The sequence below is a fragment of the Prinia subflava genome, chromosome 3, assembly GCF_021018805.1.
Source record: "Prinia subflava isolate CZ2003 ecotype Zambia chromosome 3, Cam_Psub_1.2, whole genome shotgun sequence".
Lineage (NCBI taxonomy): Eukaryota > Metazoa > Chordata > Aves > Passeriformes > Cisticolidae > Prinia > Prinia subflava.
The window spans coordinates 73,132,938-73,255,553 of record NC_086249.1 but is presented as its reverse complement, the minus strand read 5'-3'; the positions used below and the strand labels follow the sequence as shown (position 1 = coordinate 73,255,553).

Below are 122,616 nucleotides of genomic sequence, written 5' to 3'. Positions count from 1 at the left end.
GCTACAATCGCCTTCGCAAGGACTCTCCGCCATCGTTTTCTGCCGCTGCTAGTAGCGCCCGCACCAGCCCGCCCGGCACGCAGGCTCCGCAGGCCGATCTGGACGGGCTGGGTCCACGGGCGCTAGCTGTAAGAGGTTCAAATGCCAAGTGCACTTGGGTCACAACAATCCTGTGCAGCACTGCAGGCTGGTGGCAGACTGGCTGGAAAACTGCCCCACGTAAAAGGGACAGGGAGTGCTGGTGACAGCATCGGGAAACGAGCCAGCGTGTGCCCATGTGGACGGGAAAGTCAATGGCAACCTGGCTAAAGAACCGGGCAGTAATCCTGCTCCTGCACCCAGCACTGGTGAGACCACTCCTCGAGCTCTGTGCCCAGTTCTGAGCCCTTTAATCCAGGAAGGTCATTGAGGTATTAGAGTGGATCCACATAAGGGGAGTGAAGCTGGTGAAAGGTCTGAAGCATAATCCTGTGAGGAGCAGCTGAGGAAGCTGGGGTTGTTCAGCCAGGGGAAAAGGAGGCTCGGGGGCGACCTTATCATGTTCTACAACCATGAAAGGAGGCTGTGCTCAGGTTGGCCTCCTCTCCCAGGCTACCAGCGACAGGACAAGAGGACAGTGCCTTAAGCTGTGCCAGGGGAGGGTTGGGTTGAACATTAGGAGGAATTTTTTCACAGAAGAGGTGGTCAGACATTGGAATGGACTGTCCAGGGAAGCGGTGGAGTCAACATCTCTTGGTGTGTCTAAGGATAGAGTGGCTTTCCTTAGACACACCAAGAGATGTGGCACTCAGTGCCATGATCTGCTGATGTGGTTTTGGGTTAGAGGTTGTACTTGATGCTCTGAGATTTCCTACGTAACTGATTCTGTGATTCTGATTCTGTGATTCTGGTTCTGTGAAACTGTGTGTGAGCTGGTGGAGCACTGGCTTTGGGGTGTGGGTCTGTGTGCCCAGGCAGTAGTCAGTGAGCAGCAAAAGCAAGTGAACTCGGAGGCTCCTTGTGGCAACTGCTGGAAGCCAGTCAAGAAGGGAGACACAGCTGCTGCATGGGGTCCCCACGGGGCAGCAGCAGCTGTCAGGTGCAGGGGAGCAGATTTCAGGCACTGTCCTGGCACCAGTCGGTTTTGCTTCATGCTCAGCACTCTCTGATAATGCTGATCCATGGCATATCCTTGCTCCCAAGTTCTGTTCCCACCACCTCAGTACTGCCAGTGCCAAGGGTCACATCATGTGGCTTTTCTGTATGTCACTGAACTGATCCAAGACAATGGAATACCAAAGGACTTGGCTGCAGTTTCCTGTGGGACAATAGGACAGAGTGATTCCAGCTTCTTATATGGGCACTCCAAGTTACACGCTGTGAAAACCACCTCTGCAGGCTGTCAGAGCAAGCACTCATGGCAGGGACTCAGGCCCGACCAAGACAGCCCTGGTTTCCATTTGCTAATTTTACTGGATGCTGAAATTGGTATTTTGAACCTGTCAAACTTCTGAAATTATACCTATTTCTATAAGTATTGAAATTTTTCTAGCTGGAGGGCATAAGTTCACATCATGTGCTTTCACTTTTAGTGGATGTTTCCAGCCAAAGTAAATAAGGCCAAATCTTTTTTTTTTTTTTTAGTAGATGACTGATGAACCACAAATTTGCAGTAGCTGAGGTGCCAGAAACCACTGCTTACACATGTATATACTTTGTGGGATTTCAAAATGAGAGCATGTCTCTCAAGAGGGCATGTTGTGAGACAAAAATGTGCCACACATAGCCTTTGTCTCTGGTCTAGTACAAGATATATCGCTATACTTTTCTTTTGCACACTAGAAGATCAAAAGTAAACTGTGTCCTCTTCTAAATCATAATACAGACAGACTCAAGTGACTCCTGTGCTCAGAGGGTTATGCACACAGGGTGTTAAAAGACCATATTTTGAACATCATTTATGAAATGCTGTGGTACATTCATTCAGGGAGGGACACACAGTGTGGTATCTTTTCCTTTTAGAAAAGCTCTTAACTGAATGGTAATACTCTCTCAGCACAATACCTTGTCTGCAAGACTGAGACTTTTTTCACCATAAAAATTTCTATTGATTTAAAAAGAACTTTATATTCTAATACTCTCAGGTATCGTCAGTGTGAAAAATTAAGGTAAAAATCATTTAATTTGTAAATGGGAAACTGTTCAGTCTGTAGTTGTCATGTTCTGTTCACCCTGGGGGCTCACCTGCATATGACTGGGAGAAATCCTTTTCTCTCTATCACCAAGCTTTTCCTTCTGTTTCTGCACCTTTTTTTTTTTCTCATCTAATATTCAGCTATCCACTTTTATAAGAGCTCACAAATTAAGTAGGGCTAAAAAGGTTTAGGATGATGTTCTTGAAACAAACTCGGTGCCCTCACATTTAATCTCAAATTACAATCACAGAGAAAATTTGTGCTTTTATATAACTGCCTTTTTTCAGAAGCCTCTCTCAAAGCAGAGCAGTCTGTCTTGCCTCTCTCAGGAAGCTGCTGCTCCAGTTCTTGTTTCCAATCTTACACCATTGCAGTACCAGTTTCCAGACTTGATTAGAGAGTATTTATTTATACAGTAGAAGGTGTAATATAAAATGATATTAAAACGGATGGCAATGGAGCATTTAAATGATACCAACAGTAACCTTCTGGAACAGGGGCAAAGCAATGTGTGCTGGTCTAAAAGCTCCTATTGTAATTGCACCAAGTATGAAGAAACAGTGATTATCTCAGCAGTGTGAATACTGTCATTGGGCTGATGACACTATTTGTGTCCTACATGTGTTGTGCAGCCACAGAATCTCCTGGCATCATTCTACTGAAGTCTAAAATAAACGTAATCAATCTTTCCCCCCTTTTAAAACAACACCACAAAGCTGACATTTCTTGTTACATTTCTTGTTTATGGTATTGATGGGAAGTTGAAAATGTATTTGGATAATTAGAAAACATCAAACACAAGTATAAGACATCCAGATTACTACTTAATACATTTTTTCTAGGTCTTAACACAGAGAATGACGTCTAACAAATTTCCTGTTATTCTGATTTTAACATTTGTGAATCCATGTTGTTCCAGCAAGGCTTGATATTCAGACCTGCTTCTCTCCTTTCCCTCTGTCTGCACAAGCATGTTCAAAGACTGCAGCAGAGCTGTGCTTCTGTTCTTCTTTTCATCATCCAGCACCATTTCAGTCACCAGAACTGCACAGCCTAATTTACAAACAAATGCATGCAACAGTTCTAATACATTATCAGGCAAGAAAATTTTGCTACCATATAGAGGGGTACAAACTACAAGATCTGGGTGATTTCCTTTGTAATTTATGGATTTGCTCTGCTACTACATGACTAATGCACTATTAAATGAATAATTCACTCCTCTCAGAAACCCCAGGAAATTCCCTTTTACAGTATGGAGTGATCAAACACTCACAAGTCAAGTCACATCTCTGTTTTCAGGGGAAAAGGAGATGACTTCTGTAGACTTGGCATGAGGACTATAGAAAACAGTAGGACAGGAATAGAGTTGCATCTCTTTGGGATATACTGCTGCTTCTCAATCATATTGAAATGATGCCAAGCAGAGAGAAGAGTGGATGGCAAGCATTACAGAAGCAGAGAAGTCAGAAGTCAATGTTTCTGTTCAATACATTCTGTACGTTATTTCTGTAGGACCTGAATTCTTTGTGGTAGGACTGACCTAAGGATGAAAGCAGAACTTAAATGATCTGATTTACAGAGTATTTTCCATATTCAGATCAGTGAGGGGAAAGGGCAAGAGAGGGCTACTGACAAAAGCACTTCTATTCATACTTGCCTTTTGGCCTTACATCAATTCAGATCAAAATAGCAGCAGTTCATAGTGATTTTATTACTAAATGCAGCATAACATTCATACCTTTCTGACCTTTAAGACAATCTTGTCAGAGCCACTCCAACTTGTACAGCTCAGTCATTCAATAAATGTCAAAAAGTTTTAAAACTTAACCCCTCTCGTTCTTCATGTCACGAAAATTTTCCTGTTATGCGTATTGCTTAGAAAATATTTTCAGTGTTTGCCTATTAAACCCACTCCTTCTACCAGTCAGCAAAAGATATTCAGAGCAGCTGAAAAAACTCATTTAGTATATTAGTAAGATGATCTTATAATTCCTCAGGTGACTAGGCTGCATCAAATGATTGTAGAACATCTGAGTCTGAAACAAACCACAGGAGATCTCAAGTCCAGCCTCCCACCCAGAGCAGGGCAGCTCTGCACTCGGCTCAGCTTCTTCAGGGCTGGCTTCATGCATGGAAGCCTCCAAGAACAGAGATTCCACAACCTTCCTGGACCACCTGCTCCAACACTTCATTATCCTTAGAGTGCAAAGCTGTGGTGCATGACCACAGACACCATGCCCAAGGGATTAATGCTTAGTGTTGTGCCTTAATCACAGAGTAGATGAAGGCTGAGTGCTAGCCAACCACATCCTATTCAAATTTTACAGTCAGAGAGACTTGGGGGCACAGTTTTAAAGTCTGTGACCATTAACAGGTGTGCCATCTTTAGGATTTGATTGTTTCTGACTCAAACAGATTACAGCAGCTTAAGGAACAGCGTTATGAATTTCATGACTAACTGTAACATGAGACACATCTGAGTGCCAGAACAAGTCTCTCTCTCAACATACAAACCTGTTAAGCTAAGAGAAAGCTTCAGGTCAGTGTGGAAAAGAAACACTTAAAATTTATTCATTTATTGAATATTCACCCTTATCTATTTCAAAAGTCTGCACAGATGAGATCAGTCAAAATTCCATTCACAGAAACCTTCTGAAGAATTAGAAACCCCAATGTGGTACATTTCCCTGATTTTGTGCATCTGAAATGCTCTGTAGGAAGCCTGTTTCTCTGATGAGTTGAGTCACTGTGGTACCTTTTCTTTGCCCATTGGTCAAGGAGCAAAGTTACTCCTGATTAAGTAACATCCAGGCAGATGCAACTCTTAACCTTCCTCATTAACCCTCTCTAATTTGCTGAGGTTGGTGATTCAGTATTAGCACAGCCTCTTGCACACCGGTTTATTGGGACTCTTGCTGCTCAAATGACAGGCAAGAAGCTCACAACTGACAGAGAAGAAAGCTAGTTTGAAAGGGTAACTTTCATGTCCAAGAGGCTTCCACTACACTTTAAAAAGAAAAAAATAAGTATCAATGAAGTATCAGGACAGAAATAAACATTGAAAGAGGTAACATTAGAGACAAATTACTTGAAGAGATTTGATACAGCATGCGCCTGTCCAATTAAAGACTGAAGCACAAAGAAACTTTCATTTTTTAATTTTCATACAAGGTTTTATACATAAATCCTAACATTCATCTCAATTACTGAGACAGAAATCATCTATGGCCATTCAACCATATTCAGAAAACCCCTGAAGTGACAGTAAGCAATATGAACAACTCTCAGCTGCTGCCTGTGCAGGTACATACTCTGGCTGGAGGCCAGAGGCTGCTGAAGTTCCTCTGTGACTTTACAGCTATTGTAGGAACATGTTTGAGGTTTGTTCTGTTTTCACTTTTGCTTGTAGAAAAAGTGCTTAAAAACCCTATTTATGAGATGGTTTTGAGTAAAGCAGTGAAAAAGAGGACTAACATCCCCAAATTTAGGCATATGGTACAATATTAATTTTTAATTTCTGATAAAAATTAGTAGTAACCACTGAATACACCACAGAGGGAGAATTCTCTTTAATTTTAAGGTCCAAGAAAACTAAGCCATTAATGTAGCTCAGTACAAGCCTACAGTTTTAACTTGACATGCTATACACTGCTATGCCAAGTCTAAGCTTAATACAGTCTGCAGAAGAACTAGACATTAAGGTACTTCACAAGCAGGAGTTTTGGCCTGCCCCAGACACTTTTTAAAATGCACAGAATTCACTCTGGCAGAAGCTGCAATTCAACTTGTATCCATGGCCTATAACAACTACGCTTCAGATAAAGGTCCTTTATGATCCTCAACTGCCAATACGAGCTGATGATGGGTATGTTGCACAAGGGGGTGAAAATTCGGCATCCCAGATTGCTCCTGGGCACACTACAGTGACAGCCTCTTCTTGAAGCACAGAACAGCATCTATTAGGTTCCCTGTGATCTTAATTCGTACATCTGTGAATCCGTATTTCTCCAGCAGCTGTTTATATTCTGAGCCGCTTCTCTGCTTGCCTTCAGTCATACTGAGGGATTGTAGCACAGCTACAGAAGGGTGCGTCTTCTGTTCATCAAGCACAGTTTCTGCCACTAGCAAGGCACTTCCTGCATTTCCAAAACAACCAAAAGTGGTTCCATGTAAGTATTTTTAGCTTCAGCTTAAGTGTTTTTTGAGAGACAGTAACAGAGGTTCCCTCAGACTGACTTTTTAAATGGTCTTCAGTGGAAATCAGTGAAAGAAGTCTACTTTCAGTGACCACTTCCTGGAAGCAACCATTCAGTTGTTAAAAAGAAATGAGAGTTTAGAGCACTGTCTCCAGAAGTTCACATCACTTCCTGCCTATGCTCTTAAACTCAGCCTTGCTTTCATTTGAACCAAACAACTCCTGCAAGCATCTGTCATAACCCAAACTTTGCATAAGATTAAGACAGTCACCCGAAATTCTTTTATAATTCATAATCAGGGTTATAGTTTATGGGCTAGGTCTTATTTTGCATCCTCTTCTCTAAAACAAACTTCAGACCTAGAGTTGCATTAAGGAATCACATGATCTTAGTGGTCAGGCTTTTTTACTTTTTCTCTTCTCTGATCTTTAATACTGCCTGAACATGAGTCAGCAGTGTGCCCTGGCAGTCCAAAGGGACAACCATGTTTCTGGGGTGCATCAGGACAGTAAATCACTACACAGGTGATTGTCTCACTCTACTCTGTGCTGGTACAACCTTGCTTTGAGTACTGCATGCAGTTTTGGGAACTACAATGTAATATACATATATACATATAAATATATATGTAAGACTATTAGAGATCATCCAAAGGAGGGCCACAAAGATGGTGAAGGGTCTCAAGGGGAAGCCTTGTAAGGAGCAGCTGAGGTCACTTGGTTTGTTCAGCCTGGAGGAGACTAAGGGAAGGCCTCATTGTGGTCTTCAACGTACTCATGAGGTGTAATGGAAGTGCAAGTACTGATCTCTTCACTCTTGTGACCAGTGACAGGACTCAAGGAAACAGCATGAAGCTGCATCAGGGGAGGTTTTGTTTGGGTATCAAGTACCTGCTGGGCACTGGAACAGGCTCCCCACAGAAGTGATCACAGCACCAAGACTGTCTGAGTTCAAGGGGTGTTTGGACAATGTTCTCAGGCACGTGGTGTGACCCTTGGGGCATCCTGCATAGGGCTAGAGGTTGGACTTGGGGGTCCTGATGGGTCCCTTTCAATCCAGCATCTTCTTCAATTCTGTGTGCAGTTTTGGGTGCCTCTGTGTACTTGACCAGGATGGAGAAGGGCCATGAGGGCAAAATTCATGAGGTGCAGCTGAGGTCCCCTGATCTGTTCAGACCGGAGAACAGGAAACTGAGGTGGGACTTCATCGCCATGTACAACTTCCTCAAAGGGAGCACAAGAGGGCAAGGTGCTGATCTCCTCTCTCTGGTGAACCAGTGACAGGACACAAGGAAATGGGATGAAGAATCAGGGGAAGTTCAGACTGGACATTTGGAAAAGGTTCTTCACCCAGAGGGTGGTAGGCACTCTAACAGGCTCCCCAGAGAAGTGGTGATAGCACCAAACCTGTCAGAGTTCAAGGACCATCTGGATGACATTCTTAGTCATATGAACTGGTTTTAGTTACTCCTTCAAGAAGCAAGGAGTTCAAATTGCTGATCCTTATGGCTCACTTCCAATTTAAAATACTCTGATGATTCGATGATTCAAATGTAGTAGAAAGTCAGAGGCTGCATATTTCTCGTGGTATGTGTGCATAAAGTAGTACTGAACTTCAGTTTACCAAGTCCATATTCTGGACTCTACTGAGACAGCAAAACAATAGCAAAACAATCTGCTGCTTTTTAGGACTTTAGTTAGGCTAATTTTATGTACAGAAATAAGCACATGCTTACTTAATTTAGGAGATAGACCTTAGTAAGAAAGACTGGGCATGACAGAAACTGTAGATATGATACAGCTGTATGTGAAGCCTGCAGCTATATTAAAAGCTTAATATATAGTTTTATTTGCAGCTTTGTTTTCTTCTTTTCTTAGTAGGTATTGTCATAACACAAGCCTAAAGCTTCAAGCAAAGGCAACTATGATTGAACAAAAAATATTGTAAACTCATACTAGAAAAGCATTTGTCAGTGCTCATTAAAGGTACATTAACATGCACCTTTAAGCTCACAGGATGAAAAAATCATACCTGGTCTGCAAACAGCTGATATCTTGCTTAACAGCACATGTATCTTTTCATCAGACCAGTCATGAAGAACACGTGAAAGGATGTAAAGATCTGCTTCTGGAAGATTATCCTTGAAGAAGTCACCTGTTGGAAAACAGAGTTAGTACATTCCTGCAGAAACCACAGAGTACATACTACAAAAACAAGGTGCTTGAGCAGAGTACAAAAGTAACAAGAATTAACAGGTACAGGTATGCCCTGATTTGCAGATAAGTGTAGTTAAAAGAGCAGATCGTAGGCAAGAACTCTCTAACAAAAAACAAAACAAAACAAAAAAACAAACAAACAAACAAACAAAAAAAATTGAAAGCAAACCTAAAGCAAGAAAGGAGACAAAGTTCTTTGTAGTCACCATGTTGATCTTGTCTAGAAATGAAATACCTCAGACAAGCATATGCAGCCTCTGCTTCCAGTGGGAGTCAAAATTTATTAATTCATACCTATTGAGCCACATTCTCCAACCATTTTTATCCTCCCAGTCTTGAAAAATACAATGTACCCATTTAGCCTGGATGAACCTAACTTGCCTTGTACTAAGATATGTTTGGGGTTGGAGCAGCAGCAAAAGAGCTTGTTCTGTGCTCAAGGATAACAGAAATCAGACAGAAGATGATTTGCTTCATTTACCTGACACAAATGTCACTGGAGCAGCGTGCTGTCCTGAAGGCTGAAAGTGAGACACATTTGCAATGACTTCTGGAAGGTCAAATACTGTGACTTTGAGATTTGGGTATACTTGCACTAATTCATGAGCCAGAGCTCCAGTGCAACCTGTTAGAAGTTTAAAGAAGTCAAACCAAATATTTTCTCCCAGAATTTGCAGACATTTTTAAAGACAAAGCTGTATATAACATTAAAATAGAGACATGCAATCAGAACCAGAGGTAGACAGCTCAACAACTCATGTGGGCATCAGGACTTCCCAGTTGACAGAGCAAGGTTTTAAAGCTTGTGGAATGTAGGCATTACTCCTTACTGACAAAGAATTGCAAATGTGACCTTTGATATCAGTACCTCAGGGTTTTTTTGGGAGTATCAAAATGTAAATGAAAAGGCAAAGACTTCTATCTGTTGAAGAACACTTCTAACTGTTTAGCATTTACAAAGCACTGATACATGAAATTTGACAAACACTCTGATTGTGAAGTTTTGGAGTCTCTGCACAAGTGGCAATGGTTGTACCAGTATTGGGTTAATTCCTCTGAGATGCTGTCCCCCTTCCAAGGCACTAAATAAGGCATTCCTCCTTCAGTGGCTCTTTCCCTATGTAGTACCACTTCCTCTGTGCAGCTTGAAGCACAGGGTAAAAAAAAAGGAATGCTAAAAAGCAGAGTTTCTTCAGGTATATAATTGGTCTTCAACATTTTGGTGGACATCTTAGACATTAATAACTACAACAATACACAAAAGAAATCCATTAGAAAAGAACCAGAACTTTTGTTTTAGCAGTGCAGTTTGATACCCCAGCAGTGGTGGTTCACTACTTTCATTACTTTTGAAAATCTTGGATATGCCTAAGGAGAGCAACAACACTGCTGAAAATGGCACTCTCACCCCACTGCTGTATCACCTGAGCCAGTATCTTCTTTTCTGCCTTGAACTGTGTAACTGATTGAAACAAACATTCACTTATCTGAAACTACTAATATACCATTTAGGTAACTCTGTTTTCAATTAGCTGCACTGTTCTTTTATCCTGACATTGCAATAGCAGAAAAATAACAGTAGATAATATTACTGCAGTTCTGGTAAAAAAATATACATTTAAAATGTTTTTTAAGTAATAAAATGCAGAACTGAAATCAAGCTTTTGCCTTTAATTTGTATACAAGTTCAATTACAAGAAATACCTCCTAAATCACAAGCAGATTTAAACTGTGAAAGATCAAATGCTGTAGCCACATCTCTTGCTGTCAGGTGAGCAATGCTGTGCATGGCAGCCATAAAACGTTGCTTTACCTCCTGGCTGTGATAATAGTCCTAAAAAGGGGGAAAATCAGCATAATTAAAGTTTATTTTCATTAGTTAATTAACACTACGTATAACCGAGGCAGTAGGTGAATGTGGTGAACATCAGAGTTCTCAAAATGAAAAGGTCCATTAAAAGTGCCACTGACTATTTGCTCATCCAAATTGTTTGCTATAGTGATAAGCAGATTTTTGCATCCCTTCAAGCATTCTGATCACACAGATATCTTGAAAGGACAGATTTAGGAAAGAAAAATTCTAGTGCTCCTTCTTGGTATCCTCACAAAATGGTTTTATTTCACTCAAACATTTATTCTGCCATGATGGGAAAATAACTAGATAATTAGATCATACCATAAATCAGAAATATTAAGGATCATTCTGTTTTTCTCTGGTTAGGGAAGAAGCAAGCATTCAGGAGCAGAACTTCATCCCTTTACCTTTCCAAGGATACAAACACAAATCCCTTTACATTTCAAGTTTATACAGACTTTACCAGTTATGGCTGGCTTTGCAACTACCATGAAGGGGAAGTATCTCCAGGCTGTGGTGTGCATAGTGCCACAGGCAGCCCATAGCTTCTGCTTAGACACACCATCCTGCATGCCTTTGGAGCCCAGGTCCAAACAGGATACAAGCATCACCCAAGCAAAGTTGATAACCCAGATGAGCTCCAGTTCACACACATTAAACAACTTAATTTGTATATCAATTTAGGCATCCACTGCAACAGCAATCCTAAACCAAAGTATCTCAACTCCCTTTAAAGACCCTTTGAATTATTTCCAATGGCCTTTCTGTCCTCCAGTTATTTAAGTACTAACACGAAGCTAGCACAGCTTTTAAGTATCCAGAAGTTCTTATTTCGTTCCGTTGACTATACATGAGGGATGCAGACATCGCCTTCATCACCATCCTGAGGCTTAATACAAATTAAGGACCTCAGGACATAGTCTGAAATACAATTTAAGCCAGCAGTGCTATGAAAGACATCCTACTACTTACACTACTACTCTGCTTACACAGGCACAAATATTTATGCCTCTCAACCTGCTTCACCACATGGGTAATTGACAAGTTCGGCTAGCTACAACCCTAAGTGATTCTCCAATCTGATCACATCCACCTGGGTTAGCATTGGGAAAGGAATGACATAGACTGAAACCGTGGCAGAAGGATTACAATTTTATCAGTAACAGACATTAGCCTGAAGCTTATACAAAACTACAAAACTTCACAAAGGAGATTAGATCCTTTCTCCACTGCATCAACACAAACCAGCTTGGACTACACAGCACAGCCTAAACTGGATGCACATCAGTATCAACTGACTGGCATCCAATATGGATGGAGTAAACGTGTGGTAAGGTAGTACCTGGTGTTGTAAAGACAACACAAACGAAAATTTAACAGACCCAGTCTCACAGTTCTGAGAGTGTGACAGTGGCATGGGCAACACTTCATCTGGAAAATTTTTATCAGTACTCAAACTTCCCAATATATTCTATGATTGCTCCACTGCTTCACAGCCTAAAGTTGAAGGGAAAAGAAGCCTGGGACTGGTGAGTTTCTACCTTTTCTGAGACTGACAAGTTTTCTTCAGATAGCTCTGTCTCCATTTGCCCCTAGATCAGTTCTGGGCTACTCACAGCTGGGTGTGATACTAGTAAGAGTTTATATTACCTTAAATAGATCATCTGCTTTCTTTCCAAAGGCTCGATGATTCTGCCTGCTCCCTTCTTTGACAGCAGACTCCAAGTTTGTGAAGAGAGGCCAAAGGTGATCATTAGAATGGATAATGTAGCCGTGAAGTGAGTATTTACCATCTGAGGTCAGGTAGGTATTTGCTGAGTCTGTATTACTGTAACCTTATGGGAAGAACACAGTTGTAACCAGCTTTGTTTCAGTACTTTGCAACTGTTGATTAAAATCTGAAGGCATGTTTCCCAGCATAAATAACTAGAAAATAAGCTAATAGATCTTATGATCTATTTTGCACGAAAAGTAATTAATTGTGAAAGTACTGTCATTCTTAAAGGAGCAAGTACTTAGTTTCAAAAAAGAAAAGCCTTTTAAGGTTATCAAGTACAACCTTTAGCCCAGCACTGTTCAGTCCACCACTTAACCAGGTTGTCAAGTACCACACCTCCACATCTTTTAGATACCTCCAGGGATGGTGACTCAGTCACTTCCCTGGGCAGCCTGTTCTAATTTTTTCCTACTATTCAATCTAAATCTCCCCTGGCATAGCTGGAGGCTGTTTCCTCTTATCCTGCTGTTTATTACTTGTAAAAAGAGACCATTTCCCACCTGTCTACAAAGTTGTAGAGAACAATAAGGTGTCTTCCGACCCTCTTTTTCTTCAGGTTTAACTACCCCAGCTCCCTCAGCCACTCCTCATCAGACTTGCACTTCAAACCCTTCATCAGCTCCATTGCCCTTCCCTGGACATGCTCCAGCCCCAGTGTCTTTCTTGTCATGAGGGGCTCAGAACTGAGCACAAGATTCAAGCTGTGTCCTCAGCAGTGCTGAGCACAGGGGCACAGTCCCTGCCCTGGTCCTGCTGGCTGTGCCATTGCTGGTACAGGCCAGGATGCCATTGGCCTTCTTGGCCACCTGGGCACACACTGGCTCCTGCTCAGCTGCTCTTGAACACCCCCAGGTCCTTTTCCACTGGGCAGCTTTCCAGCCACTCTGCCCCGAGCCCGTAGTGCTGCATGGGTTGTTGTGATTTAAGTACAGATAACACATTTGAGTTATTACACTGCTCCCTAGGACTGTTCATGCAACCTTTTCTTAGAAATTTGGTCAGTATTGTGTCCAGAGAGCAAAAACAATTGAAGTTTCTATAAAGGACACTTGAATGCATTCATTACATAAAGCCTTCCCCCACATGAAACCATTCCAGCTACTAATAATGAAAGCAAAGGAATAACCATCCTTTCCCCTCTGCCCCAAATCCAAATTACCCACAATATCAAGTCAGAACCCGTGACCTTAAAAGCATCTCTTCCAGTCCTGCCTGTCTTTCAGTACCATAGGCAGTTGCAGGGTGGGATAAATGAATCACCTTGTGGTGTTTTCTCCAGTAATCCAAGAGAAGCACATGCATCAAGGAGTCTTTCAGTTCCACACAGAGAGGTTCCAACATCATTTGCAATAGCCACAGCCTTCACTGGCCCTTTATCTTTCAGATGATCAAATATCTTCAGCTTAGAGGCTACAAATAGAGCCTATGTGTAGGTAAGAAACTGTTATCATGCTGTGTTTAAAAGACTGCAATCAAAAAAACAAAAGAATGATATTGTTTGCCTAGAATTATTCTACACAACTACTGTTAAGCTACTGCAGCACAAATCAACAAACCTCCTAAAAATTGCTCCCTTCCTTCTCAGAGGGTTTCAGTATCTTGGCCAAGTAATAGAACTTTTAACAACAGTGTTTGGGAGACAGGGGAACTCACAGTATTCTGGAATGCAGCCTACAAATTTTGTATGAAACTTCTTCATTGAGATATTTAGCACTTCCCCATCTATATGACTGTTTGACCTTATGGAACATTCTTAAGCATATAAACCAATACCAAAAGATCAAATTAAATTTGATATACCTAAAGCATAAGGAAGTCAAAACTTTCCACTAAGACAGTATAACAGTTTCAGTTGCTAAAATACAGGTATTTTACTAAATTAAGGAAAAACGTCAAAGAGATTAAGAACAAAAAGAATAAAACTTCAAAGGACAATTGTATTACAGGCACACCTTAACAGGACAGTACACATGGAATGGGAACAAGAGAACAGCTAGTGCCTGATGGTGAAGAAAAGCCTATGGGCAATGGCTGCCTTAAATTGAAAACCTTAGCTGAACTTTTTTAAAGATATGCTAACCAAACCAGAGAGTAAAGTTAATGAGATGTGGTAATATATACTTCTACATTCAAAATTAATTTGTAATTCTACAGTTTCTGTGTTCTGAAGCAGGCAAAACACCTAAAACCAAGGAACTTACGGAGAGCGCAACAATGCAGGCAAATGCAGCAACCATAGAATCCATTTCTTTACAATTGCAAACCACTATAATGAAATTTAAATCTAAAAGTAATCAGGAGAAGAAGGGCCTTGACATTCTGCTTAATAAAAATCAAAGGGAGAAAGAGATTAACTTTGAGAGGTAGGTCTGCTACTGTGTTTCTCTATCATCTTCATCTCTTTTTACAGTTTCCTTTGTTATTGTAGTAAGAACAAATACTGGGATTTATTATAATTCAGGCTTTCACAGTACTGAGCCAATTATGTGTAGTTTACAACCAGATGGCTTCTGAGACCTGCCCAGTCTTTGGACTGATACCAACTGGAACCTATTAGAACAGGAAAAAGAAGGTGAGAAGATAAGGCAGAAAACTTGGCTGACCTACCCATTTAGTAATTGTCAGTTCAGGAAAAAAAAAAAAAAAAAGCAATTAAAGAAGAAAAAATGTCAAAGATCCAAGTACAGATCAGACTTCAGACTATGTACATATGGAACATAGCAAACTTGAAAGTTTTTTAACTTGCAAGTATTTAACCCTGATCCCCTCCTGTTCTGCAACAGAGCAGTTCAGAGGAAAACAGGCAGCAATATCCTCATGTGCAGGAGCTTTTACTCTGCTTTCTAAAGTTCTTGAAGCGACACTCAAGAAACAAAATGAAAAAATTTGAGAGTTTTTGTGAAATGGAAACATGATGAGTTTTGTCAGATCACAATTCACTGCTACTGATAATGAATTTTACAAAGATCCAGGAAGTGGGGAAAAAAAAGTCCTACTAGTTCAACATGTGATTCAGTACTTCATACTATGACTTTACACTGGAGTAGTGGGAAAGTAAGGCTCTTCCTTTTATTTCCAGCCTCCACTGTCTTTCACTGCACAAAACTATTCAACATCACAGCCATGCCAACAGTGTAAGTAATGTACAACCACATGCTGATGATTCTCCATATTCATTTTTACTTAAATTGAAGCAACGCTAAGCATCACCTGACCCATTCAAATACCTCACTCCCTATGGATACACAAAAAGTTCACAAATGCAGCAACCTCAAAGCCACTTTATCCCAAACCTCTCTGGACAGCTTTGCATGCCTGCAAGCAGCACGCCCCCAGAACCACAACACATGATCACACTCAGTCTTCCCTCAGAGCTGAAAAAACACTCTCCACTGTTTCAGCAAAACTACTGTTCACTCTCTGGTGTGCCCCCCTCCATTCACCTCAAAGTTGCTGGATCTTTAGATCCAAGTTTGCATTTCACTGCCACTTTAGCACTTTTTTCCCACCTCTTAAAAGACAACTTGATGGAGACCAGTGATCTACTAGAATGATCATTATTCATTTCTTCTTACCCTTCTTCACTATTGTTTTTGCTACACTGGAACTATGTAGAAAATCTGGAAGTACTTAAGATGTCATCTATGCACTTCTCATTATACCTGGCTGATGCAAAGAGCATGTGACCTTGTTCATGAGCTGTTATGAGTATGCCTCCATCAAATATAGCACGGATATTATCAGTTAAACACGTCCAGAACATGAAACAGGTTATTAAAAAATGACATTTCATAGAACATATAAAAACAAATACAAAAAGACAAACCCAGTAATGTTTGCACCACACCGGAAGTTTTGGCTATCTTAAGATTCTCCAGAATGTCAGTGGTCTTTTTTTATTAATTATATATAATACATTCCTTCCCCAGCTGAAGTATTTCACAATACCTGGTACATACTGGAGTCCAGTGAAACAAATGTATCAGACAACAATGTAATGAATAGTTACATTACCTTACCTTTGAAGCTCTAAAACCATCCATCAGCTCTAGAATTTTGGATGGAAGTTTTGATGCACTCTGTGACACTCCATTCTGATTTTCCGAAGGTACTGTAAAACCTGTTTTGACAGCAGAACTGTTTTCAGAAGAGTAAACTGCTCCCGAGGAATCCATCCCACTGCTGTCCAGCTTACTAGAAACTTTGTACTCTGTGAAATTTGAAGATTCAGCTTCTCCATCACTTAGGTTCTCAAAAGTGTCCACAGAAGGGATAGAGTCATACTTTTTATGTTGTACATTATGTTTAGAGGGTGGATAGTACAATTCTGCTAGCTTTTTGCAGAAGTGATTCAGAGGAAATCCCACCACATTCAAGAAGTCTCCATGGACATACTCAACTAACATTCCACCAAGGGCTTGGATACCGTATCCACCAGCCTTGTCCCTGGAGAAGAGAAAGCAAAAACAACATAGATCTAATTAAGGTTAAGAGCAGAGGTATCACAGAACACTAATAATCCACCAGTACTGCAGAGGCTGGAATAAAGACCAGTGTACCTAAGCTAGAAGCAGATTAAATCTACTAGGTAGGCTCAACACTTCAACTTGTAAACCATAACATAAATATAAGGATTAGTATTTCTACTAAGGGTGCGTAGCCAAAGGTCATGATGCTTCAGACAGTGCAAGTGCAACAGTCACCTAAGCAGCAGGTGACTGCAGTCAGAGTGTGCTGTCATAGGTTACCCCTCTGTGGCTATCCAAAAGGTAACAGTGTCACCAACACCAATACTGCCACTGGGTCACCAGATGCACACTGACCCCTTCTCAATTCCCTAAGAGGCTGAAAAGCCTCTAGGAACGTTAGGTCCCAGCACAGCTCAACAAAGCTGACCTTTTAGAACACAAATGATTATAGAAGGCATCTTGCAGATCTCAGTCATAGGAATACCTAAAATGAGGATCGGGTAGACAGGACTTTCTTGGGAAAGAGCAACCTATTCAAACACTCCTCTATTTAGCCCTATCCATCCATGTCTTGTGCTACCATCTGAGATAGAACAGAGTTGTGGTTCATAGCACTGTGCTCTTAGATGTCATGGTAATAGTAGTAATTTGGCACAGGAATGTACATGCACAGAAACTAACCATGGAAATCCCATTTCTCTTTAGGCATAACTATGCAAATTCCACAGAGTGGAATGGAAATATATACAAGTCAGATAAGCTGCAGTTGACCCAACAATTTCACTGTTCTCATACATGGAACAAGGCAGTTAAAAGTATGTTTCCTACGTAACAGCAGAATCTGAAAGCCTAAGTCAGCAAGCTTAGAAACCAAAGGTCAATCAGTCTCGGATGTATTAACTGAAGGTAGCAAGGAACTATGTAAACTGCCTGAGAAAGGAAGTTACTACACAAAAATTAGCAATAATTTTTTAACCTTAGATTTGATCAGAAACAGCTCTTCATTTTTAGTCCTTACCTCTATATTCCCTTTCTAATAGCATGCTAAAACACAGAGGAATCAGTATTGCAGCAAGTAGGATTTTCTGAATTGCTGTAAATTGTGGAATTTTCCTTTAATCTTGCATTGTAATCACTACCTTATAACTTTGTCATTGGTTAAATTATTTCTCCTTTTACAACTTATATCAACTAAATTAGGAATATTATACTGACTAAAATGTCTTCTCATTTTTAAATGAGGCAGAAGTCATTTTGGTGAATGCTTACAGGGAATCAAAAAAAAACCCACCAAAAGCAGCGGTATCATACTCCCAGCAAGAACATACACAGAACTGGCCACACATTTATTTTTCTACAACACTTTGTTCTGGGATTGGATACTGAAAAGAACATTTACATTCTACATTTTATTACTTCACAGGAAAGCCTGAAACTGTGGAGCTCTAGGATGTGCCATCACCTCCTTCCCAGAATGCAGCAGAGTCCTTTGGTTTCACTGCCATCAGAGGAGAGCTACTAAAACCACACAGGATTTTCAGGCTAGAAGTTGTAAGCAGAGACAGAGAAACTTGTTTGTAAGGGAAAGATTACAAAATAAAACGTTGGGTCAAAGAAGCTGGAGGAAACTAAGTCTACTCAATTATACAAGTTAGGATTACTGTGGTACCTTGAGGCAGCAATTTCCCCTCCTTCAGTACCCATACTTTAGGTCAGCTAGTATTAGTCTCTATCACCAGTGATTGACTTAAATACTATATATGCCAATTTTCTTCTTGGAGAAAAAGAACTCAATCTAATCCTCAACAGCACTAGTAATTTTTGTTTTATTTTTTCATGTGATCCTTAAGTCTTGTATTATTTCGGAAAATTATTTTGCCAAGTAAATTAAAAAAAAAAAAAAAAAAGAAATTGTCACCTGACTGCAGAAGTGTTTAGAAAAACCTCTACGCATATAAGTGTATAACCTGTATGAGTGGACATGGAGGAGAGAACAAAAATAACAAAAAAAAGTGCTGTGAGATACTTCTCCTTACTGTTTTGCAAAATTTATAGGACACTATGTTTAGTAGTTCCATTGCAGAGTCAGAACAAATGCTTCCTTATCCTCGGGATCATATAAACAAAGATCAATTGGCTTCTGCTTCAGAGAGTAATGAAATACATTCTCTGAACCTTTGCTCCTGAGAAACCTTGAAGTCACACACCCTTTTGAGCAGAACGAACAGAACCCAGCACTGCTCACAAGCCATTCTGCTGCAGCAAAGTACTGCTAAAGCATTTGTGCTTCCAGAAGAAATATTCAGAATATTCAAAAATAATTGAAAACCTCACATTCTTCCTAAAAATCCATGGTCATTTCTCCTTCAAACTGCAACTTTATGGCTCACTAAATTTAAACATCATACTAATTAGCATAGTAAACATCACCTTCCAAAAACCTTTGTAGGAATTTATTACAAGCTGTAGTCCTGCCAAAACATTCTCTCCACATAATCCAATTTAACATCACTCTATTCAATAAGTTGTGAACCTTCCACGTTCACAAAATATGCCTCATTTCCACAGCAGCACTGAAGTATATCCAAAGTCTACACTGGCGTTTCTCTTTCCCCAGTAAAACATGGCTTTATTGTTTTATAGCACAAATGAGTTTAAAAACCACCACAATTTATATTCTCACATGGTCAGAATTGAAGCTACAGGGACAAAAGTTCACATCAGATCACCTGATATGCAGTCCACAGTGCTAACTATGCCTTCAGGCAGCTTCAGCTAACACAAAGGAAAGACAAATTCAAGACAAATTCCTTTTCCTTGTTGTCTCCAAATAAGTACCTTTTTTTTTTTTTAGCAATCTAGTGAACTTCATCTCAGGAGTAGTAATTAGGCTTTCTGTTCTCATCCTATTTCTTCCATTCGCTGCTGTCTGGTATATTGTCTTATAAATGTTGCCTATATAGGTCAGTAATTATATAACCAGTGTAGTAGAAGTGCATAACCCGAAGGACCATTTTGCCACAGCACCACACACAAACTGTGTTTTCACTTTTCACAAGGAAAAGTGAAAATTGAGCTGGTGTTCTTTGATCCTTGATTTTGATAAACAAAATACACTGAGTTCCAGCTTTTTTCCAATACAGCTCCATGATGCCCTGACTATCCAACACTAACTCTTCACCTGTTTGTAATGAACTATGCGTTGTCTTGGCATTGAAGATCCCTGAATGCCTCTGCTAGCAGAAAGATAATTGTATATTGCACAGTTTTTGCACAAGTGTTTGTTCTAATCCAGAGTATTTCAAATCTTCACTTTTCAAATTCATTAGGGTTCTAAAAAGGTAGCTCACTCTCACCAGAGAAATGACAGCTTTACACAAGAACAAAAGAATAGTGATCTTGCATCACCCATACTATCATTTATCACACACAGCTCACAACTTCACAGAACACAGGACAATGTTTTACACTGGCTTAATAACGTACCCTGAGGCCTATTCTCAAGTGTTGTGTGGTGGCATCAGGGTCTTACTTACATTGGCTCCCCACTGTGAATGTACTCCCATAAGAGCTCTTCAGACAGCTCAGAAAATTTTACTTTAGTCTCTTCATAGAAATCTGTGATTTCCATCTCCAGCTGACTGTCTACAGAAAGAAAAAAGGCCTTATTAAAAACAGGAATTGTAGTTTAGAGAGCGTTATATCTAGGTTGTATTTCTTAATTATTTGACAATTTTGCTTAAGAAAAATAAAATGTATTGCATAGATGTACAAAACGACTGTACAATGATGGACAATGTTTTTTAGGGGCAGTGAACTCAACTTTGCCAAAACAGTAAGAGTTTGCATTTTCAACCTCTGCAGTCCTGTCTCAGGGCTTACAGACTGCTCTTCCTGTGAGGAATAGATTCTTAAATTAACAATGCTTACACAAAGCTATTTATGGATGCTGGCACACACACCCAGCACTGAGTACAAAGAAGGCTACAACCACCTTCCAATTTTATGACTGTTGTCAAAGAACTCTTAACAACATATCAGAGTTCAACATGTTGCTGTCATAAAAGCGGGTACGCACAGCTGCACGTGCACTTCAGACATGGGTATCCAGCAGCCCCATCTGGAACCATCACTGTCACCTTCCAATCATCTCTCAAGAGATGACAAGATTACTTCAGACTTCTGTAGCTGGAAGTGGCTGAGGGAAGATGCAATAAAGTGCATATGGTGCATACCTGGCTGGGTATGGACCCTGCTGCATGTGGTACACGGTGAGCCTGCTGTCACTGCAGGCAGGGGCTTTTCCAAAAGGCAACAGCCTTGCACAAGCAAGTGTGCACACTACAGATTATTAGCTGTCTCTACTCTTTTCTATACACACAACAAGGTCAGCATCTCCTGTTACCACAGTTTTGGCAGCAGTGGAAATGCTTGAGGAGGAGTAAGAAATATTTACAGTACAGACAGACCAAGGAAGAATGCTAAACAACTTCTAATGGTGGTAGTATGAAAACAAAACACTCAGACATTTAATGACCCAGATGAAATAAGAAAACTGATGCATAAGAAGACAGATTACTATGTCTTTCAGCACTGATAAAAACTCTAGTCAGCTCAAAATAAAAATTTCATCTTTAAAAAGTTAAAAAGATAAAAATGTATTCTACAAAACTGTTCTATCGATTGCATCTCTTGGGGAATCTGCAGACTAAAGGTATATTTTTATTCATCTGACTGATGTGGTTCGAATTTGTAAGCTTCAAATAAGATGTGCTGTTATAGTATCACTACTATAGTTGGGTGCACTTCAGTTTCTTCCTTGAGTGAAGGGTTAAAGACATTATTTACATTGCTGAGTTGCTCACAGGAACCCCTTGCTAACATTTTATTTTTTTTGAAGCAGCTCTCCTCTACTGTACTAGCATATTAGCAGTACTGCACCACTAACTTTAATTCTATTTTACAAGAGTTAAGAGTAACCATTCCAAAAAAGATTAAAAACTGTTAATTTGTGTACAGAAAGACTATGTCCAGCAAAATGTCTGCAAAAGCTCTACTAATAGAGTATTGGCACAATTATCAGACAGTGCCGTTCAAACACCCCTCAAATTACATTAATGGTACAATTTCTATAAAAAACACTCACTTTTTATATAAATTATGCAATAAAGAACATTGGTGTATTGCTTCCTACAGCTTCTTAGCAGTCTGAGGCATTAAGCCTCAACTGTTATAAGCACAACAGAATGAAGTTGCTATGGATTACATTCAGCTCAGTCTCACAGTCTGTAGTGCCTCACTTGAGTTCAATTTAGAATATGCCAATACTTACATTAGCCTTTCATGTAGTCTCAAAGCTTTCAGAGACAGTATTTATAAACTCCATTGTGTCTTGTCACTTTCTGTGTGAAAACTGAATACAGGAAGAAGGCTGGCTTTGGTGGGGAGTATTATATTTTGATAAGATAGTTCTTGAATAGAAAACCAATTCAGACTGTATATGAAACATTTTCATCCTGTTTCTTTACTTGTACAAGCTATCATGAGAGTAATTTTTAATACAAATATTGAGTCATAATAAAATGACACGTACCCTTACTGCGGCAGTGTATGATAGCCACCCCTGTGAAAACACTGTGCTCTTTCCCATTCAACCTGTCAGGGAAAAAAATGTCCATTAAACAACAGTATTCTGAAAAGTTCTGCATGATTATATTGCTACAGCCTGAGAAGGAGATATTAATATATCACTCAATGGATCTGCCATGCATTCTGAACAAATAAATTTTGTTTCAGTATTGGTGAAAAGACATTGGTAAAACAAAAAAATAACCACATAAACACTACCAAAAGGTGCAGTCATTTCAAGTCTCCAACACATCACTTGTTTAAGAGTAGTCCATGGTATCAGCTCATTCACTGTACATCAGGAAAGTGACTATTCCAAATGCATTAGAAAAGGCCAGCTGGCATAAACATTACTCTTACGGCTGTCTTCACTGGAAGCTGGCAATAAACAGCTAAGTGATGCAACTTAGACTAAAGATGTAACAGGGAACTAGAGCATATGTTCTCATTTCATTCAGACCCACCCCCAGGGAGCCCTTGGCCAGCCAGAGTGCAGAGGAAGAGTCCAGAGTCCCTTATCCCTGGCTCTCTCTTGCAGTAGCTCCAGAGTGCCACGCTGTGGCCAATTAGTTCTGAGGACTTTATTATCTGCTGTGTAAGCAATAGATGTACAACAGCAAGGGATTGTGAATCTTTGAAGAGACTATTTAAGGAATAGTCTTACAAAGATTAGCCAGGATATTTTTGGATGTGATCAGAAGCATCTCACATGCTCTGTCCCCCAAAAGATTCCATACTGTATTGTAAGATGAAAGCGTGTGAAAATTTTCATGACACCTTGGATATATGCAAAGACGCAACATCTTGTCTGCCTTTTTTCCTGGAGTTCTAAAAAGTTAAATATTTAAGTGCATTTCATATCCCCAATTAAGGGATTGAGCTACTAAACTTACAACAAACACAACAGAACCCCAAAAAAATTCCAAGTATCCCTTCTGTGGAACCCTTTTCCGAATCTAAGTGATGGAGAAATTGCATCTTCAAACTTCGTATCTTACTTAAAACTACGGACCTTGACAGCATCCTGTAGGCATCTTGCTTATCAGTTGGTTTCTCCAGGATCTGCTTATCCACAGACTAAAACAGAAAGAGAGAAGTGAGTGTGCTGCTTTTTTCTCACTTTTCAGAAATTGAGGTCAGAAATTATGTTTAAATCATGATTTCAGCCAGGGCTTCTGACCTGAGTCTACTGAGCAAAGCAAGAAGCACAGATACTTTGATAGAACAGGTAATTTAGTGTCAAGCACATGAGTGCCACACTCTACTCTCCAATGGCTGCACCTCTCTAACAAATGGATAATTTAACATTTTCTGTCCTTAACAGTTCACTGTCTCTGTGAAGATGTCAGGTATAAAGTGACCTCCTCCTACATGGCACAACACTGAACAGTTCACATGACCTGGACTTCTTGATGGTAAGTCGCCTGAGAACAGAATTTCCGTATCATATTAGAGGATGCCAATATTTATGGGAGTATTAATATCCCCCAAACTGGTAGTAAGGCTTCTTGCTCTCAAGATTTCAAAAATTGCCTTGTGGGGGAAAAAAAACCTAAAAGCCACATCAACAAACACCAAAAAGATGTATCATAATGCAGATATAACTTCACAGTGACGGCAGCAGCAGCATTCAAACCTAAACCTAAAGATACAAGTGTTTTCCACACTTGTCCTAAATTAAAATAATGCTAAGTCACTAAAGACTTCTTACCACAATAGTGTCTGCTCCTATGACAACATCAGGTGTTCTCAGATGCTTCTGCAAAAGCATAAGAAAGAAGCCACTTGTCAGAAGATGCAAAGAGAACAAAAACTTTTAAGACTTAAGGTAAGAAAAAAGCAGTTTACTGGTTTAGAAGCAGGGCTCTACACTGACCTGAAAACAAACCACTGTTTCTGCTTTTGCACTGTTCGTAAAAAAAGAAACATTTATATTACCACAAAAATAAGGCTTGAGCACGTCATTCTCAAGCCACAAATTTGCCCAAATATGTTATTGATGATTAAATGCATCCAGGAAATGAAGTGCATTCTCAAAAGTCAATTTGGTCTTCAAGGCGGCCAACAATTTCTTTAAAGGAAGCCATAGTGTTTGAAAGCCAGAGAAGACAGCCCTCTGGGATCATTTTCCAAGCAAAATTTTACTGACAGATAACCCCTTTTTTTCTAGCTACACTTCATAGTCTTCTCTCAAAAGGGAACACAGTCTATTTTTTTAAATACAAAAGGCAGAGATCTATAAAAATTCCTTGTAAACCTTTCTTGACTTTAAACTGTACCTGTCCTTATAGTTAGGTTTTAATTTAGTTGCATATCATACAGTATACCGCTGTTACTTATCACAACATGACACAAAACCTGTCTGTGTGACATTACAAAACATTTATAGGGAGGCAATTCTTCTAGACAAAGACTTGATGTGCTCTAAATTGTTTAATGTTATCTAGAGTTAGTTCTACTGTATGTTAGTTCTACTACATATCGTTTTTAAGCAATCTAAAATCCTGTATGAAGAAGCATTTTGAAATCCACTGAACTAGCATTATCACCAGCACAGTGTTTTGCAATGAAAGCCCAGAGTAAGTCATTTAGTGGGGTTGGGTTTAAAATCCACTCTCCTATGTTGTACTATTGTCTGGAAAGTAGTTGACAGAATCCTAGGTAATGATTTACATTGGAGCTCATGCAATACTTACTCTGAAGAACGGTGACATCTGGCAATACTGTTCATTTGTAAGTGTTCAATATTCCTTTTCTGCTGCTAGAATAGGATCAATAAACACCTCTCTCTTTCAGAGCTGTATTATTAAGAAATCATTATGATCCATTTTGTGAGATTTAATCAGCTTGACTTTTATATAGGTTCTGGTAGCAAAGAGCCTTATGTGTTAAACAGTGATCACAGCCAAGGGCCTAATTCAAACACCACTGATAGTGTAATTTGCATCACTGGTTTTGATAAAATTTAGGCTACAAAATGGATGCCCTGTTTAACAGAACCTGATATCAAGTCAACTTCTCCCTTCTTAAAATTAGATGGACAAATTTTGTTTCAAAACATTCTGGGCAAAGAAAGAGTAATTTTTTTCTGCTTTCCTCCAATACCTCTAAATTCCCAATTTCTGAGCTATTCTTGTCACTCCCTCAGTGAAAGTTACAGCAAAGCATTGGAATCACACCAGTGTTTTTTCCATGGAGTCTGTCTCCACAATCAACAAATACATGGAAATGAGGTCAGCCATACACCCGACTGTTCAAAGAAACTGTGGAATATGTATCTCACACATAAGAGCAGGTATGATGCTGACAAAAGATGCAGGCTGCTTCAGTTTGTGGAAAGCCTGAATTGCAGGCATGAGACTTTTGATTAGGCCATTTCAAGACACCATCTTTCACAAATGACCAGAAAACATCCATTGGCATTCAGTGGAGAGAAAAAGGACGCAGGGATCACTTAAGCAGTGCAAGCAAATTAAGCCACAGTAACATGCACCACCTAAAGACAAAAAGCTTATTGCTGTAATAGTAACTTACTACATGCATTCGGTTTGCTACTTCAAGAGCTTTCTGTTTTGCTGTTTCCACAGCATACTCATAAGGGGCTGTAAAAGATGACTTTTCTAGTGTCTCCTTAAACCAGGATGGAACCACCTCAAACCGCAGGCCCTGCAACAGAGGAAAGTGATGCAATCAATCTGACCTCGTTATCAAACATTACTACCAAGGCATATTAAGTAAGTAACAAACTTGGCATCTGCTTTTTTACACTTTAACACACCTCCTCCCCAACATACACCGAAAAAACCCCCACTGCTTCTCTCAGCATTTAGTGCATACATATCCTTTGCAAGCAATCTAAAACAAAACAATCGGAATTTTGAAAATGGTGTGTATATTTGATTTTACCCTTATTTATCAGAACCTCATCACATTAGTAATTTCGTTATTCTTCTCGTATAAAAACTAACAGTTTACACACTTCATAAACAGAGGATTATACTACTGGATTTCTTTTTTATTGAATCCATTCATAGCACTTTAGTCATGCAACAGCAGTGCACATTCTAACAGGAGCTTTACTGCACATTTTGTGTCCTCATACACAGGATAAACAGAAAACAAAACCAGACAGTTTCTGATTGGTTTCATCAAACAATGCCCAACTATTATTCCAACTTTTTGCCTCTAGGTTACACTTGGGCAGTGTATATTTACTACAGTGTATATTTTACTACACCCAGCAGGCATGCTATGTTTCTAATAACTTCGTGCATGACTGAATCTCGGTGCCTCTCCTATTCTGAAGTTATTTCTCCCACTTAAATTCAATTTATCGGTTGAATTATTAAGAATGGCAATACTAAACAACCTAAGTTGGGTAAGTAATACCCAAGTGCTATTCAAAAGCCTCCCGCAGCCCGCCCAGCGAGGCCGACACGTTCCTCCGCAGGGGCTGAACTGAATGACAGGTTACGGCCTCCTCTGCTCTGCCCTAGTGCGTTTCCGAAAGGAGACATGTCCCTTATGCCCCGCTCCCCTTCCGCCGGTCTCACGGGCCGGGAGGCGGCGTGCCCGCAGGCCCGGGCCGGCGCTTGCGGCCGCCCTGCCCGCCGCCCCCGGCCCGTGCCAGGCGAGCGGCGCCGGCCGCACTCACCACGTTGGTGAGGATCTCCTGCCGGCGCGGCGAGGCGCTGGCCAGCACCACCCGCTTGCTGACCAGCTTCCCCAGCACCGGGTGCAACACCATGGCGGCGGCCGCCGGCCCTTGGCCTTTGCTCCGCGCTGGTTGGGGGCGGGGAAGCGGCGGCGGCGCCTTTAAGCGGCGGCGGGGCCGCGGGGCGGAGCCGGGCCGGGAACGGAGAACCCCGGGGGCAGAGCCTGGCGGCCCGGGGCGGCCGCGTGTGGGGAAAGCGGCTCGGCGTCCGCCCCGCCGTGAGGGGCAGGGCTGCAGCTGTCCCGGTCATCCCCTGCGCACCAGCCGACGGCAGCCTTGAAATGCAGAATCAGACAGACTGGAAAAGTCTCTGAGATCGAGTCCATGACTGAGCACCACCATGGAAATAGACCACGGCACTGAGTGCTACATCCAGCCTTTGCTTAAACGCCTCCGGGGATGGTGACTCCACCACCTTCCTGGGCATTCCATTCCAATATCTGATCACCCCGTCTGTGAAGAAATACTTCACATCCAACCTAAACTTTCCCTGGCACAGCTTGAGACCGTTTCCTCTTTTCGTGTCTCTGGTTCCCTGGGAGAAGAGCCTGACCCCGGCCTACAGCCTCCTTTCAGGTGGCTCTAGAGAGTGATAAGGTCAGCCCTGAGCCTTTTTTTTTTTTTTTTTTTTTTTTTTTTTTTTTTTTTTCCCCCCCCAGGCTAAACAATCCCAGCTCTCTCAGCTGCTCCTCTTAGGGTTTGTGCTCCAGACCCTTCACCAGCTCCATTGCCCTTATCTGGACCCACTCCAACACCTCAATGTCCTTCCTGAGTGGAGGGGCACAGGACTGGACACGGTGCTTGAGACATGGCCTCACCAGTGCCGAGTCAGCACACACATCATATTTAACATCTCATCCCTTCTGCGCCACTAATGCTGGCATGAAGTGTTTGGAAAAGATGTGATATCACTTTTTCTTAGCGCAGAAGGAATCCCAACATAAGAAGGACATGAAAGTATTGGAGCAAGTCCAGAGGAGGCTATGAAGTTAATCAGAGGGCTGGAGCACCTCTGCTATGAAGAGGGGCTGGGAAAGTTCGGGCCGTTCTGCCTGGAGAAGAGAAGGTTTCATGGAGACCTCATAACAACCTTTTAGTACTTGAAGGGCAAAGACAGGGAAGTCAGAGAGGGACTTTTCACAAGGGCATGTAGTGATAGGATGAGAAGTAAAGAATACAAACTGAAAGAGGGGAAATTTAGGTTAGATATTCAGAAGAATCTTTGAGGTCCCTTCTGACTCTGTACTATTCTATGATTCTGTGACTTTATTGTTATCATCACGTGTTGCATTTTCATCAGACTTTAAATATCCCTTATTTGGCCTTTTAAGTGAAAAAGTTGAAAAGAATATAAAAACTCAGATTACTTTCAAATAGTGTAATGCTGCATGCTTTCTCAGTTGGCTTGGAATAAAAGTGAAATGTATCCTCCAGCATTAAAAATATGTCCAGTCATTAAAACAGCAGTTTGCAATGCATATTCAGATCTTTTGACACCTATCTCATGGGCCATGTGTCTCACTGGTGGAGCCAGGCTCTTCTCCATGGTGCCAAGCAATAGACAAGAGGCAGCAGGCAGAAGCTGATGCTCAGGAATTTTCACCCAAGTATGAGGAAGAAGTTAATTGTGCGGTTGCCCATGCACTGGGACAGGCTTCCCAGAGAGATTGTGGTGTCTCCCACACTGGAGATATTCAAGAACCATCTGAACACAATCCAGTGTGCCACAAGCACAGTGCAATGTGCTCTAGGATGGCCTTGCTTGAGCAAGGAATTTGGACCAGATGACCCCTTCCAACCTTTCCCATTCTGTGGTTCCGTGATTTGTGTTAGGGGTTGCCAAATCTGACAGTCCAGTGGAGGTGAGGCTGCCATGCCAATCTGACATCCCCATGCCCCTGGTGCCCCCAGCAGCAGGGCTGAGCGTGTATTCCATTGACAGCAGGTAGACATGCACATGCTGTATGGCATGTGTACCTGGAGACATGGAAAACCACATGGAGCAACATGGGCTGGGACACTAAGCACTCACACAGGCACAAACAGCACCAGGAGTCTCCTTGTACCCCTCTGGCTGATCAGGATGAAAAACTTTTTTGTATTCACACACATGCCCCTACCTACCTATTGTGTATGTGGACCCTTCCAGTAGCACAACTTGGACAGGGCACCTGTGGCTCCTGGAGGGACTGGGACAGGGGACTCTGTTGGCCTTGTGGGGCTGATGGGGCTCCTCTCGGGCTTGAGCCTCCTGCTCCTGTCATGGTGCATGGGAATCAGCCATTTATCACCATAACCTGACAGGTTGTACTTGTAGGTACCTGTAGGTACCAGGATTTAAGGTTTGAATTTTGATTTTTTTTTTTTTTAAGTGGTGATGGTGACTTGAGTGCAGACTTTAAAAATTTAAAGACACTTTTTCTCAAGTAATTACAAAATACAAAGAACCTAGGGAAAATATGCTGAATTGAAAACAGAAATAAAAACCTTAGATTAAGTAAAACTGTGAATGTGGACAGCTGTGCTCTGTAAATCCAGAATACTGACACTAGTTCTGGGATATCTGGAGAGCCGGCAAGGAAAATAGGGCCTGTGTGATAAAGGAATAATCTATGCTTGTCCTAGAGCTTGTCAGAACAAATTCACTGTTCTTTTTTCAGGGCTGTGAAGTGTGACCCTGCTCCTTGCAAATGACAGGTATGAAAGATATTGCAGAAATGAAAACCATAGCATCTTTTTTATGATACCAATATAATTTATGGAATTATAATGGAATAAATTGCAATGGAATAAAAGGACAAAGATCTCATCAAGTAACAGAAACTTATGTTTCTTGGCACACAGAGAAAAAAATGTGGAGTTATTCCTCTGGGAAAAAAATATTACAACTCTGCAAGTTTAACGTAAATGTAAATCCTAATATATGTACATCTTCAATGTGACTGCATTACTAACCAAAAAAAGGGAAACTGCAATTGTGTGAGTGTTCCTAGAATCTGACACACATTTCTTATCCAGAGTAATCTTTCTATACTATGTCTTGCTTTGTGTTGAATATAAGCAAACATGATAAACTAAAATCAGGCACACCAGAGGGCTATGATGATAATGCAAAGGTTTACATATCAAACCAGCAGGCCAAATTTTCTTCTCTTCTGCATTTTATTCAGTCTTCCAATGTAGTTTGGCTAGCGTAGCAACAGAGCAATGAAGCTGTGACTCCATCCCAGTCTGTGTCTGTGGATAAAGGAAACACTTGAAATGAAAGAGCACCTGTTCCTGACAGCTTGTTTTGAGAGATGAACAAAGGCATATGTGTCTCTGGACACCTGTAGAGCCTTTAGAGATGAACCCAACATAACTCCTCTTTTTTAGGTGTGGCATCGCATTAACTGAGGAGGAAAACAAGCCTGATTTGTTTCCCTTAACTAAATTCTGCTTTGCACAACAGACTTTTTGAAACTTAAGTAAATAGGAAATATTTGGAATTTTGATATATTTTCCATGGAAGTTAAGACAATGTCTGAAACTAGAGACCACCAAAAGAGTTTTTTATTTAAAGAAAATAAAATGTGGCTCTTGAAATATCACTTTTAAGGAGTGGTAATTACTAAATTTCTTATTCTGTTAAACTTACATGGCAAATAGTGATTTTGTTTATTTAAAAGACAAAACCACAAACCTGTTGAAATATGTATTTTCATTTACCATCTCTATATGTTATTTCTGCTGGTCTAAATGTCAAACTAAAGAACCCTGTGAGCAAAGCTAAACCACATCACACAAGCTGCCACGGCTGGGACAGGTTTGATGGAGAGCTGTTAACTGCTCCATGGCGGCCTCGCAAGCCAGGCACAGCAAGTGCGAGGCTGCAGCGAGCTGACCCAGGGGAAGATCAATGACACCAGCAGTTATCAGAAAATTTGTGTCGTGGCTGACTGTGCTAGTCAAAGATTAGCTTGTCCAAGGTTGGTTATGAAACTATTGACTTTTTCAAATATCCAAGGTATTTTGAACAGAAGCAAAACACCAATTAAAGCTCTGAACTGCAGAGACCTCAATATTTTTGTTCTAGACTTCTCTGCTTTTCTGTCTATGCATTTAGTCGGTGGTCATCACCGTAACACCTTCAAGCATGTAAAGAACACTGTGATCATTAAGTTCTTGTGCCTCCTTTTGTGTGTATTGTGATGGGTGTATATATTTCAGCCCAGATGTATTATTTGCCTAAGCCACCTGTGCAAGCACAAGATCATTGTGTTTGGGGAACAGTGCACTTCCATTGTGAGGAAATCAGTGAACTCTAAGGGCTTAGCTATAAAGTTGCTATGAAGGGAATAAGCATTTCACCTTTCACAGGGCAGCTTGACTTTTCTACAATAACCTCATCAATTCAAAGAGTCCACACTTAGGTTTTTCAAGGGACCTTTTTCTGCCACCAAAATCCTTGCCATAGTCTAATGTGTCTGCCTAATTTCTGAAGTAATTAATACCTCTTATTTCTGTTACTGTAGGGGAAAAGGTCTTTAGTTGTTTGCAGATGGATTGTATTTCATCAGCTAATCATCTGTAACTCGTTTTAAAATCATGGTGTCAATTAACATTCCTCATCCTATGTTTTATTTTTGTCTTTTTATATACAGCTTGTATTTAGCTAGCAACCTTCTGAGTGGAGTTACTTGCTTCATATAGCACTCCATTCTCCTTGATATTTTGAGTTTACTTTATATGTGCTACTAGATTTGTGGTTTATGAAAGGATATTCTAGATTTTTCCAGACTCAAGGGGTGCCTTCAGAGCAGATACCCTAAGATTTCTTTCACAGTTTTGTTGCTTACCTCTGTGTTCTCATTTTTAAGAAACCCTATGAATTTGTCAGCTCAGGTCCAAACACTCCCTCCTCTTCTGTCCAGCTTGGAAGGCCTGTAATATCTTGATGTCTGTAGATGACCACTTCCCAGAATTTTCTTCCTATTTGAAGTAGAGTAGTACTACAATCTTATGGAGACATTTTGTGGAGACCACAGGAAGTGAGATGAAATAAGATTTAAATGCACAGGCTGTAGGATACATAATGTCCCTGTAAATGTTTTTTACCTATTTTACATATTACAATTTGCAGATCTTAGTAGCATAGTTATCAAAAGACACCATACCTTGGGAAGAAACTTCACAACTGCTGGGGGAGTGCAGTATAACTAGTACCAGAAGAATAACAACCCATTTGTCCATGCCCATCTCCTGGGAAAAGGAAAGCACCTACATCAAACATGGATGTAGCAACACCCAGGAGGAGGACATGGCCATTCACAAAGCAACTTTTAACAATACAGAAATCATTATCCAAGCCCCAAAGAGTCATCCTTGGCCAGAACATTTAAATAGTGTAAAAAGTGTCCTTCCAAGAATAACTGAAGAAAAGATGTCAGGAATTCAAATTAATTACTTTGCTTTTGGCCTCTGCCACAGAAAAAATATTGCAAATTGGAGAAGCGTAGAGTCTTGAAAAAAATTTCAGTGTGAAGACAACTAAGTCCTAGTAAGAGGAGCACAGAACGAAAGATTTTGTGGCTGTGCTGGCCAACAGGAGGAGCTGCAAGGTCGACAGTAGGAACACAAGATAGAAGAGAGAAAAGAATGCTTCCTTCCTGCTAGTTTCTACCTGATATCAAATATGTGCTATATCCTCCTCCAGTATAAAGTGGAGTGCTGCAAGCATTCTGATTTACACGACATAGAAAGAGCATCACAGTTACACACACTGCCAGTGCTGACTTTCCCAGCTGTTGCCACACCAATGTCTGCTGCTGAGAGCAACTTCTGGTCTGCAGCTTGCTTTCTCTGTGCTGTGATCTTGAGGCCTGCAAGCAGCCTCAGAAGGGAAGACTGGGCAGAGTCTATTAACCCTGCATTCTCTGGGACAGAAGGATAAGTGTTTTCTAACAGCATCCCTAGATATTTGTGTGTTTGACAGCCAATGAATTATATGGAATACATGAGCCTCTCTTGCAGTTATATGTCTAGTTTTTGCTGCATGTGCAGGTTCTACCTCTAATCTCAGCATTGCCCCAGTTTCACTTCAGTTAACACTTACATATTCTCTAGACAAAAAGAAGCTGTGTATCAGACTATAAAAAAACACTGGTCTTGTGTTATTTAAATTTGAAAAATGCATAAACAAGTACATAAAATATTTGGGGGAAGTACCCATATACATAATATATATATTATATATGCAGTATGCACATATCTGTGTGTGTATGTGCTTACAAAAAATATATGTACACATATGTGATGTAAGATACAAATATGTAGTTGCCTAATTCTGGAAAATAAATGTTCTTCTTTTTGTACAGTAAAATCATAGCTGCAAAGACAACAGCATGAAGTTAGGGAAAATTAAAATAAGGTGTGGAGAAGAGACTCATTAATTGGCTCAACGGTAATCCCAGCTGCTCCAGAAAATAACTTCCGAGGCTCCAAGGTCAAGAGCATCTGTAGAGCTTTTATGTTTATTACCTGAATCTCCACCGGAGGGCAGTGCGTCCCGTCTTTTTTCTACGTATTTGATCATGAACCTTAACTTTCAAGTACCAGTAAAATGCTCTAACTTCTAAGAACTAAAGAGCACATACTCCAAACGCTCACATTCTTAGTTTTAATTTTAAGGATTACATAAGAGAACACCTGCAGGCCACTCCCTTGGGTCCTGTCACTGGTGACCACAGAGAAGAGCTCAGTGCCTGCCCCTTCTCTTGCCCTCAAGAAGAAGCTGTGAACCACCATGAGGCCTCCCCTCAGTGTCCCCTTCTGCAGGCTGAGCATTGGATGCACATGTTGTAAGGGGGACGGTCCAAAGTTTCACGTGCCTCACGACCGTTGTAAGGACAGACACCAAAGGACCCCCCAGCACAGGAGTTCTGGCCCGGACTGAGGTGGGATGTGTGCCAGGTCCCAGCCGCAGGTATGACCATGAACTGGTACGTGTGAAACAATGGGACTTCACGGTGGGCTGACCGCGCTCCCTGCCGGACTGGTCTGCCCTGTGCCTTTGCTGTACCCATCGTGCCTGTACCTGCTCCCTCAACGGACCCCGGGTTTCTCCCCACCTCTTGGCCAGCTGCCTGTCGCTTTGAAAAGGACTAGAAGAAGCCCCCACAACTTTACCGACTCTGAAATCTCCGCATGGTGAAGACAACGGATCCATTGGCAGACGCCACACCACGAGGACGTCGCTCTGCCGTTGGTAGCTATATCCCCCTGCCCCCCTTTCCTCGCTCTGTATCCTGTTTTTCCTTTCTCATTCCCTCTATCGCAAGTGTTGTTGGCACTCAATAAAGGTGCATTTGTTGTGTGATTAAACTGTTGTCCCCTCGAGTACTTTTGCACCCTGAGATCGCACGAACCTATCACGACTCCTGCTTGGATCGTGACATAAATTGGCATCACTGACAGGATTCTGACAGACAGAGGGGTAGCAAGGTTGTGTGTAGTCTGTATCAGGGGGAGGAAGATTCGCTCCAGCTGCACCTAGCCCGTCACCCCGGTGAATGTGGTTAGAAAGCAAGGGGACCTTTCTGAGTCCCGGCACACTGCACACGCCTAAGGTGTACAGGCACCCCAAACTCGATTGAGGGCTCTGTTGTCAGAATTTCACAAAAGAACTTTGAGTGCAAAAGTCGGGACTGACTACCTGGTGTTAGGGGGAGACATCCCGTGTTGTAATTGAAGGTGAACCTCCCAGGTAGATAGGTCTCTCCACCCACCCAGTGAAGAGAAGGGAAGACACAGCTCTGCTGTGTGTGTGTGTGTAACTAAACAGTGCCTCCCTGACGTGGTTTTTGATCCCTTCACAAACATGGCTGAGGACTTCATTGTAAAGGATAAAACTGCATTTTATGCCTTGTTGGCAAAATACAATGCCCGACCCTCTCCTGAGGGGGAAGAATGGGCAAAAGTTAACTGGTTTAACTTGGAGAATGTAATTGATAGGATATACTCTTTACAGCATGAAACAAGGTACAAATTGGGCAGAAATAAGAACATCCTTGTTTCAGTTTTGGGAGCTTGCCTCACAGCTGCCATAACAGAACGTAATGTGAAAATGAGTGAGGAACAAAAAATAATAGATTCCTTTCAAGATTTAGTTACAATTTTGCAGGGACAGCTAGATGAAGAAAGAAAAGATAATCTTTTACTGAAAACAGCTTTAAGAAAATTATCTGTTAAAAATTCAAAATGTGATGATCCACCTAAAGTTATTGGTGAAAAGGAATCTCCTTGTATTAATCAAATATGTCTGCAAAAAGAATTGGAATTGCCAAAAGATAAGACAGATTGGGCTGAAACTTTGATGCCTAAATTGAGACCATTAATTAAAACAGAATATAATTACATTAATGAGGAAGATTCCGACCCACATATTACAACTAAAGAAATCTCATACACAGCTACCGAATTGGCAAAACTGAAAAAGGAATTTAGTCGACTTCCACAAGAATCAGAGACAGAACATGTCTTCCAAGTGTCTCTCACCAGAGGAGATCAAATTAAATTGACAGAACAAGAAGCCAGTAAGTATTGGGAACAGGGGGTTTTCTTAACAATGGGAGACAAAGATAACCCAAGGTCCCTGACTCAATGCGTAGCTCACTGGGCAGGGGGGCTTAACCCCTTGGAAAGAGACCATTTAGCTTTAGTTGGTACCCCCAAACAGCCCCTGGAAAACACTCACAAAGCTGCCTGCTTGCAAATGATACATGATGGACCACAAATGCAATTGCCGGTAAAGCCTGAAATTATGACTCCTTTAATTCGAGGCTTGCCGGAGACCCTGAAACCCACCCTGATTCTTTTACAAAAAACTAGAGCAACAAACAGCCCACTTGATAGGTTAGACTGGTTCCTCAATAACCTAAGTGATCAACATGGTCCCTCTGATCCTGATAATACTCCCTTTTCAACCCCCTCTCAACTGCCAGATTCACAAGTGCGCTCTCCTGCGAGTGACCGTAAGGTCTGGACATGGAGCGAAGTCGCAGCAGAGTTGATCAATTATAACAGAAAGTATGGATCTGTAAATACCTCAGCAGAAAAACCCAAAACCCCTAAAAATCTTAGACACATTGTTTCTCCGGGACACAAATCAGAGAAAACCAAAGGTGTCAAACACATCATTGCTCCTAACATTACTGCTCCTAAAGACAACACTGAGAAGGGAAAATTAATTTCCAATCGCCAATATTGGTGGTCTTTAGGGCTGAGGAAGGGGGTACCCAAAGAAATAATGGATGGCTTGCCAATTAATAAATTAAGTAAAATTGTGACTAACTGGCATGTTTCTAAACCCATTGTATCACATTCTCCTGCTGTTAAACTCACTCAACCCACTGCACCCCCTCCACAGGTTTTGGGCAGCCAGCCAGAACAATCCCTTCCACCAGTTCTGGGTGCTGAGCCAAAACTGGGTGCTGAGCCAAAACAACTCCCGCTTTCAGATACTCCCGCTGTGCACCCCATGGAGTCCAAACAGTTAAACTAGACCCTCCGTCTCTCAGGGGGTGAGGGATGGAGATTGGGTGTATTTGAGAATGCTGACACATGATAAAATAACTGGAGATTTATGGATTACTGCAATTGTTGGCCCCTAAAAGTGTATTTGTTACTTCTTTAGTTGGTACTGGAGCACAAATATCTGCATTAACAATCACAGATGCCCAGAAATGTGGCAATGAGGAAACAATATTGTGTTTTAAATGCTTTAGGTACCTCTGGTGTTATGCATGTAGCTTTGATTAAACTTTTGCTGCCTGAAGAAGAGAATTTATTGACTATCAAAATGGTAGTTGGAGATATCAGAGATAGCTTAATGGGGATGGATGTTTTAGCAGGCAGACAGTGGACAGATTCAGAAGGCTGTTTATGGTCTTTAGGCATACCCCAGCTTGATATCAGGTTATTACAAGCTGCACCATCACTCCCCTTCAGTAAAATTACCAATGTGAAACAATACCCTCTTCCTTCTGGAGCTAAAGAGGGCATCAAACTTGTTATACAGGATTTTCGAGATCAAGGGGTAATACTAAACACACATTCTCCTTTTAACTCTCTTGTCTGGCCAGTTCAAAAGCCTAATGATAAGTGGAGATTGACAGTAGATTATTGCAGGCTAAATGCCACACAAATCCACTCACTGCAGCTGTGCCAAATTTAGCTGAATTAATAACATCGATTCAAGAAAAGGCTCACACCATCATGGCAACTATAGATGTTAAAGACATGTTTTTTATGATACCTATACAGCCAGAGGACATGGTCAGTTTTGCTTTCGTGTGGGAAGGACAGCAACATACCTTCACTAGACTCCCCCACGGATACTGACACTCTCCCACTCTGGCCCACCATGCTTTGGCTAGAGAATTAGAACTAATTCCTACAGCTGACAATGTAACTGTGTATCAATACACTGATGATATTCTGGTGGGGGGAGATGAAGTAGAGGTAGTGGGGGATACCCAACAGAAAATGATTTCCCACTTGGAAAGCCTTGACTTACAAATTCCCTCAGAGGAAATTCAGAAACCTTCACAGGAAGTGAAGTTTCTGGGAATTTGGTGGAAAGGAGGTATGATGTATTCCCCCTGATACCCTAACTTCCTTAGATCAAATTCAAATGCCAGAATCCACGAAAGATCTCCAGCAAGCTTTAAGATTGTTAGTGTTTTGGAGAAAACACATTCCAGACTTTTCTATCATTGCTAGACCTCTTTATGATTTGCTGAGGAAAGGGGTGAATTGGGATTGGACCCTGTCTCAGGAAAAAGCATTGCAATTGTTGATTTTTTGAAGCAACATCCCACCAAGCCCTTGTCCCTATTCATCCTACAGATCCTTTTCTAGTAGAGTGGGGATTTGCCTCCTCTGGATTGTCAGTGCACATTTGGCAACAAGGGCCAGAAGGCCCCACCAGGCCTGTTGATTTTTATTCTCGTGGTTTCAAAGATGCTGAAAAGAGAAGTTTGTGGTTTGCTTAGCTCTCGTTGAAGGGGGAAAAATAACACGGCAACAACCCATTGTTTTGAGAGACCCTTTCAAAGTTATTAAGATTTTCACCACTGGGGCTGCTGCCCCTGACGGGGTGGCCCAGAGGGCTTCAGTGAGGAAATGGTATGCTCAAATGGAACATTATTGCAACACATTTAAGATAACTGAAGGTGCTGTTAAAAACTTAGCCCTTCAAGAAACTGAGAGCTTGGGTAATAGCCATGACAAATCTGTTTCTGTGATCAAGGTAGCCCCTCCTTTTTTCCCTGAACAATCAGAAAATTCATGGTTCACTGATGCTTCTGTGAGGGGAGAGGGGAAGGTATAGAGATACAGAGCCGTGGCCCTACACAATTCCTCTGGTGAACAAATCATTACAGAGGGAGAGGGCAGTGCACAGGTGGGCGAGCTCACAGCTGTTTGGAGTGTTTTCCAACACAGAATACTTCTCTTGTCTGTATCCATACCGATTCCTATGCTGTGTGCAAAGGATGTACAGAGTGGCTCCCTTTTTGGCAACAGAATGATTGGGAGGTTAACAGAATCACAGTCTGGCAAAAGGAAAAATGGCAAGAGAGTCTAAACATTGCTAGCCAGGGAAATTTTGCCTTGGCGTGGGTTGCCTCTCATCAGACAGATGGAAATTACGCAGATGGAAATTACGCGGAACAATAGAGCAGATGAGTTAGCCAGACTGAATCCCCTGAAAAAGGAACAGATTACATAGGACTGGAATCACCTATTATAATGGCTGCATGTTAAAGGAAAGCACACAGGTGCAAAAGATTTATACAGAGAAGCTCACGCCTGTGGCTGCCCAGGTACCAGAGAAATGTGTAAATCATGCATTTCAGTCTGTGAGTAATGCCCCAAACGGCTTGAAAGACACCCTTTGGAGGATGACCCTTTGCATCTAAGAGAAAATAAAGATTTACGGGATGCGTGGCAGGTAGATTGTATTGGCCCCTTTAAGAAGTCAGGAGGTAAACATTTGGTTTTGGTAGGAGTAGAGATTGTGTCTGGGTTGGTACAGGCACAGGCTTTTAAACGAGCTACAGGAGAAAATACTGTTAAAGCATTGCAGGAATGGTTTGGAACTTTCCCCAAACCACAAGAAATTCAATCTGATAATGGGTCCCATTTCACTGTTAAAGTTGTACAGGATTGGGCAAAAGGTGACGGAATAAAATGGACTTTTCACACCTCTTATTACCCCCAAGCTAATGTTATTGTAGAAAGAACTAAGTCTCCTGAAACAATTCCTTAAACCTCAGGATGGAGGTTGGGATCTTCAGCTGTGGGAGGCTTTGAAAGCTGTGAATGACAGATGGGGTGTAAACAGGTGTCCCAAAATCACTGCTTTTTGCCCAACAACTCCAAGCATAAATACACACTGGATAATTCCTTCATACTAACTTTTCTGCCTTTTGGTGGCAGACTCTGTTGTGTTTACTTTTCACAGGAGAACTCCGAGGGACATAAAGACCACATAAAGCCATGATAAAACTGGCAATATTTTAAACATTATTGATGCTGTGGGAACAAAATTGGAAATCTTAAATAGTATTGATTTGGAAGTTCTAATGAGCAAATTGGCTGCCTCAGCTAGAGTTTTGACCAAACTGCAACACCCATCAGTGGCTGTTATCAAACATTACCAAACTGGGAAAAGATAAATGTGAATGACCACAATTTGATAATTGTCACAAAACAACGTTCCTTTGGCTCTCAGCTGTATCCAGGCTCAGTTGTTGCCTCAAATATAAGAGAAGGTGAAGAAGGCACTTTCCCTCATGAAATTCAGAAAATAATTTGGAATAGTGCCACTGATTTTGAAAAGGATTTTTAATTCTGGTGGAACTTAGTGAATTTTACTTATAATTCCATTATAAAAACATAGCCACAGCCTTTGTATTAATTATATGTAATGCTTTAGTATATTTGATATTCCCTATTATTGTTTTAAGATTGAATCATGATGGAGCTATTCTCTATCCTTTCGAGCATAGCGAATGGGCCCGTCAAATTGATGAGAAATGGCAAACTGTTAATTTGGAAACTTGCATTGTCCAAGAACAACAAGGGTTCATCTGTGAAGGTAATGCAATTAGAGCTCAGGACATTTGCCTAGATACAGAAAAAAATGTTTGTCATTTTGAAGTTTGTTTTAATGAAACTTTCGAAACAGTGCTTGTATATATAGGCCATGGTTGTGTATAAGAACTGCTTGTGATGCTTTGTTTGTAGAAGGTGTAGTGACAGATGTTAAAAATCACTCAAATTTTTGTTTTTGTAATTTTAGCAAAATTGTGGGATGTCAATTTTCCTATGTAGCTCCAGTTACTTCTTACTACCTTTTACCAATTATTACCATTTACCATTACCTTTAGTCCAATTATACACTCATTCACAAGCTCTTCCCTTCCCCTGTTGGGATGAACCTTACTTTAATAAAGCAATTATTGCTTCACCAGGACTTGATCAAAATTTTAGACATAATCAAGGAAGGTGGACAGAGAACTTTGGTAACAGTTTATCACAGCATAGAAAAAACACCATGTTTTGGAGAGAGTCAAAAAAGATGCTGAACACAAATGGTGGGATACCCTTTTTGGATGGTCACTGGTGTTTTGAACAAATTGTGTCACCCCATTATTGTTCTTTTAATTTTGGTTTTGATTGGTTTTGTTTTATCAGCAATTTTATATATCATGAATTGGAAAATAATGAAACAGGTAGAACAATTGGTTTTGATAATGGATGCACACAATTTGGTCAATAACTCTTTTACCATAGATACCCCCAAGGTTATTGGCGCAAGGAGAACTACACCAACAGTAAAATAAAGATTTTTGATGTCTATTTTAAATTGATTGCCATATTTTTGATTTTTTGTGATTTGTTTTGTTTGAATAAATTGTTTTATTGTGATTATTACTGATTGAAATTGTTTAACTGTATTATTAATTGAAATAGTTTGATTTTTTTAATGACTAATTGAATATGAATTTAATTGGAAAAAATTAAACATTTGCTTTGTTTCCTTTTTCTTTTCCCTTTTTTCTTTTTCCTACTTTTCTTTATCCCTTTCCTATACCGTACTCTGTTTTCCTGTTTTCCTGGGGTATGCTACTGACGGCTTGATGAGTCCTGAAGACTTCACCACAACGCTACTGAATCGTGCTGAGTTCTCTGGATGACAGTCATGAGTCTTGGGGTGGTGTAAGGGACGGTCCAAAGTTTCACGTGCCTCACGACCGTTGTAAGGACAGACACCAAAGGACCCCCCAGCACAGGAGTTCTGGCCCGGACTGAGGTGGGATGTGTGCCAGGTCCCAGCCGCAGGTATGACCATGAACTGGTACGTGTGAAACAATGGGACTTCACGGTGGGCTGACCGCGCTCCCTGCCGGACTGGTCTGCCCTGTGCCTTTGCTGTACCCATCGTGCCTGTACCTGCTCCCTCAACGGACCCCGGGTTTCTCCCCACCTCTTGGCCAGCTGCCTGTCGCTTTGAAAAGGACTAGAAGAAGCCCCCACAACTTTACCGACTCTGAGATCTCCCCACGGTGAAGACAACGGATCCATTGGCAGACGCCACACCACGAGGACGTCGCTCTGCCGTTGGTAGCTATATCCCCCTGCCCCCCTTTCCTCGCTCTGTATCCTGTTTTTCCTTTCTCATTCCCTCTATCGCAAGTGTTGTTGGCACTCAATAAAGGTGCATTTGTTGTGTGATTAAACTGTTGTCCCCTCGAGTACTTTTGCACCCTGAGATTGCACGAACCTATCACGACTCCTGCTTGGATGGTGACACGTGTGCGTGCAGGTCTATACTTTTAGGGACAGTCAGAGCTGACGCGAATGGCAATGTGCCTAGCAATATCTTGAAAGAGATACTTTTAGATTGGAGCAACAAAGAGACACCATGAGCATGCTTAATAAGTGCTAAAATGTGATTGCCACAGATCTTAAGGCTCCTCCAGCAAATTTTCGTGGTTATAAGAACAGGAATAATTCTACATGAAACAAATATCTTTACTGAATATGGAAATAAACACTATCAGATTTATGTATTCTATCATCTCAGTTTTATCAGATGTATCATCTGTAGAAAAATTAAATGTTGTATTTTAACTTACTTTTGTACTCATTTAGAAATTTTAAGAAGTTCAGACATATGGATACTTTATACACAGAAATTTTCATTACTCATCAGAATGGATGGGGATACCAATGCATTCTGCATATACTATGGATTGCAAGATTAAATAGGAAAAGGAAAAAATGTCAGCATGTTGACAATAACAATGAACTGGGGAAACCAAGTCAGAGGTGTTGTGATGCTGAAACTTTTTGAAGGAGAAAAAGCCATTGCGCTCCATAAAGAATATTTAATTGAGAAGGTGGACAGACTCTTTTTAGAGGTAAAAGATGGGAGGAGGCTTTAACTTATATATTAATTTATATATTTTCCTTTATTTTCTGAATCCGTGTGAGTTTGGGGAGGCAAGAAAGACATACAGCCTATTTAAGTGCTTGCTGGGATCCCCAGGAATACTACTGTAACCTCCTGTTACAAGAATGAAGATGGCGAAGTTCAAAAACAGTTGTCAAGATGAAGATGGTACCAGTTGTGGGATATCAACATTTCTTTTGTAGTTTGTGTCTATGATAACACAGAGATCTACTGACATCTAGGTGTCTGAATGCAATCAAAAACCAAAGCAGGTACTGTTTAGGAAATGAAGGAGACAGTCATCAGTCACTATGAATGCTGCCAAGCAATAAGATGGTTAGGGCAACACAAAGTTACACCTTTTGTGCATGGCAAGCCCGCATTTCCAGAGGTTTGAGTCACTCTGTGAGATATTTGTTCTGTATCTCAATAGTGTTTCTTTGTCTGTTAATCACATTCCTTTCCTTACAGCAGAGATCTGGAGATTTACTGCTGCTTCCAGCTTTTGTGCTGAAAAGGCACTATGTTTCTAAAACGAAAGTGGCTGTTTATGAAGAAAACTATTTACAGACATTCTCTTTCTGCCTATTGTAGAAACTAACTTCCTGTGTCTCTCTGCAGTCATTTAAAGTATTTCTCTGCCCGGCTGCCATAGAAGTTATTTCTTTAATCCCTCTCCCATCTCTAGCTTGAATCTGTTTATACTTCATATAAATCTGTTGTCCTTTCTCCTTTGATGAAGCAGCTCAGGTACACAGCAGAGGAGAAAAACCTTTAAATTTCCTCAGATTTAAGGCACTCAACAAATCTCCATTTTCCTGGTACTTCACCATACCCAACAACAGCAGTTAATATTGTGGACCATACTAGGGAAAGCTCCAAAAGACAATTAGCCTGAGTACCTCTCAGTAGGACAATAGGCACTTTTCTTTCAGCACATTGGGGTGTGCCAGAGCCTGGTCATGTGGGCAGTGGTGCAGAAACTGGGCAAAGAGAACCATCAGTGTCCCTGTGCTGAAAATTTCTGCAGAAGACTGCAAGATATCATGATCAGCTAAGACAGTCAAGAGGGGAGTTGAGGTATTTATTTATGCTAAAAGCTAGAAAGGTATTCTGTCTGGCAGTTCTGAACTTCATGTTTTATAATTAAAGAGTCTTGAGACTCTCCTCATTTGATAACATATTCCAGCTGTTTAGACTTTAATGAAAGATACTAGAAGACTTGCATTAACTCATAAAAGACCAGGAGTTCAGTGGCAGTCCAGAGTTCATTTATTGCAGGATTGGGGCTTTTTTGTCAAATAAAAAAGAAAACTTTAAAAAATATATTTCCACTAAGCATTATGCTGTACTCTATTATGGACTCCATAATTACACTTTATAGATTCAAGAAGAAAACACTTACTTGCAAAAACTTAATCCAGAATTAAAATAGTCCAAATATATCACAATTAATAGTATGACAAATTTTGTTCTCAGTAACTCCTTTTGAGACTATGAACTGCAGCATAAATAAGGAAAGAAGGAAAGTACATTTATTCCTAGAAAAGATTCCTGGGGTGGTTTTTTTGGTTTTTTTTGTTTTATTTTGATTTGTTTTGTTTTGATTTGTTTTTCTTTGTTTGTGTTTGTTTGTTTTGTTTTGTTTTTAGGATGGATTTAATCACTAAGGACAACAACCAAAGCTTTTGTCCTGATCATTCTTGTGAGAGTTATTTTATATTAGAATTTTCATTTGGGGTCCTTAAAAGAACTGTGACTTTAGATACATCTGAAAAAAAAATACCAATAAAACTGATGTTTTAATGGACTTTGCCAGGTCATAGCACCTTAAATTAGCTTTTTTAGAGGATTTTGTCAGGTCATTGAAAAAGATTTTGTTACTTTTTTTGCAGAAAAGGTACACTAGCTTGTATTTGCCAATGTATTTGTGACAATTCAGGCCAGAAATTCTTCACTAATGTACTCTTCTACTCTTTAAAACTGTGAGCTTTAAAGAGTAGATTAGCTGCTGCCTGAGAAATTAAAAAACCCCAGCAACAGTGAATTGCCCTGCCCCAAGTGGACACTTGCTGCTCCAACAGTAGCAGTCTTTGAGAGAGATAGGTGATGGAAAAATGAGACTAGATGTGAGAAAATATGTCAGAACTGGAATTAATAATTATTTGTTTTGAAGCACAATGGATGAACACAAGCATCTGGAGTGATTTGCTGAAGGGCAAGACAAGCTCATCTTTACCTGAATCGTGAGAGATTGCTTGGTTAGGGGGGTTGGGCATGATGACCTCCAGAGGTCTCTTCCAGCCTCAGCCATCCTGTGATCCTGTGACCTGTCAAAAGGGCTAAGTGACAATCAAGTTTGTGCCCCAGGCTGCTCTGACTTTGGAACAGCTTCCTCCAAGATGGTAGCAGGCTGAATTCCTTTCTGAATCCTCTCTGGCAGCACCTCAGCAGTCAGGGTGGAAGAGGTCAGGCTCCAAGGTGGTTCTGGCAGGCCTTAACTGGGAGTGTGAGATGGACCAGAGCAGAGTCAAGGGGCTGTCTTGCTTATGGTGTCCTGCCTCCAACAGTGGCATTTCAAGAGAAGGGAGAACAGGGCAATCACATCCTATGACTTCCTCTTAGTTCTCCTCCAGCCTCTGACAATTTTAATCCTCAGGGTCTTCCCTGGCCAAGGATTGCCTGTTTAGTAACCTACAGTGGATTTCTTTTCCATGTTCTTTTCCAGTTTCTCTGGACCAGTGTACTATGTGCATCCACAACATTCTTGGGAAACTTTTTTCTAACTATACTGTGTGTTGTGAGATATGATCTTTATCTGGTTTTAAGCCTAGATCTCATTAGCCTTAATATGTTGTTCACCAATTATTGGGCAAAGTGTGTCATCTAAATCAGCTTTTGCACTTCATTGAGGATTTTGTAGCCCTCTTTCCTGCCTACCTTATATTATCCCTTTTCTGAGATGAGCAACCCCAAACTATTTAACTTGATCTTTCCTAGTCCTTGTTGATCCTATTTGTGACAGAGGCCAGAAGTGCAGAGAGTAAACTAGGTATGGGTGAACCATGGATTTATAAGACAGACATGAAGTTCTTAGAGATCATCCAAAGAAGCACTACAAAGATATTGAAGTGTGCAGAGGAGAAGCTTTGTGAGGAGCATCTGAAGGCACTTGGTCTGTTCAGCCTGGAGGTGACCTCATTGCAGTTACAGCTTCCTTGTGAGGGGAAGAAGAGGGGCAGGCAGTGACCTCTTCTCTCTAATGACCAGGAGTAGGACCCAAGGGATTGGCCTGAAGTTGTGTCATGGGAGGTTTAGGTTGGCTATTAGGAAAATATTCTTTACCCAGAGGGTGGTTGGGCTCTGGAACAGGCTCCCCAGGAAAATGGTCACAGCACCAGCCTGACAGAGCTCAAGAAGTGTTTGGACAGGGCTCTGGGGCACATGGTGTCACTCTTGGGGATGGTCCTGTGCAGGGCCAGGAATTGGACTCAATGATCCTTGTGGATCTCTTCCAAATTCATATATTCTATGATTCTATGATTCCCCTTGTGGATCTCTTCCAGCTTCATATATTCTATGATTCTGTGATTCCATGACTACTGCCCCTCACTGTCCATTCCCAGTTTCCTCCAATGCCCTGCTTCAGGCTGGTGGTGGGACAGGCTCTGACTGCTAGGCACCTTCAGAAATGCATAGAAATTAAAAAATATATATCCCTGTAGGGCAAGGAGAAGGATTCAAGTTACGCAACATCTCATCAAAGTATTGATACTTTTAAAATTTGTGTGAAGGGTCTATGACAATGCCAACTTCTCATATATATATCTATCCTGGAAAAAAAATCTGAAAAAAAAAGAAAAAAATCCACAATAACAAGGAGAAACAGATTATTTTTATTTCATAACTTGGTTTCCCTGCCCTCTTCTATGTTTGGAAGTTTTTCACATGTGGCAGGTAAAAACACAGGAATGAATCTTAGATCATGTACTTTTTTTTTAAATTATTATCATTATATATGCAAAAAAAAATCAAGCACATTCATAGGTTAAATTTCTATACAGTAATTAAAAAACAAAACCAAACACAAACTCCCCTCCCAGCCTCGAAAACAAACAGAAGCCTTTACTTTCTTATCTTTTCAGTAAAATTACATTAAATACATAGTAATGCTTGCAAGTAAGCAAGGTGCCGAGGACCTGTATTCCCGAAACTGAACGTAATATAGACATGAACTTCTCAATAACCTCACAAATTGCAATTGCATTGATATGTATATATTTATATGTATATATTTATATGTATATATGTATATGGATGTCAGCTTAAACTCACTGATCAAGGAGGGTAGAAACCATTATTCTTATGATGCTCCAGAAGAATATATATTTCTAGGATCAAAGAACAGCATGATGGGCCTCTTTTAATAATAATTTATTCTCTTCATCTCTAATAAAAACTCTCCAAGACTTCACAGTATATGCCATAGAACTTGAAGGATTGCTGTTGATAGGTTCATTTTTACATTCCTTTCTCAAGGAACAATCCCATTGAGAAATCTGAGCTAACTGTAGGCTAGTTAATTAAATGGCAGTGTACTCAAATGATGCATCCTTCCTGTTCCTTTTTAAACATTTTCAGAAAAGAGATGAAGAATTATGAAGAGCTGCACGAGGCTGGAGAGAACATTTTCAGTCAGTTGTGAATATCTTTTCTCACTTGAAAAAGGAGCAATTTACTATTTTTTGAAATACAGTTGGTGTCCAAAGTGCAAGGTTTCTGCACTTTTGTCTCTATTTTGTGTCAGTTATAGTTCAGGCACTTTGCAGCATATTTTAGGAGGGATTATGCATGTGAGGACCATGTTCAAGATAAAACAGAATCAAAGTCTGCATTAGATGTCACAGAGGTAAAGGCTTTCAATGCAATGATATTTCCATGTTACAAAGAAAAAGGAGAGAGATTTCAGTATAAACTTCAAAAAATTTTCTGCCACAACAAAATGTGGAAAACAATGAAACATTCTGATAGTGAGAAAGCTGGAACCATGTGAAAGTGAAAGAGTAGCTTCCAGGCAAATGGATGGGAGGGTTTAGGTGTTACGTATCACTAAGGTTGGCCTTGTACACAGAAAATGTGCAGATCAATTAAAACTAAGACTGTTAAATGCCACAAAACATTGAATATTTACATTAGCTTGTTAACAGTAATGCTAGGTCTACTCACATTTATTCTGCTCTAAAAACTGACAATACTTTTGCAGAAGATAGGACATTCAGATATCTCACTGTCCATGTTGTGGTTTTCCACCCTCCACTGTGAAGAAATTTATGATTAGTGGTGATTAGTGGTGGAAAATTGTTTTTTAGTCATGAGATATCCAAATAAAAATAGAAAATTTTAAGGCCTTGGGTGTTGCCTATTACTGAGGTACAGGAGCTCAGGAATCAATGCAGTACGTCTGAACCAACTATCCACAATGCTGCAGACAGCTTCCTCCTCAGTGTTGCATAGAGTTGCAGTGCAGCAAAAGGATATGGAGTAGCTTTGTCTTGCTTATGTGGGGGACTTGTCTGGTCTTTTCAGGTGGTTTCTGTCTGTCCTCTGTCAATGAGGGTCAAATGTAGGTTAAAAGCTGTAACAACTACAGGAAAAACTTATCTTTCTTCTGTCCCCAGTGAATGTTCTGTAGCAGTTGTCTTTCCAAGCACACAGGCAGTTGTTGATAAGTGAGAAGAATTAAACATGACACAGAATTTGTAAAGAAGCTGTAGAAAGACATTTCAGAGGAGGGCTCTGAGCACTGGACTGCTCAACCCACCTGCCATAACTTATTTTCAGGATGTTTGGGACAGCTCCCTTTCTCAAGTCCTATTTTCCTCTTTCTTTTCTTCTTTCTTCTTGTGTGCCTGAAAGATCCATTTCTGACATCTAGCCATCAGGAAAAGGTTTCAGCTGGTTTTTGCTGGCACAGAATGACTCTCTAATCTGTGGTTGAATTTTCATTTATCCAGCTGAAAATCTGGTTTATAATCTACACCATCTCTGTAAGGAAGAAAAACTCACACCCCAGGCTCTATGTAAAGCTAAATTCTCCTGAGAGGGATAGTTCTTCTGTGTGTAGCCTACAGTGAATTGGTGAAAATGACCATTTGATACTTACCACATAGAAGCAGCATTGGTACTGTAATAGGTTAATGTGGGAAAGTCTGTTTCCTTAAATAAACTGCTCCCCACAGTCCTGAGAAATTAATAATTTCAAGAAATGCAGAAGTATTTGCAAACGTTGATAGCTTTGCATTCATTGCAGGAGATGTTTTGCTGTATAAGATTGAAATAAATAATATGAGTCAACCTAAGCTTTTCAAGTGTCAGTGTGGTTTGACTATGATAGGCAGTTGGGTAAATGTTGTGGTGAGTTCACAGTGCCTGTGCGTTATGCATTAATAGTAAAATTCCATGCTACTTTTATTATTTCTTTTATAAAAATACAAGAGAAAAAATATATAATTAAAAAAATAAACAAAAACAAAGCTTAGCACATAGCTTAGAAAAACAACCCTCTTACTCCCAAGCCAGCTTTGGTGTATGCTCTATTTGATGTACATACAGTAATATTTCACATTCACTAAGAGTCACAAGTCTTTGGTTGACTATCATACAACCTGAGAGTAACTGTTCTAGACCTATCTCTTGGTCTTATGCAGCAAGGCTATTTCCAGGCTAACACTGTTTGATTTGCTTCTTTGCCTTCTTGAATAAACTCAGTTCCTTTAGCACTTCCATTTCTGACCAGAAAATACTGAAATTAAATTCAATTACAGCTTGAGTTCTGCTGCTGGAGCAAGGTATTTTCAGTATGGCCATTCAAATGGAAATGTTTGTGTCTACTCATGGGTATCACAGGTGTCTTTCTTCTGGGAATATCTAAAGCTAAAAAACACTTTCCTGCCTTTGCAAATTGACTTTTACTCCCTCTAACCCATCCATAGGTCCACTTGACATCGATCTGGCTGACATGGTCCTGCCAGAGAATAAACTTTCCCTTCTGTTTTCCAAGCTGTCACTGAGTAGTACCTTAGGGCGAAACACTTGCATGAATTTCTGGTAAAATTCTTTCGATGCAAAATAATAAATGAAGGGATCTATGCAGTTGTTGAAGCAACTGAGGCACAAGGTGAGCTTGTAGGCAGGGTACAAACTGCTGCTGTAGAATAGGCGGCTGATCATATGCGCGAGTAGGATGAAGTTATTGGGTGCGAAGCAAGTGACGAAGGACAGAAGGACAATTGTCGCCAGGTATATGGATCTAGTCTTTTGCCTACTACCATATTTGCTTGATGTCTGAATTAGCTTCCTAATGATACCAATGTAGCATCCAACTGTTACAACAAAAGGGATCAGGAACAGGACAACAAATAAAGTGAGGAGAAAGGCTACCCAAGCTGCAAAGGTGGGCAGCATATCCCATTTTAGGACATCAAAACAGGTTATAATCCCTAGTTCTTTCACTTCATAGGTCAGGTCTGCAGTTTCTAGTGGGTAGAAGGCTAGTAGCAAGAAAATCCACATAGCTAGGCAGGCAGCAAAGGCATATCTTTTTCTTCTCCACTTGATCAACTTCAAGGGGTGTACCACACCCACATACCGCTCCACGCTGATAAGGGTCATGGTCAGTATGGAAGAATACATGTTGGAGTAGAACATCACTGTCACAAGGCTGCAAAGAGTCTTGCCAAATCTCCAGTGGTTGCTTTGGAGGTGATAAGAAATCTGGAAGGGGAAACAGCTGGCCAGCATAAGGTCCGTGATGCTTAAGTTGATCATGAAGATAACAGAAGGTGTTTTGGGTTTGATGTGCCAACAGAGCACCCAAAGGGAGAACAAGTTGCCAGGGATGCTGACCAGAGCCACCACTGTGTACACAACTGGGAGGGTGATGGAGACTGTTTTATTCTGGAGCATTGCCAGCGTCAAAGCATCCAGGTGGGATACGTTTTTACCCATTATTCACAAGTGGGTTGTTGATCCCTGGAAGCCAGCTGGATCATATCATGAACACTTGGCTTGAAAACCTAGAGGAGAAATGTCAATTAAAAAAATATATATCAAGACAGAAATTAAGGACATAAATCATATATTAATCAACTAAAAAAAATCTTTAGTTTGACAGATTTTCCTGGAATGCACTAAATCCATTAAAGTTACTTTCTGAAAAGTCTTGCCTCCCTCCAAATCACCATAATGTTTTTACCAGTCTGACTTCTTCCTGTGTTGGAACAGCTACTTTTCCCTGCTGAATGGTTTTCTGATACTTAGAATCTTAGAATCATTACGCTTGGAAAAGACTTCCAAGATCATGGAACCTTTGAGCAAACACCACCATGTCAATTAAATCATCGCACTGCTTGTTGTTAACCAGCATCCCTGTTTTCTTTTCCACTGGGCAGCTTCCCAGCCGCTTTGCTAAATCCATTGTATCTATTCTAGATGTCAATCAAGATCTAATCTAGACCTTGATTTCTTTAGTGCACATCTTCTGACCTTTTTCCCTCCAACTAAACTGTGATCCATTTCAAGTAAGGGCTGGATTTTTAAATTTTTTTTATTTTTTTTCAAATTAGTGAAAGGAGGACATGCATTCAATGACTCTTGCTATATCTGAATATAAACAGAATATAAGGAAAAAAACATGAAAACCGGGGACAGATTGCAATTGTTTGGACTGGTTTACAGACTGGAGAAGCCCTCTTCTACCAAGAACAAGACTATTGAGCCTCAGTTTCTGCAAAATGTAAGTTATTTAAAAATGTTCTGTTTGCAGCTGTACTATTTGTATCATCTGTAATTCTGCAAAATTAGTTTCAGTTTTGCAGTCTGCAAAGCAGCCCATGCTTTCACTGGTTTACACAAATCTTTCTTGGCAGATGCAATAGCTCATGGTTTAGGCTATTTATTTTAAGCACCGTAGTAGCATTCAGCAGCTGCAGGAAAGAACCCACACCTCAATGTGTGTGCTTGCTTTTGTTAAGCTGCAAGTACAGGGTGGCAATTTCACAAAAGTACAGCATCGAAAAAGTGAAGAAATGGCAACAAATACCCAGAAAGGCAGAGGATACATCTACAGTAAATTCTGTGAAGAGGTGCCAGGCGATAACTGTGGGCATCTCTCTCCTTAATAACAGGCAGAGAGTGGGTTCAGGCACCACCTGCTTGTGGACTCTCATAACCTGCATGTTTTATTCCAAGCATCTTGTTGAACGGAGCTCTGCTGCAGGAGGTTAGATTAAAAAACATGGGTGCTATTTGGTGTCACTTAACCTCATATCTTGTTAAAAAAGAGCTTTAATTTGTGTGGTCATAGGTCATGAGCAGTGTAACCGGTCAGTCCCTCAAAGAGCCCAGTCTGTGGTGCTGGGAAACTCTATTGTTGCAAATAACCATTCTGGCAAAAACTGTGCTTTCTGAGAGAGGCTTTTACTGAAAAATATGCTTTCTGAACCATAGATGATTCCTGGGACCTGGCAAATGTGAAGTCTCTACTGGAGGCTCCAGTGCAGTAAAGAGATAATCAACTCAGAAAAACCAGAGTGCAGATCCAGAAAAAGGTACAGTTACAGCAGCAAGCACCTCAGAGGGGGCTTATTGTGGTTTTTTCTTGATCTGATCTATTTGACATAATGCTTCAAATGTCAGCTAAAAATATTCAGAAGTGGTGAGAGTAAGTATCAAGAAAGTTATAATGATTAATGTTGCTTCCAGCTGAGCTGTTGGAATCCTAGATAAAGGAACAAGAAAATAGGAACTGCAAAAAAGTCAGACGTACATATATCATGCACATGACACAGAGCAAGCATGTTTCAAGTAGTGAAGTGATCATCAGATGGGCACAATTGCAGAAAGCCCTTTGAGCCAAATCCGTTGCAAATGAAATTCATTTCCTGTCAGGGGAGTTCTATCAAGAATGAAACTAATTTTTCATTTTGCAGACTAACTTGAAAAAGCACTCACTGTCACATAACTCTTGGAAAAAAAAAAGGCTTCATCCTCTCTATTTCAACTCATCTGTCTGTGACTTATCATCCTCTCTATTTCAACTCATCTGTCTGTGACTTATCATAGCAAATATTTATTCATGAGTTCTATTGCCTCAAAAATCCTGCTCAAGTAGCATCCCTTTGTGCCTAACAACCCTATACTTCTCAAAACAAACAAAAAATTGTTGTCTATAGCAGAGCTACCACAGAACTCTAACAATACACCTCTGCAAATGAAAGATATTTGGTATCATAGGTCTGTAGGTGCTATTCCTATAGAAATTACAGGTACTTGGGAAGGTAGGAATATAGGTGAAAATTTCTATTAAATCTGTCACACTGGTCATGAAGGTATCTAATATGTCTCACATTTTGGTTTGTGTTAATCTCAAACGTATTTTCTTCTGTACTTGCTTTTTCTGGCAGAACATCTTGAAAAGAAGGAAATAAAAAAATGCACATATAGATGCTGCTAAATGCAAAACAGTCTCAACATTAACTGCCTGACTAAAGGCAAATTCTATGCTCTTGTGGAACACCACTGTCAGTAAAACATAAGTGCCTCCAAATATATGTACCTCTTGAATTTGAGTTGAAAGACCCCAGACTTACTGATTACGTGCCCACAAGAGCTTTCCAAAAGGGGTGGGTCTCCTTTACATCATTTTCAGTAATGAAGATGTTCATCACAATGAGCAGAAGAAGAATGATGAGCATTCCTTTAGAATCTTATGCAGGGGAGAAGGGGGCATGCAAAGCACACAATACTGATGTTGCATGTCATTCTTGAGGGTGAATAGCCTCTTGAGGAAATGTGGAGTACAGAAAATCCTCCTCCCAGTTTCGTCTTTCCTTTTGCCAGGTTCTTTCATGCGCTAATCCTGAATTCCTTGTCAAGAAAGCATGGAGTAGAAGAAAATCCTGCTCTGATTCATCCTTACTCATAATGATTTGCTTTTTAAATGCCCAGGTGTGTGGGGTTTGGCTGGGATAAGAGTTAATTTTCTTCACAGTGGCTGCTATGAGACTATTTTTTGGATTTGTGCTGAACACAGAGTTGACAATAGGGAGATATTTTTGTTATTGCTGAGCAGGGTTTACACAGTGCTTACAGTGAACACACTGCTTTTTACAGTGCCTTGCTGGCAAGGAAGTGGGGGTACACGAGAGGCTGGCAGGAGACACAGACAGGTAGTCCAAAGTGACCAAATGGTTATTCCATACAACATCATTACCAATATATAAAGTAGAGGGAGGAAGGAAGAAGGGGAGACCATTTGGAGTGATGGTGTTTGTCTTTTCAAGTAACCCTTTCATGTGATGGGGCCCTGCTTTCCTGGAGATGGCTGAACACCTGTCAGCCCATGGGAAATAGCAGATAAATTCCTTGTTTTTCTTTACTTGTGGGCATGGCTTTTCCTTTCCTTATAAAATTGTCTTTGTCTCAGCCCACAATTTTTCTTCCTTTTGCCCTTTCAAATCTCTCCCCAGTCCTACCTAGTGGGGGAGGTGAGTAAGTGACTGTGTGGGGCTTGGCTGCTGGCTAGGTTAAGCTGCTGAAACTACAATGTACCATTTCAAAGTACTTTACTGTTCCCATGGCTGTGTCTGTTGGGGTTTAATCAATGCTGGGTTTACATTTTCTTCTTGTTCAGGGTAACTATGACCTTCCCCCACTGCACCCACAGTCTCTGTCTGTCTCTTGTGGTTTAATTTGGAAAAGTAATACATCAAGAGAGAAAAGAATCTTACTTTAGAGGTTTAGAATTAGACTTCTCCTGTATTTTATGAGTTTTTTTCCATTTAATTTCAGTTTGCCAACAGAATTCCAATCAGTGAAGCTTGAACGGATTTTAAAACATCTACTCTAAGCTATGGTCTCACATGCATAATTTTTAAAAATATAATTCTGTTACATAAATTTCCCTATTAGAAATACCTATAACAAACATCACATTACATCAACATAGCATGTCATATAACACCACATAACATAACATAACATAACATAACATAACATAACATAACATAACATAACATAACATAACATAACATAACACAACACATATATAGGTCCCATTTAATTTCGTGAGACCTATATTTAAAATACAGCAGACCAATGCACATACAGACAGACTGAAATGAAAACTCAGTAAGGATTCTTCAAGTGACATGATTCAGCCCTATTGATATTTGCATCAGTCCTCAAGCTTATGACATGGAAGGAGAAATGTTAAGCTTTTCTGCTTGCCTGATTTCTGAAACTCTTAGTAGATGGATGTATATTAGTCTCATATTAAGTACTAAGCCTCTGGAGTAATACTCGCTAAATCCATGTAGGATGTTTTGCTACTCTTTGTACTCACTGGCTCATGGCACTCTGCACAGAAAACTCACTTGGAAATTCAGTGGCATCAGGTTTTCATCCAAGCTGCAACTATAAGCTAAGGTGACAGCTGCTTAATGCTTTTCTGACAGGAATAGGAATTTCTTACCCTTCAATTGACAAAAAATGATAAATAAAACATTAAAGGGTTACCAAAAATCAAACAGTAAAAAAAAATCACAAGATATCTGTGTTATTTCTTTGCTGTGGAAGAGTAACAGTAGAGATGTCTCTATTTTTAGAGAACTGCTAAATTAAGCTGATGTGATTTCTCTCTTACATCTATTATCTTCCTGTTGTCAGTGTCAAGCAATCCTGTGAAAAAGACTGAAAAGCCCATGAGTAAAGTAAAAATGGAAATTGCCAATTTATAAAAAAATTGAGATTTGCTTTGTGACTTGAGAAGGAAAAATAACTTTTAAAATATATTATGCAGCAGAAAGCCTTTCAAAACCTATTGTGTTCCATAATTTTTGGTTCACTACCTGTCAAAGCACTATTGGATGGGGAAAAAAAGTTCTTATTTCAGAAATTCTTTGATATTGTTACGCTTTTAGAAAGACACTTTTCTAGCTGAAGAATGTAGGATGGCATATTTTAGATTACAGGAAAAACAAGCTGAAATGCAATTTCAACTCAATTGCATTTCATCTAAATAGATTTAGAATGAAGCAAAGTGAAAGCACATGTTTTATTGTAAGCACTTCAAAAAATCCTATACATTTTTCATCAATGCAAGTGTTCCAGAAGAATGTATTTTGTTTTTTCTTAAAAGAGTGCTTTTTAGTATATTTTTATTTTACATTATTTTTTTACTTACTCAGTTTGATTACAAAGCAGTAACAAGAACTAAAGGGTTAGGATAGTTTATATCTATCTAATGGTAGATAAGACTAGAGAAAATGTAGGGGTTCTCAGTACAGACTGTTCCTTCTGGGTTTTCAACCCCTCCTGGACTGCCTGTATTACTAGTGAGATGACAGATGCGAGTAAAAGCGCATAAAACAAATGCTTAATTTCTGTTGTAGATTGAGGGTGAGGAGAAGAAGGAGTCAGGAGGGTAAAGAGCCAAGAGTCAGTAATCTTGAGCTGTGGGAAAAGTGACAAACACTTCACTATTTAAATAAAGCAAGGGATTTTAATATGAAGAACAAGAAGAAAAAGTGCCCTTTTGTAACATATCTCAAGTACAGTTCCTGAAGTGTCATTCATGCGATTCAGAGAAACACTTCTGCAAATGTTCAAGTTCACCAAACTGAGGAATGTAAATGAGTCCATCTCCGTCTGAATGTTTCCTAAACTGAACATGGGCCTTACCGAAAAAGGCTGCAGGTTTTGTCTTGATGGTTCTTGTCACCCTTGAAAAAAACTTTCATGCAAATTTTAGCTTGCACTGTTACACCTCTACATCTCCAAAAGCCAAGAGTTTGGTTCTTCTAAGTCTTCTAAGTCTTCTACGAAATTTCTTTGTATTTGAGCTTCCTTGTTATTTTAGATAATTTCTTCCTATTGTTTTGTTCTGAGTATCATTATTACAAAGGTCAGAAACTGTTGCCAAGCCTGTAGTTATGTTATCACAAGGGCATATTTTGGTGTTTTAGCCTACCTTTTAAGAACAAACCCATTTGCGAAATAACGCTTCTACTATCTGTTCACTTGTGTGTGCAAGTATTACTGAGCAAAGAAAACAAAACTGAAAGCATCTAAGTAGCTATGATATTCCTGATCTTCCATGCCATTTAGCTTTAAAAAAATAAAACTGTTCTTTATTTCGTATTTTTCACCAAAGATCCCTCAGATAAAGGACATAAGTAAACCATATATATACCTTCACTGCAAAAGCGGGCATATTTTTACTATGAAAATGTTAAGTTATATTCATTATATTAATCAAAAACCTTTTCAGAGACAAATGTCAGTCTTTATCGAAGTACACACAGTCAAAGTAAACCCGATGGTGGTTATAGCTCTGACCTCAAACCATCAGGGCAAGGTAAAACAAGAGTGTCTTTTCTCCACAAGGATTTCACATTGAGAGGTAAAAACCCCTCTGTTTTTTCAGCAAGAAAATAAAGAATCATTGCCAGCTTTCTTGTAGTGGTGGGATGCATACCTCTCCCCGTTAGAACTTGTTAGCTGTACCAATCTAGAGAAAAACTACTTTATTCAAAAGTGAAGAAAAATAATGCTGTCATTTCTACCTACTAGAGAGTGCTTCTGTTCTCCAGCCTGACAGAGCAAAAGCAGGCACTTTCCAAGGCTGAACTAAAGAATTCTTACTGTGAAATTTAAACAGACAGATGAAAGGCAAAGAAACTCCACAAGCAAATACTGCAGCAAGGCTTCAGAAGCAGCTAAGTAGTAAAATTAAATGTACATACCTACTTTCAAATTTCCTGTGTCTGTCCTGGACTATGCAGTTTTTCTGATAGTTGAATTTTAATTCACTTGAATGTTCACCTTTTCTAAGTATAAATTGGCAAAGTCAGGATTCTCTGCTGGTGTTAGCAACATTCACCCTAATTTAGGCAAGATTTGCATAAACCCAGCCACTGTCATCTGTGTCAATCAGCGAGTTCAGAGAGAAACTCATCAATGTGGTCTTTAAAACTTTTTTAAAGTTTTTTTCTGGAGTAGTCAGGTTCTTGGAAATAGTAAGTCTGTGGGCCAGTATTGACAAAAACTCTCAGCATCTGAAGTATGATTCTACAGTTCAAGTGCTACTTAGATCACAACATAAAGCAGTTTGCAGTTTTCTTTATCAGTGCACAAGTCAGCTTATAAAAATGCTGTGCACAAAACCTTAGGTCAGTTGAAACCTGAGTTGTGTAACTCCACTGGTAAATTTTGTAGGCTGGTATAAATTTCAGTCAGAGTAAGCATCCTAAACTGGATTTGAAGAGATGCCAATTTAGGGGCTAATAGCTAGAATATCATATAAATGTTGATCTTTCCTACATAAGTAGACTTTGTGAGCTTAATTTTTTGAAGACTGTTATTTTGAAAAAGATTAGAAAAGCTGAGGCAACAGAAGAATTCAACATATCAGCTCAGGAATTCATTCTATGGGATGTAGAGTCCTCTGTGATCAATGCCCATATGCACACTCGTACTTCCAAACAGCACAAGGTAACTTTCCTCTGGGTGAAACCATGCTGTCTTGCACAGGGAGCAAGAGCCATGCAAGCAGTTCCTGAAACTGCTGATTCCTGGCAGGGAGCCTTCACTTGAACAGACTACAGTGTTTGTCAGATGGTGCAGGGTCATGAACAATCAGCTTGTAAATCTCCCTTTAACTCCTCTGGCATTGTGCATTGTATGGAGTTATCCTGTGCCAGAGGGCCCTCCTGCAGGTACCTTGGCCTTGACTTACGGCAAGATGAAGACACGTTTTTATAGAACTTTGATGTAATTTCCTGATCTAGCTGAAATTTAAATAACGCATGAAGTGATTTCCTTTACATCTTTAAGTTTTTAAATATAGTCTGTATCCTGGATTGACAGACAATGGCTTCTGGTCATCAGCTATTTCCCTCCACAAGTAATTGCCTCACATAGCTGTTGTGAGAGTCAGAGGAAAAAGTGTAATCAATCGTTTTCCTTCTGACCTCAAATTCCAGGAAAAGAATTTAACAGTTTATTGGCACAAGGCATTTGTGGTAGACAATATGAGAGATTCCTAACAGAGAATCCCTCAATCTTTAGAAACTTGGCGGTCTTACACTGAATCTGTGTGCTCAAACTGGCATTTTCCAGCAAACATATATATATATATAAATATACACACGTATAAGCATATGTGTGTATATATATTCTGCTTGAAACCTTTACTTCCTATCTTTTCATCTCTCTTTTCTGTGAAGCTCTCCTCAAGTGTTTCCTCTCCTGATGAGGAAAAAAAGGAATTGAGGTAGAGTTGCTGCGTGCTCTAGAAGATTATCTTTAGAGATAAAAATTTTAAAAAAATTAAAAAATAAAAAAAAAAAAATTAAAAAAAGAACCTCAGATGATGTTTTTTCTCATACTTGCACTAAGGATATGCCAGTCTGTAGCTGTTTAGCTTATGATGGAGCCCATAAACAGGACAAGCCACAAAGTTTTGCAGGTATACCTGAAAGAATAATTTGGTGTGGCATTTTGGAAATGTTTTGAGCAAACAGTGTGGAGTAATTCTAAAAGCTGTATAACATACTGGGGCCAGAAATTGGAAGTAATATTTGTAGGGCTTTATCAAATAACTTGGTTGAGTGTGTGAGCTCTCTTCAAATGAGCCTTAAAAGCCTGTGCTGGATCCATAACAACAGGTGACTTGTGAAAACACAAGATGAATTGTTGTTCCTCCTATTAATTAAGATATATATGAATAGGCAAAACTCTTTCCACAGCAGTAGTACTAAGTGGCAGGATTTGGGTGTAGGTGGCCTTTCCTGCATGGTCTTTGTTGCAGTTATGGATTTATCAGCCATAGAAATCTAAGTATCTATTTTAGGGTGAGTTGGAAAGTTTACTGTACTGGGTGGATCTCCAGTAACTGCAGTATTTGCATATGTAGTGACTTCCACAGTAAATGCAGGTGTTTGAACCTGATTCCAGCCTATTTAAAACATCCTGTTGATTTAGATCATGATTTCCTGGAGGTCCATAATTGCCTGGAATCTGTCAGGATCTGAGCTAGTTCACTAAAACATAATTGACCCCTTTCACACTTGGATCACTCAGCTGCTACTTTTAAATGACCAGGTTAGCTTTTGCGTGAAAATTATTTGGCACAGAATAAGATCAAACGCATTGTTTTACCCATATCCATCTTCTTCCACCTGTGTGTCGAAGCCTACAGTCAGCTTTACATGATCATAAGGACTCAGAAAAAAATTATTTTGTCTTCTTCTGGTCCTGCTGCAGTTCTTGCTCAGCACGTATCATTTAGCCCTTACTGGCAGACCATGGAATGGACTGACCACTGGTCTCCCCCCAGGTGCTTTCTGCAATGTTCTGGCAGTGAACTCCTGCAGACTGGGTGTTCTCCTGACTCTCACGTCAGCTTTGAGTAATTCTCACATCAGTACTAGTGAAAACAGTCTTGGCTGAAAAATATGGGACCAGGGGCTCTGTAGGAGCTAAACTGATGTGCACTGTGCAGCCCTCTTGAATACCTTATTCTCTGCTCCTGAAAGGGTAAGAGGAGCTAGATATACAGAAAGAATGAACATCACTTCCTGTCAAACTGTACATCCTACTGGAAGGCTTTGATACAAAAATGGGCTGCTGGAGGCACTTTGGTATGACTGAACTGACATTGCATTCAGCCATTCTTCTCTTGTCAATACCCACTGAAAATAGGTGACTGCATATATTTCAGGAGGAGACGTGTGCCTGGGTTAACAAAGGACTAGGAGGCAGAAATGTATGTAATCCAAGGCAGTGGGAAATGTGAGCTCATTCCCCAGCACTTTGGACAATGCTTCCTTTCCAACTTGACCTGAAGGGACTGGTGGTTGAGGGTCACCTCAAGTCATCTCCATGAGAAATCTTGCACTGTCACAACTCTTTCCTTTGCCCAGTTTCTTTTACTGCTTATCGTCTCAGCCCAGAATGTGAATTGTACTACTGAGCTGTATATGAGCTGTATTTTTCTGGAGTGATGTTCAGTTGCTCATGTATATGGTCACGTGGTTGTGGTTCTCTGCTAGAGGAAGTTTCTTCATTTTTTTAACCAATTGCCATCACCACTCAGTCTCAGGTCATGGGGTACCCTGGCTGATTCTGCCTTTTAATTATGATCATATCATCTATGGAGGCCCAATGGTGTGACCAGGATGCAATTCTCTTAGGAGCAGTCCTGAAGGTCTGGTATTCATGCAGCTTGCAGTGAAGTCTGAGGCAGCTCTACGTTGTATGCACAGCACCTCGGAGTTCTTTGCTTCATAGGTAGAAGTAAGATCACTGTTTCCAAGCCTGAGCAAAATCACTTTGTTCACATGTGGAAAAAACTGAAAATTGGCTTCTCTGCAAAAGCTCACAGCTTATGTTGAGCATCAATAACTGCAGCTGTGCTGCTTGTGGCTGGCACAAGGCACAATATGGACTCACAAGTGCCTGAACAGTGCAGAGCTCATCTACCCAAAGACACAGTGCACAGGTAACAGGAACCTCAGAAACAGCAGATTACAGGAGCAGTAATGACCTCGTTTTAAAAGCAGCATCATATATGCACAGAAAGGAGGAGCAAAGAGCCAATGTAATTGCTACTTTCTCCATAACTTAACACTTTTTTCTTGACTCCTCTTCAGCTTGACAATTTACTACCAATTAGAGGTATGACTGCTAACATCAAGAAGTAGAGATTAAAAATGGGGAAAAAAGGAAAAAAAGATTTCTTAGAAAAGCTTCATCTTTGACCACCTGAGCTATCACACTAATACAAAGAGCTACAACAGGAATAGCACCCTGAAACCACATCTGCTTCACTCCTCTTAATATCCTCGAGTACAGGTGACACAGGAAGTCAAAGTTCAGCTTTTCAGCTGAACCTGACTGCAAGTGCCATGGTAGTCAGGGTTTGGTCTTCTCTCCAGTCCTCTCTGCACTTAATTAACTTAAATAAGAGAGAAATTTGATTCTATCCTTGTCTAGCATAATCTTTCTGCTTTCTGCTTGGAGAAGTATATAAGTAAAGTCAGATATATGCTGATACATTATTATAATGAATGCTACCTGTGAAATAATCACAGGCAGAAGTCAAATGTTCTGGACCTGGTTTGTGTGGGGGAGCCAGTCTGGGTCTCTCAGGCTGACAGCACAGCACCCTGGTGTATCAGCCACTCCTGCCAGTTGTGTATCACCATCAAACTCTCTGAGGCTGCAGTCTGTCCCTTCACCCAGGTCATGGATGAGTTAGTTGAACAAGACTGTCCCCAGCACTGACCCCTGTGGAACACTCCTAGCAATGGGCTGCCAGCTGGACTCTGCTCTAAGGCAACTTTGATGAGTGGTGCAGGTTATATGCTTCAATAAGATACATATAACAGTAGAGCACTAGGAGACCGTTCTTTGGAGACAAAATTTGAGCTGTTAGGAGCCCTAGAGATCTCTAAGTGATGTGCTCTGAAATATTACTGCATTCCTGCACTTTCAGTGTGTAACTTGACAACCGACACATAGAAAAATGATATAGATGGACTTAAGAATAAAGGAAATGTTTGGTGCAGATGGTGGCATCAGGAAAATATGGTTTGACCTAAATTAAAATAGGGCAATAGTTTCTGTTACTGAAAATTAATGTTATTGTTTTTAAACTAAAAATTAGAGAGAGCCAACTGGCACAAAAAAGTGTATAGTTCAGGATGACAAGTATTTAGTGGTGGGAATGTTATTAAATCCTCTGTAGTCTTAATAAAAAGGACAGGAAAAGGTATTAATAAAGTCCAGGAAGGAACTGGACAAACAGTTGCTACATGTGAAGTGTGTGAAGCACATCACATAAAACAGTGAGCCATAAAAAAAAAAAAAAGATACATAAAAAACCAGTTAAATGAAAACTGTAAAAATGCTGAGGCTGATTGCCTTGGTTTTCAGCTGGGAATCTGACCTAATTTAGGCATCTGAGAAGTCTGATGACAGAAAGTGACCATTAGGAATGGTATGGCCAAGGCACACGCTGATACAGCCCTGCCAAAACGGGCCATGCTACTTTAAGATCATTACTGTTGCATTACTTGGAAGCTTTGTGTCACATCAGTAAATAATTCAGCTGCATCAACAAAAGACCAAATTTCCATGGGCAGAAGGCTGTGACTGGAGCACTGCATCATCAATCACTTAACAGGGATGGTAAACGTGGCAGCAATGTTCTTGAGATAGAAAAACCAGCTGTGAGAGCAAACAATACGGAAATAACAAAACCTTTCAAGTACCCCTAACCAAACTAGGAAAATACACTCTGGCGATGTGTGCCTTCAGGCACATCCAATGTGATTCCTTGTGGAAATCAGCTGTTCAAGACCCATTGAGGAGCTCCTCACAAGATGAGGATTAGCAGCTTTCAGCTCAGGCCTTTGCCATCTGAGTCTCCACGGCAGCAGGAGCAGTCACCTGGGGTCTCCTCCTTCCCAATTGAGACACCAAAGAGCTTTGGCCTATCGACTATTGAAAATAAATTTCTACAACTTCAACTGCTTGACTGAGAATCATTAGCAAATGGCAAGCTTGAAACTTGGGCTCCCATGGGGGCTTCCCTATCAAAAGGTTTTGGTTCTCTTTTTCACTCTGTTGTAGTGCCGTAGGTTGTGAAGGAGAATTGCTGCTGGAAGCTCCTTTGCTGCAGACACCTGATGCTTTGGCAGTGGCTGAGACGTGATCCCAGCCACCACGCAGCAACAACAAGGATGCCCTCAGCTACCTGGGAGTAGAGACAGGATAGGCCTTCTGAAAATGCAGCCTGCTCCCAGCTCACAGTGAAGAAACATCAGCGCTATCTACTTTCTCACTTCTCTTTCTGAGAATAGCAGAGGTTATCTATTTTTTACTATTACTTAGTTCCCAGCTTTAGTCCCAGTTTTGGGACTCATTGCTTGTGCTTGCTTATGAGAAGTTCAGGGGCTCAGAGCCATCACAGGGTTTTCCCACAGAGCTGCCAAGGCTGTGTTCTCCTAGCCCTGCTGAAATGCCCTGGAATTGGCCCACTTTCAGCATGTGCACAGGGCATCCAGCCAGCATCTCTGTGTGGCATCGGCTGGCAGGGGAGAGGCCTGGTGGGGCACGCGAGATAAAGTCACCCATGCTTGTGACAGTCACTGAGCACTGCAGCCTGTGGGGAAGTTAATGTGGTTTGGCAAGCAAATGAGGGGAAATGCCAGTGTTTTGAAGCTCTTTCAGGGAACTGAAGGAAACAGACCTGAGTACTTTTTATTTTAATATCTCAGAAAGACCTCTATAAAAACCTAACGGCAATGTACTTTTCATGAGAGCAACTTTAGTTTCCTTTCTTCTTTGTGTGTTTCTCTGTCTTACACTGCTTTATCATCATACAAATATACAGAGAAAGAGAGAGATAAAAAGGAAATGAGTTTTAAGATTTAAAATAGACATATTTTATTGAAGATTATGGTTTAATAAAGGTTATGCACCACATTTCCATGAAAGAGCCTTGAAAAGCAAGATAAATTCTCAGAATCCCTTCTAGCCCCATCCATCCACCTGTCCATGCAGGTAAGCAAACCATAGTTCCAACATACTAAAGATAAGAGTGCAGTGATAAAAGATGTTTCACCACACAATGTGGGGAAAGTTTCTTACAAGTTAGGCCTAGCTGCTCAGTAGAGGTTCCTCTTTCCATTCTCTGAAATCCTTTAAAAAAATTGCACACACAAAAAAACAACTTTCAAAAGCAGTTTCCTCAGTTCAGCCATCCCTTTACTCCCATACCATCTCTACAGATGCTTCTTAGATGTACTGTAAGCTACCTGTAAAAGTTACTTGTGTTTGTACTGCGTGGGTTGATAGTTTTTAGAGCATTCTGTTACAGCGTGATGTAAACTAACCTACACAAAACCCTCAAGACTTGTCATCTAGTTTTGTTTACCTGTTTCTTTAATGTGAAAGAAATCTATACCTTTTTTTACCAAGACCAGTAGAAAGAGAAGACCTAGCAATTCACCAGCTCAAACTTATCCTTTCTTTTTAAAGGTTATACAGTCACAACAGGAAATATTTTGAAATGGTTACACTAATCACAAGACAGAGTACTTTTTAGTCTGAACATGTGTTTATATGAGTCCCCTATTTTTAGGTCGCATCACATGCCAACACCTTGCCATTGCCATTTGTATTAATAACATTTTTTTTCTGGGGAATTTTCCCATTTCTTTACACACTTGATGCAAAACAACATTTGGAAAACATGCTGATTTTAACTTAGGTCCTCAGAAGTCATCCAAAAATTTAGGAATCTGTCCTTAGCAGTGCCATTCCTGACTGGTTTCCCTGCACCCTTCTGCAAAAGCAGAAGCAAACTTGTCTCCTGCTGAGAAAACTGCCAGTGAGAACCTAGCAACAATACTTTGATCAGTATGTCAGTGGTCTCCCCAAAATGCCACTATATCCAAAGCAACATGACTCTACATTTGAGTAAGGAGCCATCTTATTACTGAACATGCCTGTGTAAAAGGATTTGGCACTCCAAAACCACTTCTGAAGTGCTGGGATGAAGCGGACTGAAGGCAACACTCACAGTGAGCTTCCTCATTATTGCTCCTGCAGAGAGCCATGTCAGTAAGGAGGTGAAAATGTTAATGACTTCTTTAAATCTCTTTGTGAAAAAGCCTCCTTGCAATTACAAGAGGTAGATGATTAAGAATCAGGTCTCTTCTGAGGGTTGACTGGATTGACAAGAGTTGACAAGACTGTAGGTGTGTTCCTGAGGATAAGTAGAACATCTTCAATTACAGTGCTCTCTCTCACTTGCTCAATGCCTTCCAAAAAGTCACTTTCCTACTCTGATACAGTTTTTCTTTAAATAATACTAATATTTTTTGCACAATTCAGTTACCTTGCCTCTGATGGTTCAAGAAATATTAGTGTCTTGCTTTGTAAATGGTACAAGTTATAAGGAGAACATTTTAAGTGGCTTTTGAAATTGAGCAGTTCACTGAACTTTAAATAATGATATAATGAGGCTTCCTAAATCAATTATCAAAATAAAAAAAAAATTTTCTTTTATATAACTATTTTTTAAATGCAGAAATATTTTTTGTCCATGAAATGTAATAATGTAATAATATCCGAAGGGGAAAAATCTCCACAAACTTCAGGGTACTAGAAGATTCTCTGGTTCTCAAATGACTGAATACCTCATATTACAGAACCAGTGTGTTATTTTGTATGCTGATTTCTGATGTCTCGTTCTTGTTACTAGTGAAGCAATAGTTCAGCTGAAAACCAGACAAAATACTTTCTTTAGCTTTCTTTAGAAACTGGGTGTAAAAAGAGATTGTGGTTAGATTTGCTCAATCACAAAAAAAAAAAAAAAAAAAGACACAGGAGAGCAGCAAGAAGTACCTAGTGGAGTTAAACCACACCTACTCTGCCTCGTGTTGTAGAAATACAAGTTTCTACACCTGCCTGCCGAGGAGTTTGCATGGCCCCATCTGAGAGGTCCCCATCTCATCAGCTCATAATTAGGCATTTTACCATGAGATACAAAGAATCAGGACACTGAGCAGCAAGAAAGCTAGACAGAAACACCTTAGCCTCTGAGAAAGCTTCAGTTTTTGACACTTTGTGGAGGATTTCGAGAGACCTCTAGATACAACCTTATATTACCCCTTAAATTTCTGCTGCAGTGAGATGTCTCCCTCCATCTTATCTCATAAAACCCAGAGGTATCCAAACTAGGAACAAGAGCACTATTCACACTTCCTAAATATCACACAATAGGAATGTGGGAGATATTAATTTATTTCTCTCTTCAGACTGATGAGATTTAAATCTACACACCCCATCAAGCAGCAGGATTTTCTATTTGTTACTTCATAGAAAACATATAAAAGATGTTGAAATAGGAATTACATTTTGGATATCTTCTCCTCTCAAGTACTAAACAAACACTACAGTTTTGAGTGCTTTTCTCACCCATGAAATTTATATCCCAGTGGTACCATGCAACCTGGAAGAAATTCAGCTGCAGGAGTAAAGACAAGTTGTAGATAAATAACAGTATGAGTAATGCATTTCTGCAAGAATGCTTGGTTCCAATCAGGGCAGGTATACATCCAAAATCTGTAGGGATTTGCCTAGGTATCCACAGGACTAAAGAGCACACATAGCATTAACATCTTGCTTCTTTCTGTATCCCATGGAAGATGTACTCCAATAAGTGTTTTGGCAATTATGGTATACTGGGTTCTCAAACTGATGCAGCACAAGGAACACTCTTCCCCCGACTCAACAACTGTGGTTAATTTCAGGCATCCAGCCTGAGCTGGGTGTTAGGATATATGGGCTTAGTAACTGGGGTTCATAGTTTTTATAATGGCACCTTTAGCAAAAGCTGAGCAGCTGAAGACCTCAGTCTTGAGTTTTAGCACTTAGTGACAACAAAAGAGTATTTGGGCTCCTAAAGCCTTTCCCAGTGCTAACATAAAGGTCAGAAATTGGAAATTACACCTGTGATGAAAGTTTTCTCCCTCAGTGTAGGATTGGACTGGATCCCAGCAAGCAGGTCAGGTATAGGAACATCCAGAGGCCTGATGCTAGGCATATAATGTGAGTCACAAATGCACATTTGCTTTGCCCTGCCTCCTGGGATTATGCCCCTTTTGCAGAAGAATCTCTTATGCTCCTAGCTAAATCATCCTTTGGTGAATATGGTCTTCATCCTCTAGTGTAAGAATCAGTGGCAGTAAAATAAAAATACTTGCCTTTTCTGCTTTTACTGCAAGTATCAATTGCTTTTCTGTAGTTCAAGAACCCCCGCAGGTCTTCCAGAATGTAATGCCACTCAATCAGTCTTCCAGATCATGGAGTTAAAATGTCTTCCTACACTCTTTGAGAACAGATATCCTGCCCCAGCAGACTAGGAAAGACACTCAGCATAGAAAAGCTACCTGAATCAACCCCACATTTTTCATCATTCTCGCAGGCAGATATAAGGTACTTGTGGAAGTGTGTGAGAGTGAATTTGGTAGGTGGGTGTGATGCTTTCATTGCAAATCACCTGGCTGAGTGTTCATGTATCTTTTGCCCCTGTGACAGGCAGGGGTGAAGTAGGGCTGTTTCTTGTCGAACAAAAATTCCTGATTTCCTGCGTTGTTTAGATGAATGATCACCTCATGAGTTTCAGCTCACAGGAGTATAGGTAGGAATATAGGTATCTATTTGCTCTACATATTGCTAAGATCCTTTATACATTTCCCCTGCCTGTCTGGAATGGGAGAAGAACAGCATAAAGATCCCATACCTACACTGACTACATTTTCCTGCCAAGGTGGGCAATTACACAAGGAAATACCTAGGAGGCCAGGCCAGAGAAAATGACTCAAGGGAGAATAAAAGCTGTGCTCATGGAGCTACAGCAAGGCTCAGGTTGGCCTCAGAGCCAGGACCAACCCAATGTTTTTTTAACAGAACGAGGCTCACAGGACATAGATGGAGGAGATTACACACACACCTTCTTGTGCCAGCACAGGACCTCAGCTACCTCTTGTGACCTCCTGGCATTTCTGGCATGACTTAACTCCTACCAGTGGTCTGTGGATACATCACTGTGAAGGACAAGGTTTGAGGAAAGCAGCAGAGGATCAAGTCATTTTTAGTGTTGTGTGGTGACAACACAATGCAATCTGTGATTCAGGCTTTCAAAATAAAACTGTCAGAAGGATGAATGAGCAGACTATAAGATTTTCAGTGGTAAGAGACTGACATCACCTCTCTCCCTACTCCTAGCAAGCTGTTGCCAACTCTTCAACTCTGTCTTGATGAAAAGATACCTTAAAGTTTGCTTGGCTTTCATAATCCCAGTTGATTGGAAGGATGCAGATTGTCTTATTCACAGACTGTAAATGAAGAAGTAAAGCACACGTAGAGATTATCTGTGAAAGAGTTAAGAGGAAGGGGGAGAAATAAGGAAGTAGTGGTTGAAACAATCTGCTTTTAAGCAAAGAAAAAAGTTAAGAAATACTTGATAACACTTTAAACGGTGTATAAACAACACAGAAGAGCCCCAAACTGGGTGTACTTTTTGTTGGTGGTTTTTTTTCCCCTGGAGGTGTGGGTGTTCATAAGTAGTGGAAACTGCAACAAGAGCTTCAGAAATGGAAACAATACACTTTGAGCCAAAAAACAAGCAGTTTTCTCACCCATCCAGACTGAAACATGAAGTGAAGGGATTATTTCTAATAAGGAGAAGAGTTTGGTGTCCAAACCCTTGCAATGTAAGGTAGCACAATTTTTCAATCTATTTATTTAATTTGAGATCAAGTAGATCAAAAGTATATAAATCAGAGCAAACACATTAAAACCCTTTGTGGGGTTTGCCACAAAGGACACTGGGACTGTCAGTGTCAAAAAGATAAATACAAACTGATTTGCAAAGAACATTTACATACTCTGTAATTCTGATCTGAGAACGCTCTGCTGGCTTTTAAAAATTTGTACCATATTTGGCTGTTTCTCCACAGGGGAAATACTCCTGTCATTTGGTGTGATTGACAGTAGTGATTCAGCAGCAATACAACCTTTGTAGCCCTAGCATATAAACAAATTAATGCATAAGACACATTGCAAATGTATTCAAAAAGTGCTGTTGTTTGCAACTGTCTGTTTGTAGGGCCTTGCCAAAATCTACAGCATAATTTCTCACCAATTTGAGTTGTTGTGGAAAGGATTTAAATTAAGGATTATTTAGGACTAATTAATTTCACAAGTGAAATAAATGTCAATAAATAAATATAAAATAAATAGATAAATTTGAAAACATTTAATCTTAATGTTCAAAAATCCCTTGAAGTTTAATTGTTGCAAGCTTAACTTTCCACTCCCACAAAATCCCATTTAACGCTGTACATGAAACAATAAAGCAGTGAGTAACAGTCTGTGAGATATATATTTACCAGCACTACTGTGAGTTATTTATCTTCAATGCCTTTGATGGCTACACATCAAGAGACAAGCTTTGGCTCAGATCTCAAAAAAGGAAATAAACCCCCACAAGTCTCTGCAGCACATTTCTCTGGAGGAGGAGGAGATCATTGGGACAATAATGTCTATGCAGAAAGCTCAGCCCGACTCTATTGTCTTCCTCTCAGAAGAAAGTAAAAGGGCACAGTGACCCCGGGCTGCAGAAATGGAAGGTGAGGGCCAGGGCTCTGTGGAGCATGCTGGAGATAACAGAGAGAACCTGCACTGAGATGCTGGGCCAGGGAATCCTTTCTATGAGTCACTCAGTGAATGCTAGTCACAGAGACCAGGTGGGCAGCTTGGACTTAGAAGTGAAAGACTCTGGTATTTTTTATTTTTTTTGTCAGACAAATGAAGTCTGTGGATGAGCATGTAGCCTCATCTGTAGGGAAAGGACGTGATATGGGAGAATCCAGAAGGGAATGTGGGAGTCCTGGGCAACTGTCAGCCAGAACAGGCATCAAACACTTGTTCACTTTATCCTTCACACAGAAGCAAGGATGTAAATAAAACCCAAAGAGCTACAGAGCCCAGCCACTGCACAGCTTTGCTTGAAAAGGATCTTTGGTCCATATACATGAGTCTGTATTTTTCTTCTCTCTCAAAAAAAAAAAGTGAATTGGTTGATAAAAGGTGAAAGTCCCGAGATTAACTAAGTTTCTGAGCATTGCATAAATTATTTGGCCAGCTGGATGAAAGCCTAGAGTTCAGACATTTATAATTCCTAATGTTTTTTTAGTTCTTTTCCCTGATTAGTGCAACTGCATATGGTTTTCTATGTGTAATGGCCATAAGAACTCAGGAGAAGTTTGTAGATGTGTGCAATGGCAATAAGGATAATATTCATTATTATATTAATCCATTGTAAATCACAGTAAGAAAATAGACCTGTGTTTTCTACTGTCTTCAGAGCCACTGGATCCACAGATATTGGTGTTATCTCCCATTACAGGGCAGTGTCACATCCTAACTGTTCAAAATGCCTTTCACCCTCCCCTTTTTCTGTCTGGGGCCAAAACAAGGAAAACATAGCTCAGAATAGAAGACAAAGTATTTCTTGTGTATATAAATATCAGTTTGCAAATCGTACATCAAATCCTGCTTGACCCAACATGTGACAGAGCAGTTTATGAATGAACTCTACGTTTATCTTCCATTGAAGGAAGTGAAAGCATTTAGCATTCAGTTCTCTTGGGCCCATAGCTGGACATCAAAATATCTTTAATATATAAGCATGGCTTTATTTCTAACACCTGGCACACTTTGAATTTCTGGCTGGTTCTTTGTGAATATACCCCTACCTATTTTCTTCAGATTTACTAGAAAATTTTAAGCTGATGATACATAGAGGATGTGAACTTTTTTACTTTGCTGTGGCAGGTGTGGGCAGGGGAGGATTTATAGCTCCTGTAGCATGTTAGTGTGAACAACAAAATTGTTGGCAATGGCAAGCTGCAACATTGAGATTTTTATTTCAAACTTGAGAAAGTCAAATCTCCAGACCACATGAAGATGGCAAAGGTTTTCAGTTTTGAGCCCCTTACTGCAAGAAAGGCATTGGGGTGCTGGAGAGTGTACAGAGAAGGACAATGAAGTCTGGAGCACAAGTCCTACTAAGAACAGCTGGGAGTGTGGGGGTTGTTGAGTCTGAAGAAAAGAGGGGACTTTATCACTCTCTACAGCCACCTGAAAGAGGGTTGGATCCAAGTAGGTCTCTTCTCCTAAGTAACTGATAGGAAAGAAGGAAATGGCCTCAGGTTGCACCAAGGGAAGTTTAGATTGAGTAATGGGAAAATTCCTTCATGGAAAGGGTTATCGGGCATGGGAACAGGCTGCCCAGGGAAATGGTGGAGTCACCATTCCTAGAGGTATTTAAAAGATGTGCAGATGTGACACTTCAGGACATGGTTGAGTGGCAGACTCGGCAGTGTTGGGGTAAGGGTTGGACTAGATGATCTTGAGAGTCTTCTCCAAACTAACTAATTCTGTTTCTGACCACCTCTTTTTCCTTCTACACTCATGACTACAGTAGTCCCAAAGACAAGTTAGAGCAGTCAGAAAAATAGGCACAACCAAAGGAATTGAGTTTTCTGTAATAAAATCGATTCCTTTCTCTCTCTGCTCTCCTGCTGCTAACTGGCATAGCAATAGTCTTTCCACATGGTGGTGTTCCACATTTAACAAAGTAATTCCCAGGCACTGCTGTGAGAGTTTGCAGTTGGTTTTTTGCAGGACTGCAGCAGCAAAAAGCTGGGAGGTGCTGAGAGTCCATCCCACTCAGTGTAAACATTTCCAAGCCCAGGATAGACGAATCATATTTGTTATTCATACCCATATTGGCTATGATCTCTGCCCCTCTCCTGTGGGGGTAATTATGTACTCAACCCAAAAACATTAGCAGAAACAGACATGTGAGTTGAACAAACCTGTCTGCCTACTATAACATGGAAAACTGTGCCATGTCCTATTAGTTTCTCAGAGAAGAGCTTTTTGTGGAAAAAAAATTATTTTAAAAGATCAAAAAATAATTTTCACAAGTATATATGGTTTTAAATGTCAAACATTTAACATGCTTTTCACCATAAAAGACCTCAGTGAGTCAAACCTGAGCTTGTGAGGCTATTTTATCCACCAAGACCAGATTTTAAGACTATGTATCTGCACTGCTGAGAATTGCTGATGTTGCAAAAGCCAGACATGTAACAGGAAACTTCATTCTTCATCATCTTAGAGATGTTAGATATGTTTATGCCGCACGGGAAAAAGTGGTGACCAAGAAGGCACATCTTCATGTGAAAGACTGGGTTCCAGTGATTTTCTTTGACAGGGATATACAGACTTAGGTCACAAATTGGGCTGATGAGGAGATGTTGTATGCAATGTGCAAGGCAGTGTTTGGTCCAGCTTAAGGTCTTGATCTTGCTTCTGTTTAACTCAGTCTCACATTCATGTGCTAGCAGCCAACTTCTGTTAGCTGCAGTTATGGATAAGTTGCAAACTTTTGACTAACTATGCATTTCTAAAGACCCCAACAGCTCTGGTCAGTGCACTGGGGATTTAAACACTGTGTGACTGAGATCAGCAACTTTGCAGAGACATGCAATTGAGGGGAATGGAAGGTGTCCCTTATGCAAATGTCTTGTCTTTTCCTTCTGTGTTGAAATGCTCACAATGCCCATTTATTTCAGGAAAGTGACTATACTAGCAGCCCAAATCAATAAATAGCTGAAGATTTTGAGAGCCAGAATTTCATCAGCAGGTTGCTTTTTAGCTGAATGATGGTGGAAGTCAACAAGCTGAAGACAGGAAATCAGCCCAGTTGCCAAGAAACTCTACAGGTCACAGGCTGGAAAATGGACATGTTTAAGCTTGCCCTTTTCCACTTGATTTCTGTTGGAAAAAATATCAGTTTTCCAAAGCCAAAATACCATATCAGAAAAATTTATACCTTTTTCTCCTGATTGTTTAATAAATGATGCTATGCCCTATGTACAATGCACTGTTCAAACTCTTGTCCTAAATACTAAACAACTTATTTTTGGGACATTTTTATGGCATCCAGTGTTGTAGCATCAAAGTGCTTCAGAAACACATAAAAATGTCTTATTTGCAGCCTTCCTCTAATATAAAGATTATTTAACCCCATATTAGAAAGAGGAAAGTGAGGACTGATGGCTCTGAGTTGCCTAGGACCTGATTTCTAAGAGCATTTAGCTTTAAATAAAATGTTACTCTTTCAAAGCCATATTTCTATTGACCATGCCTGGATTTGTGAGTACTCAATACTCTGCAAGTTAGATCCAGATATTGTTTAATAAACATTTGAAAATTAGGAACTAAGAGTTGGTGCCTGTTTCTGAAAGCTTAACCCCTTGAAACCAGATTTGAAACAGAATTTCAAGCTCTGGAAGATAAGAATCATATGGGTGGAAGGATGAAGGCACCAGTGAAGGCTTAGGTGTCTCAGAATGGGATCTGGAATAGTCAGAAAAACAGTAAGGAAGAGTGTGAAGTCAGCACTCTTCACATGCCAAACATATAGGTCATCCAGTGCAGACAAAGGATGAGCCTTAAGAACAAGAAAAATTGGGGGAAAAAGTAGTGAGTCTCACAGGACATACTCTCACAGGGCAACTACAGGGAGTCTTGAACCTCTTTGCCAAAGTTCCTTTTGTTAAAATTCCCTGTTGCCTTTTTCTTTCTGGGGCCTAAGTATAATTAGCTACAATTTTTTAGGACAGTTGACAGAAGAAAAACACTTCTCTTCCCTGTCTGAATCATAAAGCAGTGGTTAATTTGAGGAAATAGATGCCTTAGGCTGCCCTCCAAGTCTGACTATGGGACTTATCTGAGCTGGAGACTGCTTTCGCCACAAAGCTTCTGGTTACTGTTCATCTTTCACATCAGAGATGCACACTAAAAAATTATCAATACAACAACTCAGGGAAAGATGAAATCACCATGAAGGAGGGCAAGAGATTCTCTAGTCTGGTGACAAAGGCAGCCATCAAGTAAGTTCACATGGCCTGGAATCTACTCTTTAGTTTGGCCTTTGGAGTTATCCAGTGATTACTGTGAAACTGTGTCTCTGAAGACAAGACCAGAGATAAGGTCTTTAGCCTTCTAGCTGAGTGGTATTTCAGGCTTCTGACCTCTTGTTTCCTCCTTTGCTTGCGATTCCAGCTTCTACTGGCTGGGTGCAATTCAGCCCAGACCATAGTTCTAGCATAGTACCTAGCTAGTAAGGAAAGATGTGGGTAAGTTTTTAACTACTTCCCAAAAACAGAGTTGAATGGGCATGCTCTTTCTCCTAGGAGTGTGCTCTAGAGGAGGAGTTACACTATTTCCTACTCTTTGACCTTTTGAAAAGCAAGTACTTGTATTTGTACAGAAGAAACGGTTTCAGTGACGTTCGTTAAACATTCTCCTTGGTGGCACAAGACCAGCTCTCCCAGTCCTGCCAAAATCCATTTCTTCTATAATTGCTAATGGATATCTTCTCTGTATTTTTCTCTAAGTACCTTAAGTACTTCTATCTTGTGTGATATGAAGCAACTATTATGGTATAAATCCCCAGTAGTCAGAGGCTACATCAGAATTTTCCCTGTTCAGAGCTGAAGCTCTGAAGTTCCATCCTAGCTCCATTTCGGGCATTTTGCATGTATCCTTTTTTTAAGAAGGTGACGTTTTCCTAGCATCACAAAAGCTTTTCTGAGAGTCTCCTTTCAGGTAGAATCAATGGCAGAATCATATTTCCCAGAACATCACTCAGACACTAAAATCACAAGGCTGCTTTTTCCTGTGGTTCTACATCTCAGTCAGCATGTGTCCTCCAGCAGCAAGTAGATGAGATATGAACAATGAGGCAGGAAATGGTCTGCTACTAAACAGGTTGTTCATTGACTTTTTGTGCTGAAGTATTATTCTATAATATTTACCCTTAGGACTCTGAGGAATATACCACCTGCATTAGAGAGATCTTACCACATGTAAAGTATGTCAAAATTAGTAAATTTTACACTGTCAGAACAGTGTTCAGACCATGAAATTCAATTGCTTGGGCTGTTACAGTTCTGGCATGGTTTTGTCTCACACCAACTAATGCTCCCTGAAAAAACTCTGAGCCACAATCCACTTCTTGTATAGTTCAGGAGTTATGACAGATAAAAGACCATCCAAGAGAATAAGTTTGGATGCTGCCATCATGTTGCAGGGTCTGAGAACAATTACTACAGGTGTGTTAAATACGCTAAAGATCAGGAAATGACTGGTCCCAGCAAATGAAATGAAAAGTTACTGCTGTTACATTTTCTGTGTGACCCACTAGAGGGTGCAGACACACCCGTGCTGCCTACAAGATTTACTTACTAGGTTTCTGAGACTTGGATAGTTCAGGGGGTTCTCCAGAGTATGTTGGGGAAAGAGCTGAAAGAATCACACCTTGCTGTCCTCTACAAATCCACTTTCATCATCAGCAGCATGTAACCCAAAGACTCTTCCCCATGTTAACTGCTGTTCAGATCCCACCCTCTGTCCTTATCTACCCTGAGTTCCTACTACCAGTTTCCATTTCTTTTTTTCTTCTCATCCTCACCATTTCAGAGCTTACTTAGCCACAGTTTCCTACCCTATCTCTCACCACTCTCTGTGTTCCAGCAGGATTTCCCTTTGATCCCTGCACTGCTTGACTGTCACAAGGTGAAGCGACAAATGTACAAAAGAGGCTTATTCTCACAGCTTTCAACTGCTGAACCACTGTGGCCCTAAAGTGGTGTCTATTCAGTGTATCTGGGATTCTGAGAGAACAGATTTCAATCGGGCATGATTTAGCGACTCTCAAAGACCAATCATATTTTTTAGAAGTGGGGGAGGGGATGGAGGGGGGGCTGGGAAGAAAGAAAAAGTCTTAACGAGATTATTTCTGCCTTTGTGCTTACTCACCTACTCAAAGCTCGTGTTCCTGAATATTCCCTTATTGCTTCAGCAATTGCCTCATTCAGCTAAACTCTGCATGTAACATCCTGCCAAAGAAAATGCAAAACTTTTCATCTTAAGTGTTGACCAGACTTACAGGCAGCTCCCTAAGGAATTTGTCTCACCATCTCACTGCTGATGTTTCCGTGCTGCAGAAGATCAGCTTTCCGCTATGAGTAAGATCTGTAGAAATGAACAAACAATCTTTTAAGAATTAAAAAAAACCAAAAACCAAAAAACAACAACGGCAAAAAGAAAACCCAAACCAAAAGGCATATCTAAAGATAATTACAAATAGTGACACAGTGTCAACCATTGATAACATTTTCTATTTTCTTTCACAGCCTTAAATATGTGGTTCATTAGCTGCAAAATATACATGTGAGAACTACTAAAGCTTCAGAATATAGACATCTGAAAGTGAAGAAAAGATAAAAGAGCACAAACTTCTTGTTGGTTTGCTATTTTCCCTTCTCATTTTTGCAGATTTTTCCCTTCTTATTTTTGCAGATGTGAATCACATGCAGTGTATCTCACAGTAAGTAGCCCTAGCTGCTTCTTCATGACCATTGAAAGGTGTAATTTCTGTTCTTATTTCAAGATTTAGTCAGCAGTTGGGAGAGCAAGGTTTTTCAATTCACCAGCTGCTGAGCCCAAATTCTTCATCATGCAGTAGTGTGAAAATGTGACAAAAATGTGCAGCTCCTGACGACCAAGCTCACAGATCCCTGGCCCCAGCCTGAACAACTCTTGGACCCTCACCAGTCTGTGTGCAAAAAAGGCAGAATCTCTCTGTTAAGGTATCAACGACAGCTAAATCCCAGTATTTAATTACTGAGCTGTTGCGTGAAGCATACACAGACTTCTCTCTCTCTTTCTCTGAGTATTTAGCTTTAGTTAAATATTCATCAACACTGAAAAATAAGATTACCAATGGAAAATTTCCATAAGGACAGAAGGTTTCCAATCAAAAATATATGAAAAGGGACTGGATCAAACTGACATTACCAGATTCAAAGAGGTAGAAAATTAATCCTGTGGGATATTTCTGACTGATTAGCAACTAAATTTAGACAAAAATTGGAGTATATTACCCATTTTAAACCTATTTTTAATAACAACCTTAAATCTCAGGCTGAGTCCCTCTCAGGTTTCCTGTGTATAAATAGTAAACTCAAGAGGAACACCAGCTTGACTTTCCCATTTGAGAGCTGCCAGGAAGAATAATCAAGCCAAAACAACAATCCCACGGACATTTAATTATAAATAGAGCTCATTTCATCCAGGAATTCTGGAGGCAGTAGTCAAGGTCCAAACTGTAATGTCACTTCTATAATGTCATTTTTCAGAGGAGAGCTTTTCAAGCTTGTTTTGCACGCTGTGAAGAGCATGGAACTAGTGTCAATAAATATGCCTGATCAGAATACCTCTCTTCTGTCCAACTGAAAGCTTTGCAAACATTAGTTGTCAACAGTGAAGCCCCCTGAACTTCTGTTTCAAAACAACTTTTTATCTGGAAACTGTGCAAATGTGAAGTAAAGATTTTAAGCGGCAATACATGTGCAAAACACCAGCACATATTTTAGACACAGGGTGACACAGTCTTAGTGTGCCTTCATTTTCAGGCAGGGCAGGTGAGTCTACCACAAAAGAGCTTGTTGCAGCTGAGTTGTGTCTGGGTTTCTGTCCTCTGGCCACTTGACCAGAATGCGGCAGTTACTGTGGCAGACCAAAGTCACCCTACAAGGAAGGACCTTTCTAGTATTTGTTTGTTTTCAGTGCTGCTACACACAACCGCTACACATAACGTATGCCACCCTCCAACAGAGGAGTGCACCCTTTTCCCACATCAAACAAAGATACTGGTGCTGAAAGAGAGCACTGAGAGCAAACATTTTTAATCTGAGCTGGCCTGTTCTGCACTAATCGTCATCACTGAAAGCCTAATTATCTGCACAGGCAGACACATCTGAGCTGAACCCAAACCCAAGCTGCAAGGTGAATACACAAGCAGTGGGTGAGATGCTGGTTGGCGACAGGGGATGCCTGGGTTCAGTTTGCTCTTCCCACACAAAGCTGCTGAACACTTTCCCTTGAGCTGTGCCTATTCGGTAGCTGGGAAACATGACTGCAGGGCAGTGGGCACACCTCAGACAGCTTTCCTCCTGCAGACTATGGCATAGGCTGCAAGTGTTTACCAACCAAGGCCATTCAGACCTGTAAGCAACAGCAAAATGCTGTTTTACGCTTGTTTCTGAACTATTAAACAAAACAAAAAGATTTTCACACAAATAATCATTGATGTTCAAACTGAGAAGACTAAGGCTGCTGCAAATGCTTTTACCCATGCCATAGCTGAATGGTGACATGCCTTCTGGCTGTTTCTAAACTGACACAGCTGTTTGCAAGGGAAGACTGGGGTGCCTGCTCTGGGGAGGTGCAAAAGTCAAGGCACAAGTCTAGCATCAGCTGGGATTCATATGAATTCTCCATCTGTAGATGCAGTGACAAAACTTCAAGTGGATCATTGAGTCTGTTGGGGGTGAAATCCATTACAGAGGTCCAATTGCTACTCTAATGGCAATTTCACAAGTAAAGTGGAAATGATTTAGGAATGAAGTCCCAACAAGGATGGAAATTTTTTGTCTATTAAAAATTCTAACTACATTCTCCTGGCTACTATGTATAAAATCCAGAAAGTGTTTAAACCAAACATTCAACAAGTCAATGTCCAAACATTAAAACTGATTACAAAGATTTAAAAACCCACAAATGTCAAACCCTGCTGAGTCTTAAAAAACCCACAAATGCCATACGAGTGTATGATTTCACTCAGGGATCAGCATGGCATGTACAATTTCCCTTTTTGTATGGTGACACGATGACAGGACATTATTACAATAACTACCCCACAGATGACTATTTTATGCTTGTTTCTGAACCATTAAGCAAAACAAAAAGATTTTCACACAATCTCTCTCCTTATCTATTAAGAGGCAACTAATGCTGTATGCAAAAGTGCACTGTCTTACGGGACTTCCTTCTGGTGCCTGCCTGTCTGAGTTCAGCTTTTTCGCAGCAAAAGACCCTGATGAAGTTCTATCACTTTATGATATTGTTCCACAATCACTTCTGTGTGTATGTTGGGTTGTTGCAAATCTCCGGAGCAGTCTCAGGATGAGTACAATACATGACTTTGCAATACCTAAAGATAGATATCAAGTCCAGATTTTCAACTAAAACTGGTCCAAAATTATCTGGGTTTCATTTTTTTTTCTGTCCCCCAAATGTAGAGGCTCATTCTTCCTCTTTTTAAAAACTGAGTTGAAGACATTATGATTTTTACTTTGCTCCTCACTAAAGCAAACTGTGCACCTGAGAACTCCTTATTTTGTTAGTGGTTCTTGCAAAATGAGCTCCTTAAAACTGGCAATGAGTTTTCTTTCCCTTTTGCTGCAGTATTTACTGTAATAATTCTGACTTCTAAATATGTGCAACATAATTTCTTAATTAACTTTGCTCTATTAGTAAGCCATACCGTTCTTCCTTTATTTCTACAGCTCACAGCCATCTGGCACAAAGAGACACATGTACTCCTTGGATTGCAATGAACTTTGTTCTCAGTTCAGATGTAAATAATAGGAGGGAGAAAAAAATCAGTCTTGACTGAGTCTGGCTCCTCTGAAAACTATTATGAATAAACAATGAAGAAGTGAAAAGCTGTACTCCTTACCTGGTCTGAGAGGTACTGTGCACCTTGAAAGCCTCTTAAATGACACAGAAGAAATAGAAATAGTTGAAAGTTTTTATTCATCCAACCAGAGGACTCAGGAAATGACTATTTTGCAATGATTAACTCCTTCCTCACTTCGAGGTCTTTCAAGTACTGTTCCACTGCAGTTTGGTATCGAATGCTCTGCCCTACACATGATTTCTGTTTCATGCTGAGAATATGCAGGTGGCCAGAGGAGAAGACTCTGATCATCTCCATGGAAGAGAAAAACTGAAGTGTTTTTTGCATAACTGTGACCAAGTACATTTTACTGTTGAGTGATGCTTATGTAATGAAGTGCAGAAATGGCCTAAAGTAATGGCTTGACCTCCCAACTCTCATTTATAGAAGAGGTTTAGAGCAGTGGAGCAATATTCTCAGCAAGAATTCAGTGCTGTGGTGCCCAAGAGAACAAGGTAAAAAACTGGGTTATTTGAGGGAGTGGCATCCATTGCAGCCTGGACAAGCATTTGATGTCCATATAGTGTATGGTACTTTTATATACAGAGGGTCTCCAGCTGAAAGTCAGGCATCCTGGAGCATCAGGAGTTAGTCCTCTGCACAAAATGCCCTCTGTGCCTAAAAATCTGTTTCCCTCTCCTAAATGTATGTGTTTGACTAAAAGGCATTTCTGAGATGGAACATGTAAACACTCACTAGCCCCAAAGCTGTAAAAGGCCAGCTGCTCACAAGAACACAAGCTACTTCTGGGGTGTGGACACCTCTGTACAGAACCAAAGGTGGCACCTGGGCTTCTGAGCCTGTGGAGAAACCCCGTGTTGGGTTTTTTTGAGACAGGGATGGGTTTGTCTTACCTAGCTCTGAGCATTTGCACTGTAGATGTTTACACCAGACTTTGTAATTCAAGGCACTCTTGAATAGAGGCAGTGGAAAGAAAAAGGCCTTTGCAAAGTTCTTTGTTTGGGAGTTTTAACATCCAAATAAGAGTTCCTTCTGCTATATAGAGATATATGCTCACATGACATTTTATGCAATCAAGATTTTATAAGAATTACAAAAAATATCCTTATTCTCTGTAATTAAAGTTTTACCTTTGTTTTCCTAATGGTTATTTCCAGTAACAAAGACTCGGGGCATGCTCCCACACAAGACACTGATGAGGCTGGTCTGCACTTGAAGTTTATCCTTTTACAGTCTACCACAAAAATAATGATCAAGATCCTTGATCTGAGCAGGTGCTTAGTTTTTGTCTTGGAATGGAGGGCAAAACATTTGTGTGACTCCTCAAGCTATGGCTATTGATGCTATAGCCTCATATGCAGAAACGCCGGGGCATTTTACTTTGAACATGGTTGCAGGAGGAAGACTCAAGTTCTTGCTTTAACTCCTCTCACTTCCACATATAAAAAATTGAAACCAACTGTCAGTATTCTCACCATGAGCCCACAGGTAAACAGGAAGGAGTTTCAGTCTCATAGCTTCAAAGAGTGCAAAATATATTGAATCGGACCCCCTGAAAACTCCTCCAAAAATAAGATTTCATTTGCTTCTTTGGTTATTATTTTTTTTAACAATCTTCTTTTAGTTCAAATATAGCAGGCTAGAAATAGGGCTTTATATTTTCTACTTTTTGATCCTTAAGGCTACAAATAATTAAAATTTTGCAGGTTTTAATTCATTACCATTTTTAAAGAAGCTTTCATCTCTAAAACTGGGGAAAAAACTTTCAGAATGAAAAGACCCAGCATGTATTTCTGGTAAAAAACCCATGAAATTCTGAATTCCTGGAGCATTATAATGAGTATATGCAGTAATAAGTTCTGAAGTACAATATGCTGTGATGTATCACAACACATTGTAATGAAAATAAAAATATTTAATAATTAAATAATAATAATAGTTACTACTACTTCTACAAGGTAATCAATTTTATGGCATTCATTTGGCCATGCTATAATTTCCTTAGACAGCAATTAAGTGCTAAGAAAGCATCCCTCTCAACACAAACACTGGTTGTGTCTTTCAGAATGACTATAAGCAACGGTGTCATTTTTTTATAGATGAGTTTCCTTTGGGTGGAGTCCACCTTTAACGTCTCACTGAGCTCAGCAGGCTCTGGAGTTCACTTTAAAAGTCTTCCCTGGAGGTGTCTCAAGCAGTCCATGAGTATTTGGACCCCTGCCTTTGTTGGTAAAAACCTGCAATTCAACTGTGTTCTTCTGGGAGACAGGGACATGACTTTTGTGTAAGATATTTAAGCCTTGTCTGGTGGCATTTTAGACTTTTTTTTTTTTTTTTTAAGTGATGTTAAGAAGCTCCTCAGTATCTCTCCAGTGCAGAGGTCTTCCTCGGGGGTCAATCTGCAACAGCCTTGAGGCTGACCTGAATGTGGCTCTGGTTCCTGGAGCCCAGAGGAAGCAGATGCAGATGGGGATCTGATTTGCACAAGGCTCTGAGGGCTACCCAGCCTCAAGCCATATCAACCCTTAGCATTAAAAAAAGAGAAAAAAATAAACGGTTTTGAGGAGCTGTACTACAGCTAAATGTTATCATTCATTAACAGCAATGTTATTCCCAGAAAAGCAAACACTAGACTGTCTTCTGCAGCTGAGGAGGGTCTGGAGGAATGCAGAATTGTAGGCTAAATACAGGACTTGCTTTGGGGTCTCTCTGATGGACCTAGCTTGTCATTTCATGAGCAGAGGAAGATCTAACCTGCTGGGAGGACATGGCACAATGTTAGCTGTGACACGGAAACGAGAGATGCAAGCTGTCCTTCCACCTTCCCAAGAGGTTCCTCATCTCAGCTTGAGCTGAGCTGTGCAGCTCTGGTTGAGCTCAGCTTTAGATGTACTGGGACACAAAGAGACCAGCAGCTTGCACAGGTGGTGGTGGGAGGGCTGTAAGTGGTGGTGGGAGTGTGACAGTAGGCAACCTCCAAAAAGAAGTCTCGTGATTTGGGAGTGAGAAGATGGAAGGGTAAATCTGCATGGAAGTGAGAGAAGGTGGCAGGAGCAATGGAGGTTGAGAGAAGGAGTCCCTGAACTGTGGAAGGAAGACAAGCAGAACAGAGAGGGAGGAAAGAGGGTCTGGTGGCTCTATTCTGTATCATAGCAAAGGTGAAGGAAAAGAGAAGAGTTTTGTGAGAACTTCTGCTTGTCTGTCATCCAGACAGACATCAGGAGGTCTTGAGCAGATCTCCAGGGCTCAGGTGCTTGGTCCATTCTCGGCAGGTGAGATAAGCATGGCATGTATTATCCCACAGCAAGGTGAGCTTTTTTGAGGGATGAATGGCAGGCAGGCAACCAGTGAGAAGAATGAGGAGACCCCTGACTCAAAACCAATCTAATTATCTCCAATCTGTGTAACACCCACAGAAATGAATTGGGATGCCAACAGTGATAGGAAAGACAATACATGGCAGAAAGAATACATGACTTTGGTGCTCATTGTCCGGGTGGCAAAACTTATTTTTGCCTAATGCTGTTGCCCTGTGTGCTATGAAGCCATTACACATCTGAAGAAACTCCAGTCCTCAGTTATGACTGATTGTTCATTTTAGTGCCAACATGAAATCTGGAGCTCACCAAAAAGGAGACATTCCTATCAGCTCTTAAGGAATAAGCAGATATCTTGGACAATTACTTCTAGTTAGATTCATTACAGATGTTCTAGGCCCATGAAGGGGTGGTAGGGTGAGAGAGAAAACATACATAACAGTTTTTCCTTGCACATGAGACGTGACCTGGTTCCTTGCCCAACATCACAGCCTTCAAGGGTCAAAACAAAGCACTCCTGTGAATCTAGCTGTCTCTAGCCTCCCTAAAAACATATTTAGAAAAAAATCCCAAATGAAAAATGCCTCTGGGCTGAAACTAAAATTTTAATCAGCACAAAATAAAGTACATATTTCTTGATCTAGTAAAAGTTAATGAATTTTTTATCTCTTATTCTCACCATGGTGGTGTTTTTAAGGTTCTAGTCAGTCTGTCATTTTTGTTTTGATCACAGCCTCCATTGTGATAGTTCAAAAGCTCAGTCTGAATAAATCCACCTGCACAGCATGAAGCACCTAGAGCCTTAGCTTGAATTGACTCAACTTTGAGAAAATCTTTAACTGCCTTTGAAATAGTTCAGAAAATTGCATGTTTGCTGACAGACTGCTGGTCTGACTAACCCTTACGAGGCAGATTTCAGTTTGATAATCTTGATACTCAATCAATCTTTAAAAGTGGCTTCCCCTTGATCTTATTTTTATTTCTGGGGGTTATCCCTACATAAGTGTGTCCTTTAATTTTCCAGTCATGTAAAAGAGGAGAAAAAAAAGTGCAGGAATCAGAATTTCTCACTTAGTGTGTAGTTATTGGAAGTTTCTTCAACCAGATGTGTAAAGTCCATTTCTGTTTGTCATTTGTCATTAAAAAAAAATGCATCTCAGTTTCAGCCTAAGGCCCAAACTCAGGACTGAGAAGCTCTGGTATTAATTCTGTGGGAGAAGTGTTAGAAGGAGGCAGGATCCATGACCTTGGTCTATCAGGTTACTGCATTTCACAGAGGGAACTTTCTCTCAGAGACAAGCAGAGCGGTCAGAAATTTACACACGATAACTTGGGTTGGGAGAAAATGTGATCAGTAGTTGTCATTTTCCAGGCATCTGTTTGAGCTGAGCCCCTAAGGATAGGCAGACATGGCCACATCCCCCGTTGCTCAGAAGCCCTCCCAAAGTGTGGGTCAGCTCAAGAGACAAATCTCTGTGGTCCTGCAGAAAGCAGGGGTCCCTCTACACTCTTATGGTAGAAGGAATTGAGTGCTATCCCAGAACTGAACTCTGCCTTTGGTCTCTGCCCCATAGTTCGTAGGAGATGCTGGTAAAATCACATCAACCAAAACAGAAGTATTCTTGGGTCTCAGTTTCTGGGATCAGGCCTTGAAACACCTAGGGACTGACCAACTGAAATCAGTATGGGCAAAGCTTTGGTGAAAGCTGTGTTACTAGGGACAGGATGAGTTCATCCAACCAATGCCTAGTCCACTGAACAATCCGCCCTTTGAGTCCATCTCTCTCCAGCTTAGAGAGAAAGGAGGTAGGAAGGGACCATGTCAAAGGCTTACAGACATCCAGACAGAAAATATGTCTTTTCTTGCCCACTGCTGTAGTCACTCCAGTGACACAGGCCACCTGCTTATTCAGGCAGATCCTGCCTTTGGTGACGCTGTGCAGACTGAGTCCCTTCCCCATCCTCCAAGTGTCTTAGCATAGCTTCTGGGAGGATCTGTTTCATCATCTTCCCAGGTACAGAGGTAAGGCTGACAGGGCTGCAGTTCCCACAGTCCTTTCTATTTTTTTAAAGATGGGTATAATGATTTCCCTTTTTCCAGTTACCAGGAAATTCACCTGATTGTCATGACTTTTGGAATTTTATAGAGAGCGGATTGGCAATTACAGTGGCCAATTCCCTCAGGACTCTGAGATGTATCTCATCAGGTCCCATAGTCTTATGCACAACCAGGTTCCTCAAGTGGCCACACTTGATCTTAAGTGATCTCTTACAATGGGATGTACTAGTCCTCAGTTATCAAGGCTGTTTGGTCCCTTACCTGTCGGAGTCTAGAACATCCCTCTGGACACCCTGGAGGGTTTGGAGACCGGACAGGGGGGTCTGAGATCTGTACAAGGGGGTCAACCAGCCTCACACAGAGCCCAGAAGGACATTGCCTCTGATCCCTGTCCATGGGAGTGAATGCCCACATTGTATGAAGAATCACAAGCTGAGAGAATTCAAAATAAGTAGCATTTAGTTTATCATAGAATGTAAATGTAGAATCTAGGATTCTCAGTATATGGGGTTGAAGAGACAAGATGGAGGAATTGGGGAGTGGCCCCTGTGCTCCTTGTTCTTGCTCTCATCCCCCGTCTTCTGCTGAGTTGGATCTCAAGGATTGGTTTAGAGTAGAAACGACATGTTAGCATAGGTAGTAGGCATTGGTAAAATTTTGTAAATAAAAAATACGTCTCGGACAGTGGTTGGGTCAAGGGTACCGTACATAAGGTGCGGGGCTCTCTGATCCACCCCAGTCCAGCCGCGTGTCCTGCTCTGCTGGGGACGCCTTGCAGAGCTGAGAAAGAACTGAGAGATAATGAAGAATAAACAACCTTGGAAACATGCACTGGCGGACTCAGCTTGTCGTCTCTGGCTCCGGTGTGAAACACTTGGGCAAAGAGAAGATGAAAACCCTTATTACCAGCAACCCCGAGGAGACTCCCAGGCAACAGCAACCTTGGGAGAAAACCTTATACCTTGGGGAACAGCAACCCCGAGGAGAATCTCAGGGAGCAGCAACCCTGAGACTTATCCACCAGACTTGTTTTCTGCCAGACCTCAAGTAGCCAGCCCAGACACTTTAGTGGCTGGTGGGCAGGAAACCAATGCTTCCTGTCTGCTTGTTCCCTGATTAACCTAGGTCATGGATATAATACAAGGTTTGGGTTGGAAGAGGCCTTTATAGATCACCTAGTCCAACCCCAAAGGAAGGACATGCAAGTGGGAAAGCCTTTCCTCAGGCTGACCATCTTTCTAGATCCTTGTAACCACTCTGTCTAACTCTTGGACAAAACCAGCAGGAAAATGACCAGCTCCTGCAAAAGTCAATACCTAGGGAGGTAAAATATATTATGGGGTTAAAAAAACCCATATATAATGCTTTGTGTTTGGTTTGGTTTGTGTTTTTGTTTGTTTGTTTGTTTTATCAACTAAAGTGTTTCAGGTGTTTGTCTTTTTTTGTTTTTTTTTTTCTGAAGCTTTTTGAAAAGTGGAGTGCTTTTTGATTTGTTGCCCAGATGTACATGTGACAAACGGAAATATGGACAGTAGATGTTTCAGAGCAGCCATCTGCTCTCAAGCAGAGGATGCTGAAAAAGGAGGCAGTGGCTGTTGCATACAGGATGGTGAGATCCCTGCACGTTTCAGTTGTGTTTTTTCCCCTTTGTCCCCATCTTGCATGGCACAGCTGCTGGGAAAATGTACTCACCCATGTTTGGGTAAGCAGACACTGTCAAGTCTTCATTGCCACCAAAAATACCTTGAAGATAAAGCTACTTTTACCCCCAAGGTGACAAGGTGTGCAAGAAGCAAGCCTTCCTACTGAGCAAGGAGAGAAAATAACAGGTGAAAGAGTTACCAGCTGGCCAGCACCAGCAATTCCACCTACAAAGACAGGGGGTTGACATCTGTGTCTTTAGGAAGACTCAGGATTAGGCCCATCAATGAGGTGGGAAAGCCTTCTTTTTTTTTTATTTTAACTGTTAAAAGGTTGTTTTTCAGAAGTTGTGTAAGACATCCTATTTGTCTCTAACTTCTCACCCATTACACATTGAAGGAAGGAAGTACTCCACCCAATTTCTTAAATTATCATGAACCATTGCTTAAAGGTGTCATGTCTGTCTAAAGAGAAGTCTGTTTTTACCCCTTCTTTTTAAGAAAAAGAGGAAAATAAAATAAAAAACCCCACCAGATGATCTTACTGCTTTTTAATTATTAATTGTATGGCTATTACACTCAAAAAAGCTCTTGATTTTTCCAGACACACATTTGCTAAGAAATCTTTTCAGCAAGATACAAAAAATTTCATGGTATTTCTTGCAAAAAGGGAATGGGGTGTGTGAGAGGGGGAGATGAGGTTGTGTATATTTCCTCTGGGAAATATACAAAGGGCTCTGTATTGCAGTTTAAATGAGAAACCTAGATTCTGCTCCTATGATAAATGCATGTCTTGTACTTTCAGTCTTGTAATTATTCCTGAGACCATCACACACAAAAAAAAAGCAAGGGTCAAATTATGTTCCCAGCTCTGCTAAGGTGCACATAAAACCATGGCAGCTCCTGGAATGATTCCAGTATTCCTGACATCCTCATGGGACTATAGCGTTGCTCCTGACTCCCTCACTGCCTCTGCTTGCAAAGCTGTGCATTCCAAATGCTCCCATTCAGGGCAGAGCACACACTTGGAGGAGACTCAGGAAAAGGCCTGCTGGCTTATGACTCTTGTGTTGGAAGGGCAGTGGGGAGGGGAAAGAAGCGAGGAAGTACGCAGCAAGGGCCGGGAAGGTGTTATGGGATTGCCCGGGTAGCTGGGGAGGAGCTGTCTGGGGCGCTGGCTGTGGCAGGTGTCCTTGCAGCTTTCCAGAGGGGCAGCCTCACCTGTAAAGCTGCGGGCCTGGACAGCCGCAGGGCTCCGGCTGCGGCTCAGCCCGGGCTCGCACAGGGCACAGCTCCAGCCCCAGGGAGCTGCTTTTGTGCCAGAGGCTCCGGGCAGCACACCGGACCTGCCAGCAGACCTTGGGCACCAGGGGAGGCTGCAAGGCCAGCGCCTGGAGGGAGGAGGGATGCAGAGCACCAGGCTGAGTTTCTGCTGTGCCGTGCTTTGCCATAGACTTTAGATATTTGGGGGTACATAACATGACGGGCCGTGCCTGGAAATGGCTGATAAAGCATAAACATCATTAGGAAATGTACAGGCAGTGTGTTAACACTCAGCAATCAACAGCGCAAACACCGATTGCAAAGAGGAAACTAAATTTACGTAGACAGATTGAAGATAAACTGCAGATCCTTCTGCTATTCAGTTTTTAACTGCAGGCTCTGTCAACTCATCTGCACTTACCCTTGACCCAGGCAACAATGTATTTTGCTCTCTTTCCAGATATTTCTTTGCTTCATGACTGATTGTTTATTGTGTTGTCTTGAGTCATTTCCCTTAGAAATGCAAAAGGGAAAGAAGCTTTGGAAGAATTTTTTTTTAAGCCCAAGAAATTTAGTCCAACAGAGTGCAGGGCCCCTGCACTAATGTACACCTTGCATTTCTAATTCAGAGACATTCATATGCTGGAGTATGCTGATGCCAAGAAAGATCATACTGAGCTATTTTGTGATGGTAATCGTCTTCCAAAGTTGCAATTGTTCTGGCAGAGAACAGCTTGCCGTCTTTTTTGCAAACTGAGCTCTAAAATAGCAGTCTTTTCAGGTCCCCAAAAATCATGAAATATGTATCTATTCCCGATTAATTGAATTTTCAGTTCTGCAATTGTTTTCTCAGGGAGTTCTCAGCATATCTTCCTTTCCAATGCATGTCTCAGGAATGTACCTGCAGATCTTAATTTGTGCCTTTCATTGAAACTCGTTGCAGCACAATAACAATATCAGGATCAAAGTGGAGACTGTTTAATGCTGACAAAAGCTTATACAACCCCAAACAAACTCTTCAGTTTGAGAATATAGGCTAAATGGATTATTGTTATTGCTGTCTCAGGCATATAGCACATCATAAAAATCCTTCACAACACAAACTTGAAAGCACCAGTGTGCTTTTTGGTTTCCCTGAACTGTGTGCAATAGGAAGTGAAGTTTTCAGCAAGAATTTTTTGAATCATTGAGTTAGCATCACAATGCCAAAGCAGCATCTCTAATGTAAGCAGTGTTTCTTAAGGAAAATGGAGGCCAGAGACACAAACATACCAGTTAGCTGTTGTCTGTCATTCTTGCACTAAAAAGTGTTATGTGTCTTCCTAAATTAAAGACCTGGAGAAGGTGCACACCAGAGGAGCAGATTTGAACACCTTAAATGGTTGCAATGTCAAGTGACCAGTTCCTGGGCAGTGCCTGAGGCTTCTGTGTGCAGCCTGAGCTGGAGCATCGCCTCCTTCTGCAGAAAGCAACAGCGGCAGCGTGACAGAGAGCGGGGCTGAGGAGCTGGCTCTTTGCTGGGGACAGCAGGCAGTGCAGGCACTTGTGCTGTGAAAGGCTGCTGGTCAGTTTATGGAGGAGTTTCACAAAGGGAGCCCAAGGCATCAGGCAGCTACAAGATTCCTGCCAGAAGCCTGGGCTTGCAGGGGAATGAGCAAGCAGAGGACTGACAGGGCAGTGTGCAGTTTTTGGTCTTGGGCATCTCCTCTGTTTTGGTACCTAATGCTGCCACAGTCATAGGATGGATTTGGTGATCTCTACTCAAATTGCTTTACAAGACAAAATAAGAAGGCCCTTTCTTTTTTATGGAAGAAAGCCAAATGAGCAAAGAATAAACCTATGATTTTATTTATTTTTAATATTTACGTATTATGTATTTTTAAAGAACAACTGCCCTTACAGATCAGAAACCTTTTCACTTCTTCATTTTCATCTCAGAAAAGAATATACATTTTCATCCACAAATATTTTTAATAGTTATTTTCTGCAGTATTTAATGTCTCCTAGTTGTAATAGCAATTTAGGTATTGGTACAAAAGGTTTCACAAGAGTGTATTCTCTTAGGTACTCTGAATATCTGTTCCACCAATTGAATATTTCTTTTAATATATGCTTTTTTACCCCCAGTCAAGGTATTCTTTCTTTCTCTGGGAAGCACATGTTAACACTGTGCTGGGAATAGCTTTGTGGCACGTGTCTTGCTCTATGCTTGAGGTGTCATTCTCAAGAACAGAGAATGTCAATCAGCCTAAAGGCAAGCTGCTTTTACACCACCCAGCTGCTCATTTTCCTGTGGTTCCCATCACCCCTGTGAAGGTGTACAGGTGTCACTGCTTGCTGTTTCTCACCCCACAGTTTGCCACAATAGAAACTGGAGGACAGAAGTGAGAGGAATTTGGAGATTGAAAAGCATCACTCCCATGTTAATGTGGAGAAAGTCCTTCCATCCCTCCCTGGGTTTCCTCCCTGTGTGTTATGTGGGTTTTCACTGTTTTCATCCATCCTCTGAAGAGGAACCATTTGCCGCCTCAGAAATTCTAATTTTCACTTGCCACAGCTCCTGCTGAAGCAAGTTTAGTGAGGTGTAGAGGGATTCTTGAGAGCCAGCATGAGAGAAGACAGGTAATGGTGCTTCCTGTTGGCTTCTGCCATGATGCTGAGCTCCTGAAGCCACAAATGCAGGTGTCCTTAGCTAACCACTGGGCACCACAATATAAGAAAGATATAAAGCCATAATAAAGTGTCCAAGGGAGGGCAATGAAAACGGTGAAGGGGTTTGAGGGGAGGCTGTGTGAGGAGTGGCTGAGGTCACTTGGCTTGTTTCATATATTTTTGTAGCTCTAATGGAGACATGGGAAGCAGCAATAGCTATGCCAGTTAAGGTGGCCAGCCTGCTGGCTCACTGTGAGCCTCTTCTCCTGCATGATCGGGACACCTTTGGGGATGCTGCATCCAGTGGCAGAAAAACAAGCCTATTTGGCATACTGGGAGCAAATATTCAGTCTAAAAGCATCTGCAGCATCATTTTCTTTGGGTCTCATTGACTAATTCAGCACTGCACAAACTCCTAAGAAGCAGCTAGAAACGAAATGAGAAAAGCAAAAAAGAAAATATTCAAGAAATTCTTTGTTTCTTATGTAGTTGGGCTCTATGGCTTTGTGAAAGGGCTAAGATCTAAGCCAAACTTTTCTCACGTTTGATTTCTTTTTCCACATCTAATACTGAAGTATCTTTAACCTTAATTTAAAGCTTTGATGGGAATTTAAGGATTTTGATTTTTGAACTTGCAGTGGCAGCTAGATTTTCAAATCTCTAAGCACATGTAAGCTTCCACAAGAGCAAAATATTTTGTGTTTCCCCAGTTCCCAAAACATGAACTAATTTGACCTGGATTTTCTATCCTGCAGATTTCTCCTGCTTCACCTCAGGTGTGGGGACAGTATTGACCTTCCTTCTCAACTTTCACACGTAGTGGTTGCCTGAGCTTTTTTTAACATATGTGGTGATCTGTTTGTAACCTCTGTTCTTAGAAACATACCTCAAATGTGAGAGGCTGAGCCTTTAATGAGCCCATAGCCATGGATGATGAGGCATACTTCCTGCAGGTTTCAGATCCATCTATTGTTTTTTGTAACAATGGAGGAAAATGAAATGTGTTTTTGAAATCAGCAATTTTATAACACATTTAGTTTGCATTTCCTACTGAGGAAGCATTGGGGAATACCAACATTTATAAAGGAGAAGGAATAGAAGCAAACAGGATAAAAAGTAAGGCTAGTGCATCACTAATTGCAGCTCATTGAGTTAGGCTGAGTACATTTAAATTTAATTATTCGGTGGGCTAATCACACATGTAGACGCCTCGAGTGACACCCTGTACAAGAGCACGGACCTTCATGAGCATCAAATCCTGAAACTTTGCTCCCACATGCTGCACGATCCTCCTTCTGTGCAGAAATTCCTGACCCCCACTTTTGTGATGAGCTGTGCTGTCCTTTCCCTACAGCAACAGCTGGCACCACAAACAACCTCCTATTCCTGCCACAACAAGGCAGGAGCAAACTTTTGCTATCCCAGGGAAAGGAAGAGACACAGCAGGAGGGATGCCCAAGCCAGATGCTACTCCAAGTCTGCAATGTTCCTCTGTTGTTGGTCAGCTTCAGGAAAAACAAATGAGCTGACTTTCAAGTCTTTGCTTTTTATCCACACTCTCGCCAGCTTTTACCCCTTCAGCAGGCTCTGGACTAGATGCAATGCGGGGCTCTGTCCTAAAGATTATATTTTCAAAATGGTGCCCCATTAACCCAATGCCGAACTGAAGTCTGCCTCTCTCAGGGAAGCTGAGACTGTGACTTGGAGAGCCTGGGATATCTTCAAGGACTTGTCTGGGCCTGTCTGCTTTGACTGTCAGACACAACAGAAACTAGAAAACTTTGATCACCAGCAGAGACCTGCCTCCCTCCTCCCTCCCTCTCCCTCGCTCCCTCCCTGGTAAGAAATTAAACCTCTTTTCTAGATAGAAGTGTCAAGATTAACCAAGACTCTTGCATTCTAGACTGTTTAATTCACATGAATCCCATCCTCTGTGACTTAATCCAGAAAGGCAAGTCTTAGCTCATAGGTTTCTTAATGAGTTGAACTCATTACAGCCATTGCTGAGAATACGTTCAAGAGGAAGGTTCCAAAAACAAGCCTTGGTATACTCAGTCTATGAAACTAAACTACTTTAGACTGAAGCTTAGATGAAATCTGATAACAGATGAGTATAAAAGTGATTTTCTCTCTCCCATCCCCATTTCTCATAAAGTGATATAACTAGACATTTCTGTGGGTGTACACCTTAGAAAAATTGAAACAAGTCTGAGTTAGTACCAGTTGGTGCAACTGATGTTCTAGCAGATTAAGTCTATAATATTGCTAGCTATTTGTAGAGATCTTTCAAATTAAATGTGGCAGAATTAAAGAATGGGACCAGAAAGTAATACTTTTTTATTCCTTCACACTTTTACCTGGAACTCCTACTACCAGTCTCATGCATCTAGAAATCTTAGATGTGATAAGTACTAAGAGATGGTTTTAAATTATTTAGTTATTTGTCATTTATTTCTTAAATAATTACTTTATGGGTTGTCATTCACAGAGATCCATATCTTGAAACCTCTTCCTGCAACTACGGGGATGGAAACCTTTCTCTTAAGAGCAAAAAATAGGCGAAGAAGAATGTTCAAGTTATAACTAAAAAGAACCAAACAAATGCAATTAAAAATAGGATCTGAGGTGATACAGAGTTTAACCTAAACCAGTTTCATTTATCCACAAAAGACTTCCCTCCAGTGAAATGAAAAAAATCCAGCATCATCAACAGTTTGGAATATGACCTAGTGGAAGAATCCCAGACAGCTGCACTGACACGTCATGCTTATGTGGCAAGATGTAGGAGAATCCTTCTCTGAAAGATATTCTGGCAGCTGCAGCACAGAGATATAGGCTTCAAACTAAATGTTTCCAGAACAACAGGAAAAACAAAAAGGAAAGTAAGCACTCATTAAATGTAAAATGTTACTTTTAAAAGTAGCTTGGAATGTCAAATTGGGGAAACTAGGATATAAAAGCATGAAAACCACTCTCCCCCTGCACAAACACCGTAAGAAACCTTGTTTTTGAAGTACATAACCATATCCCTCCTCTTCCTTTGACCTCGGACAGAGGATGCCTATTTCTAGGCTACCTCAGCTCTACCTGCCTCTGTGGATGCAAAGGACTACTAATGTCAGTCATACATGCTAAAAACCCAGGTTTTGTTGATATTGCTCATTAGAGCAGGAGCTTCATTAATGCACTCCAACCCCGCAATTCCATTTCTTTTTTGTCTGCCCACAAGCCTAGGCACAGTTTTGGCTCGGTACCTACTGATAATCAGACTCAGTTTGCAAGGGGACGAGCCTGGAGAACCCTTGACCTCACCCGTGCCCCATCCTTCTGAAACCTGGGGAAGAGCAAGATGATGGGACAAAGTTTTGAAGACTTGGCTGCGCCTGCACTCCATCATGGGCTGTGTCTGGGCTCCATTGAAAGACCAGCTGTGGGCAAAATGCAAAAAACTCACCGGGGAATTGGCATCACACGAGAGATTTGGAAGCTGCAGGGACGAGCAGGTCCCACCAGGTGGTGGCATGACAGCACAGGAGTTGGTATTCCTGATTTACCGTGGTACGTCCAGCAGGACCTCGGCTCCTCCAGACTCTAGAAATTTGAAGGGTTTTTTTTGTCTGCTTTGTTCTGTTCTGTTTTGTTTTGGTTGTTGTTTTTGATTTGGTCTGGAGGTTTTTTGTTTGTTTTGTTTTGGGGTTTTTTGGATTTTTTTTTTTTTGTTGTTGTTGTCATTGTTGGGGTTTTTTTTGTTTTGTTTTGTTTGATTTTCTCATCAATGCTAAGAAATAATTCTTGCAAATCTGCTTCGACTCTGCTTTTTGGAGTTCTATTCTATTGTTCAAGAAACAATGCAAAGTAACAATGAAGGAAAGAGCAAGAAACTATTGATATAATTAATAGCTTTTTGACCCAATCTCCATGTACTTTCTTTGCCCTTTTCCCTGAATACATGAGCATGTATTTAGTCCTGAGATAAAAGTTTCAGTTGATGATTCAGAGTTGAAAAGCTTGGGCTTATCGGCCATGAGCAGGATATAATGGAAAAGTTTTGGGTTTTGGTCAGCCAATATAAAGACTGATAGAATACAGCTTGGGATGGAAATACATATATCTGCAGTCCCAGAGTACGAGGTGAGTTCTGACATCCAGTCATACTCTCTCTTTCTTCCACTTGTACTCACAAATATTTTTACTAGCATGCCCATCCCCTCTTCCTCCTTCTTCCCTCTCCCCTCATCTTAACAATATTTTTTCAGAAACTAAAAAGGTTATCATCAATCCTTGGCCTCCCATCTCCTTCCTGAACTCCTCAATGGGACTTTTTACTCATCTTTACCAAGCATTTGACTTCCTTTCCATTTGATTCATACCTCCCAGGTTCTGTCATCCCTTTCTGGATACAGCTGATCCTCAGGGCTGAGGAGCCACAAGCTGCGGGAAAATCTGGTAATTTTGAAGGCAGGAGATGCATAGTGAAGTACAGGCAGAAGGTGAGAAGGGATTCTCAGTGCACCTCACTTTAGGGGAGTTCTTTGGGTTATTTGGGGATTTGATGCAAATGAGAGGAAGTGAGGAACAAACTGACGAGTCCTGACAGTCTCACCAACAGCCCTGAAGTATAATTAAAAAAGCTTTTTAAAAATATATGAAAAATGTTAAAGCCCAAGAAACAATGGCCCACAATAAAGTTCTCAAAGTTCAATACTGTCCAAAGAACAACTTCAAAGGGAGTCACTCCAATTCACAAATGCAGCAAGGAATCAGCACTCATACAAAGCATTAATATAACATGCACATAGCCATTTTGAAGTAGGACCCTAAATACTCAGCTGAGGACTAGAAAGAGTTTTCAGATACTGAAAGCAAAACCTTGCACCTACCTCAGAGCTTCTGAGACACTGCCAGGTCCAGGACTCAGTGCATCTAGCTGGCTTGGCTTCACATCAGAGGAGATCCTTGGATGAAGGTGCTTGAGACTGAAGGACAGAGAGGCAACGCCCTCATCTCGGCAGGTTGGAGAGCTGCCTCGGATCCAGCAGGGTCATAGCAAGAGGTGCTGCTGACTCAGTTTGGGACTCCCAAGGCTGGGACAGTGGCACCTGCTGAAAACCCCTGTTGTTCACTTCCTGGGAACTGCTGCTAAAGCAGGGCAGGAAGAATATATTTAATGCCATGGTTTTGCTGTATGACTGAATTGTCAGGTTTCTGAGCCCCAAGTGGAGTGTTGTTACTGAAAACTCATTCCCACATTACTGTTCTAGTAACAGTAATAAAACACCTCTGAAGAAAGGGACTTTTTTACTCTGACTCAGGACAGGTACTTTATGTTTTTTCATATCAGTGCCATGACTTCATGCAGATTTTATGCTGAACTTTAAACTCATAAATATAACACAAGGCAAAAAATAGCATTTGTATTTCCTTTTGCTATGTGTTCTGCATTGGTAAGGACTATGAGCATTTTTTCAGGTGTTTCACAAAGAGATTTTGAAAAATGGACTTTGCATCACCTATACAAGAAAGCAGGAAACACAGAAGTCCTGGATTGTGAATTATTCATTGATTCCCTTTTCCCATCCTTGTGTCTTAGCAATGGGGTCTTTGACCTCTATGGCTAGCTCATGACTTGTCTCTAAATTGCAGCCAGGACTTTGATTTTCCACCAAGGCAGTTGAACACCCAACTGTTAAAAACATCAAGCCATCTTTATCTCTGAGCAGTTTCACAGGCACAGAACCAATTTCAAGGTCTTCAAATCAAGGGCACATCACAATTTAACAAGCTCAGCACTCAAGCAATGTATTTAAGGCAGGACTTATTTCCTACTGGGTATATAGAAAAGGTGGTTCCCATTGTACGTATGAACATGAGGGCATAAAAGGTCAATCTATTGGCTTTCATGTAATGGTGTGGCCACAATCTCAATCTGTAAATGAAACTGCACTTTCACTGTCAACAAAGTTCTGTTTCCTCCCTGTAGGATATCACCAGGAACAAGATGATATTAATTTTTACTTTGTTGTATCCAGCTGAGGCTAGTACCTCATCCCTATGGCACACTGCCTGAAGTAAAAGCCACTTAGGAAGGGTCGGACAGACCATACAGACCAGTTCCTGGAATCCATTAAGACTTCTATATTGATGTGGTTTTGGCAATGCAACTGCTTCTTCACAAAAGATTTCATCCAAATAACATCCCTACACTTACCCATGTATGATGAGGTAGGGATAAATATATAAAAAAATAAAAAAGGAAAGAGACCTGGAAAAGTGATTTTAATATCTAAAGAAAGAGAAAGAGACTATAATATCTGGAAAGAGACTTTAATATATAAAACAAGTGATATCAAGCTCCTGTGCACACTCATGACTAAAGTATCAGGTAGCACATTGAAACTTTGTATTGAAATATAAATAAGCCACACTATTATCAACTTACATTTCTGTTATGGTCTAACCTCTGTCTGAAGAGAGAGACTTTAACACTGTCTGCTTTTATCCCTTCCTGATACCAGTAAGTCCATACCTCAATAAAAAAAGTCATCTTTTGTGGCTGTATGAAGTAAATGTATATAAGTGTGATGTCAGCCTTCAGGGCTTTTACCTGCTCCATTTTTTCTGCCTCATTACAGCTTTAGAGTCCTCTCTTTTCTCTACTGTGAAAATCCTTTTTTTTTTTTTAATATATATATATTCTGTGCTGTGAAGTTCAGTTACAACCACAACAACGTGCTTCCTGAAAAGGACTTGTGCAGAAATCAATTCTTTTTGCTCTAAAGAAGAAAATGGTGAGTGGCAGAGCAAGCCTTCTTCCAGAGACGATCAGAAAGGCTTCTAAGGTCTCTGGGAAGTTCTTAAAATTTGGGTTTGGTCTGCGTCAGAACAAAACTACACACACAATGTGTTGTTGTTTAAATTTATGGGGGGCTCCCCGGGGAGTGCCCCCCGGAGACCCCCGGGGTCTTTTGGGGTCGTGGTGTTCCCGTGCTAGCAGGCAAGGAGACTTCAGACGCCGGTGGGGTGCTGATGAGGTGAGGGTTTATTCACTGAGGGAGAGGGAAAGGGGGGAGGGGGAAGGGGGGGAGAGGAGAGAGGAGCGTCCGGACGCCTCCAGGGGAAGAGGGGCAAGAGGGGCAGAGCCTTCTGCCTTAGCATTCTTATCACAGAGGTTCAAAGGGGCGCGGTAACATTCTCCAGCCAATGAGGTTACAGATACAGGATACTGCAGGGAGGATACAGACTTAGGACAAACCATACATTTTCCAGGGGTGAGCTAGAGCAAACCATTTCCATAAAATGCAATCCCACAAGTCACCCTTTTTTTTCTTTAAAATGTGAGAAGAGAAATATGACATATGACAATTAATAATTTAAAAATTGAAACAGTAATTACAGTTTTGCAGCATGAAACCAAATACAATTGCAGTAAGGATTATGTTATACTGTGAACTTTTTTTCTGACTTTGTAATTGCAGTAGACGGGTTATGTGAGTTTATATTGCAAGATTTGAAACAAGTTAACAAATTTGTTTGAGCCTTTCCAGCGTGACTGGCCTAATAGTGTCTAGTCTTTTCCAACTGGCTTTTCAGACCACCACAGCCCCCAGCTTAGGCTGAGGCGCTGACTATGCTCCCACTCTAGGGACAGGAAAACACGTGGAGTTCCCCGGGCTCCACACACGGCTTCAGATTCTCCAGGTGGCCTGCTGCAGTTCCCCCATTGGGGCCGGGCAGGGGCAGTGAGGAATTTAAATCAACTCAAGCTGCCATTGATCTGTCACGGAATTCCCTTAAGGCCTGAACAGCGAGTCACCGACACTCACGGATCTGAGCCAAACTACTCCTTTCACTTTCCAACTGGTTCAACCAAAAGACCCCCAGTTTTAGGTCATTAAAAGAGAAACAAAAGAAAAAAACTACAAAAACCGTCAAATACTTTCTCAGACACCAATTTAGGTTATCAATCACCCTCAGAACTAACTGAGGACAGCATAAACCCAAAAGCGTTACAGATTCAATAGTCTACACTACTGAATCGCGCCTTACAAGAAGACAATTCAAAAACTGCTTCCCTTGGATCTACACTTGTGACCTGAAAAGGCCTCTGCTTTCTAAAACAGAAAACAGGGGAATCTGCAATATTTACACACACAAAACTAGAAAGGCATAATTGTAAAACTACTTCATGGGGATGGGAAGGAAATGGAGGGGTTTGGGACACCCTGCTGTTTGGCCAGAACAGCTAGGGACAGGGGCAGAAAAACAGGGAAAGGGAATCGAAGTAGCATTAACAATTATACAAGGCTGTAAAACTGGTATTACAAATTCACTTTAGCTTTGGGGTTTGCTTTCTTAGCGTTTACCTTGTGGGACTTGAAAAGCGGAAGATGGGACTGAGAGCACGTGGCCATGGTGGCCATGCGGTCACAGCGCAGCACGTGGTGTTAGCTGTGCCGTGCCGGGTTTAGCAGGAAAGGGTTAACTCTCGAGGGTTTGTTAAGGGAAAGGGGGTTAGGGAGAAGGAGCAGCGAGGGGAGGAGGGGGTAAGGGTAAGGAAGGAGGTTACACAATTTACAAAACCGAGTTTTGGAAGGTGCGGGCTTGGGCACAACTGAAGACTGCTTTTTCCTTCTCTGATGGCCGTCTGGCTGAGTTCCTTTCGCTGCTGTCCAGGGCTGCTTGTCCGCGTGGCTTCTCCCGGTGCTGGGGCCCGCGCGCGCTGCGGCGGGGCCGGGACCACGTGTTGGCTCCGCCGGGACTGCCCCGCGCCGCGGCCGCTGGGCTGGGGCCGCTCCGCCGCCGGGGCCGCTCCGCCGCCAGGGCCGGGGCCGCTCCACCGCCGGTTCGCCGCCCGCGCCGCGGCTGGCCGGGGCCGCTCCGCCGCCACGCGCCGCAGCCACGCGCCGCTGCCGCGGTCCCGCCGCGCCGGGGCTCACGCCGGAGCCTCGCCGTGGCGGAGCCGCGCCGCCCGGGCCGCGCCGCCCGGCGGGGCTGCGCAGCCCGCGCAGCGCCGAGGCGGGCCGGGACCCGGGCCCGCGCCGGGCCGGTCGGCGGTGGTGGGACAGCCGCGTGGTGGCTCACGAGGTCTCTGCGCGGTGGGGGAGGGGCCGCCCTGGGCCGCGATGGCCCAGAACGGCCGCTCCACCGGAGACGGCACCGAGACGGTGTTACCATGGTCCATCTTATCTCAGGGTCGCTGATGCTGTTGCCCGACGTTGGTGCGTCATCTGTTGTTGTTTAAATTTATGGGGGGCTCCCCGGGGAGTGCCCCCCGGAGACCCCCGGGGTCTTTTGGGGTCGTGGTGTTCCCGTGCTAGCAGGCAAGGAGACTTCAGACGCCGGTGGGGTGCTGATGAGGTGAGGGTTTATTCACTGAGGGAGAGGGAAAGGGGGGAGGGGGAAGGGGGGGAGAGGAGAGAGGAGCGTCCGGACGCCTCCAGGGGAAGAGGGGCAAGAGGGGCAGAGCCTTCTGCCTTAGCATTCTTATCACAGAGGTTCAAAGGGGCGCGGTAACATTCTCCAGCCAATGAGGTTACAGATACAGGATACTGCAGGGAGGATACAGACTTAGGACAAACCATACATTTTCCAGGGGTGAGCTAGAGCAAACCATTTCCATAAAATGCAATCCCACAACAATGATATTCCCTTTCCCCTTAATTTCTCACAAGCCAGAGAGTCCAAGAAATTATGTTTCCTCTGAGCAAACACACCTTGGGTGGTGCCCTTCCTCCACGAGGCTTGATGCCTCTGAAAGTTTCAAACTGTCAAGGATTTTTCTGAGTTTGCCCCTTGCCTGCTGGACAAACACCTTGAAGCCCCAGTACAGGCTCCTCAGGCCATGGCCACTCTGGCCCCTAAAGGAGCCTTCCTTTCACACTGGTAGCCTCCAGGACCCAGAAAGGCCTGCTTGGAACCCAGAGACTTTGTTGACAGTGCAATATGCTTCCAAGAAAACCCTCCAGGTAATACAACAGCTTTTCTCAGTGATCCAAGAAAAATTCAGTCCAGCTTTGCTGCTGAGCCCTCATTCTCCCAGGCCAGGGGTGCTGCCCCTGGTTCTGCAGCCTGGCTGGGTTCACACTGATGGGAAAGAATCAAGGCAGAAAGGGCCAGGAGTATCACTGGGGTAGCTTTACAGCTCCCATTTTCCTGGGAACTGCATCCCTGCCCAGATGGTCAGCCCTTCCCTGGGCTACACCACAGCCTGTGCCCAGCCTGTACCTGCTGGCCATCGTCCACTGCCCCCACAGGGCAGCACGCCTGCCCCGTCACTGGGGCCTTGCCAGATGGGTGCAGGGCTCTGGGCTGGCTGTGGTCACCATCCCTGTCTTATCCCTGCCCCTCTGCTGGGTGTTGATGGACTGACCTGCCACAGAAGGGCATGGCCCTGCCAACCTCATGCCCACCCCTGGCTCCTGGCTTGCTCCTGTGGAGCAGCCCACCTCACAGAGGCTGTGACATCCTTATGGAACAGTGGGAGCACAAAGGATGCTCTTTTGCTTATGTTTTAGCCACTGTCATTTGTGAACATATCTGGTTTTACAGGTTCCAGTCATTTCCTAAATAAAAATCAGGGCACAAAACTGAGGGGGAAAAAACCCCAGAATACAGCTACGTTGTGTGTGCATGAAGATGCAAGCACATGGCCAAAAGAGCACAGCTGAACAAAAAAGGAAGTATTTTGGACATTTCTCATTAGGATTTACTCTTTCACCAGACAAGTATTGGTATAGGCTATGATGTGAACTCACAGGCTCCGGCATCATATCAAACAGAAGTGCAAAGCAAAATCTATAAGACTTCAGGCTCTGCTTTACTCCTTGTATCAGTTTCCTTACATAACATGTTATCCTTCTAAAAAAGTAATATAAAGCCCACTGAAAACCATTGGACTTTTGCACTGGGTCCCTTGAATTTATCCTAAATTTTCAAGAAACTGTCCTGTGAAGAAAACAGTGAAGACAGAAACCAGACTTTTTCACATTAACTATTTCACAAGATAAACAGCTACCAAAAAAACACCTCTGTACTAATCTTTCTCTTTGGAAAGAACTTTTTGCCCAGTTACAATTGATTTCTTTACCTGAAATCCTTGAGGAGCTCTGTATATTGTCAACCTGAGTATTCATAAACTCTGCATGCAATGAATATTAATTCAATAATGTCTTCACAATGTCTAAAGTCACATATGTCTTTCCAGGACAGTGAAAGTTTTCCATTGAAAAGTCAGTTTTCTCCCCACATTAACCATTTGACCATGGTGTGTCAACACCAGTACAGGTCATCTCCCTCCAGCATCCACATCTCAGCTATCTTCCCTTGTTCTCATCACCCCAATTTGACTTTCCTTCTCAGCAGCTTGTTGAATTTATATGCATGCTGGAGGGCAAGAACAGCCCCTCTCCCTGTAGCAAACTCCTGAAAAACAAGCAGAATAAACTGAGCAGCTCTCTGAGTTTTGGGGTTTGTTGTCACACAGTCCTCATCCTGCTCACTTCTGCTGCTGGGGGCACCTTGCCCATTTTTAACACTAGCAGGTCTTTCAAAAGAGACACTGAGGAAAATATTTCTTTATGAAGCCCAAGTGACTTCAGAAGGCAAAATCTGACTCTGGCGCTTAAATTACAAATGCAGTTCTGAAAACTTCAGCCTTTTCCTGAGATGGATTTATGTATGTAAAGCACTTTGTATCATAAAACACAAGTGGAATCACACAATTGAGCAAGAGTAAAATTCATAGTTAATAAATAAAATTAACTAGATAAATTAACTAGATAAATTAACTAGATCAGTAGATATAACAATGAAACCCTGTTTTCAGAAAAGAGCTATTGCCTTAAACAGGGATTCTTTCACAACTTTATTTAACTGTCAAGTTAACAGTTAAACTTTATTTAACTTTATTTAGGTCAAGCCTAAATTCCACACAGACATTTTCAAGAAAATGTGGCTTGTTACAGTACAGATTTACATAATTACCCAATCAATATAGAAAAATAAAAACACATCACATATAATCCATGGGACTTTGGGTAAAATATTCTTGGGAGGTGCAGGGGTTTGCCCTTCTGGAATTTGTTTCACTGACAGATAGAGCAAAGGTAGACCAAAACCCAGCTTTATCGTAGTATAACTCAAAAAAAATTTAAGAAATAGCAGCCACAGTTTCACAAAACAAATAGGGCTGGATAGGGTCTTATTTCTTTACATCCTTTCCTTATGGCAGAATCAGTTCAGTTTCTGACATTAAATATTTATCTAACATTTTCTTAGACAGAATGATGGGGAGAATAAATTTTTCAAGCAATTTGTTCAAATGCCACCTTTAAACAAGAAAAAAAATCTTCCAGATGTGACTCTTTACTCAGTCTGAAGCCTGGAACTCCTGTTTAACTCACCCTGAACAGAGATAATGAGCTCCTTCGTACCTAAGCCCTCCAAAGATTCCTCTTCTCCAGTCTAGACAAACTCAATCTTTTCAAACTACAAATATTTAACAAATACTACCACAAATCAAATACTCCTGTCAGCCAAAAAACTATGTAAAGAGTTAATTTTGCTCCTAATGACTTCATAAGTTCTAAATAAATAAATTATTGTCTTACCTGATTTTTAACACAATTAATTTCTTCAGTCTCTTCTTACTGAATGCATTTCTGCTGTAGGATGCCAGGACAAACATCCGTTACACTATTACACCTCCTTCTTATTTTCTTTTCTTTTAATCATTGACAAAGCTTTTTTAGAATATTTGCTGAAATGTCCTAGGTCAAAAACCTGTTTTGTTACTCATGGAGCACTGTATGGCTTTTTCACTCATCTTGCATCACAAATGCTGGAGTCACCATTAGAGGCATTTTTCCAGAATTGATTTATGGTTTGCAACACTGAAATTACAATGTCTACATAAATTCCATTTAAAGAAAGGAAAACTGCAAAGAATTTCTTAAAATGTTAAGTACTATCCAAGAAGAAGATGGAGATGAATATGAGGGAAACAATATGTTGTCTCTATATTAGCAGCCTGATCTCTCCCTGTTACTCACCCATAAGATTAATTTTCCACAGTGGAAAAAACAGAGGAACTTGTCTCAGTAGTGCTACATGAGGCTAGCCACATGAGGAGTCCTAATCTGTACCAAGGCTCTTGCTCTGCAGCTGATCAGACAAATGTCCAATGCAGGATAGTTCCAATAAAACACAGGTCTCCAAACGTCTTTGATCATGTAACCCAAGTAAAAAAAAAACCAAAATGAGCACAACCTCTCAATATATGTATATTTATTTATAAATAAGTTATACAGATGTACTACTGTAATAACATATTAAGTACATTATAAAACCTACAAGAAATAGGAATTTAAAAGGATGAGATAAAGATGAAAGTAACACAACTCTTAAAATTCATATTTTTATTTTATTTGTTAATGGTACAAAACCATATTCTTCCTGCACCCCACTGATTTGTCTTTCACACTTTTTGGGGTACAGACACCCTGTTTTGGAGACAACTAACAAAGACATTACATTAGGTAATGCCAGCAATGCCTACAGGGTCCTTAGACCTCTGTTGTTCCTGTAAAATCCATTTCTATGCTAAAGTTTCTTCCTAATGATAGCATTTGCATTTGTTTTCCTAATCTATTAAACCAGAGAACTTCACTGGTAGTAGTGCCCCATGCTAAACAGATCCTTCCTGACTGGTGCAAATGTCTGAGACTGGGAAAAGGTTGTCATCTTTGAGGTCTAGCTAGGATGTTGAAAGAAATTATTACCTCAGCTATTCATTTGTTCCTTAGCAGATCAATCACTTAACATGAGCTCCTTTAAGGAAACATCATATATTAAGCAGTAGAAGATAGAAGCAAAATAGATTGGAGTAGTAATATACATAGCAGCTTTCATAAAATCAGTAAAAATGAAAAAAATTTCCATATGTACAGCATGGCTTTGTTCACACAAACAAGAAATACAAGAACCTGAAAGTATCAGAGGTGAAAAGATTCAGAAGCGATAAGTAAGCTGGGGCTTTCCAAGAAGCAGAAGTCAGAAAGCCTGATGATTAAAACCATTATATATTCAGAGTTCTTAATATAGAGTCAAAAACTCAATGTTAGTTTTAGGTGTATTACTCTTGATAAAAATTAGAAGTACCTGGTAAAAATAGTTGTGCTAATAATAATTTCCCATAATTAATGCAGTTCTGAATTAGTAATACTTAGTAATGTTTTATTTGCATATATGTCCCTCTCTCTTTCATTGGGCTAGAGCCTACGCTGCAGTACCCATGCCTAGCACTCCTCATCCCTCTTGAGGTTTAGTCACTCAATTTAAGTTACATTCCCTTTTTCCTATATTAGGCTTCTGTTAGTGACTTTCAAGGTGAAACTTCAGTTCTGAGTATTAATATTTTTCTTCTTTCTTGGCCATTATCTATATAAGCTAAATGTTATACTATATTTATCTATGCATTCTTTGTGTTTTGCCTGTATTTCACTACTCTTCAGTAGGGCACTGGAACAGGCTCCCCAGGGAAGCATTCACAGCATCAGCCTGCCAGAGTTCAGGAAGCCTTTGGACAGTGCTCTCAGGCACATGGTGTGACTCTTGAGGCTTGTGGAGAGGCTGGATTTCGATGATCCTTGTGGGTCCCTTCCAACTCAGGATATTCTATGATTCTAAGATTCTTGTTTTATCCTAAGTCAGATACATATCTTTTCACCTGTTGCTGTGAGAGCCTAATTACTCTGGAGCACACTGCTTGAACCTTTGAGTTTTTTAGATTATAGATGAAGGCCAACAAAGACAGCAATGTGCTCTGGGTACAGAAGCCTTTTCTAAAATCCATTGTTCTTTACCAGAAATTTTCCTTGCTTTGGTGAAACATTAAAATTTGCAGCCAACTTCCTGCACAGAGAAGTGAGATGGAGAAAGAATAATGTAAGTTTTGTCTTTTTGCTGTTTCTCAGATCTACTTTAGTGCTCAACTTAATTGATGTGATTTTGAATCTGGCAGTCACATAAGAAGCATTGACCTCAGTTGGTCAATATGTATTTCAGTGCACTTATAAGTGCTGGCTGCAGCAGACTCAAGTGTGGCATGTGCTCCAGCTCCCACAGTTTAACAAGTTGGGCTGTGCATGAGGGCAGCAGAGGTGTAAACAAATGCTAACTTTTCCTTCTTCTGCTTGTGGTATTTAAGCTCAAGCAGAGACGTCAAACAGATTGGTGCAGATGATAACATCTTAACCTAAGGTAGTGACTTCTGCCTGATTCTGGCTGGAGAAGAAGATATGGGGCTAGACTCCCCATGACCACAGACAAAAACAAGTAGGTCAGCCAGGCTGGAGCTGGCTGACTGGCATAGGTCTTTTGCGTGGGAAAGGGCTCATAGGAAGTGCTTCTCTGACAGATCAGCAGATGTGGTTGTCTTCGACATCCCGGAGCCCAGCAGGACACCTGGACTTTTATCTGAGATAAAATGCATGAAAGAGTTTAAGTCAATGTGAAAAGAATTGAAAAACACTATATACAAATGAAAATCTCCCCAAGGACTTCTAACAAGTAACATCACATGGACTTAGACCTCATCATCACACAGGTTTTAGACTATCCCTCACTAGATTCATGCCCTGAGGTAACTGCTGGCTGAACAACAGACATCACAAGAAATTTTTCACACTGGGCAGTTGAGGTGCTAACCAAATTTTCCTTTACATTTTAAACTCATCAACACTACCATATTTCTGGTTCCCAGAGCCTGGACTGAAAAGTAGAATTTGCTAGAAATCAAACACTTCAGGTTTATAACAGCGAATAGTGGCTTCTGTGTTCAGAACATTCTATTCTGACTGATTAGTAAAAATGTGCCCTGAAAATTTTGGTTTGTGGGCTTGTTTCCTTCTGGGCTGAAATGGGAAATGAGTTTAGGCTTCCTGCCTCATCTGAAGAAGCCAATGAATCATGAAGGTCCTATGATCCTCTCACTGAAAGGATCTTTAAAAAATCAGCTGTTTGATCCTTGGGAGAGGGAGATTCAGCACTCGTCTCCTACATAGAGCTGAAATGAAGACCTCAAATCTGTAACTCCCTTGTCTTAAGTAGTTTCTCTTCTCCCAACTGACTTTTTAAAACCTTACCTAAGGCGTTGGACTCCCTTCATGCAGGTGTGCCTATAGGAAGCAATAGCTTCCCACTTAAAATTTAACCATCATCATGCTTAATTATCTTAGCTGGAAAGTCTTTATAGAGAAGTTTTGACAGGGAAAAAAAATTTCTATTTCAGTCTGTTGGACAAACAGTTCAACAATCAAATTGCTCTTTCTGCATACTGTATAGTCACTATCAGCTGTCATGAACTTGGGCTTGGCAGGCCTTGAGAGTTTATCCTTACTAGGATGTTGCTTTATTCTCAAACTGATGTGCCCTAACCCTAACCCTAAACTGTTTAGCAAGAACATGCCAGAATGCTAGTGAAAGAAAGCTGAGTGAAAAAAGAGGAGAACTGAGGTGACAGTCAGCAACTGTAAACATTTGCCTAAACCTATCCTTCCCTGCAATCTTCTGATGAGAACTTGTTTAAAAAGAGGTCCCTGAAACTGGATCTTTATATTGTCATATTCTATTGCTTTAAGCAGAATGCAATAGTTAGACCTGTAGAGAACCAGGCCCAGGAAGGGATTATTAATCCTAGTTAATTGAAGTTGCCCTACATCAGCATATGTATTACTTCTAATGTTATGTGTTGTTTCCAAGGCAGATGATCTGTCACACCCACAAATTTCACTGACATACAGAACAATCCAAACGAGTAAGAGCAGAGCTAATGCAAGGAAATGGAATTATCTGTGGAGCTGTTTCTTACCATGGGAAATAAACCAATACATTTCAGGTTCATTCCTCTGTTCCTACCCACTTTAGGGATTATTTTGCTTTGTGGGGAAAGCTATTTAGAGCCTAAAACCAACATTGTAATGTCTATTCAACAGCAATGAAATCTTTTAATCTGAGAGATTCATCTGTACTCCTGCTTCCACTTGCAATTTCCATCATAAACTGTTCAAGTACACAGTGAATCATTCAGTTTTCCCTCTGTTGGAGATTAAAGATCCCCTGATCAGTGACAACAGAAAACTAAAATCATATCCAAAGGAACCAGAGGGTGCAGCATACTTTGTTTCTAAAAAGATATGTACAAGAAGCGTTTCTACAGTAGTAGCAAAGATTCGGATCAATGCAGGAGATAAATCATTCTCCAAGAGATATAGCTAAATTTTAAACTAAAAAGAGGTTTTCTTCTTCTTTGGTGTGTTTCAGAGAGGAAGGAAGATGGAAGGAAAGGAAATGGAATCATACTGGTTTGTTGTTTCATTTCATGTGAACACCCACGTAACATCTTTGCATGCTTTTGCAAATGACCACTAAGGTCAAGAATACAGTGCATTTCAGGAAGAGCAGAAGAAGCACACAGACAGGACCATGTGTAGTTGGGAGGATTATATCCTCTTCCAAGAAAGGAAGGATTATCTGTATTCTGGCATGAATACAAAATCTAGTATATGCTGTTTATAACCTATTTTAATTGTGCTTATGAATAGATCTCTTTTATGTAAGTAACAAGCACTCCCTCTAGTGAATTTTTGTAGGATTTCGTGTTTAAACCACTGAAGGTACAGAAGAGAGTTAACAGGTAGAAGTGACATCTTCCATTATTATTCCATCCTCTATAAACTCTCAGTTGAAGACAGAAAAAAGGTACAAGCTTTTAGACATGACATATGGTTCTTAAGGTCAACAGCACAAGATATTTAACAGAGTTAGGGAAAATCAATGTCTTACAGTAAAGTACAGATTTACATGCACAGTTACACTCAGAAACTGTCCCTTACTGATGTTAACTTTGCTGGTTCATCCTTCTGCATCGCTGGTGTCATATCCTTGCTTTACTGACCTTCACTTCAGACTCTGAAAGTCAAAGGGAGACATTTCATTTACTCATTTACGTATCTCACTGAAAAAATAAAAATGAGAATAACACATCTGCCCAAGGCATTTCGCCAGGCAGTTTATCCTTTCTATACTGCAGTATTGATGCTTGATTAAATCTTTTAAAAGGTGTGTCAATATTTCCTCCTGCCCATTTACATATAATGTTTGTGACAGTTCTTTTGAGTGTATCAGAAAAATACTCTGTGATAACTTTTAAAGCTTGTGGCTGATGTCCTGTCACAAGTAACCTCAATGCTGGTATTTTGTAACTTTTCAGAACATTCGCTCTAGTCTTTGAGTTTAAAATACAGAATGTTGATTTCTGGCACAGTCTTGAGCAGCGGGGCTAGGATTATGCACAGGATTCAAACTCATTGCCATATGCAGGGTCTCCCTGCACTGCTACAGAAACTCCCTGGAACATATCTGGCTTAGCTTTGTGTGCTGCCAAAGGCAAGTTTATAGAATAAGATGTGACATAAAATGTAGGGGCTCTCAGAATACAAAGCACACACTGTTTCAAATGTATGATAGCAGTAGCTCCTTATTCTGTGTTTATACTACTACTTAAACATAAGAGAAACAGAGTAGGACCAGCAGTTAGCAGCATCTGCAGTGTGAAATAGATCTCTGTGCAACAGCTGCGGTCTTGCTGCAGCTGCTGGATTGACGGTGACCTCCTGCACTGAGGTCAATGGGGCCTCAAAGCTATTCTTTGCACCCACCCTGCTGCTGAAGGTTTCTGCAGTCACAGTTCCTCAAATGGTGGAATTCTGTCCAAGGCTAGACCTGGTGCCTGTTTTAAAACAGTGGAGCAGGGGCAGGTGACGACAGTCACCTCTGCCCTGCCTTCTGGGGAAGGGTGGCGGTGGGCTGGCAGAGGGAACACAGGTCCTATGGAGCGCATGTCTCACGGGGAGCGTGTCCTATGAAGAGCAGCTGAGGGAGCTGGGGCTGTTCAGCTGGAGGAGAGGACCAGGTCACCAGGGGTGCGACCTTACCACTCTCTAGAGCCACCTGAAAGGAGGGTGTACCAGGCGGGGTCAGCCTCTTCTCCCAGGGAACGAGCCACAGGACAAGAGGAAACGGCCTCAAGCTGTGCCACGGAAGGTTTAGGTTGGACATTAGGAGGAATTTCTCCACAGAAATGGTGGTCACACATTGGAACAGACTGCCCAGGGAGGCGGTGCAGTCACCCGGGAGGTGTTTAAGCAAAGGCTGGACGTGGCACTCAGTGCCGTGGTCTATTGCCGCGCTGGTGTTCGGCCATAGGCTGGACTCGATGACCCGGCGGTCCTTTTCCCACCGAACTGATTCTGTGCGGGGGGAGCACAGACTGCCGTGCAGGGAGCCCAGCTGTCCGGACGCCGGCTGTGCGCTCAGCCCACACCCGGAGCGCGCCCCGGCGCCGGGAGCGCGGGCCGCGCCTCCCCGAGAGCGGAGCCCCGGTGTGCCGGGGCCGCGCGGCCCGCCCCGCCGCCAGGCGGCGCCGTCCCGCTGCAGCGGGGCGCTCCGGCAGGCCGGGGCCTCGTGCCACGCGGAAGCGGAAGCGGCGGCGGCGCACGCGGGGTGGCGCGTCCCGGCAGCTGCGGGTGAGGCGGGCGCGGGGGTCCCGTCCGGGCGGCGGGAGCGAGGGACGCGCAGCCGGGCTCTGCCTGCCCGGGGACGCGCAGGAGCCGCCGGCGGGGCTGCGGCTGACTCCGCCATCGGCGAGGGGCGCTTTCCCCGCTGGCGTCTTCCCGAGGTGTCCCCCCGCCGCCCGGGCTCCGCCCGCCGGGGGCAGCTGCCGGCGGTGGCCGCTGGCTCCGGTGTGATTCGCGCTGCTACCCAGCCCTGTCCTGCGGAGGCTGCTCGGCGCTGCCGGCAGGGAGGGGCGGTGGGGTATCGGGCTTTTAAATAAAAGGGGGGCTTTTCTCTCGTTGCAGACACCTTCCAGGTCTTCCTTCCGGAGAACGTGAGATCCGCCTCGGCGCCAGCCTGCTGGGGTTCACTGGTTGTTAAGTAGATTTGGGAGCGGTGTGACATCGCGCCGCCGGTCCCTTCCCTCCTGAGAAAGGGTAGCTGCTTTCTGAGCAATCCCATACCAACTTCATGTATTCCTAAGACTGTCATCAACTTCTTGTTTTCTATTCAGAGGCCTTACAGAGATTTAATTACTTATAGGCTCTAGTGGTTGTAAAGTAATTTAAGATGTTTGCACTACTCGGTTGTAATTATCTAATTCACTCGTGTGTTAAGAGACATCGTTTTAACTTGGGAATGGTTAAATCACCAAAGAATTAAATTATTTATGGATAAGGGCTATTTTATTTGACTACTGTTGGCCTTCAACTTAAACTTGCGTCTTTTATTTTTTTATCCTATGCCTTTTCTTTGTTATGGCTGCTGCAACAATAGTTCATGATACATCAGAAGCTGTAGAGCTCTGTGCTCCCTGTGGGTTATACCTTAAACCCATTACAAAAATGACCATCAGTGTGGCACTTCCTCAGCTGAAGCAACCGGGAAAATCCATTTCCAACTGGGAAGTGATGGAAAGACTGAAGGGGATGGTGCAAACTCATCAGTTCTCTACTCTGCGGATTTCTAAAAGCACAATGGATTTCATTCGGTTTGAAGGCGAGGTCGAGAACAAAAGTTTGGTTAAATCTTTCCTGGCGTGCCTTGATGGCAAAACAATAAAGCTGAGTGGCTTCTCTGACATTTTAAAAGTGCGTGCTGCGGAGTACAAGATTGACTTTCCTACCAGACATGACTGGGACTCATTTTTCCGGGATGCAAAAGATATGAACGAAACCTTGCCTGGGGAAAGGCCGGATACGATTCACTTGGAGGGTTTGCCTTGTAAGTGGTTTGCAGCCAAGGAGACTGGCTCAGAAAAGCCAAGTGAGGAAGTCCTTATAAAAGTTTTCCAGAAATTTGGAGAAATCCGTAATGTGGACATACCCATGCTGGACCCTTACAGAGAGGAGATGACTGGCCGGAATTTTCACACTTTCAGCTTTGGGGGCCATTTAAACTTCGAGGCGTACGTTCAGTACCGAGAGTATGCAGGATTCATCGAGGCCATGAACGCCCTGCGAGGGATGAAGCTGATGTACAAGGGCGATGATGGCAAAGCAGTGGCTTGCAATATAAAGGTGAGAGACTGCAGCCTTTTGTGTGGGAGCCCACATGAAAGACCGAGTACAACTAAATGTTGTTTCCATAGTGCTTGAAACCTTTATCTGCGTACCACAGTGATGACAACAGGTGACACTGACAGCAGTAATGTAGCTTTATGCTGCAGACATAGTACAATTTTTAAAGGAAAAGTGTGGTAGAAAATTGTGTTGTTAGACTACATGACTAAAGTGAGTGGGGTTTTGCTTATTTCCTTAACAAGAGACTTCTAGAAATGAGAACTGCTGATAGAAGGATCAAATTTATGAACACGATTTCCTAAATTGCTTTAGAAAATAATACGTGTTTATAAATCATGATTTCACGTAAAATTCTAGTTCTGAACAAGTTCAGGCAAATTTCACCAGAAGATTGACTGTAAAGTGCGCTATTCTCTCACTACAGAGAGACATTTTGTGGGAGAATTTCACAGTCTCTGTGTTTGGTCACTGCATTGATAACTAGGTCTTCCAGTCAAAGGTCAGAACTAACAGGTTTAGTAGCATGAGGCTTGTCTGGTTTGGGAAATACACAGTTAATGGTTAGTGTACCTGATATACAGGAAGGCCCCACAGAAATTTAAATGATAATTTTCATTTGTAGCACAGCTTCCTGTGAAATCCCTATGCTTACTTCATTATATGGACATGCATTATATGGACATGCAGAGTTTTCCAGAAGTAGTTTTCTGTAACCTCATTGTCTTAGAAATTACAGCTATGACAGGAGGGAACAATAGGGAACCATTCAGATGTAGTGTCTCTCAAAGCGCGGCCTTAGGAAAACTTACTCTGGAGGTAGTCTGTGCGTTTACATGTTGGTTGAGTGAAATGTTTGTGGATGTATTTTGGTATTCTCAGTAGTCATTCATCAAACCAGAGAGTGTATTCAGAAAAAAAACCCCTTTGAGTATTCCTTTGTGCAATGTGGGAACATGCAGGTATTTATTCAAATTGTAGTTTAGTCAGTGTAAGTGAAATACTGTGAAGTTTTATCTTGTTATCGAAGCTTGTCAGTTGTGGAATAGAAACTGTGACTTGACATGGTGAAATTCAAACTGTCATTTACGTGCAGGGGATCAGGGTTCCCAAATTTAGTTTGGCTGTGCAAGAAGAGTCGTGCCTTCCTGGCAGCTGCCCTGTCAGGTCAGCAGCTCTCTCATGCAAGATCACCACACCTTGTCTGTTTGTACCTCTTTGTCCTCTCAGTCTGTTAGTAAAACATCATTTTGCGTAAAGCCTGAGTAGATTAAACTGCAGAGGATGTGCTCCTTGTTCTCTGCCCCATGGTTCAAGACCATGGGTGTGTGGAAATGTGTTATAGGTCCCTGCCTGCCTGCCCTCAGAAGTGGAGGTTAGGACACCAGGGCTGTGGTGTCTGGTGGTGTCCTGTTCCAGCACGCAGCTGGACATGACCAAGGTGTGTTCATCTATCCTGGGAGCTAAGAACCTCTGAAGTCTCATTTTTCATATATGTGTCTTTCTTTTCACTCTGTTCCCATGAGTTGGGATCTTCTGCCCAATGTACCTCAGTTTAGGAATCTTGCTTTTGGAACTGGTGGGGAGGCTTGAACCAGGTGCTAAATGCTCTAGAACTATATCTTCTGCTAAATTTAAGGATCACAGTTTTACACAGAAAGCAAGGCCTTTATTTAAACCTATTTCTACATAGTGCTGTACAGTCCCTAACAGCATGCATTAATTAAGAGTTCTGTATGTGCCCATCCTGACACATTTAAAACATTAGACAGACAGAGCCTCAGCCACAATGGGGTTTATTTTTGGTTGTGACACACAGAATATGAAATGGTATCTGATTTTGTTACACGTGTGCACACATTTAGTACCCAGTTACCTGATTACAATAGATGGTGCTTTCTCTGGGCACATAGAGAAGTTCCCTTTGTTTTGAAAAAGGTTTTACAAATCCAATTGTACTTACACCTAGTCTAAGTTAAAATTGTCAGGTTGTAATTTTTGATTTTTTCTGTTTCCTTAAAACTTTTTTCAATTGCATCATATAAGGTTTCTTTTGACTCAACAAAACACCTCAGTGATGCATCAATTAAGAAGCGTCAACTTGAAAGGCAAAAGCTTCAAGAGCTTGAAAAGCAGAGAGAGGAACAAAAACGAAAAGAGAAAGAAGCTGAGGAAAAACAAAAAGAAGAAGAAAGGTATTTATTGCTTATTGTTCAGTTACAGTTCTAACAATCAGGCATAACAAAACTGCTCCTTCATATCAGCATCAAAATATAGAAAATAACTAAACACAAGTTTCCTGTAGCTAAAGTGAAGCACTTAAAGCTGAGTGTGGTTATTTAGTTTACCACTTATGTTTTTGTTCAGTTCAAAATATTAAACCTGCAAAATACTCAATTTCCTAAAAATCTTGCCATTAGACACCTAGTTTCAGAAACCCTTGGCCTTTAGCAGAAGCTACCATTTTGTCGTAATCACAGAAATAAAACCCACCACCACTGCACACATTCATTGGCTTGGCACTTTTCTTTTTGCTGTGATAAATCTCTGCCCAGCTGCCTCATGCACTGTTATTGTCTCTGGTCAAAGTAGTTTGAAAAAAAATTCTTTGCTATAGCCTTTTTTTTTCCTTTGAATTCCAACTTGTTAAATATAGAATATGACTGTTTGCTGTCACAAGTAAGGGTTAAAATGTTCAGTTTTCTACTTTTGTTATTCATCAACATGACTTACTTAGAAACAAATTTACTTGGAAGTATAAAATGTATTGTACATAGAGTAGGAGTTTGAAATTGTGCTTTGCCTAGATAAGGCAGAAATATTTATCTCTTTTTAGGAAGCAAAGAGAGCTTGAAGAATATGAGAGAGAGAGAAAAAGAGAAGAGAAGTTGCGCAAGAGAGAACAGAAACAGAAAGATCGTGAAGTTCGACGGAACAAAAAGCAACTTGAAAAGCTTCAAGCTGAAGAACAGAGAAAACTTCAAGAGAAGATAAAGCTAGAAGAAAGGAAGCTCCTATTAGCTCAGAGAAATCTTCAGTCCATTAGATTAATTGCTGAACTGCTAAGCAGAGCAAAGGTAACTTCAATATTTATTTCAGAAGCTAATGAAGAAACAGAACAAAGCCCTTTACTGGCTTGAGAGGAGGTGGGGAGCACTGTTGATTAAACACCAGGTTTACTGCCTTTGCAGCTGCTATTCATTAGACCAAAATTTCAGAAAAGCACAATGAAACAGTATTTCTCTCTTGGTATAATATACACTTGTAGGTAAATGGAAGGTGAACTTGAACTTGTAGTCCTGAATAGCATTTTTTAGCTGTAAATTAATTGTCAGGTTTTCTTAAGTCCAGTAAAAGAATGTGTGAGCATGATGAAGTGAGCTAACCACAGAGGATAAGATGCAAGACTCCTTTTGAAATTTCAGTTTGGATGCTGCATCCCATCTTCCTCGCAGCAATTCTGTTCACTGTTCTTTGCAGTTTCAGGGATTGAACTTCCATTAGTCAGTGTTTGAAATGTGCAGAATGTTTCTTCTGTAGGAAAAGTACTGTCAGCATAGGTTTCAAATGTTAGATTCTGTCTCTCTAACAGTATTGATTTTTTTTTCACTGAAACACTGAAGCTTAATACTTGGGTAAAACCATATTGGGTACTGTATGTGAAATATTTTCTGTAGAAATGAAAAGCTGGGTGGAAAAGCAGATTTTTTTTTTCTTTCCTGCACTTCAGAAGTGTTTTTGAACTCACAGTGCTAAGTACAGCTCAGTTACATACTAGAAGAAAGGAGAAATGCCTTTTGCAGGCTTTTAAACTTTGTAGCTGTGAAATAGAAAAGTTGTCTGATGAAACAGAGTGTGTTTCTTTCATTTAGAGAATTCTGAGGTCTACACTAAGTCACTTGACTGGGTCAGAACAAAAAAAACTTTGAACTTTTTCCCATACTGTAAGCTTTTAAAGTGGTTGACAAAATGACAATCAGTTTCTACATAATATTAGTCTGTTTAATTACTTGCTGTTTTTATGGACTCATTGTAAAGTCATCTGTGAACCACAGATGACAATCATCTAAAAGAAGTTCTTCACCATAAAATTTAAAACATTTTCACTTTGACTGAATTTTTAAATTTTATATTTGACTGAAACCTTCAAGTTTTGACCCTGATGAATGTATTTCAATACTGCAGATTTCACATGTTCTTACTTTTCTTATATTGAGGAGCCATGAAGACAAAAGTTCCTTTCAAGAATTGTGGACAAATAATGTTTCAACTTACAGCAGTTTTGCATTAGTGGATTTTGCTGGTTGGTTATTTTTTGGGATTTTTTCCCTTTAAAAAAGGAAACACCATTTTATTTGGGATGGTTAAGTTCTGTTGGTTAGATTTTATTTTCTTGCTGTATTGCTGTCTTTGTGGTTTGTTATAACTTGGAAGAATGAACAGGTATTTTATGATTAGTCTTGCCTTTGACTGTCTTTCAGGCAGTAAAGCTTTTGGAGCAAGAACAGAATGAAGAAAAGATTTGTCTCCAGCAGCAAGAGGAGAGACGAAGGCTCCAGGAGGCTGAGCTTAAACGTGTGGAAGAGGAAAAGGAGAGAGCACTAGGGTTGCAGAGAAAGGAAAAGGAACTGAGGGAGAAACTACTGAACAATCTTCTGAGCAAGAAAATGGATGCAGTTAACCAAAACAAAGAAGAAACCGAAGCATCTCAGACTGACGTGCTGAGAAGTGCTAGTGCTGTTCCCCACACTGTGTCATCCAGCTGCATCACTTCTACCTCAGGACAGGCTCTTACAGGCAAGCTGGCTCCTGGCTCTCAAACAGAAGTAGCATCCCCTGAAAGTGGAAACACTCAATGCAAGTACTTAAATGGGAACATTCATGACAAAGTTCATGTCAAAGATGGACAGAATCTTCATACTACAGACTCTGAGAGGTGTTCTGACAAAATAGGTTCGGGGGTACTTCCATGTGTTCCCACTAATAACCAGGACCAGAAGAGCCTCTCTAGCTATGACCAGAAGACTTGCAAGAAGGACTCGCGCTGTGAGCAGGACAAACGTGGAACAGAGCCGAGGAGAAGAAAGAGCCGTTCATGTAGCAGCATAAACAGTGATGAGAGTAAGGGCAGGCGGGAGAGCAGCAGACACAGAAGAGATGTGAGTTACCGGGATGAGAAGCATAGGAAAGACAGGAGGCATTACAGACACTCCAGCAGAAGTTACAGCCCTCGCCGAAGCCGCAGCCCTCGGCGGAGAAGCACAAGCCCCAGGCGCTCCCGGCACAGGAGAACGCGCAGTAGGGAGCGCAGGCGGGACAGAAGAGAGAGGAGTCGGAGTCGCAGAAGTGTCAGCAGGAGGAGAAGGCACCGGAGATGATCACTCAATAACAAAGGAGTACTTGGAGTGGGTAGTAGAGGCCTTGGCTCCTTTGAAGGGCTGTGGTAGGACCAAGGGGCCGCAAAATTGGATGCCAGACCTCATTGGTGTGACTGCTGTAGAAAACACAATTGTGATTCTTAGCTTGCATCTAGTCCCTGAAATCAAGAGAAGAGATGCCTGATTTTTTGACCTTCTTTTGTTGTCTCTTTCTAGGTTTCTACCACAATGTAGGTGTAATCATCTGTGCTTGTGTTCAAGTTCTAAAGTGCTAAAAGCCAAGCTGTTTTCTTCAGTTTTGGTTTTCTAAACCTTACTTTTAGTGTATTTAGTTTTTATCACCTAATTTGGCTTAAGAAATACATGGGTGCCAGTTATAGGAACTTCAGAGGTGACAAGCTATTACATACAGATTTGATTTGAAGTGTTTGTTGGTGTATTCAGTGGAATCATGTTTAACGAAGTAGAGTTTTTATTGATTGAGGTGGATAGCAGGACTTTCATATTTTTTCTCATAACTGATTATAAAGTTATGCAGGATACCTTTTAAACTGCTTTGATTCCTTCATATGTCTGTGTGATGCCAAGCTTTGTGGCCCAAATTATTCTGGCATGTAATGCCTTTGTAAAATACTTCAGTGTAAGAGAGGCACACCTGGTGTAGGAAGTAACAAGCAGTGGTAAAATGATTGAATGTCGTTCTGATATTTTGTTGACATATTTGGCTTTGTAATTGTTTCAGGTGGCATAGGGCTACTTGAAACAGTTTTTCAGGTACACAAAGAGCTGAACATTGTCTTGAAAAAGGGGCCTTCTTGCTAAATTATTTTTACTTGTGTTGTTGAAAAGTAAGGCTGCAGTGTCTCTTGTTAAATCCATTTAAAAAAAACTTTTGCTTTTAAAATGCAGCTCAGGAATATTGAAAGCTATAATGTTACAGTGAAAGAATTTATTTTGCATTTTTATGGTAAAATTAAAAAGAAAACTGTTTCCAGTGAACTGAAGTTGCTGTTTTCATGTGTCAGTATATTAAAATCTGCAGAAGTGTTAAGAACCTGTTTGTTAAAAGCGTCACTCAGCACATTTGAATAATGAAGTTCAGCTTCTCTTCTTGATGGTCCTGTTATGTTACAGCTATGTCAACTCTTAATTCAGCAGGACGTGTGCTCTTTAACTACAGCCTTCAGATGCCATTTCCTCACACTGATGCATGAAATCAAAGTGCATCCATTTCCTGGAGTGTCAGACAAGTACATTAGTGCTGCAGCTCAGCTGGATCCTTGGCTGACTGAGTTTGTCTGCTTTACTTTCAAAATCCATGAGGGTTTGTTTCTTACTGAGCCATGCTGCCAAAATCTTTGTAGTTACTAGCTGTGGACAGAAGAGGTAAGACATTGGCAACTCTAAATTGTGAGGAGCTGTTGTGTTCCTCGAAGCAGAGGGGCACAGACAAATCGGGGCTGGGCAGTCACCAGCCATATGAAGGGCAGGTGCTGGATTCTGCACCTGGGATGGGGCAACTCTGGGTGTGCACACAGACTGGGAACGAGACACTGGAGAGCAGCAGCCCTGCAGGACGGGCCCTGGGGGTTGTGATCAATGGCAAGTTGAACATGGGTTTCAGTGTATCCTGTCAGCAGGGAGCGACCACTGTGTCCTGTGCCACATCAGTTACAGTGTTGCCATCTGTTCAAGGGAGGGGATTGTTTCTTCTGTGTCCTCATTCCAAAACTGGAGTTCTTCCATTGCAAAGCCAAGAACTCACCTAGTTTCTTGCCCTGTGTGTTAAGCAGCCATACCTGTCAGTTTAAGCTTAGCTTAAAATCAGGCTTTTTTGCTGGAGAAAGCTCAGGTTCACTCTTAACTGATAGGTTTTTTTCCTTCACTAGTGGAAAAATTTCCCCAGTGAGCATGATTGGTGTGGTGTAAATCCTATAAAACCATTGATTGGGCAACTTCATGCTACAGCCCATGCTGCTACATGTGTTCAAGCCTGCTGGAAAGTCTAGGCAGCAGTGAAGGACACCTCTGAGCCCTGTTTCAGGTACTGAGTCCCAAGAAATGCCCAGTGTTTATTCCAGTGACTGCTGTCATTCCTGATCATTCTTAACTTGCATGATGAGTCAGGAGGAGAGTTTTCTCGGTTGTGAGAATGCACCTCAGTTGTTGCGCTCGACTCCAGGAGAGATTTCTCCTGGAAATCTGAAACAACCTGAAACATTTGTCACCACAATGTCTCCTTTATGTCCTTGCCAGAAGGATAGGATCAAGTGGGAACCTGCTTTGCTCTTGAGGGTGTGTAGGGTTTTGAAATGTACTGATCATCTAGTGATACAAGGGAGTGTGTGACCGCTTCCTGTTGGAGGATGTGAACCCTGCTATTCACAGACTTACTTCAGTAAGGTCTGAGCTGAAGAGGGTAGGAAGTTTGTGACCCAAAGCTCTTGAGCTCCCTTTTTTGGGCAGGAGCTGGTGCATGTGCTGCTGCCTCATCATAGCTGTTGGCAGTGGCAACCAGGAGTGGTTTTTCTGCAGCCCTTAAGAAGCAAAGAAGAGAAGTCTCAAAGGGGTAAAAAACCTAAGTTCCTGTTGCTATGGACAATGTTGCTGCATAGTACTGTTCTTATCCTTGAGGAATGTCTCCTCTTGTATCTGTCTGAGGGCTGATGAGCCTCTGCATGTACCAGCCTTTTGACCTGTAGTTTTCTTTTTATCTCCCGGCCTCAGCCTGCACTAGGTGGCTCGGGGCGCAGCTTACTCAAACAAAGCTTTCCTACAATAGCAAGGCCAAAGCCCTTCAATATGGTTATTGGGATGTTTTCCATCTGATTGCTGCCTGCTGTGGTAAAGGAATTTTGATAGTGTGTGAGTCAAATTGCCATCAGTAATTGATAATAGTAAAAATTATTACCAAAGCTGTAGCCATATCCAAATCGTGTTTTTAATTTGCTCTACTTTTGTAATCTGTTCAGTGTCCTAAAATAAAGACATGGGCATAATTAGGTATGTGTATAAAAAATATTTGATATGTTACCTGGAAGTATCATCTTTAAAGCTGACAGAGAAAAGGGGAATTTCTGCAGTCGCTCCCAAAATTGTGAATGCAAAATTCTATCTGTGCCACAAGGCTATAAAGATAAACTAGTGAGAGTCAGTTGGTGATCAGGACTTCCTGGATTTTGCAATAATGCCAGCTTTATGGCAGTTCTTGTATAGGATCATGTAACAGACTATTGTGGCTGCTCCTGTTTGATAGCAGAGCTAGAGATGTTACATTCTGTATAAGACAGCAATTAAACCAACGAGTTTGGCAAATACCTTAATTTATAAATATGTGGGCAAAATTGGCCACTGATGTCTTGTATTACTATACAGATCAAACTTGTGTTTATAATGTATTGCCTGTGTCCTGATATCCTCTTTTTGAGGTTTGGTTGTTCTAGATACAACACCCATTTCAGTAAGCTTACATTGCATTCTGTTGAACTGGCCTTTCACAAGTAATGAACGTATTTGCAGAAAGTATCTTTTGCTGCTTGGCAGTAAATTTGCAGCTGTCTCTAGTGTTTGTAAAAGCAGCAATCTCGCTGCTGTTGATTCTTCAGAACTGGGTGCACAGAATGAATCAAGTGTCTGTATTAATCTAATACTGGGCTCTTGAGGCTTGTTTGAACTGGTGTGCACCACTATCCTTTCTTCTTTAGCGGCAGCACAGAAAATGAACTTGGTTCCCCTCATATGCCTCACCTCCTGAATCTCCTGCTGCCTGATCAAAGAATAATTAATAGGTTAGCTCAGGCTACTGCTTTACCATAGCATATGTTATGAAATTTTTGAAGGGCTAAGGCTGATTGGGATTGCTCTCTAATTGATAACTAATCTAGCTGCATGTGCACTGTGGCACCTGCCAGGTGAGCTCTGCCTGCTCTGCATGGGATGTTCAGGTGTGCTGTCCATGATATTGGAATATTTGTAGGACAATACGAAGGGATGTCATTCCCAGGCACTGCCAGCAGAGTGTCTGAACAAGAATTGTTCACCTTCAGATTAGATTTTCCCTGCAATATGATCCCAGACATGTGTTCATCAATGCTCTGAGGCACTGCCTAGTGGTGTTTGTTACTTTCTACCTTCCCTGTAAAAGGGAAGGCCTGGAAAAATCTTTTCTGTTCATTGCACATGGCTTGCTGCTGCAATTTATAGCAGCTGGCAACCCAGGTCCATGCAGCTGTTCACACACCCCTGATGGGATGGGGTAGAGAACTGTGAGGGTAAAAGAGAAAACTCATGGATTGAGGTAAATGCAATATAAAGGTAAAGCCAAAGCTGTATTCACAAGCAAGACAAAATGAAGAATTTATTCACCACCTCCCCTGGGCAGGAAGGTGTTCCTGCCATCTCCAGCAAAGCCAAGCCTCTAAAATGGCCTGTTTAAGACATTTGTATATCCACAATTTTCCTTTGTGATGCTTGGCAGAACACAAGTAATGTTCTGAACTGAAAGGTTCAGGTTCTTATGAATGCACCAGCGTCCATAAACCAATGAAATCAGAGCCTGCCTCTGCTGGTCTCCATCCTGGTTTCCTGTTTGCATCTCTCTCTCTCTCTCTAAAGTTTCTGCATCTACCTCTTCTAGCTGGTGTAGCTGGCTATCTTCAGGAAGACTATGACTCTTATCTGCTGGGACTTTCCTCTGGTAGAAATCTCCATGAATATTTAGTTGAATTATTTGTTGAGAGATTATTTGCAGTCCACAAATTACACCAAGAACAACTCTGAATTGCCTGAGATGCACATGAAAAGATGTTCTCAGAGTTTTTACTGTAAGTGAATCTAAAGAGATGGTAGGGTTTGCTTAGGAAATGAGCTGGATATACAGGTTTTCCTGCCTGCTTCAAGTGTTTATCATTAGTATATTTTATGAAAACAGTAAAAAACTAAAATTGGTTTGTGTCAAAAGTGATGAAATTAATAGACATGTTACTAAAAAAATGCATTTAATGTAAAATTTGAGAATAATTAGAAGCTACAAAGAAGAAAAGAGTCATTTTAAACTTGATATTCTATTTCAAAGGAAAAGTATGATACTGAGTATCTTGGTTTTTTAGGATTGTTAAAAGAAAGGCCACAAACTTACCTTAGCACCCTTCCAGGACACCTGTTATAAGCTAGGTATACTTAGAGACTTAGTCATGATAGCAAGGCACAGTGGTTTCCTGACTGGTATTATTGAAATTTACCATAGTAACATCCTTGGGATTTGTAGTTTTTGCTTATAAGGAAGGTTTCATGTGAGAAGACAATGTCATCTGCCATTTCTCACTGGCACACACATTCATTTCACTAAATCTCTTTTGTTCATAGATAATTTCTTACTT

The 122,616-nt window shown here is 41.2% G+C and overlaps 4 protein-coding genes and 1 long non-coding RNA gene across 10 annotated transcripts; 3 read left to right on the top strand and 2 right to left on the bottom strand.

The window, feature by feature from the left end:
• Positions 1–2,896: 2,896 nt before the first annotated feature.
• Positions 2,897–27,609, bottom strand: ASMTL (acetylserotonin O-methyltransferase like). 2 transcript variants are annotated; one of them, XM_063392448.1, is made up of 13 exons: positions 26,973–27,607; positions 25,853–25,984; positions 24,030–24,077; positions 23,331–23,395; positions 22,284–22,345; positions 20,227–20,335; positions 16,241–16,667; positions 13,482–13,644; positions 12,095–12,279; positions 10,294–10,423; positions 9,071–9,214; positions 8,405–8,527; positions 2,897–3,227 (listed from the first exon to the last, which is right to left on the bottom strand). In XM_063392448.1, the coding sequence occupies exons 1-13, from the start codon at positions 27,063–27,065 to the stop codon at positions 3,013–3,015; spliced, it is 1,896 nt and encodes a 631-aa protein (XP_063248518.1). In that variant the 5' UTR covers positions 27,066–27,607; the 3' UTR covers positions 2,897–3,012. The 2 variants fall into 2 exon arrangements, with proteins under 2 accessions (XP_063248518.1, XP_063248517.1); XM_063392447.1 differs by lacking the exon at positions 2,897–3,227 and adding an exon at positions 5,723–6,313 and having other exon boundaries at positions 26,973–27,609.
• Positions 27,610–33,641: 6,032 nt separating this feature from the next.
• On the top strand, positions 33,642–41,818 carry LOC134548087 (uncharacterized). The gene is made up of 2 exons (XM_063392452.1): positions 33,642–34,278; positions 35,483–41,818. The coding sequence occupies exons 1-2, from the start codon at positions 34,218–34,220 to the stop codon at positions 36,571–36,573; spliced, it is 1,152 nt and encodes a 383-aa protein (XP_063248522.1). The 5' UTR covers positions 33,642–34,217; the 3' UTR covers positions 36,574–41,818.
• Positions 41,819–45,585: 3,767 nt separating this feature from the next.
• P2RY8 (P2Y receptor family member 8) lies at positions 45,586–83,857 on the bottom strand. Of its 2 annotated transcripts, XM_063392445.1 has the most exons (4): positions 79,838–83,856; positions 76,230–76,287; positions 76,072–76,151; positions 45,586–50,609 (listed from the first exon to the last, which is right to left on the bottom strand). In XM_063392445.1, exon 4 carries the CDS (start codon positions 50,539–50,541, stop codon positions 49,468–49,470), a length of 1,074 nt encoding a protein of 357 aa, XP_063248515.1. In that variant the 5' UTR covers positions 50,542–50,609; positions 76,072–76,151; positions 76,230–76,287; positions 79,838–83,856; the 3' UTR covers positions 45,586–49,467. The 2 variants fall into 2 exon arrangements, with proteins under 2 accessions (XP_063248515.1, XP_063248516.1); XM_063392446.1 differs by lacking the exon at positions 76,072–76,151 and having other exon boundaries at positions 76,202–76,287; positions 79,838–83,857.
• Positions 50,401–95,725, top strand: LOC134548083 (uncharacterized). Of its 3 annotated transcripts, XR_010079697.1 has the most exons (5): positions 50,401–50,520; positions 51,159–51,328; positions 52,042–52,142; positions 92,413–92,568; positions 93,218–95,725. It is a non-coding gene; the product is annotated as an uncharacterized LOC134548083 (long non-coding RNA). The 3 variants fall into 3 exon arrangements; XR_010079698.1 differs by lacking the exon at positions 92,413–92,568; XR_010079696.1 differs by lacking the exons at positions 92,413–92,568; positions 93,218–95,725 and adding an exon at positions 79,665–79,829.
• A 14,913-nt stretch (positions 95,726–110,638) lies between these two features.
• AKAP17A (A-kinase anchoring protein 17A) lies at positions 110,639–118,237 on the top strand. 2 transcript variants are annotated; one of them, XM_063392443.1, is made up of 5 exons: positions 110,639–110,777; positions 111,118–111,860; positions 113,907–114,055; positions 114,697–114,937; positions 116,342–118,237. In XM_063392443.1, exons 2-5 carry the CDS (start codon positions 111,186–111,188, stop codon positions 117,236–117,238), a joined length of 1,962 nt encoding a protein of 653 aa, XP_063248513.1. In that variant the 5' UTR covers positions 110,639–110,777; positions 111,118–111,185; the 3' UTR covers positions 117,239–118,237. The 2 variants fall into 2 exon arrangements, with proteins under 2 accessions (XP_063248513.1, XP_063248512.1); XM_063392442.1 differs by lacking the exon at positions 110,639–110,777 and having other exon boundaries at positions 111,099–111,860.
• The last annotated feature ends 4,379 nt before the right edge of the window (positions 118,238–122,616 follow it).

Excerpts from the sequence above, each read along its gene's own strand:
- ASMTL (XM_063392447.1), bottom strand. The coding sequence starts at position 27,065 with ATGGTGTTGCACCCGGTGCTGGGGAAGCTGGTCAGCAAGCGGGTGGTG. Across the intron at positions 10,424-12,094 it reads AAGCAGATGATCTATTTAAG|GACTATTATCACAGCCAGGA; the intron begins GTAATATAAACT and ends CCCCCTTTTTAG. Across the intron at positions 6,314-8,404 it reads ATCAGCTGTTTGCAGACCAG|GAAGTGCCTTGCTAGTGGCA; the intron begins GTATGATTTTTT and ends TTGGAAATGCAG.
- P2RY8 (XM_063392446.1), bottom strand. The coding sequence starts at position 50,541 with ATGGGTAAAAACGTATCCCACCTGGATGCTTTGACGCTGGCAATGCTC.
- AKAP17A (XM_063392442.1), top strand. The coding sequence starts at position 111,099 with ATGGCTGCTGCAACAATAGTTCATGATACATCAGAAGCTGTAGAGCTC. Across the intron at positions 111,861-113,906 it reads CAGTGGCTTGCAATATAAAG|GTTTCTTTTGACTCAACAAA; the intron begins GTGAGAGACTGC and ends GCATCATATAAG. Across the intron at positions 114,938-116,341 it reads AACTGCTAAGCAGAGCAAAG|GCAGTAAAGCTTTTGGAGCA; the intron begins GTAACTTCAATA and ends ACTGTCTTTCAG.
- LOC134548087 (XM_063392452.1), top strand. The coding sequence starts at position 34,218 with ATGGTGAAGACAACGGATCCATTGGCAGACGCCACACCACGAGGACGT. Across the intron at positions 34,279-35,482 it reads AGGACGTCGCTCTGCCGTTG|CTACCGAATTGGCAAAACTG; the intron begins GTAGCTATATCC and ends TCTCATACACAG.